The 121,982-nt window shown below is 49.4% G+C and overlaps 4 protein-coding genes across 12 annotated transcripts; 3 read left to right on the plus strand and 1 right to left on the minus strand.

Moving 5' to 3' along the window:
• The first annotated feature begins 13,171 nt into the window (after positions 1-13,171).
• ENTPD1 (ectonucleoside triphosphate diphosphohydrolase 1) lies at positions 13,172-45,187 on the plus strand. 2 transcript variants are annotated; one of them, XM_061372393.1, is made up of 10 exons: positions 13,172-13,354; positions 37,191-37,324; positions 37,699-37,816; positions 39,063-39,213; positions 40,040-40,199; positions 40,811-41,041; positions 41,581-41,847; positions 42,948-43,067; positions 43,255-43,392; positions 43,531-45,187. In XM_061372393.1, exons 1-10 carry the CDS (start codon positions 13,339-13,341, stop codon positions 43,735-43,737), a joined length of 1,542 nt encoding a protein of 513 aa, XP_061228377.1. In that variant the 5' UTR covers positions 13,172-13,338; the 3' UTR covers positions 43,738-45,187. The 2 variants fall into 2 exon arrangements, with proteins under 2 accessions (XP_061228377.1, XP_061228376.1); XM_061372392.1 differs by lacking the exon at positions 13,172-13,354 and adding an exon at positions 26,232-26,553.
• Positions 45,188-51,810: 6,623 nt separating this feature from the next.
• CPN1 (carboxypeptidase N subunit 1) lies at positions 51,811-63,964 on the plus strand. Of its 2 annotated transcripts, XM_061372403.1 has the most exons (10): positions 51,811-52,228; positions 55,222-55,418; positions 56,387-56,542; positions 57,011-57,193; positions 58,688-58,799; positions 59,241-59,380; positions 59,690-59,789; positions 61,715-61,833; positions 62,170-62,341; positions 63,691-63,818. In XM_061372403.1, the coding sequence occupies exons 1-9, from the start codon at positions 52,006-52,008 to the stop codon at positions 62,302-62,304; spliced, it is 1,365 nt and encodes a 454-aa protein (XP_061228387.1). In that variant the 5' UTR covers positions 51,811-52,005; the 3' UTR covers positions 62,305-62,341; positions 63,691-63,818. The 2 variants fall into 2 exon arrangements, with proteins under 2 accessions (XP_061228387.1, XP_061228388.1); XM_061372404.1 differs by lacking the exon at positions 62,170-62,341 and having other exon boundaries at positions 51,816-52,228; positions 63,691-63,964.
• A 4,171-nt stretch (positions 63,965-68,135) lies between these two features.
• Positions 68,136-102,833, plus strand: DNMBP (dynamin binding protein). 6 transcript variants are annotated; one of them, XM_061372398.1, is made up of 17 exons: positions 68,156-68,267; positions 75,132-75,296; positions 76,847-77,025; positions 79,381-79,503; positions 80,040-81,986; positions 93,935-94,122; positions 94,731-94,830; positions 95,339-95,486; positions 96,014-96,031; positions 96,692-96,891; positions 98,522-98,652; positions 98,891-98,995; positions 99,203-99,331; positions 99,773-100,105; positions 100,277-100,733; positions 100,824-101,278; positions 101,626-102,833. In XM_061372398.1, the coding sequence occupies exons 3-17, from the start codon at positions 76,881-76,883 to the stop codon at positions 101,809-101,811; spliced, it is 4,665 nt and encodes a 1,554-aa protein (XP_061228382.1). In that variant the 5' UTR covers positions 68,156-68,267; positions 75,132-75,296; positions 76,847-76,880; the 3' UTR covers positions 101,812-102,833. The 6 variants fall into 6 exon arrangements, with proteins under 6 accessions (XP_061228381.1, XP_061228382.1, XP_061228383.1 ...); XM_061372400.1 differs by lacking the exon at positions 68,156-68,267 and having other exon boundaries at positions 75,074-75,296; positions 100,277-100,459; positions 100,535-100,733; XM_061372397.1 differs by lacking the exon at positions 75,132-75,296 and having other exon boundaries at positions 68,136-68,267.
• Positions 102,834-103,535: 702 nt separating this feature from the next.
• Positions 103,536-120,787, minus strand: ABCC2 (ATP binding cassette subfamily C member 2). 2 transcript variants are annotated; one of them, XM_061372406.1, is made up of 32 exons: positions 120,629-120,787; positions 119,934-120,107; positions 119,342-119,467; positions 118,151-118,285; positions 117,608-117,730; positions 117,223-117,278; positions 116,761-116,992; positions 116,011-116,186; positions 115,209-115,386; positions 114,498-114,752; positions 113,949-114,014; positions 113,318-113,455; positions 112,828-112,974; positions 112,510-112,598; positions 112,369-112,431; positions 112,053-112,179; positions 111,713-111,889; positions 111,443-111,610; positions 110,958-111,144; positions 110,048-110,180; positions 109,518-109,623; positions 108,998-109,217; positions 108,392-108,546; positions 107,369-107,524; positions 107,067-107,266; positions 106,528-106,654; positions 106,071-106,172; positions 105,837-105,980; positions 105,408-105,566; positions 105,001-105,167; positions 104,453-104,647; positions 103,536-104,053 (listed from the first exon to the last, which is right to left on the minus strand). In XM_061372406.1, exons 1-32 carry the CDS (start codon positions 120,668-120,670, stop codon positions 103,924-103,926), a joined length of 4,653 nt encoding a protein of 1,550 aa, XP_061228390.1. In that variant the 5' UTR covers positions 120,671-120,787; the 3' UTR covers positions 103,536-103,923. The 2 variants fall into 2 exon arrangements, with proteins under 2 accessions (XP_061228390.1, XP_061228389.1); XM_061372405.1 differs by having other exon boundaries at positions 116,011-116,189.
• Between the last annotated feature and the right edge of the window lie 1,195 nt (positions 120,788-121,982).

Raw genomic sequence — 121,982 nt, forward strand, 5'->3', positions numbered from 1 at the left:
CAGGCCATCAAAGAACAGCTTAATCCTGTGGGGTTTGGGGTTTTTTTGCTTTTGTTAGGAATCAAACATTACAGAAGAAATTATTTCTATTTTTTGCTTACATAAACTATCTCTTAGTGAGTCTCACAGCTTTCAAGTGTTCATTTCAACAGCAGTTTGGGTTCAGCTGCTTAGTCCCCAGCGGCTGTGCAGCAGCACAGCTAATGCAGTGTGTCCGACACAGTGGCACTCAAGGAGGTGACTTGGCTGCCATTAGTTTCAAGTTTCCAACTCCAGCCTGAATGACCAGTATTATTTTATTCTTGTCCTGGATTTTGGCAGAAGTCCTGAATTGCTCTGGTGCTTGGATTTTTTGAATGGCGGTTGAGGAAGCAAGACTCTTCAAGAAGTGCCTGAGGAATGGCATTTGGCTCGTCAGCATTAGGATTTTGTGTTGCAGGATTTCTTTAGTGCTTGTCTTATCCTTTTAATGTTTATAGTTGTGTTAACAGTTCCTCAGAGGGTAAGGTAGGTTTAGAGATTTCATTATTAAAAGGATAATTGAGAGAGGGACACAAGTAAGATGGTTTATTCAACAGTTGCTTGGCTGATGGATTCACAAGAATGCTAGCAGTACAGAAGACGACCTGGAAAGGGATGCTAAGATGAAAGCAAGAAGGTAAAAAAGGGACAGTGAGCAGAACTGGGTGAGTCCAGAGAGGTAATATTCATTGCTGGTGAGGAGATGACCTGTCCTTCCCTCCTATAAAGTAATGGTGGGTTCAGTTGTCTTTATTAAATCAAACTTGAGTGATAAATATGCAACTTCCACTAGAAAGAGGTGATGAAAATCACCTTGGAAGAATTTCAGTAGAATTCTCATTTACTGGGAGACTTCTACAGATGTAGGTTAAAATAAATAATTTTAATATAGGTACTGCATTCCTGCATTTTGCCTTTCCTGTGCCTCAGAGAGTCAGCTGGAAATATGGTCAATCTAAAGAACTTTTGGATTCACACTTTGGGGTGAAAAAAAGGATGTAAGGGGGAGAATGAGGGAAAAATATCAACAGCTGCAGATGTCTCATTCAAATGAAGGATTCATTACTAGTGAGGATATGAACAATATTCTGTAGTTTAAATGAGTGTGCTTATTAGAACACTAGCAAATACTATAAAAGCTAAAGTCAGTAAAGGCTGCCTTTCCACAGGGGACCAATAAAATAGCTTTATCAAAGTGGCTTCTAAATTATTTTAACTATTAATATTACTACGTAAGAAATGCAGGCAAACACCACTTCATAAATTACTGCATTATGCAGTAGATGTTCAGGTTGTCATAGCTGTCCATTGCTGCTGTCATTATTGTTTCAAATTACATATGTGCAAAATATTTTGGTCTCAGTTAGTGGCAGTCATTTAAAGCTGTGATGATAGACAACTACAGAAATTATGCAAAACTGGTATGCTCTAAATGCTGTCATATTTAACTTAGTTTTGTTGACTACATCTGGAAACAGTTTAAAGCAATGTTGGTTTTCTAAAGTAAAACAAGTCCTTATGCTTTTAACATAGTTTAGCAGCATTTCATTCAGAATTTCTTAGATGTAAAAGCACACCAATTGTAAGAAATGGGAGATGCCCTAAATCCTCCCCAGAGAAAATAAATAGATTAGTAACTTGGAGGAAAAAAGTTTACTGTAAAAAATATGAAAACAGAAAATTCTTCTAAGAGAAAAGGACTACTAGGAACCGAGAGAAGTGAGTCGCTAGAAGGGAAAGAGCAACCAATAGATGGGGGAAGGGAGCAAAGGAAAGTGAAACATTAAAAAAATGGAAAAAATTAATGCTGAGGCAGGAGAGCTGAAGGATGGCAATAGGAACTATGTAAGAAAAGGCTAACAGCTTGAGGTTGGCAGTGTTTGTACATGCTAATGTGCAAACACAAACTGCTGTCAGTTATTCCAGGAGCTTGGTAAGTTTAAGTGAGAGGTTGCTCTGGGAAAATGCATTTTTCTATTTCATACTGCTAGGCAGGCCTGTGTCACAGCGGTAGGTAATGCTTTTCCCTGAATTCCAGACTGTTCTTTGAAACAGAGTATAATAATAATAATAATAATAATGAAAAGCACTCAGAGCAAGAGAGGCAGAATAGACTGGGGCTAGTCTGCCAGTACTCGGAGGAAAAAACATTTTTCCCTGCCACAAAGAACCCTATTGTTCCTACGTTAAGGATTTAATTTTGCCTGCATTTAAACCAAGCTGTCTTAAAGTCTGTTTTCTTACCATGGTGAAGCATGTGCCAGTTACTGTGGCCGTGTACAATGGCACAGCTCCAGGGAGGAGCTGACCTCTGCATTTTCCAGGGCTGCTCAGTATTTCTCAGCCTGCTTACATTGATTTCCTTGGTGGAGGAGAATTCCACCTGCACTTTATGCTTAGGAAATCTCGCCACCTATTCAGCATGTAAAAGCCATTGTTACACAAGAGAAACAAAACCATGAGGAATCTGAGCATCTGGGGAGATGTTGGCTATTAATGACTAATATCCACATACGCTGTTCTGGTAAATCTTATAAATGAATCTTCAGTGTACACATTTTCATATAGGCTTTGTCACCAAGTGTTGACACTCAAAATTTTATTTGCTCTGAGGTGTAGGAAACTTTCATGTGCATGGGTTTCTTTTCATAGCTATGCGTTAGGCAAGTACCAGTGTGCAGTACTCTTCCCTGGTAGACCGTCAAGTCAGGGAGATTCTCTCTACCAATATTAGATGATTTTTCTCCTTTTTTTAGCAGAAATGAAGCTGCTATTAATATAAGCAAGCTGTTATTAACAGATAAGTACTCACAGTAATTTCAATTATTTCCTCCTACAGTCACACATACGTGCATGTTTGAACTTGTTGAACAGTGAGGAGATGCAGAGGGCTGGTATGCTACTGTGTTTGCTCCAGCAGATCAGTTTGGCATATTCATAAGGGAAGAAACCAAGAGAAAAGCACAGGGGACTGTCACTACACAAAGATGATTTAGCAGAACCAAATAATGTGGGGTTTTGATGCCATAACACTCTTGCTGAGACTACTTCTGCCTGTGACTACAGCCTTGAGGACTTGAGGAGCATACCCACAGACACAAAACTGCAGACAAATTGCTATATTTCAGCTCAGGCTGTCCCTTGGAACTTCTGCTCTCGATATTGCAAATCTCATTTAAAGCAGTAGATGACTGTCTTGAAAGCAAGTGGAAAAAACTCCATTTTTGTTGAGTCAAGCTCAGTTTGTAAAGATGGTATACTTAAAGTTCCTGTATCTTTGCATGTCTGTATAATTTCTTTGGCCATATGGAGTATAAATCTGAAGAAGAATTAAAAAAAAAAAAAAAAAAGAGTAATATAGTTTAATAGTACTGCAGTTTAGTCCTTAAGAGGATGGAACGTCTGAAATCTTCAAAGTGTACTGACCTGGTATATTTTTACACTGTGTGGTATTGTTGCTTGGAGAAGTTCCTCAATGCTAAAAATAATCATTTCTACTGTTTTCTATCTCCAAGGTTACTAAATCTTTTTAACCTAAGCATAATTAAGATTATACCTACAGGATGTATTTTTAGGATGTTACTTTTTCTGTGTTGTAATGTTGTTCCAGTAGACAGAGCTGAGTTCAGAGGAATTCTGCTCCATGGGAGATTGAACAGAAGTGAAACCAGTAACTTCTATAGGCAGTTGTTCTCTTTTGCAGTTCTTAGTGCTGGTCCAAAACTTTGAGCCACAGGTCTTTAAATACTAGCTATCAGTTTAGAGAAAAAAGCTCCACGTACATCTTTAAGAAATTTCAAATCTGACTTAAGAAGTTTGCAATCTGACATTTTTGAATGGGTTTGAAACTAGTATTATTCAGTGGATTAACACTGAATTAACTTTTTAGAATACTGCTGCTGCAGAATGAAAGATCCACTGGAAATATCACCAGCAGGATCTGAATGGGTGGCTAATTCCGTGGTGAGCATGCTTGAGAAAGGGTAGCACCATGCAAGTAATAGTGTCTGGTCTGCAAATGAAAGCTGATTTCAGAGCCTGGTAATTTGTAACTAAGCTAGTTAAGGTACTTAATTTGTGAGGAAAAAAAAACATGTGCCAGAAAGTGAGTTGCATAAGAGCTTTAGGAATGAGATAGTTTCAGTGGAAAATAAATGCTTGTGCAGGAATTCCTTAAGACAGCAGTGGAGCATATTCATCTATTTCTTCATTGATCTTTTCAGTTGGGAATATTTTTTTCGGACCTAAATCTTTTCTGCATTCACAGAATTTCATCCTCTTTGTAATTTCCTTTTTCCAAAGGATGCTTGGGAAAAATACTGAAATAATTATTTCAATAGTGAATATATATATAATAATAATAGTGATAAATACCATAGAATCATAGAACAGTTCAGGTTGGAAAGGACCTTAAGATCATCCAGTTCCAACCCCCCTCCATGGGCAGGGATACCTCACACTAAACCATGTCACCCAAGGCTCTGTCCAACCTGGCCTTGAACACTGCCAGGGATGGAGCATTCACAACTTCCCTGGGCAACCCATTCCAGTGCCTCACCACCCTTGCAGTAAAGAACTTCCTCCTTATATCCAATCTAAACTTCCCCTGTTTACATTTTAAGCCGTTACCCCTTGTCCTATCACTACAGTCCCTAATGAAGAGTCCCTCCCCAGCATCCTTACAGACCCCCTTCAGATACTGGAAGACTGCTGTGAGGTCTCCAAAGTACCAAAATAACTATTGTAGAAAACATTTATTAAACAGATAATTGACTTAACAAAATTTACTTTATTGGTACTCTCAAACAGGTTAAAGATTTAAAGAGTTAATGATTTAATGATAGGTACAGCGATATTTAATTTCAGGAAAAATACCTTCAATTTGGAAAGGCTTGGCCACCTGATGATGCCGAGAGATGCAGAAAAGGCTATTTCTAGAACCAAGGCTGTTGGATAAGAATGTACTTACACATTTAAGTAGGTGAAGATACTGTTGAGATTGTATGGGGGAAAACACTGGCAAAACAAATGACAGTTTAAACTGTCCAAGTTGGAGACATGTTCATGGAAAAAGTGGATAAAGGATGCTTCCTGCATGCTGAATGATCAGAGCATACATTTTGGTATATAGAACAGCTCAAGGAGAAAAAGGTAAATGTGCTTTGAAATTACCTAGGTGTATTCAGCAAGGAAGCAGATCTGTATATATAACACAGTGATCAAGCTAATTACTTGTAGTTGGTGGCGGAAAAATGGAAGTCCACTGAAAGAAATGGGAGAACTGGAAAGCCATTTATATTGTGCAGGCAATATACATGAATGTATGGGCCCCAAACTGATTGTCCTTTGTTAACATATGCACAAATTCTGTCTTTTGTAAGTGTGTCTCTCAATTTAGAACTGAATTTTAAGACTTGACATGGCTGGAAATGATCAAATTTGTGTTTTTCAAAAATTTGTAAATCAATGCAAGTACCAAAATATAAAAATTTGTTTGCTTTAAACATATAGCCACTTTTTCAGCTAATTCAAACAGAATTGAAATGGGGTGAAAGAAACCTTGTATAAAGTACTAGAACCTGTGGAAGTCATATGTCAATCACCAGTAAACTAACGTATACTATTTTGTAAAATTCAAGACTTAGAATCATAGAATGGTTAGGGTTGGAAAGGACCTTAAGATCATTCAGTTCCAACCCCTCTCCATGGGCAGGGACACCTCACACTAAACCATGTCACCCAAGGCCTCGTCCAACCTGGTCTTGAACACTGCCAGGGATGGAGCATTCGCAACTTCCCTGGGCAACCTATTCCGGTGCCTCACCACCCTAACAGGAAAGAATTTCCTCCTTGTATCCGAACTAAACTTTCCCTGTAAAGTTTTAACCCATTACCCCTTGTCCTATCACTACAGTCCCTAATGAAGAGTTCCTTTCCAGAATCCCTATAGGCCCCCTTCAGATACTGGAAGGCTGTTATGAGGTCTCCACGCAGCCTTCTCTTCTCCAGGCTGAACAGCCCCAGCTTTCTCAGCCTATATTCATAGAGGAGGTGCTCCAGTCCCCTGACCATCCTCGTGGCCCTCTGTAGCTGTGCCTGGGATTGCTCTGACTCAGGTGTAGGACCTTGCACTTGTCATGGTTAAACTTCATGAGGTTGGCATCAGCCCACCTCACAAGCGTGTCAAGGTCCCTCTGGATGGCATTCCTTCCCTCCAGCATATCAACCGAACCACACAGCTTGGTGTCATCGGCAAACTTGCTGAGGGCGCACTCAATCCCACTGCCCATGTCAGCGATGAAGATGTTAAACAAGACTGGTCCCAACACTGATCCCTGAGGGACACCACTCGTTACTGGTCTCCAGCTGGACATTGAGCCATTGACCACAACTCTTTGTGTGCAACCATCTCAGCCAGTTCTTTATCCACTGAGTGGTCCATTCATCAAATTGATGTCTCTCCAATTTGGAGACAAGGATGTCGTGTGGAACAGTGTCAACTGCTTTACACAAGGAGACTTCTCTTGCCATCTCCTTTTCTTGCCATCTGTATCAGTCTACTGAATTGCAAAACTAAAAAAGAATGAAACCTCCCAGACACTAAATAAAGATGACCACACTGAAATGTTTATATCTAAAGTCATGTAAGGCATACATAAATTCACATGGAGAAAAATCTCAGTGAGAGTCTGAAAGCAAGTGTGAAAATATCCGAGAACTTGCATCTCTATAGATAGTTCTTCATAGTGCTCATGGCCATGCATAAACTCAGTGCAGGCATGTACTGAAATGAGGTGGGTTGTGAACAGGGCAGCAGGTTTTTTCAGTTGCAGAGATTTAATGGATTCCCTTTTGATAAGAGATGGTAAATAAGCAAACAATAGCGCTTAATTATTTCCCAAAGCAATGTTTACTTTTGTGGCTCTGTTAGAAGGGAGAACATTTTATGCTTCTAGAATACAGTGAAGCAGGTGGGCTGAATTATCATGGGTATATTTATGGCATATGGTTAACAAACATATGCATATTAGATGTTTGGGATTTTTAAGATCTTTGCCTTTTTTGCCACTGTCTTCAGATAGTCCCTCTGGATGGGTGCAGTCAACTTCTGCTGTTGACTGAGTGACACCTGACAGACAATGTGCTTATCTGCTGCCACTGGTTTTCCCCCGTGGACACTCATTAAAGAACAAATCTCTTAACAGAGGGTGAGTGGGTAGTCAGGCTGAATTCAGGCATTTTAAAAAGTATTTATTTTAAAGTTATTCCATTTCATTTTACATGAGTTTTTTCCCATATTCTGTCTACTTTTATCTTTTCAAAGAAGTATTAAAATTGTGTGACTTAATCTATTCTAAATATGTACAGTTCTTTTTTTGAAAACAGCTGCTTTTGGGCGATACGTATATTTTTTTTCTTGGTTACCAATGTGTTGCATGACAAATTAAGATTTAACAGGGCAAAAGCTAACTTTGGTCATAAAACTATTCAAATGAGATGGTAATAAAATAGCCTCTCTTTTCTCTAGTCTTCAGATAGCAATTATTCAAGGCCTGTATGCATGTTGCTTATTTTTCTTATTTTCTTTGTCATTTACTAAGTTTGGGAGGTATTTCAAATTCTGATTGTTAGGTGGGTCAACTGGTACTCACTATCTTCACTTGTTAGCTCAAATATTTAGTACTGATTTTTCTGACACATTCTTCTCTATTTTTTTTTCTTATTATGTCCTCTTAAAGCTTTGAGAATATTTTTTCTATGTTTTTCTTTACTTTTGCTTTCTTCTACTGGAGTCCCTTTTCATAAGTCTCACCTACTTCATGTTACAGAGCTCCTTTTTTTTCCAGGAATTGGTGGTCCTGGAAAAAATGAAACTTACAGTGGTTGTTAGCTGCCCCTGACAGCTCTGTCCTGTGTAGGCAGGGAAGGCTCCTTGCTCATTGGGAGCATTGGATTGTTGAAAGTTTTTGCTTTGGTAAGCCATTGTTATGAATTGCCTGACAGTTCTGTCAGATAAAACAATAGGAAGATACTAAAAGATGCAGACCATAAGAATAAAAGATCAAGGGACTCGGAAATACCACCAACACTAGTATATCTCCTCAAAACCCATAATGCCTAGCTCTATTTGCAGATGCTTGGAAGGAAAAAACAAGAGCTCTGTTGCCAGCAGGGGAGTACCGACGTGCTGTATAAATATGATGACTAATGATCTGAGAAGCAGACTTACAAGGCAAGGTGTTGCCTATGTTTGGGACTGAGATTTTATTAAAATTACCATGTAAATTGAAGATCCTCTGTCATTTGTCTTGTTTTCATGCTTTTCTGAAGTTTTGTGGATTTCTAGCAAGGGTGTAAACTTATTTCTTTCGTAAAAATACAATTTTTCTTCAATGCCCAAAACTATTTAGAAGAACAAAACCAAACAAATTAACTAGAAAATTGATTCACCTCTACAAGTACACTTTTTTTTTGACAGTGTTGATGACCTTCATTACTTCAATTTTGTAGAGATCATACAAAACCAGTTAATTAACAAGTTACTCTGCAGATGTGTCATCTGAGCACTATGATTCCTATATCACAAAAATAATAGAGATAGGCAAAGGCTGTGAAACTTTAACATGGATTGAGAAGAAAACAGCCAGCAGAGATGATGAGAGGGTAGTAGTTGAGTAACAGACAAGCTAGATGGTTCTGTTGCACTTCAAAACGAAATTGCATCAGGGTCTGTGAGAAAGATACATTAAAGTGGAAGAGGAACCAGCGCCAGACATACAGTCTGATGCAAGACAGCAACAAAATGAAAGGGACTTGTGCTGGAACTGGACAATAGAGGAGATAACTTTTACTGATGGCTGAAAAGAATTGAAGGAGAAATGCAGTAAAAAAGTTGTTATCTTAGAGGTGATACACAGGTTTTGGGTGACAAAAATCTGTGAATATTAGTATGGGGACAGCATAGTGCTGATAAGAGGGTTACGAATATTTGAACCAAGGCAAGGAACTTAAGTAATTTTTATAGATAATGCATTTCATAAGTTTAAATAAGGAGAAATAATCTGTTGCATCAAGATGAAGGTGCAGATCCTGTCTTTTTACCTAAATACCAGAAGTACTTTTTCCTTTTTCAGAGAATTGCATTCTCTAGAAATAATGCTCAGTGCACACAGACAATACTGTATAGATTCTTGCTTCTTTGTTTCTCCAAAAGTCAGCTAAGAGGTTTGCTTTTCACGGAGGAAGTGTTTTGTGTATATAAATTAAGCATTTGAACTTCAGCTATTGCAGAGGAACCTGGAGATGTGGGGAGGACTTGGCCTACTGTGTTGTGAAAACTGTCAAGTCTGAGGTGATTGCAATGTGGGATGAGTGGGACAAGGAGTGGAAAGCTGTAAAAAATTAAAAGCTGGCACCATTAGTGCTTTTGGTTATTTGTCTTTCTAATGCCTGGCCCCTCTTCCTTCCTTTCCAGTAGGAAGCTGTCCTTATCACTTGGATCAATCTTCCCTTTGTAGGGAATTCTGCTCCCTCTGGTCCCAGCAATATAATGTGTTCAATGTCTTTCTGGTGACCTTCACTATTTATCATCTGTTGCAGAGATGCTGGGCACGGAGGGCTGGGAGCCTGCGCCCCTCCTTTCCTAGGGCTGCTGCCTGGAAGGTGGTGACATGAACCAGCACACTGGGACTAAATGTCTAGGAAAGCCTGAGGAATATTCAGCCTATCTCTGCTAAAGCCAGTGTTTATACACAAAGGTTCTTGAAGCTGCCACTCCACTCTTACTTAAGCATACGTTTGTTGTCATCAAAATACATCCCCAGGCCATGCTCCTAAGCAAACACAGACACAGATGACTTTGATACTGCTCTTGAGATGGGTGATGGGAGGGCCTGTTTCTGTTTAAAATATTTCAGTTGTTTTCATACCAGTTCTTTCTGTGGAAACAAACTATTTATGCTTCTAATGCTTGTAGGTTTGTTCCCAGGCTCCCTGAGTCTCTTTTCCAATGTTGTTTCCTTCCCCATCTCAAAGCAGAGGTTCTCTCCCTAGATTCCAGTGTTATCGTCTCAGTTCCTTCTGTCTCCTGTTTGCTGGAAATGAAGCTAACATGTCTCAGTGTTCGCTCACTCTTGCTCCTTTTCTGAGTCCCAAAGGCATCATACCTCATCTGCAAAAAGCAAAAGCTAGACATTTATAAAGTTTCATGTTTTTAGGCACAAGCAAAGGCACATAACTTGTGTAAACTTAAGAGGAGCAAGCTGATTGATAGTAGGCTCCTAACATAGCTAGGAAGAAGATGGATGTTTAAGACTTATTTTTGTTTCTCCAGAATTGCACAGGATGCTCTGTTCTTTCTGTCCTAGGAGAAGACAAATGGCACTCCACTGTTGTCTTGCTTTTCTTACCCCTGTTCAAGATGTGTGGAAACTTCATCCTGACATCCTGAGCTCTCTGGTTTCCTTTTTTTTTTTTTTTTTTTTTTTAATTTATTTCTGTGTTTTCAAGCTTCCTCCTCACGCTGTCTGGAGCCTTATCTGAGCACAAATGTCTGCCTTGGGGCTGCTTTTTTTTCCCTCGTTTTGTTTTCTTATGGAAATGACACAGAATCCATCCACTGCTGCCTTTTGCTGGCTTGTGGATTGCAGTCAGATGCTTGCCCAAAGCTGAAGGATCGGCAGGCAGAACCAAACTGCTCTGGCGAATCTGGATCTCACCCTCTGTGGAAGAGGAAATCTGCATGTCATGTCACATGAGGCTACAAAGTCCATCCTTCCACTCCTCTGTCACAGCCAAAGGGGAAAAGTTTCTTTCATCACAGTCCTACACATAAACTGAACAGCTGCAAAATAGTGTGCAGCATTGTTCTCTGCTCCTGCAGCTGCAGGAATATTATTCACATCTTTATCAGTCCATCACTTCAAGTAGATCATCTTCAACTCGGAAATCTCTTCCCTGCAGGTCTGTGAAGGACCTGGATGTTTTTAGTACATGGAGGTGGTAGACCATAACTATTACAGTTCCCTGCAACCCTTCCTCATAGGGGTGTTTATGTTCTAGGTGACAGCTTCCTCTTACATGTAAATGCTGTTGAGTGTTTTGTGATCACTTACTAACGATGTCCCATCCTTTCCCATAAACATTGCATCTGTCTGTTTGAAGCTGAATTTTCTTAGAGAATTACAAAAAAACAAACCCAAAACACAACACCCTGTCACTGACAGACTTGTTATAAAAGAGCTCATTGTAGTTTGTAGGAGACATAAGTAATTTTAAAGGACTTGAAATATGTCTGTCCGAGCAATCATAAGAGGTGTTACACATGGCATGGAGTCATTTCTGTCTTTCTGAGAGAGACATGTAGATTTCTTCCACTTGTTAAATTTGGATCGTCAGCCCTTAGGTGAGATCTTCAATAAGCCCAGCTGACTGAGGGTCTCAAGTTTGTAGCTATAGAGGCAGTAAATGTAAGCACAGCCATTTGAAAATCAGTCCCACATTCCAGGTGGCATTCAATACAGTAAAGGCTTTTGAAGTTGCATGCATTAACTAAGCATTTCATCAACTACACTCTCATTTTTAAAAGGTTTGGTGTTCAGGTGACCACTCTAAACCATCTCTGCCACTCTGAACCCTCTACAAATGTTGCCCTGTTATCACTGGAGATAGAGTCAGCTGTCCCATGTGCCTCCCAGGCCATTGTTTCTGAATAAGATGGTAAAGACAGTCCACCTGCAGCTTTGTCTGCTGAAACATGGCTCCTTGATCTTTTGAATAAAGCTGACAGTAATTCAGAAAGTATTTAACCCAGTCAAGCCTTAATTGTGTAGATTGTTTTATTTTGTAGATTCCTATTTTCCTGTTCCCGGGAGGAGTGTTTTCTTATCAGACTGCAGTAATACAGGCTAGGTCAACATTTGTTTGTAAAAGAAAAGAACATCTCTTTGTTTGTGATGGGGCTGCGGTAACAGAAGGGATTTCAAACCCTGTGTGCAGATGTGGTTTTCCACGTCCCAGCACCAGGACCTTGCTCTTCTTCCCTCTCCCTGGGGCAAGATATCTGGAAGGTGGAGATGAACTGGATCGTGTCCAGCTGCAGGGCAGTGTGTCTGCTTGCCCAGCTGCACAGAGAAGCCCCAGGAGCAGGAGGGTGATACCACTGAGAGGGGAGCAGGCTGTGGCACAGGCAGGGCATGGCAGGTGAGGCTGAGAGCAGCCTGTGCTCCCGTGACTTCACCCTACGGGTGACCAGCAAGGAAGGTGCTGGGAAGCTGATGGCCGCTGCTCTGAGAGAGAAGTGAAAGAGCAACTTCCTTTCCTTTTGGTTTGCAGCCACCAAAAGGTGGTTGGCAACTTCCTTTGGAGTGGGAGGCTGACAGATCCACAGGCAGGAGCGTGGGGGCATGTATGGTGCCTGGAACAGGGTCTGAATGTCAGAGGCTATCTAGAAAAGTTGCTGAGACTCTTGCAGCACTGTTCTGTATTTCTTATTTACAACCTGGAAGGTGTGCAAGGGCTCAGCAGGGGTAAAGGGAGGGAGAGGGGTCCTTTCAAGCCTTCCAGGCAAGTAGTCAAAATTAGCTCTTTCTTGAGGTTCCCCAGGAGATGCACCCAGAGATATCAACTCATGCTATGGGGCAGGTAGGTGCACAAGGTGACTTGTGAGCAGTTATTGCAAATGTAGCTGCTTTTGTGTTGGGTTTTTGATGTTTGTTTGGTCATTTTGGTTGTGGGGTTGTTTTTTTTCTCCCTGTGGGCAGGACCTCATATCTGGAAACAAGGAAGGTCATGTTTTCTCAGGACAGTTCTCTCTGTGTACCTCACTGGCATGGACGAGATCTACTCAGCCTTCTGGAACTTAAAAAATAAATTAAGAAATTAAAAAACAAAGGGGGGTGGGAACAACAGCGCCACACCAAAACTAACAACATACTTTCTCTCTGCAGCCAGAATGACCTCTTTTCCCCGGACCTGGCGATGAAATCCTGCTTCAGACCGCGGCCCCAGCGCAGCCAGCGCCGGCCGTCCCCTCGGGTTGCCCCCGGGCGCGCACCACTCCCTCCGGCCCAGCGGAATCCCCCGACCCGGCGGAGAAGACCAAGCGCTGGTAACGCGGCAACGCGGAGGTAATCAGTGCCTTAAGGAAAGCAGGAGGTCAGCCTGCAAGTTAGATGGATTGAGTCATGTAGAGTTAAACTAACCCCTCCCACAGCCATGGACCACTAAAGCGCCCATTTTCATGAGCACCTCTCACTAAGGCGGCTCAGAGCCGGCAGAGCCTGAGAGCGGGGGAGGAGGGAGCGAGCACCGGCACTGATGGACGAGCCAAAGGGTAAGGAGAGGAGCGAGCCGCTGACCTCCGGCAGCAGCCCCGACCCCCGCCGCGGGGGGAGGCAGGGCTCGGCGGGGCACCCCCGGGGCGGCGGCATCCCGCGGCCGGCGCTCGGCGGAGGCTCTGCATATTCATGAGGAGCTCCTTGAGATGTGCCACTCAGGAGGGAGCTGCGGCTGCGGCATCCCCGAGCGGCGCGTCCCTCCCTCAGCGCCCGCGGAGCTCTGCCGGCGCTGGGCGAAGGTTCCGCGGGGGAGCTCGCCCGGGTGGGTGCAGCCTTGCCGCAGTCCTCCCCCGGCCAGCATCACCGTCAAGCCTTTGCACTCCCAGCCGTGTCTGAAGCGACAATGTTAACTTGCGATGGAGGGGCGGGGGGTGGCCGGCGGGTCCCCGGGCGTGCAGCGGGGCGGGCGAGAGCGAAGGCTCCGCGCCGGCGTCTGGCAGAAGTTTGGCCGCGTCAGTGCGAGGGATTCCCTCCCTGCCGCGCTGGGGAAGAGCCGGCGGTGCCCGCCCGGAGCCGGGGCCGAGCTCCCGCGGCGCCGAGAACCGCACTCGGCGCATGGTGGGGTCAAAAACTCCGTGGAAGTACCGGCTGTAAGGACACAGCGGTGGAAAGCCATAGCCCCTAGGCTGGAGGAACTGCTGTGCTGCCTACGAGGGGCTCCCGGTGCGTGGGCTTCGGGCCAGAGCCGGCTCGGGAGAGGGGCATTCCCCTGGCGAGCCCCTTGGCCTTAACTGCGGGCCTGGGGATCGGGGAGGGAATCGGCATTACCTGAAGATGTGTGTTGCACAGTGATCTTTCTACGAGATACACGTCTTGTACTAGGGTTTGCCTTTTATAATCAGGTGACACGGTGTACGTAGCAGCACTAGTCATGCTTAACGTTTGGCAAAAGCATTTCCTAGTTTAGCACCAGCTTTTGTCTATCTGTGCCTTACCCTCTGTTTATGGCAACTTCTGCAGCATGGTCCATCCTTCTATACTGCTGACAGTACTGGGCTCTGTGTAGGGCTTTTAAACACAAAGCAGGAACTCGGACAAATAGGCAAGAAGCAGTTAACTGGAGAAAGATCTGGGCAGAAACTTTGCCTTTAAATTGAGTGAGAAGCTCAGGGGGTGATAGTTTCCACTATTTTGATAGTTTCTTGTTCAGTACCAGGTGGAAGTCTCCCTCATTTATCATTGTTATGACAACAGGGAATCAGAATGTGGTGTTTTTTTTTTCTTTTCTTGGAACAGATAAAATTGTAAACTAGACCTTTCCAAGTTTTTAATTTTATAGAACGTAATGAATGGCATTTGAGGGAAAGAAGCATTTTCTCAGTCTGACGTACATCAAATTTAAAGCAAAGACTGGCAGAAGGAGAAGGTTAGCTCATTAGTTTATGCAGTCATGAGTGAAGCTGGAAATATTTAGAAATAATCTGCCTCTGCTGAGAAGGGAGATAAGAATAGCTTTGAAAACAGTCTTTAAAAAGTTTCATTCCGAAAATGAAATATAATGCATGAACAAAGATGCCTTTTCTAGTGAGGTAAGGAATAACAGAGAAGAAACTTAGATGATGAGAACTGATTTAGCAGAGGACCAAATGAGCCTTCTTTAGAAAGTGGGATTTTAAAGAAACAGAATGAAAACGAAGAAAGTCGACAGTGCTTGAGCTAATTGCAGAAGAGGCGGTGATGGTGTCAGAATGAGCTGACCTGCAAAACATGCAAGTCATCTTGCGAGAACCTAATGAAAATTAGTGCAATAAATAGCAAGAAACCACATTTTGTGTGTGGGAGAAGAAAACACGAGGCAGTGTTTTTGAAAACACCTCTTGCAGTATGTCTTCAGAGGCAGCGGTCAATAGGCTCAGCACAGGGGAGTCCAGGACAGGCAGTTATCCATCAGCCAACAGGAAAGTTTCCACCTTGAAATGAGGCATGAATGCACACTGAGGGCATGTCCTTTCATCAGAAAGGAATTACTAGGGAGTGTTTCAGTGAGAGACCTGTTTCCTGGGAGTCTTGTCCACAGGGACGTACCAAACAGGCTTGAAACGCTATTCTTTGGATTTAGGAAGCCTGTATTTTAAATACCGATACTGTCAGTTCTGTCTTGAAATGTGGGTCAATATGCTAACGCAGCCAAGGAAGACATTCTGTTTGGGGTGAGCAGCAGAATTGCACAGATCAACAGACTGTGTTAGTGATCAGTATGAATACTTTCATGGGCAGAAAATGTGACAGTCTGAAAAAAATATACGTTACTGAAAAACATAGGAGGGCTTCAGTCTGGGGAAAGAATGAAACTGATCTCGTGCAGACAGCAGTAAAAAGCAGAAAGCCTTCTAAATTGTATCATATTTTTTTTTACATAAAAGGTACTGAACAAGAGGTAGTAACTCTGGTTTGGAGCTTCTATATGCATGATGAATCAATCTCCACTGTTGGCTGACTCCTCTTTATGGACCAGTGATTGTTCTGACATGGAATGGTAATAAATCAAAACCTGATAGAATGAAAAATGAGGATAACTTTGGCTAGTTCATTCAGGCAGTGAAGGCAGCAAATAGAAGTTGACCCAAGTAAATGGAATGGAAGTGGACAAAGAGGAAATGGAGAACATCTGATAGAAAACCCAGAGTGTGAATTGAGGAAGATTATTCTGAGACAGTGAAGATGTAAGGGGAAAGTCCAAAGTTAGCAGGACCAAGCACAATTCAACGGAGGCATTTTGTGTGCCTTAGAAACAAAATAATGTATCTAGCAATTGTATAAGGATAAGATTTTAACAATGATGAAGGGGAAAAAAAAGCCCACATAATTGCTGGTTGAATATTCTTCCAAATTTGGGGAGATAAAATGAATTGATATGGAGGAATATTTCATTTAATTATTATAACTAAGTAGCCTGTTCTGAGTATTAACATTGGGGTAGTGAGGAGAGTTGGTGATAAAGTTTTATAACAGCTTGAAATTAAATGTGCTAAATACTTACTGAAAAGTTTTATGCTTTATGATGTTAATTTTCAACAAACTAGAGTAGAACACTGGGGATATCCCAGGTAATGAGAAGGATGCTCTTGTTTACCCAATATCCCAGCAGCATGGCACTGGCTAGCCTATTGCCAATTTAGTTTTACATCAGTTCTGTCTAAATAACTTGGTAGATCTCCCCAATAATCAAGTGTAATGGCTAGTTTGATCATGTTCTTTTATTTTTGTAGAGGATAAGACTTGTCAAAGTAGCTTTCAGAATAGTGGTGTAGATAGAAATGGATAACACTGTCAAAATGGATAATGGGCATAAACGCATCAAAAAGAAAATTATCAATCCCAGATGGAAGTAATCTGTGCTATCATATGGGTCCCCTCAAGTGAGTATATTAATCTGCATCATATATTAATCTGCATCCTAGAATGGAAATAGTACTGCCCATAAGAATCAGCAGCAAGAATTTTAAGGTATATATTCCTTTCTTGGCTAAAGAATGCAGCTGTAAGTAGGAGGGGTAGTATTTCAGGTACTGGTAGACCTTCTAATTTGTCTTTGCTTTCTTGAAGACTTTTTTTTATTGTTTACAAAATCAGCTGACCTAACCAAATAGATGTTAAATAAGCCTGGTGTGATACTCATTTGGAAAAAACAGGCTGTATTTTGTCTTCCCCATGTTATCACTACTAATGTCCTCTTCTTGATTTATGTCTTCAAATGAGGCTGGAGGCTTATCAGAGTTTTAGGAGGGAGGGGAAGTATTCTTTAAAACCGAGTGAATATCGAATTAATCTGGGTTGTAAGTTAAGGGACTTCTAAGGACCAAAATCCTTGATTGTTAGGAACCACCTCATGAAAGTGGAGCTGGAAGAACTAATCTCTATGGGTGGTATTTGATAGCCACAGGGCAGGTTATGAGTGTAGGGCTTGGAAGGCAAGTGGTCCTTTATCTGGTCTATTTTCCAACCAATTATTTGCACTTATTTTATTTTTCAGAAATAGCAAATGTGGTTGAAAACAGTAAATATTAATATCTCCCATGTTTAAACTTCTCCACAGCAATAGATGCATTTCTGATGTTGTTGTCATTACAGAAGCCTCCCTATGACTCTCCAGCAAAGAATGAACTAAAGGATTGAGACCTGAATAACAACAGACCTCAAAAATAGTTATCAAAGGAAATCATTATTAAGCAGCTGTGTTTTCAGAGGTATTCTTCAAGAGGCCTGATGGCATTAGACATTCTCAATAATGATCTGAAAAGTATAAAATCATTGCTGATTTACAGATGGAGTTTGTCAGTACTAGGAGGACCAGTACAAATACCAATTAAGTCAGAGGAAAAAGTCTAAAGAAGCCAAGAGTGGTTGGAAACATAAAGAGCAAATAATAGGCTTCAAGCCAAACTTGTAAAAGCACAGCTAATGCAACTCTGGGAGGAAAATTGGACATTCAAATACTGAATAGACTAGAAAGATTTCTGGACAATGTTGTCCGGAAAAAATTCTGGAGAGGTGTGCATATGTATGCGCACGTGTGCATATATCTATATTTATATCCGTGAGATCCATAACTTACAGTTTATTTGCTTTCTTATATTGTATGCAAAGCTTCATTACCATGGAGGGAGAAGGTTGTCCTCTAGTCAACCTTACTGTGACCACTGCAACCTGTGTTTGCCTCTAGACTTGCAATTACCAGAAATATGTAGAAAACCCTCTAGGAATGGCTAGAGGGAAAAGAATAAATTTAAGAGGTGGGACACCTCAAAAAGGAAGGGTTACAAAAGCTGTAATAATTGATAAACTTTTTGGCCTTTTCTAAGTTGTATAACTGGTTTAGCATGGTGCAAAAGTGTCAGGCTTCATTACATTCCTTCTTTTTCTAAGACATCTTTACACTTTTAGCATCTGTGAGGTTGGGAGCAGCTAGCAAACCTGACTTGGAGGTTAATGCCCCCTGGCTAGGTATTTTGTACCATTTTATTAGCCCAATGCTCAATGACAGTGTTCCATGGAGCTGGAAGTGTTTTGAGACAGAAGTTGAGTTCTCAGCTTGGAAATGAACCTCTGTTTGAGGTGCTTAGGATGTGGTTAAGGACAGAAGTGTTTAGGCTGAACTTTGGGGTAAAGTGGATGACTCTGAGATTATTGCTGAGATAGATGACTTTGGCTGGGGAGCCAACTCATGAGGGATTAGTATTGCTTAAGACTGATCAAACATAAAATTCTGGATCATGTTCACGAGAGAAGCACCCCTGTTCGTTTTCTGAAAGATGAGTTGGATGGGAACCTCTTCTTAAGTTGTATTCTTATGGTTTTGTCAGATACATGTGAGGACTGACTTCATCTCTCAGCTCAGTGGAAACTTCCCCTCCTGAGAAGGGCTGAAGCTTTATGGCAGGCACTTCCATCAGCATTTTCTAGCCACAGAGCTGTTGCCAGTATGCTGACTTGGGGAATAGCAGAGCCTAAGGGTGCACTTCTACAGCCAGCGTAATTTGACATAAATCTGTGCTGCTGAAAGAGAAAAGGCATCTGTCCTTAACACTAGCCGTGTTCTTTTTTTCTGCAATAACTTTCAGCTCATCTGGCTTGAAAGCCAACACCACATTTGTCAGCATTCTGGGAGATCAGAAGGAGGAAAGGGTAAAAGTCACTCAGATTAAGGTTATTGGGGGGGTCTTCACTGTAAGACAAGGAGTGACACAAAAACAGCCCTGTGCTCTGAAACAGTGCTGCATTAGCAGTACAAATTAAGAAATGAGTTAAGGGAAAAAGTGTGAGAGACCAGATGGAAGGGAACAGAATCAACTAAGTGCACACTGAACAAATTCATCTGCTCACGTCCTCTCATGCATTAGCTTACCCCAAATGTAGCTGGAAAGATAAGTTCCTAACCTGCTCTTGGGGCTCCTTGTCCCTCTGTCCCTTGCACTGTGCTGGCAGTTCCCATTCAGGGGTGATGCAGGCAGTGTAGCAGTCACTGCTGTCACTACTATGTCAGTGCTCAGCCACCACCAGCAGTCCTACAACTCTGCTTGTTACAGTTCTTGTCTGAATCCTTTTGGGTTTTACTGATCCCTTCCAGCTTGAGAAGAGCTGGCCATGAGGATCTGCAGAACTGCTTCACTGTCTGCCTTCACATTGCCTTTTAAATTCCCCTTGTAATGTCAACATAGTCTGTAGGCAGTGATTAAGTTTCTGGTACAAGGAGACACGTGCCTACCAGTTTGACCCACACTGTCCCATGGTCCCTTGGGACCTCCATGCAGCTGCACACTACATCTCCTCTGACGAAAAAAAGTAACCCTTATGTGGTGAGTGAATGGTTTACAGGCTGAGACTTGCAGCTCTGAATGAACATTTTTTATTTTTATAATTACAAGTTAAAGGCTTTTAGCTTAATTTGTATTCTCTGTTCTGTTTCTGATCCTCCTGATAATCTTTGCTCTGATCATATAGGGAGGTGACTGCTAGATCATTCTTGGGGGAGAGGGTGAAAAGAAAATGGACATATTTTTACAGAGGAATGAGAATTAGCTTGTTTTTCATTAACTCTCTGCAATCTTGCAGCCAAAGCTCAAACCACCAGTGGCCTTTGAGCTGTGTGCTGGCTGAGAAAGGTGAGTCAGCAGCTCAGGACACAGAAACCATCTCCACACCTCAGTTGTTTCGCAGCAGTTCTGTATGCAGCTCTAAGGACTCTCAAAACAGCGGCAGCAGGAACTGCTGTACAGCTGCTGTGGTTTCTAACGTTCACTAGGTAGTGACACAGCAACTGGGGGCAGGGGAGGCAGCAGCCTCTGCACTTTCCTCCCTGGGCTGTAGCAACAGGGGGAGACTCCTCCAAAACTGAGGGATGAGGAGGATTAGGAGACCCTGCAGCTGATAGGATGGAAACATCCATGGTGCATGGCAAAGGCCAGGGAGTAGGCATGCAGCAGGAGGGGTGATGGAGCTCTGATATATAGAGTATGGGCTTGGTCATGGGAACAGGTAACAGAATGGGATTTGTTCCTCTGTTGTCGCTTCCTCCTACCTGCTCATTGCCAGAATGGTAGCAGTTCTTGCCAAAGCGAGCATCTGCTCTTTGCCAACATCAGCCCTTAGCTGCTGGTTCCAGCTGCTTTGTGGGAAACACACTGGAAATCTGCAATTTTGCTTTTAATTGAATGTGCCAAATAAGTTGATCTACAGCTTCTATATATTTAATCTTTCTTTCCTGAAATAGTATAGGAAGCTTACTGCTTGTCAGCTTTGTCTAAGACTACAGTAAACACAAGACGAGCTAAAGCTGAAAAGAACTTTATTGTGGTAAAGCTGATGGTCAGGCTCATGTTTACAAGACTTAGAAATACTGTTGTGGCAAAAAGCGTGAAAGCCATAAAGGAAAGAATGTTCCAGCAGTGTTGTTCAGGATTTATGCTGTCATTAACCAGAGAGAATTAAGACCTTATTTTTAAATGAATTGGTTACAAGTTTAAAGATTAGTTTAGCAATTGGTTTTAACACCTGAAGGATTGAGCTATGCATACCTTGCCTGATGGAAAGGACAGTCAGACCACTGCTGGTCTGCACATGCTGTCTCATGATGCTCAGCCTGACCAGAGAACTTAACCCACCTTAACAGTAGCCTGGTAAAAGGAAAAATTAGAAATGGAATCTGCACTTATATAAGGACAAGGTAAGATTATGGCAAAAGAGGTGGGATAGTCCCTTATCGTGCCAGAGAAAACAGAGGAGTTAAGAGAACCTTTAAGCTTCAACCGTTAAGCTAAGCCTTTGTACTTCATCTTAAAAATAGTTGTTTACAACAGAACCTGGCCCCATGCTATGAAGTTCTTGTTAAAGACAGTAGTTTCACAGTTGCTTTTTAGGTTACAAAGCATGTCTCAGCTACAGAGACTAGTAATTTCTCTGCCAATTTAAGGACCTTCTAGTGTTGTGGCCACTGACTGTCTGTGTGAATGCTAGCTGGATCCCATACGCCTTGCTGGGAATAGATGCCCTTCTGAAAATACGGATCTTGGAGAGCTTCTTTCTGTGCTTTTACTTCTCAAGAGACTGTAACCATAAACATACATTGCAATATATTGCAGACCACATCTCAGGAACTTCTGGTGGGGTGTAGCAGTTAGTCTTTATCTTTACTACCATTTCATAGAGATTATATTTAACACAGCAGCAGGACTGCTGTTAGTCCCTGACACCTTTATAAAGTAGTAAACAATTCTCTTCAGTCTACTGGTTTTTGCTACTTCCTCATCTGAAGTCAGACTCTGGGAAGGAAACACGGGGAATGCCTTCTCTCTTGCTGCAAGGCTCTGCTGCCTGCATTTCTCTTCTTCAGCATGTTTCTCCTAACCTAAATGACATTTTCCATTTTTTCCCCACGCTTTTAAAGTTGTAGCAGAACTACATAGATCTTGTAGCACAAGTCTTGTGTGTACTTTACCAGACCAGTAATCTCCAAGTTGCTATTAGTCTGGCAAAACATGAAAGAATATATCAAAATGACACAAGATGAATTTAAGAGTAGGTGTAGCCAAAGCATGCTGCTCTTTCTCCAAACCCTGGGAACTCTGTCTCTCTGCAGGAGGGATCATGTTGCAAGCCCAGGCGCATGAGAGCTTCCCAGGCTGGATGAGGTGGTCCAGAGACAGAGCATAAGGCTGGCTATCTGCTACTTCCTTGTGCTTTTTCATCAGATGGAGCTAATGGTGCTGACCTGTGTAAACTGCTTAGCAATGTATACGGGTGGAGAGCACTGTGACAAATATAATGCTATGATTTCTTATTAGGGAAAGACTAACGTTAAACAGGCAGAAAAGTATGATGGTCAGCTACAGCACTACCTGTTTGGTATTAGCTCCCCATATGTTGTGGGCAGACAGCAGTGCTGAGAGCTGGAGTCAGCTGTGAAAGCCACAGAGTCACAGGGAGCCTGAGAACAGTGGGAAAGCAGTGAGACAGTCCTGGCCTTGCTTGGTGTGTATGTGCTGAGAGAAGGCTGGACTCAAGGCTGTGACATGAGCATGAGAAAATGCGTGCACACAAAAGCCTCCTTGTGAGTCTTACGGCTCTGCTATGGGATAATTGCAGCTACCCTGTCCCACCAGGAGCTTTATGGGGGAAGTTGAGGTTAATGCCAGCCTTGTCCTGCCAGCCTGGCCATAGGAACACTACCAGGTCTGCACTACATTATTGACAATGGTCTTGCCTTGTCACTGGGAGCTTCTCAGCATGTGACAGACTGAAAACAGCTCCAGCACTAACATTGTCAATGAGATCCTTAAACTGACTAAAATCCCTTGTTGTGAGTCTGGTAGTGACACCCAGGGACAGGCTGCATTGTTCCTTTCTTGGATTTCAGCATCCTTTAACTTCCAAGAGACCACCTCTGGTGCTGCACTCGTGCATGTTGTGCCACAGCTCCAAGGAGGAGACCTGGCTACATCCAAGCATCAGAGCTGCATGCAGGAACAGACCCCAGACCAGCCCTTAAATCTGCTTTCTTTGCTGTTATTAGTCCCCCATAATCTAACCAAACCAAGGAGACCTTTCCGCAGCCGTGATGATGGCATGTGAAACAAAGGTCCTGGCACATCATGCATGAGGCAGGCATGCAGCTGAAGAAGCAGAAATACTACAACTGGCCTGAAGAATACACAAATAGAAGTGTATGTGTGTGAGGGAGAAGACTAGAAGAAGCAACAGATCATGGGTTAAAAGAATGGTCTGTGTTGATAACCAAGGATGTGACTGACTGCACTAAAACTGGGTAAACGCTGACAAACGTGGTGTTTGCGACAAGCTTGGCAGCCTGCACCCTGATAAGCCTCACATGGATGGTCTGTCAGAAGAAGGCGTGAGTGCTGATAAAGTCCCCATGCAAATGACTCCTTGAGTAAAAAAAACTGCGCTCTAATGACAGATGGATTACAGCAAGGTCTCAGCACATCCCATGTGCAAGTCCTCCTCTCCTGGCAGGAAGGCAGACTGTTGGAGTTAAGGTACCCAAAATGAAGGGGGAGAGAGTGGAAGGCACTGAACAGCCACCTGTCCTAGGATTTTGGGGCATTGAGGTAAGAGAGATTTCAAAGCAAAGGGATCATGCCGTAGTAACTGTTAGCTCCTAAAGATGGCAAAAGATCTGCTCAAAACTTTGTAGCTTGCCACTAAGGAGAAACCCAAGAGGTGGGCATCTGGCAACCTTGGTCCCACCTTACATAGGATCCTACCAGAGCACCTGGCTGAGCTCGGTGGGTGTGAGTATGGGAGGAATGAGCACAGGGGAGAAAATGAGTGTGACTGAAACCATTTATTGAAACATCTTCCTGCTCTATGAGGTCTTGCGCTGTTGCTACATTAATTCCCTGTATCATAGCTACATTAAAAACTACTCCATTCTTAAACGATAAAAAGGTGAGAAATCTTTATTTACAACTGGTAAGCTCATCAGAGTTTAAGAGTTGTTGGTTTTGGTGTGATGGGTGGCACAAAAACCTAATCATCAGGTCCAAACTGAGCTGTGAGTGGCTGAAACTGATATGGCAAAAACATCGGACAAAACAAAGCTGGAGGGCAAGGAAAGCTGTCTGATGCTTTCAATGATGGAAAGCGCAAAGCTGAAGCTACTCACTTGCCTTTTGCTTTCACCATTCCCACCCAAAGTTGATGTCCCATGTTTCTGTGTAAAGGGCAAACCACTGCTGAAAGTCATCTGAACAAGAGTGCTGTGTGTGCTCAGCCAGTTTATATATGGGTTTTAAAGCTATGGCTCCCACATCTGTTCTGAGATGACAGCCACACAGATTTCTCTTTGCAGAGTTACCATAAAGCTCCTATTTGTCCTTCAGCCTGCTAGCTCTCATTTCCACACTCCACATCTCCTTAGCGAGCCCCACCTCTTTGGGATCAAATCCTGCTTTCAATTAGTGTTATTGTCCGTATGAGTGTCTGAAGTATGAGTTACTTTTCTCCTGATTTTCTTTTTCCAAGTTTTATTGTTTCCTGTGTAGGATGGTGGTTTCCATAGATACCTTGGATATTATTTATCTGTCCACCCTGAATGTGCAGTTCCTTCACAATGAATTATACTGCACTTTGCCACTTCTGCTTGACACCTTTGATCCTTCATCCGTATTACTGCTATACTGAGCATTCTAATGCTGTTGCTCTAGCATGTCTTACCATCTTGATATCTTATCATCTTATCATCATGTTGCCTTGTGCTTTTACATACGGCTTTCAATCCACATGATAGGAGTCCTATCTCAGCCAGTTTTAAATTAAAACCCAGTACATTGCATGTCTATTTTTGGATTTTGTACTGATAATTGTTGGAAACTTTAGCTCAGCTTTTCTCTGCTATGGGTAACTGTTAAACAGAACAGTGTTTTGTTATTTTTGTTCTCCTTCCCCCCTCAGCTCTCCCCCTTGAGATATGTTATCAAAGGAAAAAGTCTGGCAAAGTATTCAAGATTGTTATGACCCTATCTGGGAGTTCAGCTAGCACTGACTGGTATTGTTTGAGGTGACTCTTGCATGAGTTTTCTCTCTTTATCCTGTTCCTACTTTGTCCCAGAGGAAAGCATATGTCCTGTATAACAGAAGTAGATGGTAATGTGAGTCACTGCTTGGTATTTAGTGGTGAGAAAGTTGACCACTATCAATCTTCCCAAATCCTGAAACAGGCCAAGAAAAATCTGGATACAACATAAGTTAGTGCTCTCTTCTTCACGACTATTCTGCCCTTATCGGGCTATTTACTGCACAAGTGGGGCTGTTCTGCTGATTCAGCATCACAAGAAGTGATGCCACTGCAGCTCCAGGCCACACTTAAGGAATTACAAAGGAGACCATTAGAGTCACAAGTCTTCTCTTTAGCTGATTTACAAATGGATTTGTTTCCTTTCTTGCTCCTTTGGTTCAGAGCTGTTAATAAATAACCTTTTCAATGCTCCTGCAGGAAACATGAGGAAAGAAACCTGTGCTCATGACCTTGTGCTAACAGCTGCAGCTGGGCTGGGGATCCTGTGGCTGGAAGGTGGGCTCTGGCTTGAGCCTGGGCCTTCCCATACACAGAGGGAGAACGGTGCTAAGAGAGCATGGGAAATGCAGCAGACCTGTAGCTGCTTTTGTGGAGGCCCACGTTTGTTGGCCATTCCTGCTGCTGAGATGCTGTGCTCATCTTAACAGAGCCAGACAGCAGCCCTTTTCCATGCTATAAATCTGTCCCGTTTGCTGAAGTGTCCATGTCACAAGCCTGTCACTTCTTCAGCTGAAGTAACCTCCATTATGTTGGCTTTTTGTAGTGGAGAGCGTTGGTCTCTGTCCCGGTCCTGGGTGCAGCATCTACAGATGCCTCACCCAGAGGTGAGGGTGGTTCAACGCTTCCACAGCAGCGCCTTGCGTGTAGCACTCTGACAGGGCAGCTTAGACACTTGTCAGAAGGACGGGTGGTTGCTGTGACCACCCCTTGTCCTTGTTGCCACTCTGTGCCCATGCTGCCTTGTCCAAAATATTTCATGGTTTTATTTTGAGCTGTTTGAGGCAGGGAATTTGAGGGTGGGAGTGATGGAGACATACCAATTGAAGGCCAAACTACAGCTTGATTATAAATGGGTTTATTTTCCTGAGCCTAATTCTCCACAGGATTCACTGCATGTCCCAGTAATAAGTAATCTGAACTTCAGAGATTAATAACATCCTGTGCCAGCCCACTCACCGAGTAAAACTCCTTTGCTGTTTTGTTCCATGTCCGCATGAGGCTCCAGCCCTTGCAAGATGCTCTTTTAACCATGAAAATTTAGATTCATATTCAACTTATTATCTACATAATCTCCAAGAGGTATTCTCTTACACTCAGGAGCTCTGTCAAGGCCTGTGCCCTGCAACAGTCTTTGGTCCCATGTTCCTTCCCACTGGTTGTCCTGAGAAATACCACAGGGTAATTTGTTTCCTGCTATTTGAAATGGAAATTGTAGCAGCACTAGGAACAGAGCATGATATTCATGCCAAATATCATGAGCTGAATTCTCCTCATGGTTTGTGGGAATCCTACTTATTAAGGCTGACCTCTTAGAAATCAGTATGTTTTTCCACAAAGCTTAGACAGTGGATGCACTCTCAGGAGGAGACAGAAACTATCCCAGCTGTTCCCTGTCCTGTGCTGTGCAATGAGGAATGGAGATACCAGTGCTGACAGCTGGAGGTATGGGGGCAATTCAGGAAGTGTTTAACTAGACAGCTATCTTTTTTATGCATGCAGTCTTAACCTTGGCTTACTGAAAGGAGGCGGTGGGGCTGCTGCTCTGTCCTGGATAACAAGGGGGCTTTTGCTTCATCTGCTAGAATTAATTGCAGAGGGAAGATGCCTGCAGTTTTCTCTGCTGCAGATGGGTACTATGCATGTTAAGGGAGGGAAAACTCACTGGGTATCTTGTAGGCCTGAGATACGCTCCTCTAAAAGAGCAAACATCTGTGCTGGAAATCACACTTGCAAGGGGTGGCACAATCCAGGCATCGGTATGCACGACAGTGGTCCCCACCATATGCATTCATATGCGGGGCTGCTGGGGGAATGGGTACCATCTGTCTCTCCGCATCCATGGCCTCATCTTCCAGGGGCTTTGCCAGTGGCTTTGCTGATGCTGCACCAGCCTGGAACAGTGTTCGTGCTTCTGCGATCGGTCTCCAATGGTTTTCAGTGCTGAGTGGGAAGTGAAACTGAAGGAGAAAAGCTGCTTGCTTTGCTGTGCAGAAACACTGGGGAAGCTCAGGTTCCCGCCGCTGCAGCAGCACAGGCGGCTGCTCTGTTTGCTCACATGTGGCTCTTTGGGCAGCCGTGGTGTTTTTTTGGAAGCTGGGGAAGTGAGCCCCTGAAAGCAGCAGTGTTTGTTGCTCAACACACGAGGCAATCCCCAGGATCTGTGATTCAGAGAAAGACGTCCTTGAGATGTGGCAAGAGGCTTGGCAGCCGCTTCAGAGCACGAGAGGCTATCAGTGGACAGCGTGTACGAGGAAACTGGTGGCTACTGGGAGGGTGTATTTTTACACTGCTGTAAGCATCAGGAATGGAGCGCGGTGGGTGGTGAGGGGTTCCAGTGCATTTCCTTTGTGGTCATTCCCCCTCCCAGAACCTCCTGTTAGGGGCAGCGGTATTTACAGTGCTCAGGACTTTGTGTTTTCCAGGAAGTTTCTGAACTTGCTGATCTAATGTGGGTATTGAAGGGGTGGGGGGGTAGGGGAAACGGTTGCTCTGGAGGCTGTTTCCTCTCTTTTGCCATGACAAATTCTACATCCCTCTGGTGCAGCTGGCTGATGGGGCACAGGGAAGGGTGGGCTATACTGAGTTGGTAATGTGTGAGTCACAGTTCTCCTATTAAAGCAATGGCCCTGTGGTCTTTAGCAGCAACAATAGTAATTAAACAGTTGGAGACAATAGCTGCCTAGGGCTGAACTGGGAACAAGTGACCAAAGTGGGTGAAGGATAGTGCCCATCACCAGCCAGGATGCTGGAAACAGGGAAGGGTGTGACTGTCTATGTAGGGATGAGGGAAGGTGATATGATGGTGGATTTTAGTGAAAGACAGAGTAATTTGTCAAAACTGAGGGTGATCATCTCATAATTTGTAATGCATTACTTCCAGCACAAAAGAAATGTGTACTGGCCCAAATCTTGACAGAGAAAAAAACATTGCTATGAGAGTTATGAATTATTATACAAATAATGCACACTTATTCTGTGTCAACAACTAAGATCTAGTAGCTTTTAAAAGAAGTGATTGCTCAAATTTAAAAATCCTTGAACTGAATCAGCAGAATATTTAAAATAGCCAAATAAGAATGTTAAACGGAAGCAGCCTAGTCACTTATTGTATTCTCCAAAAGCCTTAACCCAACAGTTGAAAGTTATGCTAATTTGAAAAATAACGACATATCTAAAAGATACATATTTGGGGAGGGGGGGGAAAGGAAGCTGCAATTAATGCAAATGTAAAGTTTGAAAGCATAGAAGATGGCCAAAATAAGCATAAGGAAAAAATCATGGTCAGAGATTTAAGAGCAGCAAAGAAGCATTTCAGGATATTGAGCACAAAAGGAAGCCTAGCAGCACCACTGGCTCATTGCAAGTCAGCATATTAGAACTATCAATAATAACAACACTGAAAAGGTGTCAGTGCTTGATGCTTATCTTTTTCCCCAGAAATTAAAACAAATGTCTTCATATCAGGAAGTATATTCAAGCAATAACTTAGGTGATAAGCTGGGGGAGAGGGGGAATCTTCAACTCACTGGATATTTTCTGATGAAACTTCAAGCCTTGTGGGTAACAGCAATAAACCTTCTCCAGTTGAAATAGAGCTTTGATGGCTGGTAGCAAATTAATACCAGAAGTTTCCTGGCAGAAGACTGATGTTACTGCTAACAATTGTTTCCTCTAACCTGACAACCTCTTTTATGCCTGAATCCTAAAGAAATGAGTACAAATAGGGTACATGCTTTAGAAGCCCAGTAAACATCATATAAATGTGAAAATTAACTGTCTAAAGATCACTGTGTCAGCAGTATTCTGCCACTTGTTGCTTGTATTTGAGAGTATTGAGTATCTTGATCTGACAGCTGGGATGTAAACCAGAAGAATATCTTCCTATAGAGGGACTATTTAATGAACAGGCATTGGGAAAGCTTTGGCTTGTATAAGAGCAGGCTGTGTATAACAGGGAGAGGGGCTGTGATGCGGAGATGAAGTGCCTTGCAGAGCAGCCAGGAGGCTGAGCATAGCACCCAGCACTGCCGGGAGCCATGGGAAGGTCTCTTACAGCGGAATCCACTTTGTGCAGAGGGTGAATGGGGGATTTGTTGGAGGGGTAACCTAGGTCTCAGGGTCTCCCGCCCAGAATACCCCGGACATCACCCCTCCAGCAGTAAACCTGCACCGCAGGCCAGTGTAAGTGGGGCACTGGCACTGCCCTGAGCACAAAGCTCCTCTGTGCCACTGCTGGCTGCGCAGGCGGCTGCGGAAGTGGGAGAAGAAGCCTGTGTGCTCTGCTCACTCCTTTGTGTCCATCTCCTGCTGCTGCTGATCTGCCTTTGCACCAGCTCTCCAGGATTGCCATGTGCTTTTCTTTCTTCCAGGAAAACAGGGTGACTTCAATGGGTCTTGTGCAATTTCCCAGGGTCGTATCCCAGGCACAACTCTAAACACAGCAAAAGGATGAGACGCTCCTACCCCCAGCAATGTTGTACATACAGATAGCATAGAGCAGGCTGAATTATGTCTGAATGCAGCCTAGAGCTTTGATGGGGGAAGGAGGGAGCAGATTTATTCAAATGCATCTGTATCCCAGGAGGAGAGCACATGCATTGCACTGGTCTTTGCTAATGGTATGGCTTATGAGTGTACCAGCCTCTTTAGCTGACTCCCTGCCTTCTGAATGGAGGAAACAGAGCTGGGAGAAAATTCAGGGGCCACCCATGCCCTGAGGCAGGATCAGCTACAACAGTACTGGCAGACAGAGACTTCATTTGTCTGAAGACAGCGAACGTGTCTCCCTTGCTCTTCTCTTTATAAATGAAACAACCCAATTCTTTCAATGTTTCCTCATAGGTCAAGTTTTCAGACTTCTGATCTTTCTTCTCATTCTCTTCTGGAGCTTCTCCAAATGGTCTCCATCTTTCCTGAAAGGCAGTGTCCAAAATTGGGCATGGAACTTCATAGGAGTCCTTACTAGCATTAGATGGAGGGAAGGATTACTGCAAACTGCTATAGCTGCAAGAATGTTTTCTCTGGGAGAGCTATTTAACTGATTGCTCCCCATGCTGTCTTTGGGCAATGGCTGTTGTCTAAATGTCATATTTGCCCTTGTCCTTACTCAAATGAGTTGGATGTTTTCCTCAGGCTCTCCCCTATTTACCAAACTTGTTTTGAAATCCAGTCCTATGTGTCAGTGTGTTTTTGCTCCCAACTTGGTATTAGCACAGACATAGGTGCACTCTTCATCTTCTAGTTCACTAACACACGTGTGTGCAGAGTTGGCACAGACTAGTTCAAGCACTATGCCTATATGCGTAGCCTAGACCCATAGGAGTCTTCTGAGGTTTGACGTATTTAGGGCCGTGCAATTTAAAGTATCAAATGTCTCTGAAGAATAGCATACCAAAAAAAACATACTACATTGTTTGGATTACCAGTTTCACTGACATTTCAGTGTTTGTGCTTCAGCACTCATAACTGTTTAATCTGGAACATTTATAAGTATTTAATCTGGGATAACATAATCCAGTAAAATTATACCCAGTGTATTTATAACTGTATGTAGCACCACAAGGAGGGCCAGAGATCGCACCAGTATTTAGGCCATGATCTTTGCCAGATGAACAATTAAAACTTGGAGCACAGCCTGTTCCACATAACAGCTGTAAAAAGTGATGTAAAATCCTGAGGTGGAGCTTGAATTCCAACTTCATCATTTCCAGAGTCTTGCTCTGGTATTTTGAAATAAAACCTCTTAAACCAAAGCAATTCCCTTACTGTATATGTGCTTGTATCTATATAATAAGACAAACCTGAGCCTTTTGCCAGCCTAAGAAAAGACTTTTCCAAAATGTTCACCCAAAACAGGTGATTTACGTTACTTTGCAGCAAAAGCTGCCTAGGTATCTTGGACAAGAGCATGTTTGAATGAAAAAGGCAGATAAAGAATGAGTAAGAAGTCAGATGGGGACATAGAAAATTTCAGGGAAAGGTTGATAAATGAAGCAGTGTGGCTCTTCCACAGTGTGTTTATGGACTCAAGTGTTTGGTTGCGGTAGGTCTAAAGGTAGAAGAGCCTTTTAGGTAGCGTCCCTCAAAACCTGATGCAAATTTGGCAGTCTCACCCAGTGTGCAATTCAGCCTGAAAAAAAGTAATGACTACCAAAGTCTTATTTTCCCTTGGCAGAAGGATAATGTGTGTGTCTCCTATCCACCTTGAACAGAAGCACTGACAGCTCCCATCCCCTTTCGCTGCCATCACTGCTATCAGAACTTAATAGACTTGAATTCCCTTAGTAAATGCGCACAGGCTGCACTGCCAGAGCAAGCTTGTCTACTGAACGTGGATAATGTTTGTCTGCAAGCACCTCCTGATAGACGGTCCTTCTGCCCAAGTAGCCTACCTTGTGCCATGGAGCAGGTCATGAGTGCCTTATGCTGTCATGGTTTAAGCCCAGCCATCAACTAAGTACCACAGAGCCACTAGCTCACTAACCCCACACACAGTGGGATGAGGACGAGAAACAGAAAAAAGCTAAAAAATCCATGGCTTAAGATGAAAATAGTTTAATAGTTGAAATAACAGTAAAATATGACAATAGTATAATAATAGGAAATAGAGAGAAGAAAGAATAACACTCCTCTCCCAAAAACCCCAAGTGATGCACAGTGCAACTCCTCACCACCCACTGACCAACACTCAGCCCAGCTCGAGCAGCAATCAGTCCCTTCTGGATAACTGCCCCCAGTTTCTATACTGAGCATGATGGTCTACAATATAGAATATCCCTTTGGCTAGTTTGGGTCAGCTGTCCTGTCTCTGCTCCCTCTCAATTTCTTGTGCCCCTCTTCACTGGCAGACCATGAGAGACTAAAAAGTCATTGTCTTGGAGTAAGCACTACTTAGGAACAACTAAAACATGAGTGTGTTATCAACATTGTTCTTATACTAAATCCAAAAGGCAGTACTCCACCAGCTGCTAGGAATAAAATTAACTCTACTCCAACAGAAACCAGGATCAATGCATTCAGACTGCTGAAGGATTCAGGCAGTCTTCAGTCATGGACTCCTGTGCACTTTCAGCTGGCAGGCAGGCAGGCAGGCAAGTTGTTGCTCCTTGCTTTAAAAATACAGTGGTATCTGAGTCATTTCAGTCGGTACATTTTCTTAGTCTTCAAGTATGCCTGTGTCCCTGTGTGATGGGTCATAATTCAGTGGCTTCTCAGCACTGCTCTGTGTCTCTCTGATACGTTTAAATTCAGGAGCTCTGTAGACTATATTCCCATTTGATGGGCTGCATGATTGCATAGGATCATAGAATTGTTTAGGTTAGAGAAGTCCTTTAAGATCAAGTCCAGCTGTTAACCTAGCATTGCTAAGGCCACCACTAAACCACGTCCCTATGAGCATCCAGCATCTCTCTCCCAAAGACTGGACATATGCTTAGGAACCAGTTATTGGAGAGACTACAAACAGATTGCAGCAGCAACGTGGGCGATCTGCAGCAGAGGTAGCTGCCAGCTGATGGGCAGGATTCGTAAGACACCGTCTTATTCTTTGTCGTCACTCCAAGCCTTGTGGGCAGCAGGCAGTGTGTCTTGGAACTCCCTTTACTTACAGCATGTAGCAATGCTAATTTAATTAAATGTGATTAAATGTGGGTTTGCTGGGATTACATAGCAGAGGTGCATGGGAGAGTTGACTTAGCATTGCCCATGATGGCAGACAATCATGTCTCTGAGATTGTACATCTCCCCACCTCATTTAATTTAGGCTGGGACAGTGTTATATCCTGGTGTAATGGGTACATTGCTGTGCAAGGCTAGTCTCATTGCAGTGCTGGTCAGAATGCAAAAGAAAAATAAAAGCAGATTATTCTGTATGTGGAGAAGGGCTGCTGGACTGTTCAGGCAGATGGAGAAGGCTGGAAAGATCATTGCTTATAAATTGGTTAAGAGAATAAATTCCAGGAGGACTGAGAGTTGCAGATGTTTTGAGACAGAGGAGGAACAAAGACAGGGTGAATAAATAAATAAATAAAGGTTGAAAATGAGAATGTTTGCAACCATACAGAGGTGGCCTGAGAGCAGAAAAGTAACGGTGGGAACTGTCTCTCAGTGTGGCACTTGTGCAGTGTAAGAGTGATGGCCTTGCAGTACAGCCTCTTGTGATCCCTTCTGTGACAGGCTGAGCATGAGCATCCAAAGGAAAAAGCAAACATCAACTTTAGATATTGTGCTAAACCAGAGCTTACAACAGTATTTGTATTTATTAGAGGTGACAGGTCACAGTGAGGTTACCTGAACTGGGCCTGGCTATAGGCTACGCACAGCATCTCTCCTTTTCTGCTTGACAATCCTAATTTCAGTCCTTAAGCCAGCCTTAGTCTATCCTTAGTGTATCTCTAAAAGCAGCTGGCTGCCTGATTCCTTTTAACGTTTGTTGCCAAGTCTTGTTTGGTAAGAAGGGAGTTGGGAGGTGTGGGTAGCCTTGGCTGTGAGTGACATCTCCTGGCGCGCAGAGCTGCCGGTGACTTTGCATGATGCTGGGTGGAGAGCAGTTTCCTATTTGCCTGGAAGACACTGGGGACAGTCCTGCTTCCTTGCCTTCACACAGCTCCCTCCCACGCTGGTTTGGTCTTTCCTGGGTTATTCACAGAGAACAAAAAAGTTTCTGCAGCAAAACAGAAGTGGCTATCAGTGGCATTCTTAGTTGATCATTGACAGAATAAGATCCGCTTATGTTCTAGTACATGTACCAACCACTGAATGGAACCAGTAGTTGCTCCTGCAGGAGTAAACGGAGACCAGAATTAGAAACAGAGATGCCTGCACAGCTGGGTTGTGCTCCAACATCTGGAGAGTGCTTAGTGCCTGCACAGCCGGCTCCGGCACCAGGCAGTCTGGGTGAGCCTTGGAGTGAGGAAAAAAAGAAGAAAAGCAGTGTCATTTCTATGCCTACTTCTGCCCCTTCTATGATTTTTTTATCATGACTTAAAGTGGACAGTATGGCAGAAAGAACAGAAATCTGTCTCTGTTTGGCTCTGGCTGGGCACAAAGACAAAAGATCTCGCCTGCTTAATTGTTAGCTAAGGAAAAGAGCTGATAATAGAATAAAAGTCCTGGGGCCTGGCAGAGGAGGTAGATGGTCCAGTACTGCACCACTTGGTGGAGACCAAGGAGTGTTTGCATGGCATTCAGCAACATGATGTGGGGCTCAAAGAAACTGGCGGAGTTTAGGAAATAAGCCAATTCTTTAGCCATTGCAAAACTGTAATTGTGCCTACAGCTGATGGATGTAACCAAGTGTGCAGAAAAGGGAACTTGTTCAAATACCTCACCTTTCTGAGTAAATGGCAGACAAGTTTGGATAACACTGACTTCTTTATCTGGATTTGCAGTGTTGTGGTTTGGGTTTTTTCAGATGTTCAAGTCCATACACTTTGACTGCTCTTTGGAAGGTTATTTGCTAGGCTACCTTCTGGATTATAATTTTGGGCCTTTTCTAGTATGAAGCATTTCCACAGAATGCTGCTTGGGAGTGTTAGAGTTCACACAGATGGGTGCTCTGGTACAGGATACAGCAACAAACGCACAAATCTACAACCTCCAGAGTCCTGAAAACTGCTCATGGTACCAAGCTAAAAGTCATGCAGAATTCATGTTCAGGATTAAGGAAATAATATGCCTTGGAAAATATGACTAATCTCAGGTTGCAGGTGGGATGTAGAAAATTATCATTATGTCTCTGCCTACAGACAAGGGATTTCTGAAGTTGTTTATTGGGATAGTCCATTAGAGTGAGAAAATTGTTCCTTCTTTGCTGCTAATGCTGCTAATGCAGCTAATTTCAGAGTGTGGCTGCTGAAAAGATAGAGCAGACAATACCCATCACAACAGGAAGTTTTAAAATCTTAGAAATGGTGCAAAGTCACGCATCCTTCATTCCTATGGCAATAAACACCTAACAAAGCCAGTAGTGGCTGTTTCTAGGCGAGATCTCGGAGTAAGGGTGGCAATAATTAGATGGATGTGCTGCTCAACTGTCAGCAGCAGTTTCAGTTGTCAAGCATGCTGGCTTCACATTCATACTGTGCAGCTCTCTTTACATTATAGCATCTGGTTTTAATCATTTTTCTAGTGTTAAAATAATTTTTGTTCATCAGACACGCTCAGTGCTATCACAACCTGAGCCAAATGCTCTCTCCAATAAGAAGAAATGTCTCACAGCTGCCATGCTCTGCTGTCTCTGATCACTTCAAACCCAGAGTGTAGCAGCCTTTTTGAATAAAGCTGTATAAAACGCATTCTTGCCTCCTGCTGTCTGGTATGTGCACTAGACTATTATTTTAAGCAGCATTCTTGGAGGTACTGGCAAGCACACTGTGCCTCTAACAGGCACTCACAAAATGTGAGCACAACAAGCTTCCAGATTCCAGTTAGCCTCAACAGATTTGCACATAAGTGCAGAGCTCCAGGTCAGCATTAGGTTTCCAATGGACCTGTCTGCTTGGAGATCTTCAAAACAAGTTCTCTTGGTACTTTTAGGTTCCATTTTCTCTAGGTAGGTGGGAAGATATTATTTGTTTGGAGTCAAAGATTTCCTGAGTTGTGCTGCTTCTTTTCACTCTGGCTAACTGGCTTCTGGATCATTTGTAAGGTTGGTTTTGTATAGTTCTGGCACCTGGGGCTATCTTTCACATGAAACCAGAGTGGTTAGAAAAGGACCCTGTTCAGAACTTGAAAGCTGTTCATATTTTCATGCATGACATGGAGTGCCAAGGTGGGTTTGGAGCATTGGCCCAGTATCACCTGAGGGCTGGAGAATGACCTCTGGAACTTCAGTTCTAGCATGCAGACACAGAGCAGGTTTGGTCACCTTACCTCTTGGAGCGTGAAGATAGTTGATGTGGTCACCTGCACAGAGGTATTGTCATCCTGGATGACCCATAATGTACTTCTAAACATCTTTCAGGGTATTTGTGTATAAGGAGAAACGCAATTAGTACTCGTGTGAGCAGTCAAACAATCAGTGCTTTTGAGAATGGGTAGAAATAGATTTCACATCATAGCAGGAGCAGGTATGTCCCCTAGAGTGATGAAACTATTATTTAGTTCTAAGTGTTAAATTTACAGCTAGGTTATAAATCTGGAAAATACTTTTGCTGACACCCTTTTTCTAGAGCTTTATGTTGTAAGATGGTATTCTATTAAACAATACCAAAGCTGGATGAGCCTAAATTGTGAAATGAGATTTCCACTATGGGATATATGAAAGAGAATCCAAAGCAGGAAATGTATAAGACAGCATCATGCTAGGCACCTACAAATGAAGGTATATATATATAGATATATATATATTGGTTCTGAAAACTCAAATGACATACTGATTGTGAATGATTTCCATGATCCATAAGTGGCTTTTCCTTACAGAATTCTGCTGCTAACCATGTATTTTAAGCCATAAAAGTCTTAACTTATTAGATAGGTCATACCAAATATATCAGTAACAGTTAAGGAATCATACTGGTCTGAGTTCTGCAAAGTGTGCTATTTTTAACCATATTATGCCAATTCTGAAAATACAGGCTATTTATAATTTACTGGCCTTGTGAGAAATGGCATCAGAAATCTCCATAGCTTTCTTAAATGCCCTGTGAAGTGCAGAACATACTTTTTATATAGCATTGCCAATGTGCAAGACGGCATTGCTTGAACTGACTGCTACATACTGAAATGTTAGTGTTACACTTCCTAAATGTATCACCAGTAGTGAGGATGTTGTAAATTGTTATGAACATTGTAAAAAAATGAAGCACAAAGTACACTAGGAGAAATGTCTCCTAGTAAAAGGGTTAAAGCTTTAGATTCTACAAAGTTATGCTTTTTATATATGGTATGCCGGAAGGACACTGGGACTCAGCTCTACCTCTAGGAAATCCCACATGATGACATGGTGCAGGAAATGGGAGCAGGGATTGGCCAAGACAGATGCTTCATAATGGAAAGGGACTGCAGGAACGTGCATGAAGACCTTTGGGGTGTGAGGTAAAATGGGCTGCTGGGATACTAACATCCTTTTTCTGCTTTAGTCACAGGTACCAAACCAAAGATGTCCTGGACAAGAAAGATTCTACTCATCCTGGGATTCCTCTCTACTTTGGCTGTAATTGCTTTAATTGCTGTAGCAGTGACCCAAAACAAGCCACTTCCGAAGAATATTAAGGTATGAGCTGGGGCTTTTACAGGAAAACAAGGCAAGCTGGGGGATTTAGGTGTGTATAGTGCTCCAGGACTTGTTGCTGCCCTTGCTGGATCTGGCTAACGTCTCTTTCTGGCTCCACATCTTATTTTACATCTTCACAGTAAAAACAGATCATCTCCTAAGTAGTCAGTCCTAGTTTTGCTGCTTTCCTGCTCTTGTGTCCTTTAACGGGAACTTTGCACTGAAGCAGTCCCAAGAAGAGTAATGACACACAGTAACGTTCCCACAGCTGCCAGATAGGCTGCTTATTTCTGGTCCCACCCAGGTGTGGAGACCAGCATATGCTGTGTCTGGTTTGGTGCCTCAGGTGCAATGATGGTCTGTTTTGCCCACAGTATGGGATTGTGCTGGATGCGGGGTCGTCCCACACTAACCTGTATGTGTACGAGTGGCCAGCAGAGAAAGAGAACGACACTGGGGTGGTGCAGCAGGTGGAGGTGTGTAAAGTCGAAGGTAAGAGGAAGAAAAGGACCTACGGGAGGGGATGGGATGAAGAAGTGATAATGGAATCAAAGGGTGTGGGAGGAAAAACCTGGAGGAAGAGGCCAATAGTGAAAACAGTGGTAAATCTGTGAGGTCGTGTATATCCCACTGCTTCCCACAGGGAGCTGTGTGCGCCTGACCTTCCTGGGAGGAATGCTGGATCTACTTTTTCCTTTGTTTTTAGGATGCTTGGAAGTAAGTGCTTATTGGAAAAAGCTACACCAAAGAATGTACTTAAATAACTAAAGCAGCTGCATGCACCCCTGCTGAAGTGCCAGTGAATGTCAGACAGCAAGAGGGGAGGGCATGGTTTGCTCTTTTCAAGGCTGCTCTGCAAGCTAGGCACTGTGTCTGTGGGCCAAAGTTGCTCAACTTATGCATGACATCATTTATTCTTTATTCTATTTAATTGCTGTGTAGATACTGTATGGTTTAGAAAGGCATAACTGAAGTTCAAGGATGCACATGACAAGGAACTGCATAGACCACCATGGATCAGTGCACTCTGGGTGGAGGAGAAGTGCTGTCCGAGCCTGCCTGGGGTCTTTTCAGGCCTGACTGCACTGCAGGGGAGAGACGTGCTGGTACTGAGCTGCTGCAACAGCTATTTGATGCTTGCAGCATGCCACACCACGAGCAGCCCACTGAGCATACAGCAACCTGGAGCAAGCGCAGAGTGGGCTTCACTGCTCATGCAGGCACTGGTCCTGGGGCAGACCATTCACCGGGGGACATGTGGCAGACAGGGACAACGAATTTTTCTTTGGGTTAGTGTGAAGGGGATAGCTCAAGACACTCAGTGCTGTAATGTGAACATACAATACACAAACAACAGCATCTTCCCCTGGAGGACCCAGTGCAGTGAAGTGTCAGGGATTTTCAGGCACAGATCCAGGGTACACCCAGGCAGAAGCAGAGATGAGTCTGCTGATGTCCAGGACACACTGGACAAGCAAATTATCCGTCTCATTGCAGCCCTCATCACTACCGCATAGCCTGCTCCATGGAGAGCAGAGTGGCAGATGCTGGGTGTTGTGGCTGTCTGCATGCATCAGGCTAAGTTGGCACTGTAGGATTTCTAAAACCCCTTAGAAATGGGGTGTCTGAATGTGATGTTGCTGCCTGTGATAGTGATACAGTTTAATGCGACTGCTCATGACAGCACTCTGGGGGTATGCCTGGAGTTTGAGCAATGGAGTGTCCTTATTTCTTGCAGGCCCTGGGATCTCAGGTTACTCCCATGCCACAGAGAAGGCAGGTCCCTCTCTGGCACAGTGCCTACGACAAGCAGAAAATGTGATTCCTTCAAAGCAGCACCAAGAGACACCCGTCTACCTCGGAGCAACTGCTGGCATGCGGCTTCTCAGGTACTGCAGAGCTTGTCCCCTTCTCCTGCAGCACTGTCCCTGGGACTGACAGGGTGCTCAGTGGAGACCTCTTGGACATGCTGCCAGATCACACTGCCCTGATACTCTCTGCTGCTGCTGGCTTCTCTGACCCCCGAGTCTCCCTGGGCTCTTCAATTACTTGTCCAGCAGGTCCATTTCCACTCAGTCCAACCTTCCATCATCTCCACCACTCTATGCAGCGCAGACACCAAGAGGGTAGCAGTGCCAGATCTGATGCTCAGGGGATGCCCTGACATCCTCCACAGTCTGGTATTAGGCCTGACCCAGGATTTTTGAGCCCATTCATTTTGCAGCTCCCCACATAAGTTGACTCAGCCCGAGACTATCAGAGCTAAGGTAATTTTATAATCATGTTCTCCTTTAATTCCAATTTGTGATTTTCTCGGGAGTGCCTCAGATCTCTTGCCTGACTGAGACCGGGAGCTGATTTTACATACATATTGCCTGGGAAATCTCCCTGGGGATGGATTTCTTCTGTAATGGTAATTGCAAAGGGTGAGAGCAATCTCCACGGTGCAGTCCCTTCAGGGCATTTGCTCTAGGAGAACAAGAGAGCTCTGGTCTCTGCTCCAGGTACCACTCTCAGCCGCAGGATCTGTGTCAGAGCTGGTTGTAGCTGTGATGGCAAGGTGTGACAGTTACAGCTGGATTTACCCATATGAATGACTGATCTGTTCTAACTAATACTTGGTGGGGAGTTGCAGCCTGTGTACTCAGAATAAAGCCCATTGGCTGCAAAGAGCTGTCAGCCAGAGTCACTTCATCCTTTCTTCCATTCATCCAGCTTGGAGAATAAAAGTGCAGCTGACAAAGTCTTGTCCTCAGTAGAGAAGACACTACGTTCAGCTCCCTTCAACTTCCAGGGTGCCAGAATCATCAGTGGTCAGGAAGAAGGAGCCTATGGATGGATCACCATTAACTACCTGCTGGGCAATTTCAAGCAGGTACTGTATCAACAGCAAGTCCATATCCGAATCATTGCCTTGCAGTGCTTTGTAAATTGTGCCTTGCAGGAGGATGTCGCAGCCACTGTCTTCTCTTGTAAGCCGTTTACCAGAGATCAGGAAGCTGCACACCTTGCCTCAGCAATTACTGTGAGTACATCCTGATCAGGATGTACCACTGTAGTCAGGCTTAAAGCACTGAAATAAAACACCAGCATCTTTGATAACTTTGCCTGGGTACAGCAAGCCACTTGCTGTATCTTCCTCATTTCCTGATTTAAAATACTTCTGTGACTGCAAAGTTTGACAATGATTTTTTATTATTGAGCTTGTAAATCATCTGGGAGCTGAAACAGTAAGTTGACTGTTTTTTCTCATAACAATTGTATTAGATTTCATATTCTTAGTGCTCCTGCAAACACCCAGACATGAACGACCTTCTGTCTTTCTGAGGCCCCTCCAGGCCCCCTCCAGCTCTTCCTGCCTTTCCTGTGTTCTGTGTTTCTGCTTCTCTCCTCAGAGGTCTTTCTCTTTTTTTTTTCCCTTTGTCTGTTTTTCCCCCTCATGCCTGATGTATCTGTTTTTACTTTTGAATTTTTATTTTTTTAAAGTCCGGCTGGAAAAAACTTCTACATTCCCTGAAATCCATAAGCGAGACATCAGGAGCACTGGACCTTGGGGGAGCCTCAACACAGATTACTTTTGTACCAGATGAACTCTCTTCTGAGTCCCCAGAGAACCTGCTCTACTTCCGTCTCTATGGGAAGGATTACTTAGTGTATACTCACAGCTTTCTCTGCTATGGGAAGGACCAGGCTCTGCAACAGAAACTGGCCGAGGATCTGCAGGCAAGTACATCTGTGAATGCCAGTGGACATCCTGGACTCGCTCAGCTTTGACATACTTGTGTTGTACAACTTTCTGTGTCCCAGCTAAATGTCTCATCCCTTAGTCTGGGTTTGGGAATGTCATTATCCTCCATAAAGACTGGACTTTATATAAAGATGCCCAAAGAGATCACAGTCAACATTTTCAAAGTACTACCAATTTGAGGTGCTTTGATTCCTGGGCATGGGATAGCAGTAGTACTGTGCTTAACTGAAGTACTTCTGGGGCGTGATGTTTCGCTGTCTCTGAGAACCCCAAATCAACAGCACCTTCACAAAATGTGTCTGAAAGTAATTTGCCCAGTGTCCTACAGGGAGTCTGCGGCAGTACCCACATCCCCCAAATCACTGCCAATGTCTTAAACCATCCTCATCACTCTGACCTGATGTGTGTGTACCTTGGTGTGATGTACTTGTGGTCTTGTGGACACTCTGTGTGGCTCTTTCCCAAGTGTTACTCTAGAGTGAAGTGTAACAGCTTGGGTTGATTCTACTTTCAGACCATGGAGAACAGCAGCCTCCTTGATCCATGCTTTCACCAGGGGTATCAGAGGACTATAAATATAAGTGACCTCTTCAAAACCCCTTGTACATCAGCCAAGAAAAAGCAATTCCCTTTCAGCCAGCTATACATAGAGGGAGAGGGAGATTATCAGAAGTGCCGAAGAAACATCCAGAAACTCTTTAACAAAACCAGTTGTCCTTACTCCAGTTGCTCCTTCAACGGGATATACCTACCTCCATTACAAGGGGACTTTGGGGTAAGTCTTCTCATCCTTCAACTCTTTATAACCCAGAGTATCAAAAGAGCAGAAACTAAAAGTAATGCTAGAGTGTATTTTTCATGGCTGATGCGGGAAATCATTTACAAGATCATTTTTTGGACACATAACTACAAAATTGGGGTGCATTTGCTGTGAGGACTACATGTGTAAGGGCTGCCCCAGTAAATACTGGCCTACCAGTACTGCACTGTTCCCATTCTAACTCATTCCTGTGGGCATGTCCTTGGGGTGCTCCATTTACTGATTCATTTTTCAAGCAGTCCTTCCTGATGGCCAGAACCAGAGGTAGGACAGCCTGCTGCAGGCCATGCATGACACTGCTCTTGTAAACCTTGTCTCCTGACGTCAATGATGGCAGCAGATCTTAAATTCATTCATTCATTCATTCATTCATTCATTCATTCATTCATTCATTCAGAAGTGTGTGAGCACTACAGAACGAATCAGTCAGCTCACCTGTCTGCTTCCCAGATGTGAGGAGGAGCCAGTGCACACTCTGAACGCATATCATATGCAACACCACACTGAACATGAGTCCTAGAGCTGTGCAACTTCAGTGCCTGTGAGGGTTTCTGAGGGAACTGTTAATACTCCCCTTGCCCTGTTCGTAAACTGCCCCCTATCAACTATTGTCACTGGGTTTTCTGGACTTTGAATTACATGCAGGGGTTGTGTACAGTCCTTTCAGACCAAGACCTCTGCTGTTTGTGGCGATATTGGCTGCATGCTCATCTCATTCAGTTGCCAAAATGGGATCATGGTCGCTACGGCAAGAGGCATTTACCATGTGCCATTCTGGCACCAGTGCATAGAGGAGAGGGATTTACTGTAGTACGTCAGGATACTGTGGTCAGTGAAGTCGCTTCCTCCATCTTCTGTTTGGGATCCTTAGCTCTCATCAGCTCTGCAGGGCATGTCTCAAGTGACATTGCTCTCGAAAGTATCCCTACTTTTATATGTGTGGTGTTACTTCTTACATTTCTCCATCTCTAAATAAAACCATTTTCATCTGCAGGCTTTCTGCTCTCCTGCTCATACTGAAGCCCCATCAGGTTAAAATGTTCTTTTTCCTTCAGGCCTTTTCTGCTTTCTACTTTGTGATGAACTTTTTGAACCTTACCAGTGAACAAAGCCCTGCTGCCCTGGACAAAGTGGCCACCACCATTGAGAGCTTCTGCGCCCGGCCTTGGCATGAGGTGAGCAGTGCTTGTGGCAGCATGCTGGGGCTGCTGGGTGGCAAGAGTTGCTGATATTTTTCTGTAGGGTAAATGCTGGTGTGTAACTTCCAAGGCAAGAGGGGAAAGATTCCCGAGAACCTGCAGTGGATGCTTAGGTGCAGGAGGAAGCTATGTTGATCAGCCTGGTGACTTCCTCCTTCCCTAGGTGAAGACAGCATATCATCAAATAAAAGAAAAGTACCTGAGTGAATACTGCTTCTCTGGAGCCTACATCCTCTCCCTCCTGGAAAATGGCTATGACTTCACTGAAAACAACTGGCAAAGGATCCACTTCCTTGGGAAGGTGTGTTCCATGGCGGGGAGGGCAGCTAACTGCAGCCTCTGCTGCACAGCCTTTGTCTCCAGGGGTACCACTGCCCCGGCAATGATACAAGCAGCCCTTGCACCTCCCAGCATTGATTCCGCTCCTCTCCCATTTCAGATTGGCAGCAGCGATGCAGGCTGGACCCTTGGCTACATGCTGAACCTGACCAACATGATCCCTGCAGAGGAGCCTGCTGTACCCCCTCTTTCCTACGGCAGCTATGTGGGGCTTATGGTGCTGTGCTCCCTTGTGCTGGTGTCTGTGCTCCTGTTTGCCTGGCTTCTCTTCCACAAGCCTAAGTGCCTGCAGAAGGGGATTGTTTAGGACGAGCATTAGGAGAAGAGGGGCCATGTCACCAAGGCCACTCGGCTAGGAGACCCCGGCAGAGCAGGCTGTACTGCAGAGCCCCTCTCACTGACGCTACTGACTGTGTACAACAAGGGCATTTATTTCTTGTGACTCACACTTGCACTGACAGAGGTTGGGACATCAGGCTCACCACCTCTCTCTGCCAAGGACAGACGAGTGGGAGTCCCCCCCTTGAATGGGTCGTACTTTCATTCAGTGAAACGTTGCTGCTGGTTGGTTTTTGCCTTGTGCACAGCATTATAAAGAGAAAAACCGCAGCAATCTTTGGGAGCCAGTGCTCTTGCAAGGGTAATCTCAGGGTCATGCATCCCACTGAGCTCTTGGGAACGATCACACCGAGGGTGATCCTGCTCCTCCTTCACTGAAGCTATTCCCAAGAGCCCTTCCCATACCAGCACACCTCTGCTCACCTCCCCGTGCCCTGAACCCTCGCAGCCCTACAGCTGGTAAGGCCACCTGCACCCAGCTGATCCCCAAAGGCTGGCCAGGCTCCCAAATGCCACCCTGGGAAAAGAAGGGATGAGGATGAAGAAACCGAGTGTGCTGGTGGTCATCAGCCCTCTGGTGGCTATCTGCTCCTTTTGCAGGTGGTAAGAAGCCTCTTTCCCACGTCTTCCTGATGTTGTTGCTGGACCAAAGTTGGCTCACTGTTCACTGAGCCATTCCCATGTTCCTAGAGTACATCTTGACACGAATTCCCAGCCAGGCATTGCTGGTTTTTATAGGAACAGCTTGTATTGGCCGAGGATCCTTGGCCAGTAGTGAGTGCTTAGGCCTAGAAGGACTCTGGTGTGATCAGCATACCTACAGGTATATACTCACTAAAGCAATCCAGTGTCACTGTGCTGATCATAAGGCAGCCTCTGATCTAAAGAAAAGGTTTATTAGGTGAAGTTCCTTTACAAATAGGCAGCTGGCAGCAGTTAATTAGCATGAGCATGCACAGATTGAACTACTCCTGCCACCGGCAAAATCAGTGAAAATTCACCTTTCCTTCCCTCATGGCTTAAGTTTATCCCATGACCGTAAGACCCAGGGCTTGTGAATGCAAGTACCGCAGCGCATCTTCTAGCACACAGCTAGGGTGATGCCACTGATCAGGTTTATGAATCACTTTCTTTCACTTTCCATTCCTTGGTGCCCCCTGCCCAGGAAAGAGGTAGGTCAGAAATCCATTTTCATAAAAACACTTGGAAACCACTGGTGCCTGTCTTCCTCCCATGAAGTTTTGGAAATCTCTTCTCCTAATGACCTGCAAGTGCTGGAGGCCAAAAGAAAGCTGACAGTGTGAGAGAAAGACATGTCAAACACACACCTGCACCTGTTTCCCTGAGCAAAGGTGTAGAAGGCGCAGAGGGATCAGGATGTGCAGCCCCAGTAAAGCTGCATCCTTTAGGCAAGCACAGACACCGAGCTTGGGGTTTTCACACCCTCCCATCCTGTCCCTCTGCACAGTGCAGGCTGCAAAGTGTCCCCCAGTTATTTCTGCTTCATGCCTGGAAGTAGGAGTCATAACATGTGGAAGGACCTAAAGGTAAGGAACAAATATACCCTGTAATGTGTAAGATCTGTGGGCAGTTCTTTCTTTTTCCAAAAAATCTGTGTTTTTCCTCTGAATTAGCTGGCTTCAGCTTCTGATGGATCTTGTCCTGCCCATTTCAGAAAGACTGAGGAAGTCTCTACTACCAAAATCCCTTTTTCCTTGTTGGTGCTTGCAAGTCGTCATTCAATCATTCTAACCAGACTGCCCTTCAGTCTGTAAAGTGCTCTGTGCTGACCCCACTTGTAGCTCTTGACACCACTTCTTTGAAAATTTTGACATCTTTCTGAAACATGGACACCAAAGTTTTCAGAAGTGATTGGTAGTAGAGTCACTAATAGTGTATATAAAAGTAACACCCTCCGGGTTTGATCTATGCTCTATGTTCCCCATTTCTGCATCTCCAGGCCAGGTCTGCTCACTTAAGAGAAAGTTTTGGGGCTGATTTTCCAGTTAGGCTATTGTAACTTGGCTTTATTTTTCCAGTCATTCCAATCCAGAATGGCTACTGTCTCACACCATGCATCACTGTCTCAACATGAGCCTCTTTGCCTTCTACATGACTCCATTGAAACATGTATTAATCAAGCAAGATCAGCCTGTGAATGACACTTCCCCATGCTGTTTGTCCAGTGGCCAGTTATTGCTTTACCTGCAAATGCATTGAGATGTTTTAATTCACCTAGAGATGGAGTTTTCCTTCTGTTGTTTTCAGCAAAGATAGGTAGAGGAGAGGTTAACAGTAGGTTTTGGTCATGGCTGGAAATCATGCAGGAGTAACGTGTGATTAGAGCTGCTTCAGCTCCCCCATCAGCCCCACTTGCAACACACCCCATCCTGTGTACGGATGTACACAGGATACACATACACACTTCCCTTGTCTATGGAGTCTTCACAGTAGGGCAGGTGACCTGGAGAAGCTCCCCACATGAGTTGGCGCATCAGTGTGGAAACCTGAAGAGTGGCAATTCCTCTCCTGAGACCTCCTCAGGGATCTGCCAGCTGCTTTATTGTGTCCGTGATGCTGGAACTAGCAGTTTCACTGGGACAAGTTGGAAACTGATGCAGAAACTCTATGTGGAAGCTGGTATGGAGGGAACACCTGTGCCAGTCTGCTCTCCTGGTCCCTGCTGCGGGTTTATGCCAAAGGAAAAGGTCAAATACAGAACCTGGAAGGAGAGTTTTAGCAATGTTCTCTATGGCAAGTTCCACAGTATTAATATTGCTAGCTCTTGACTGTGGGGTCAGGTGATCAGCTGGTATCTTTGCTTACTCCCTTCTGCCTTTCTTCTCTTACCTTTTGGTTTGGGTCTGGTTTTTTAAGCTGTAAACATGACTTGAGTGCAACCTAAGGCCCCAAACTAAGATAAACAAAATTAAATGTTGCATTGTTTTTAATGCTTATGACTTTTATATCACATTTATGAGCCAGTCTCTCCAGAGCTAGAATTCCTAAGGTGGCACCAGACACACTATTTAAAAATCACTCGAGCAGGCTGAGGCTCCAGGAACTGGTTGACTGAAGGCATCCTATCAGGGATGATGTACCCTGAATACCCAGGTATTGATATACCCTTGCATATCAATGGCTGTTCTTGAACCTTCAGAGAAAAGCATATGATTTTTCTCCCCACTTCTCCTGCTATTGAAGGACTTTGTCCATGGAGGCTATTCAAATTTCTTGGTCAAAGAGTTCAAGTTTAATAAACATTAATTTCTTTGCTTCTGTGCTGCATCTGACCCAGCTGTATGCCTCTGAAATGTCTGTTGCAGAGCTACCCAAAGCATATGTGAAGGTCATTAATGATAGTGGGGGGAATTTCCAAATATGCCAGTAATAATATGGTATCACTTGTTAATGCAGTTGATCTGCCTCACTGATAATTATCTGTGCCTTATTTCTGATTTGGTAGCTTCTGGCTTTAATTTCCAGTCACTGGCTCCTGTACAGTTTTGCTCTTCTGGGTTAAAGCATCTTTTAACACCACGTGTTCTTGTCTTGCAAGTATTTTTTCACTATCCGCTCTGCTGGGCTGCTTTGATTCCAGACGTTGGTGTCTCCTGTTTTGCCACAGGAAGCCCTGAGATGTGCTGCAGCGCGGTGGGATGAGTGTCTCTAGTTTGGGTTAAAACACTGAGTGGTCCATTTTTGGGAAGGGTCCTGGCAGGAGGATTTGATAGCTTTTTGCAGGGTGCAGGAGCAGCTCTGGTCTTTCTGGGACTGATGACTTCCACAAGCTCTCGCACTGTCACCCAAGTGTCAGGTGTGAGGCAAAACCATCAGTACTTACAAGAGGATGGGTGCCTGCAGCACGAACAGCTCTGGCAGAAAACAACCAGTCCCCACTGCAGGGTCTGAGTGCCCTTCACTCTCCTCAACACAGAGAGCTCTCCTCTGCACAGGCTACAGCTGATTTCTCTGGCCCTACAGCAAAGCACAGTGGAGCCTCCACTTGTAAGAAAGCTCTCGGAAGCAAGGTCATCACCTCTGTGGTTAGAGGTTGATTTGCAGTGTTGGTGCTGGCCAGGGCTCCCCAGCTTCTCCAAGAACAGCTCTCAGATGGATGTGTGCTCCCTCCTTCTCCATCCCAATTCTTCCCATGCTCTGTGCCAGGGGGGTGTGCAGGCTCTGCAGAGCTGCCGGCTGTACCATGGGGCTCAACAGCCTTCGCAGGAGGGGCTGGGGGAGGCACACCGAGGACAACAGTCCCTGCTACCCAGCCCATGTGCTTGCTTTTTGCAGTTCAGTCCTGGTAAAATGGATCTTTGTTTCAATGCACGCACAAGTCTCTGTATCCTTATCATAATAAAGACTTCTGAACTGATGCCAGAAAAGTTTTGTGCTGTTTTCCAGAAGACGGGAACTCTCCAGTACTGGGAATGGAGCCTCTGGCACTAAACATGGAAAAGTCCTGAGATGGGATTTCCTCTCTTGCCAGTTCCTTGCTGTTCTCCTGGGCTGGATATGAAGTTCCTGGTGGATTGGCAGCATCCTCTCCTGGCAGAGAAAGGCACTCTGGTCCACACCAAGCTCTGGGCACCTCACACAGGTGGACTTGCTCACCAGAAGGCTGCTAGTGCCCAAACCCCATCTTTTCTTGCTTTAGCTTTACTCTGACCTCCCCAGAACAGCCTGTCATCCCCTGTCATGCAGTTGATGGCTACAGTCCTCTGTCCTCATTTTCCTCTCTCTCCGTGAGGCAGCACCACCAGAATCACACCGGCACTAAACTCCCCCCAAAAAGTGAAGGATGGGGGGGCTGTGCCCCTGGTTCACAGGCCCACGTGCCTGCCTGCCTCTGCGTGCAGCCAGAGCTGTATGTCTGCCAAGGCAAACACGCTTGTCACGTTCATTTTCCTTTCACCACGCACTCCCCCAGTTTGCTCTTAGCTCTTACGGCTCTAAGATTCAACTCTCCTCAGAGTTTCCAATCTTCCTCTTGTAACAGTACAGCTAGAATTAAAGCAAAAGCACCAGGTGGAATCTTTCCATGGGCAGTTCTGGAGGGATTGGTTCCTTGCTGCCTGCAACTCCCTGCTGCGCAACCAAGGATGGGACGGGGATCACATCTGCATTCTTCTCACTTGCGCCACTGTGGCACAACACGCTCCTGCTTGCCCTCTTTCTCCCACCGCCTCAAGGTCTCTCTCCATCTTTGAACATCTGGGAGTGGGAAGCAGATGATCCATCCCAGATGTATTAGCTGCATTTTCCAAATTAAGTCTTTGTTTATTTCTTGCACTGTTTCTAAGACCTAATGTCTTATATCATTTGTTTCTGCTTTCATCAGTGTTTTTTAACATGTCAAAACTTAATATTGGCTTGAAACTTCATTACCATGTTGTTTTCCTAGAATGTAGTAAGAATTGTGTTAGGTCAGATCAGACATGCAGTGCATTGGCATTGGTCTCCAGCTGAGTGGTGTGTGAGGATTCAGATGGAGAGCTAGAAAAGGGACATGATCCTTCTAGTCATCAGTGGCATAGGAAATTTATGAGCAAACAATTACTTCTGGATCTGCATAACTAATAGCTGTAGCTGCCCCATTCTCTACGAGTTCATCCTATGCTCTTTTGCACTCATATAACTTTCAGCTTTGATGAGGTAATTTCAGTGTGTGCAAAACTATTTCCTTCTGTTTGATTTAAACCTGCTGCCTGATAACATGTTGCCTCCATCCCTACACGACAGAAAACACTGATCAATTCTCCAGGCCTAGTAGTGCGTGAGATTCGTTCTACACCCACCCCAGAGTTTGCTCATGGCTCCCTTTCAGGATTGAATGGTCTGGCATTTCTCTTTTCTGTTGTTTCTCACATCGGTTTTGATTGTCTCCATAGGAAAGTGAGAGCCTTTCTCATGTGTCCCTTGGCAGCACTGCAGCTCCAGCTCTGCCACTGCTGTACCAGGATACTCAAAACAGCCTGGGAAGGGTATGGGGAGGGTGAAAACAGACCAAACATGGGTGTTTGTGCTGTTTTACTATAGCCCTGCCTAGCACTCGCTGGCTGCCAAGTAACACTGGCTAGCGCTGGAACCCTGCCCACCTCTTTTGCATTGCCTTGGTCACTGAAAGCTGGGGAGAGAGCAGCTCCACAGGAACACAGCAGCCCTGAGAGCAGCGATGTGAAAGAAGCAAGGGCATTTCCCACTGCTGTATGAGCTACCAGCTCCAGAGAATACCACCAGATACAGCTTGCTGTAGAGATAAGAGCTGTCCTACCATACCCACGCTCACCTATGCCCCGCCAAAGCCTCAGCTACCTTTCCTTGGTTTCCTAAAGTGCTAGCAGAAGCTGGCACCCCAGCACTGCTTCTTGTCACCCGGTTAAAGATGGTGCAATGCCATTCCTGCTCGTGAAGGTGTGAGACTGGCTGACAAGCAGGGATATGGTGGGATGATTAACTGGGAGAAGGTATTAATATGGCCACTGCTGTCTTTATATACAGTATTTTTTTTCTCTCATATCTTCAAGAGACATTTGTTCAAAACCAGGACTTTTTTCTCTTTTTTGGGGGGGGAGAAATGACTGAGAGGAGGGTACTGTGCAGATGAGGCAGAAAACCAAGCAGGCGCAGGGACAAGGAGAGAAAGAACCGTTATGGTGGACTGTGACAGAATAAAGTTGGAAGTAGGAAAGTCTGAGTAAGCCAAGGCAGGAGCAGGCAAGCCATGTGCTTTGCCCACCAACCTGCACTGTTTGTGTTAGATCCTATGAACAGGGCTCCCTGGTTTTACTGGTGCTCTTCATGGGAAACTGAGGCAGAAAGGTGATCGGTGGCCCAAGCAGATGTGGAGGACAGGTAGGAAAGCAGCAGTGCTGGGCAGCACTGGTAGAGAATGCTTTGTTGGGGGAAGAGGCAGCTACAGCAATCCTTGTCATTAGAGCAGTGCAGTGTGGATCCATGTCAAGGCTGCAGGGAAGGCGGGATGTTTAGCATGGCACTGAGTATTCTGAGAATCCCATTGCTGATGGCAAGAGGAGCTCCTTTCTAGTGTGAGCCGGGCAGAGCAGCATGGCACACTCATGTTAGCAAAGGGAGCTTCTCTCCTCACATGTCCAGCTATGGCAGTAAATCTTTTGGCTGCTTGTGCTCATGTTTGGGTTCTGTGTCAGGGATGTCCTAATACAGATGTTTTCCAGAGCCACTAAGCTGCTGGAGTTGTAGCCCCACGGGGTAAGGCTGCAGAGCAAGGCTGCCCCTGAGAGGAGCACAGGGACCTCGAGGTGACGGAGAGGAACAAGCTTCCCCCAAATCCAGAAACAGCCTGTAATTTCTTAACAGACAGTCGAGCATTTTCATCTGCCCTTAAGCTGTTGAGCTCTCTTCTGCTGATAGTTGTCCAGTGCCTGTTGGAGCTCAGTATCCCAGCACACAGCAGGGTGAGACCAGACCTCCGAGCAGAGCTCTCCGTGCTGGAACCTGCACAGCAGACGACTTTAGCCTCAAAACGCTACGTTGCCCTGTCCTCCCCCTGCAACATACTGGCTCGGCTGCTTGGGTAGGCAGCTGTGGGGAGGGCGATGCTGTCCCTGCCTCCGTTTGCCCCGGAGCAGCGGGACTGCCTGGGCAGAGGAGCCGGCTGCGATCCCTCCCTCTGCTTCCCCAGGATGGGGCAGATGAGCGGGCGCGGCTCCGAGCTGGCGTCCGGGACCCACGGAGGAGCGGCGGGACCCGCCAGCGCCGGGCAGGGCTGCGGGAGCCGTGCGGACACCGGGGCCGCCCTGCCGCCATCCTCACCCCGCTCGGCTCGGGTCCCACGGAAGGGCTCGGCGACGGGCATTCCCCATCCGCCGCCCCCTCCGCACTCCCCCGCCCCGCCGCTTGTCCTGCTCTTGGCAGCCCCAGTACCCTCCGCAGCCAGTTTTCCAGCCCTGCGCTTCTTCTGCAGTGACAGCCAGCGGCTGCGGGGGCCTGTTTACAGTCCGGTTAATAAGTGAGCTGGAGCAGGGGGGGAACCTTCTCCGACGGCGGAGAGGGGGCTCGGCGGCGGGCGGGCGGGGGAGCATTCCTGTGCCGCGGGGCCCCGGCGAGCCCCGCTCCCGCCGCCCCCCGCCCGCAGGTGCAGGGGGCTGGCACTCGGAACTGGAAAGAGCTGGTTGGAGTTTGCACTTTAAGCTGCCGGCTGGGAAGGAGCCGGGGGCCCGGAGCTGGTGCGGGCGCGCAGCGCCGCGGGAGGATGACTCGGTGGCTGCGGTCCCTCGTGGGAGCGCTGCTCCTGCTCGAGGGAGCGGCCGCCCTCAGCTTCCTCCACCATCGCTATGAGGAGATGGTGCAGGCCCTGTTCCGCGTGCAGAGCCAGTGCCCCTACGTCACCCGCATCTACAGCATCGGCCGCAGCGTCGAGGGCCGACACCTCTACGTGCTGGAGTTCAGTGACTACCCAGGCATCCACGAGCCCCGTAAGTATGGGGGTTGGGGATGGTGGTTTGGAGAGGCCAGGCTTCGTCACCATGCTCCCTGCCATGCGGCACTGTCAAGGGTCTCTCCCTTTCGAGCCTGTACTCCAGGCAATGTCAGGCGGTGCCAGCTCCGGCAGGGACCCCCAGCCAGTCCAAGGACACCCATGAAAAGCCCACATGCATGCACCATGCTTCCGTGAGCCGCAGCGTGGCACAGGCGCGTACTTTGGACGGAGCTCTGGTTTTTCAGTGCAAGTTAACATGAGAACCCAGGCAAGTCCATCCCAGCACCCCACATGCCCTGCCATCCTCGCCTTCCCAAAACAGGGTTGTGCAGGCAGGGAGAGGCAGCGCCCACCTTTCACCTTTCACTGCTGGATAGTGGCAGGAGGGAAAAGTGCAGCCTTTCATCCTTCAGACCCCAGAGCGGGGGGCATCAAGTGTGGGACCACAGCAGAGTGGGTTCTGGGCTCCTCCATTCGCACCATCCCTGCAGGCTGTGCAGCCCCTGTGACAGGCCACTCTCGGGGATCTCTTGCCTGCTGCCACGTGGCCCTGCAGAGCCTTGGCAGCAATAGCCCCTTGAGCTGCTGCCTGTGCAGCATGGAAGACACGGCTGAGCCAGACCTTGCTGGCAGCCAGGTGCCTCTGAGGGGCCTAAGGGGTCCAGCCGGCTCTCTGGGATGGGGCTGTGCACACAGGACTCCTGCGCTTCCCCACCTCGTGCCCCTGGGCCGCAGACGCAGACAGGGCTCTGCCTGCTTTTTGCAGGATCCTTTGCTTTTTCGGATCCTGGCTGGTGTGGTTAAAAGCAGGGGCTGACAAGTCCAGGCAGCCATGTCACATGGAAAACAGCCAGCAGCACTGCAAGGGTGAGCAGGACCCATACCTCTGTCCCCCTCAATGGAGCAGCCCCCCCCAAGCCCCCCAACACCCCATGGCTTGCCCAAAGACACGCTGCACCGGGGGCACCCTGCTCCCCTCCTGCAGCTAGAGTATCACTTTCAGGGGTGCCAGGAGGTGGGATGGGAGGCTTCACACCCTGACCACCTCTGCATCAGCCCTGTTCCATACAGGGAAACCTGCACGGTGCTGAGGACACCTTGGGCACCTCCACAGTGCATCAGGGGCTGATTCAAAGCAAGAAGTGAGCAAAGGGCACTGGCAGTGCAATAGTGGATGTTAGACTTGCAGAAACACAGCAGAGCAGCTGGAAGGGTGGCAGGAGGTGACCGAGGTCTCCCCGCCTCAGGTAGCCAGCATGGACCTGTGGCCTTCCTCAGAGCCTGGGCCACGCTCAGACTGGCGCTTTCAGCTTGTAGCACGAAGACTTTAGGAAACTGTGGGCTCCCTTGAAGGCCACAGAAAGTAACTCCAGAAAGCCAGCTAGAGTTAGTGGGCTTACGTGTGGTAATTAGGGCTTGTGTGTCCACATGGATAGTGTTTAGGGGTCTGCATATCAAAAAAGGCTGACAAGTCCTGCTGCAGACTCCAACAAAGCAGAGAAGGAGAATCCCTGCTGAAAACTTAGTTTTTTTCTGTAAAAGCTGCACATATCCCCAGGACGTTTTTATAGCTTTTATAACTGGATTATCCAATTAAATCAGTCTCATGTCCCTGAAATTTAACCAGGTCAAAACATGCTGCCCACCTGTGGTGTCCTGCGCTGAAGCAGAGCGATTAAAAGATATGGAAAAGCAAAATCTTTTGCCAAAATTCTAATTTGTTTTAGAACCTGTCTTCAACATGTCTGGATACATTGTCTCCTCCACACACAGCAAAGGTGCATTTTGGAAGCAGCAGATGCCCAACATGGGGCTGTGGTGCCTTTTGCCCCATGGATCCTGACGGACACCATATGTGGCAGCAAGGCTGCACAGTGTCACTGTGAGTCTGATTGAGCACTGCTGGTGGCCAGAAATCTCACAGTACAATGGGAATCTCAAGCTCTGGCAAGCCAACATTTATAACAACACCCTATTTTTCCCTGAGCCTTTCATGTGAAAATCAGGCTTCCTTTCTAACTGAATTCCCCATGTCTCTTTCATCCTACCAGTGGTGACTCCAGCCTGCAATGGGACATTTTCTTTTCCTACAAGTAACTGCTTTAAAAGACCCCTTGGGAAAACATAACCCATTCCTCATGTGTGCTGCCTCTCTTTCAGCAGAGCAGCGAGTCCTGCTCCGGGCACTGCCTGCCTGTGGTCTCCAAGTCTGTATTTTGAGACCTCATTTTAGAAAAGACAGTGGCAAGAGACCTTTCTGTTCATACTGGAGCTGCCTGAGGGACAGTTTGATTCAACCCAGCTGCTGAGGGTTTCTTCAGGCTCTTGTTCCTGTCCTTTGAGGGTGAGGAAGCCCCTAAGCCTTTTCCTTTGAGGTAGGTAGAGGGGATGGGGAGAGGAAACCACTGCTGCCTCCCACTAGCACAGGAGTCAGGGCTGGCAGCCACGGACAGAGGCAAGTTCTAGTGAAAGAGCATGGCTTACCCTGAGCCAGAGATTGATTTTATCCTGCAGGGTAATGAAAAGCTCCTTCAAGCACGCAGAACAAGGAATGTGCCATGTAGGTGAGGGGCACTGAGAGCAAATAGTGAAGGGCAGAGGTGGAAGAAATGTCCCCTCCCCTGCCACCCACTGCAGAGCTGGGAGGCCCCGGCACCCCAGAACAGCAGCAATATTGCCCGTGCTCCCTGGTTCCTATGTGCTGCCTCTTCCCAGCCTGTGACCAGAGCAGCTGCAAGCACATCCTCTTGTGCTCTCCGAAGGCAAGCAGCAACCCAGTGGAAAGCCTGGGCTGTGGCAAAATGGAGGGGAGCCCATATGGGCACTGTGCCACTCTTCCTCACTGATGTTTGCATTTTCCAAGGGAAAGGGCCACTTCACAGCATTTATTGGGGGTCCCCTGGGCTTACGTGTGCTCCCTGCAGTAGGAATTGACTCCTCCCCCCATCCCAGTCCTGATTATTGGTGTCATTCTCTTGCTGTCTCCAGTGGAGCCTGAGTTCAAGTATGTTGGGAACATGCATGGGAACGAGGTGCTGGGCCGTGAGCTGCTGCTGCAGCTCTCCGAGTTCCTGTGCGAGGAGTACCGCTGGGGCAACGAGCGGATCACCCGCCTCATCCACGACACACGCATCCACATCATGCCCTCCATGAACCCCGACGGGTACGAAGTGGCTGCCAAGCAGGTACCAGGCAGCGATCACGTCCTCCAGCCGGGTAGGGGCAGAAAGCCCTTCAAATCCCTGTGGGATCCCCTTCCTTCACTGTGGCTATGGGGAGGGGGCATCCTTGCTCTCCATGCCCTGCCAAATGTGTTCCACCCAGTCAGCGTCACTGCTTCTCACTGCTCATGGCAAGGGCTCTGTGTCCCACCACAAGTAGCCCTGGCAGGTGATGGAGGAGGCTTCCTTCACCTGACTCACCAGGAGTTCTTTGTCACGGGAGGGTCACTGTGAATTTCCTGCCCCAGGCTGAGGAAGTGGCAGCTGAATGCCACTGTCATGAGCAGGCAAAGACGGATGGGACAGGGGAGAAGCCCTCTAACCCTCCTTCTGAAGGCTCATCCATGCTTTTGCACTGCTAGACCTCATGGAGGTATTTTATTCATGAGTCCTTCAGTTGAAGCAAGTTGAAATCATTTATTTGGCTTGTGCCTTGCTCTGTCACCCTGGAAAATTAAGATATTGTTACTGACTTTCCCTGTCAGTACCAATACTCTTTATTCTCCTACCAGCAATAACACAGAATCATAGAATCATAGAATAGTTAGGGTTGGAAAGGACCTTAAGATCATCCAGTTCCAACCCCCCTGCCATGGGCAGGGACACCTCACACTAAACCATCTCACTCAAGGCTTTGTCCAACCTGACCTTGAACACTGCCAGGGATGGAGCATTCACAACCTCCCTGGGCAACCTGTTCCAGTGCCTCACCACCCTCACAGGAAAGAATTTCTTCCTTATATCCAATCTAAACTTCCCCTGTTTAAGTTTGCCCGTTACCCCTTGTCCTGTCACTACAGTCCCTAATGAAGAGTCCCTTCCCAGCATGCATGTTATGACTCAAAGGCGCTGGTGCACCATTAGGATGGCCAGTCCCCATTGTCCTGACACCCACCCTGTACTCACACCCGTGATGCACCTGTGCTCCACAGGGCCCAGACAGCAATGGATACTTGACAGGGAGGAACAACGCCAACGGAGTGGACTTGAATCGCAACTTCCCTGACCTCAACACATTCATGTACTACAGTGGGGAAATCAGTGGGCCAAATCACCACATCCCACTGCCTGACAACTGGAAAAGCCAGGTACTGGTCTGAAACGTTGTGAGGGTCACAGCATCCTCTTAGAGGGGCTCAGCATGCAAGCAAGCACACTGTCCTTTGGCTTGCACAGTGCTTGTCTCCTCCATGCCTTCTGCATGTGGAGAAATGATGTAATCCTGTCCCCTATCCCAGCTCGCACCTCTGCCAGGAGAGGCTGGCACCACGGCCAGCTTGGGGAGAAGGCTGAAACGCAAAGGGCAGTGGAAGTGGCACATGCTGGCTAATGCCTGTGCCTCAGGTTTTGGTGCTGTACTGGGAGGTGTAACAAGGTATGCACAGGAGGAGCCTGCTCTGTATATCAGAGAATGCAGGAAACTGCAAGGGCTGAAGCAGGCACATTGCAGGTCAGGGTCTGATGTGACCAATCACACCACAGCCCAGCATGGAGCAGCAGCTGGCCCAGAGGTAGCTGAGCTCTTCTCCCTGTTCCCATCCCTCTTCTCCTCACAGGTGGAGCCAGAGACACTGGCTGTGATCCAGTGGATCAGCAGCTACAACTTTGTGCTTTCCGCCAATCTGCACGGTGGAGCAGTGGTGGCAAATTACCCCTATGACAAGTCTCAGGACCAGCGGTTCAGGAGCCACCGGCGCACGGTCAACACTCCCACTCCTGATGACAAGTTGTTTCAGAAGGTGAGCATGGCCCTGGTGTGTGTGAGCATTCCTGCAGCCCTGCCAGGGTGCAGTATGTGAGAGCTGGCTGGGAATCTCTGCTCACTGCCTCATGCAGGAGCTGAGCCAAGAAACGTGTTGGAAATAACCATTTGCAGACTACAGCATTTCTGCCAGCCACCAGCTCATGAGCCAGGTCCTACCACACGGACAAGTCAGTCTTAACCCTCGGGAGCCCTTTTCTTTGTGCCATGCCTGGTTTACCCATAACTCCAGTACCATCAGTGCCACCCCACTCTCCCAGAGCTGAAGCCTGCTCCCAGCTTTGCCACACCATCATAGCATGCATATATTTGGGTTTTTTTTTCCTAGAGCAGTGGCAGGGTCTGGCTGGGGGTCTGCTGAGAGCAGCATAAGGGAGGTGAGTGCCCACCTGCAGAGGTTTGCAGATGGTAAAGAATAAGTAGAACAAAGAAAAGCACCGGGAGCAAAGGCAGACATCAGGGACTGTATGAGTCTGTGTTGCTGATCCTGCTAGCACTAGCTGAAGCCTGTGGTTTTTATCCATTGTTAAATGTCCCAGAAAACAGTGCCTTCCATCACTGCTTCCATTAGGAAATACCAGCACAAGAAAAAGCAAGTCTGTGTTAGAACAGTTAATGAGAAAAATAAGACTGAGCTGGAGTTCAGCCTTCTCTTGGAGGCTCAGGCTGTACCGGAGCTTGTCAGGACCTGCTGGGATCAGAGCTGCGCTCGGACCCAAATGTGTAGAGGGTGCAGTCTGGGGCCTAGGCTAATGATACCCACATAGCCTCAGAAGTCAGAAATGCAGTGAAATAACTGCTGTCCTGCTGACAGAACGAGATTACTCCAGCATCTGAACCATAATACAAGGATATAGGGTTTGCATCAGAAAATGTGAACACCAGTCTCTTTTAAACTGTATCTTACATAGAGGACAGGCTTTGGATGCAGTGGCCCAATTTTAGCCCTGCCTTCATGTCTAAAAATAAATAGCAATCTTAATAAGGGCAATAAACAAGCAGTTCCTAGAACCAGAAGTTGCCCAAACTATTTCCTAATCCAAATTCCCCTGATATATCTGGTATTTGCATCAGAACTAATACTGGTTCGTTTTCCTCACATATCTTCTCCCTCTGGTAGTGCCATTTGCTGTGTGGGGGCCAGCTGAGCGCCCTTGCGTGGGCCCAGTGCCCTCCACTCCCGCTTGTCTTTTAGGGAGTAGGGCAGAAGCTGTCTGTGCCATCAACAAGCCTCCAGCTCTCCAGATTTCTGTTCCTCCTCCTCCACCTTCATCTGCCTACATTTTGTAGAGGTCCTGGCCACCTCGTGTTGTGTTTCACAGCAGTAAAATGCAGGAGCTGTCTCCTATCTGACTTCTCTCCGATGCTCCCAAGCAAAGCCTGTGCAGGAGGAAGGATGTTTTGCCCATAGCCAGCCAGGATCCCCAGCTGCATGGGGCTGGAGAGTTGACCACAGCTGCTCTCTCTCTAGCTGGCCAAGACCTACTCGTATGCCCATGGCTGGATGCATCGTGGCTGGAACTGTGGGGACTACTTTGCTGATGGCATCACGAATGGGGCATCCTGGTACTCTCTCAGCAAAGGTAAGGGCTGAGCATCTGAGCACCATCTGCAGCAAGGGGCTGAGCTGAGAAGTGGTGAAGGGGTAGATGAGAAACCCCAGGAACATAAGGATGGGTTGGGGAGGGGCTGTGATGATAGCACTGTGCCCATTCACTAGACACCATTCTGGTATTTGCATCTCAGACTGGGAAATGGCTTGGGAGGGTGGGAGGTGGCTTGGGAAGGAGCCACAGAAATAGCTGAGGGCTGCAGAGACCTGCTGTGTACTGCACAATGAAGAAAGCAGAAGGCTTTAGTCATGCTGTCATGGAGGAAGGAGGCTGCACCTGTGGAATGAAGAGGAAGAGCTGAACAATTAACAGTTCTGGCTGAAGACAGACAGAAGCCAGGGTGCCTGGGACACAGGACTGGAGAGGGAAGGCGGCTTTGCATTCCCCTGCACACAGGCTTTTCTTTTCCAGGTATGCAGGACTTCAATTACCTCTACACCAACTGCTTTGAAATCACCCTGGAGTTGAGCTGCAATAAGTTCCCCCCTGAAGAGGACCTGGAGCGGCAGTGGATGGCCAACCGGGAGGCCCTTGTTGCTTTCATTGAAGAGGTAAGGGGGCACTCCAGAAACCTGCACACTTGTCCTGCAGGCCTCCATGGGCTCTGGTGGTAGGAGACCAGTAGGCACCAGGGGTGGAAGGGAGGTGGCCATGGAGCTCACTGGGTGCTCTTGTTGGTGGCCTTTGTGGAGGCTGTTGTGTCATAGACTGGCTCTGCTGGGGAGAACCAGGAGAGCCAAGGGTATGGGGAAAAGTAGGGTTGTCTCCAGAGCTATGCCTTCCTCCAATGTACCTCTACCAAAGTACCCTCTTTAATAAAGGGGATTCTTTGACCCAGCAGTCTGTCTCCCTCCCTGCAGGTTCACCAGGGCATCAAAGGGATGGTGTCAGACGAGAACAACAACGGCATTGCAGGAGCAGTGATTTCCGTTCAGGGAATCAGCCATGATATCACCTCTGGTGGGTTGTCGGTCCCCTTGCATGCTCTCCCTTTTGGATTCAGCTTCTTGGAGGCTACCTGGGTACGTGGGAGGATGTTAGCAGGCGAGGCTGTATGTGTGGCCAGCATGGTTTGCGTCCCAAACACACTAGCTATGAGAAATGTGTCTGTGCAATCTGAACTAGCAGGAGCTTAGGAAAATTTAGGAAAGAAAAAGGTGAGAACTAAAATGTAAACCTTATTGTAAAGGACTTCAGAAAGTAAGATCCTGTTTTATCTGAGAGAGAGAAGAAAAGGCATTTGTATATAACCAAAGAGAAGACTGAAGGAATAATCTACTCAATTATTTATCTACAAAGGACTAAATAGCTGATAGCAAAGGGCACGATAGCAGAACAAGATGAAAGACTGAAAGTTCAAGCCAGACAAATTTAGACTGAGAATGAAGTGCCACTTGAGCTTATCCAAGTTGTAGTGGTTTCTCCTTTGCTGGCCTATTTTAACCTCCTTTTCATAAACACCCTTCTCCAACTGGACCAGGCATTACAGACTGGCTACAGAAAATAGCCAATATTCCAGCTCTTCAGAGGTCAGACTATGAAATCATCAAAACTCCTGGCCGTAGGTCTGTGACTCAGTAACACTAATATTTGGCACTTATTATGCCAGCCTGCATAGGAAAGGGCAGAGTGCAAGAGATCACAAAATCACAATGTGCTGGATTCAAGTTTGAAGGTATACCTATAAACAGGACAGAATCACAGAGGTGCTGCCTGCAAGAGCCCTCTGGGTCTCCTCTACAGCCCCCTGTAGAGGATTTTCCCCCCTCTTGGCTCTGATCAGACATTGCTCCCTCCAGCTGATTCTCACTGATCCCCAAGGATGGAGATTTCACAGCCTTTCTGCTGTCCTGTGCCAGGGATGCACCACCTTCACAGGTTCACCCTGAAGCTCCCAAGCTGCCATCTGTGGCCGCTGCTCTCTCTGTGTTGCCTGGCACTACTCAGAGGGGTTTGGCCCCAGCACCTTCAAGGAGCTGCCAGCTGTGAGCAGATCCCCTGTGCCTCCTCCCCGCCAGCCTGAGCCCACCCATCTCCCGCAGCTCTGCCTGTGGGGCCTGAGCTCTCCCTGTGGGTCAGGAGCTCTGGTTCTCCCACATCTCTGTTGACCTGGGGTCACCAAAACTGGACACGGTTCCCAGGTGCAGCCCCCCTGGGAGTGAACAGAAGGGGAAAATCATTCCCTTTGACCTGTCAGCCACCTTCCCTCTTTTCCCTTGGAAGCCCCTGACTCAGGTGTCTCAGTCCTACCAGTTAGCCCCACCTAAGCCAAAATAACACAAGATGCCTGTTAGATTACTCGAATTTGCAAAACCCATCCAGTTCCATAGATGGGAATATACTCAAATTGTCAAATTAATCCATAATGGGCTGCTCCCTCACTGTTAACTGTTGACTGGCCCCTGTCCCTAACCACACCAGTACACGGACTGTCAAAGTGCTCCTGAGAGGTCCTTATGCAGGGAGAATCAGGTAGCAGCTGAGCTGATGAGCAATTAAAACCCTGCTGATAATCCAAATGAGGCAAAAATGTATATGACAGGTATTAGAGATTGTGTTATGTCAGACGGAAGCTGACTGGTGAGCTCTTAGATTTGTAGCCTCCCTGCACCGGCATGGCAAATGCTCCTGTATTGTCCCCTTTCATTTAGTTTTTATATGTAGACTGACCTCTACTCCTTGGCATTAATGAGACATCACTTGCAGTCTACCAGTATGAATCCAGCCTTGCAGTAGCCAGCAGATTTGGAAGTAAGGCAAAAAATTCCCTGGGTTTTGAAGGCTGCACATCCTCGGGGAAGTACACTTGGCAAGACCTACTGGACTACCTCTTGCACTGCTCCTTGTACATCTTGAGTGCTTTCTCTTCCCATCTTGTGTTCCAGGTAATACAGGGGATTATTTCCGGCTGCTGCTGCCTGGCACTTACACTGTCACGGCCTCTGCAGAGGGATACCAGCCCCAGACAATCACAACAACCGTGGGCCCAGCTGCACCTTCATTGGTGAGTCAGGCTGCATACTCACAAGGGAATCCCAAAATGTCTTCACCCCACAGAGAAAGAAATGTAGCAAATGATGTCTAGTGAGCAGTAGAGAAAGTAGATGGGATGAAGAGCATTTCCAGTGGCTACAGGGTGTCTTTGGCTGACACAGGGCTCTCTACAGCTCACAGAGAGGGACAGGGTGAAGGCAATGATGCCTTCCCAGTTCATTACTGAGGGTTCACAGCCTGCATTGGGCTGCTGTGCCAGCTCCTTGTCCTTTTGCTTCTTGGCCCTGCGGAGAGCCTCTGGCTGTCTGGAGCTCTTCAGCTCTTCTCCATCCCCTGTGTTCTTCAGGACATGATGATGTGGGGACAGCATCTGTTCCCTGAGGTTTTGCTATCCCTCTGGCTCTGTGGGTTTCAGTACTCTGCTGTCATCTCCATCCTGCCCAGGACAAAACACGCTACCAGACTGGTAGCAAGAGGCTGAAATCTGCCTTTCTTTCTGCCAAGAGCAACCAAGATAGGTAGAACCTGGTGCAAAGAAAGAACAGTCAAGCACCTCTGGGAGAAGTGCTCTTGACACCATGTGGCCCCTAAAGTGCCTTTCTGAGGGCAGACAGGATAACTAGAAATTGGTTATTAAAACAGTGGATGGTGATTCCTGCCACCTTGTGAATGTGGTGGCACCATGGATGTAGCCTTCTCTAAGGGCCAGCAAGAACCCCACGACTGCAGCATCCTGGCACATCTTTTGCTTCACTACATGTACACTGGTCAGGCTCTGCTGTAAATACACTGCGGTGGTTCTCGCACCCTCTGTCTCTTCATCCCACCCTACCCAGCCTCTGAAGTTCTTCCAGGGCTGCCCTTTTCTCAGGACTAGAAACCTTCTAATTTTCATCTTAAATTTATTTATGGTCAGCTTGTCCCTGTTTGTTCTTATGCCAATGTTGTGCTTTAAATAGTTCCTCTTCTTCCCTGGTATTTATTCCCTGATGTATATATAGGGAGCTGTCAAGCACAGTCTCAGCCTTTGTTTTGCTAGGTTACGCACCCAGCTCTTTGGCTTTCCTTTTTGAACTGATTTTCCTTTTATCATGTTACTGTAGAAGACTGGTTTGTCCTCTGATGGTCTGATTTTTGCAGATCTCCCCTCACAGCAGCCCCCTTGTCCCCATTTCCTTCTGCCCCTGCTGCACCTTCCCTTCCCTACCAACTATTCACCCCATTCCTCCCCCAAGAAGCCCACACAGCCCCATCCCGTTTCACCTTTCTGTGTGGCCTCCCCATTCTGCGTTTATCTCATGCTGTGTCCTGCATGCTCCTTATCTCCCTCTCCCACCTGTATCTACTTGCATGGCTGTAATGGATGGAGGTTTCTTTCCTGGAATTTTTTTTGCTTGGATCTACTGGAAGCACTGGTTGCTGAAAGACTGATTAAGCAGGATTCAGCTAATGAGATGCAACTGAAAAAGGGCTAAACCATCCTGTCTATTAAATATTCACAGCAATGCTATTTCTCTACTCTCTGGTGAGAAAAGATGAATAAAGAGCATAGCTCAGTCTCTTGCCTTTCACAGCTCATCTTCCAAACAGTCCTACAACATCACATTGCCACAGGAGCATCTCTCTGCATAAGAAATGTGGCTGATTGTTAGTACATTTTCGGGGGGGGGGGGGGGGGAGGGGAATGTTTCCAGCTGATTTAAGAACTGAGTTCCCATTCTATCAGTACACTATTTGAAGCCCCTTACTGCTTATCTTGGCTCAAGAGTCAGCCTCTGAAGGCTAGCGGCAGGGGCAGGTCCTGCAGAGCCCTGAGCCAGCAGAGCACACACATGGTGTAACACAGTTAGTTTTGTTCTCTCTCCAGGTACATTTCCAGCTGAAACAAGATGTAGTGAGGAAGCCCCCGGAGCGTAAAAACTCAGGAACACGCATGAACAACAAAGCCCTTCACAAGAAGGTAGTGCCAAGAGCCACCCGCTGGGGGACCAGAAGATGAGGACAGCTCACTTGGCTGAGAGCTGGGGAAGCCATTTACATGAGGCCTGGATGATGACTCCAGCCAGTGAACTTTCCAACAGTCCAGCATGAAACCAGCCCAAATGATTAGGTTATTAAACAAGGAAGTATTTAATCCCTGAGCAAGTTGTGAACTCATTCAAAACAAAATGTGCCTGCACTGCGGTTCCCTGGGCAGTATGTAGCTGCTGAGCTCTCTTCTGACACTTGCTCATTTCAGAGAGCTGTGCTCCCTTCACTCCCAGACTTAGTTGCTACAGCCCATGTGAGATGCCCAGACTCTAGTGTATACCAGAGAGAATGAATCCAGGCCCTTGTCTTTGACTGCTGCACTCACAAGCTGGGCATGTGAGTCCTGGCACTAGCCCTCTGCGTGCCAGTGCCATGCTTCTCCCTCAGGTAACAATGCTTGCAGCTTGTAGACCCTGAAGTTAGGGGGAAGCCAGTTTTAAAGCAGTCAGTGATGTGACCAGCTCTGAACACAGTTTGTCCCACCCATAGCACAGCTATCACTGGTTGGCAATGCCACTAGTATAAATGCATCACTGGGAGGTAGTGGACCAAAGTCATCTCCTGGCTGATATTTATCTTGAGGTGTAGATGGGACTTTCTGGTAGCTGTTTTGATTATGTGTAGTCAGGCTGAAATGCTGGCAAAAGCCAAGGATTATCCCATCTCCTTATGTCTTCAGACCCAAACCAGATAGTTCACTAAAGGGTCTGCTCTAGGCAACACATACTGTTAGTCTGAGCACAGGAGCAACTAGGTAAGGCCTGACAACTGGTAGTAAGTAGAAGTGCAAGACAGCTAATATGATGTTCCCTTGAGACAAATACCTTAACCTTAGTCTTCTCAATATGCAACAAGAAAATGTCATGTATGATGCCAGTGAGTTGTAATTGAGTTAGGGAAGATGTGATCAGTGAGGTGGGGTACTACAGGCTGGGCCTTAAAATGCTGCTTAGGCTGTGTGGGCAGGTTTCGAGTGGAAGCAAGACTAGCAATGAAGCTGATTATTTCCATGGTAGAAATACCTTAATCAGGTAAAACCTTTCTAGCATTCTTCATAGAAAATAACACCAGAGGGATAAACAGTCCCACCCATGTGCCTGAGGTACTTGGCTGGTTATCCTCATCTTACCCACACAGCCCTCCATTGCACTGGCTCTTTCCGTGGCTCAAGCCTGTGCAAAAAGTGTCCCGTAGGCATCTCCTTGCTCCTCCTCTTTTGCAAACATCTCTTCATCATTTGTGAGCAGCCCCTACCACCTTACTGAATATGTAATACTCTGCACTCCATCCCTCACCATCACCTTCTCCTCTGTGTCTGCTACAAGATGCTAGTGGCATTTTCAGCCCTAGGAGCACCCACACTCTTGTAGCTCTGCCTGCTAACAGAAGCTGTTTCTTTGTCATGTCTGTTATTGGAAAGGCAGAGCAAACTGTCCTTCACACAGTATTTATACAGGCTATTGCAAAAAAGTGCCAGGAATGGTAATGCACTTAACCTTGGCTGTTAGGGATTTTGGTCTGCAGAAGCAAGTGTGTGCTGGAGACAGTGCCCAGTTCCATATTCACAAGAGAATTCACATTCTGTAGTTTTCTATCTTTTTGTGATGAAAGTGAAAAAAGATGGTGAGGCCAAGATCCTCAAACTTCTGTGTGGATTAACCCCTCATTCCCTGGCAAGCCCAGCAGCATCACTCCAGATCCTGGAGCCTCCTGTTTGAAGCCACGTGTCAGTGCACATTTGTCCAAAAAGATTTCCTGGTGGACATGCAGGCAGAATAAGGGAGGCCACCCTTCATCTCACAGCCTGGCCCCATGCAGCATGCAGAAGGGTTTGCTGTCATCACCTCTCCAACCCATATGCAGGAAGATACTGCTGCCTCCAGCCATGGTACTAGCTCAGCTGCTGAGCTAACCACTCACCTCTGAGGATGTGTGTGAAGCTGAGAGCAAGGAAAGGGCTCCCAGGGAGCAGCCCTCAATTGGGTATTTCAGCTGGGCAGTCCCTGGCCAGGGTGATGCTCAGCCCGCACAGAGCTGCCCATGCCATCAGCATCACAAGCCGTCGCCTTGCTGAGGCTGCTGGCTGCAGGGTGCTCTCATGTTGCCCTCTTGTGGTCCTAGAAAATGCAGAACCATCTCAATTCCCTTTACTTTCCCGGGCAGAGTCAGAGAGCTCTTCTCTAGAACAGGACAGCCAGCACAAGAGGCCACGTCACTCACCTTCACAGGCTACTGTGAAGCTGGCAGCACAGCAGCAAAATTCATCTCAGTCACAAGCTTTTTCCTCTACAAGAGGGTTCCTGTGAAATACAAGCTCCTGGAGGACCGACTCTGTCTGTGGGCTGGGATTTGTCCAGCTCATTCTCCTCCCAGCTCTGAATATTTTTGTGTTGAACAGTTTGGTAAAGCTCCACTTGGCTGTGGCCGAACTCTCCATGTGAAAACATGATTACAAAATGTTTCTTGAGGCAGCACTCGCTTCAGCACGACTCTCGCAGGCTTGCCATGAACTTAGCCCCCCATGTGGCAAGAAGCATACCAGAGCTAAACCTTTAAACGTAACATCTGTGGTGCAGTGGTTTTGTGTTCTTTTGAGACTCCAGTGAAGGCAAAAGCAGTTGCTGGGGTTGTGTCAGAAGACACAGCAAACAGCCGATCCTCCCTATCCTCTCTGGGCCACTCATGATTTTGTAGATCTCTTCCTCCACCCTACGTCCTTCTTCCAAGCTGAAGAGTCCCAGCCTACACACTTGTTCACTGCACAGTCTGTTCCCACACCTCTGAGCATCTATAACCGCCTGCCTCCAAATCTTCTTCCATTCTCTTTTAAGTTTTCTGAGATGAGGGGACCAGATCTGCATGCAGGCACTGGAGAAACATGTAAACAAATGGAAGCCAGGCCCAGAAGAATGAACCAAAACTCTTACAAGCACACCTGTGAGTATTGGGGGATGAGCAGAAACCCCACTGTGGAGGGCGGATGAGACTGTGCATGCAATGCATGCTGCTTTATGTGGCTGGCATGGAGGAGGCAGATAAAGTGAACACACAAGTAGCTGAACTCAAAGAAGAGTGAGGAAGCTCTGCTGGGGATGTCAGCAGAGAACTCGGCATGGCAGTGACCTGAAAGGCTGCAGGAGGGAGTGGCATGACAAAAAAAAAGGTCAAAACCTGTCTCAGCAGTCAAAACCAGCAGAAATATAGGGTGAGAAGCCAACATCTAGAGCCCTGTGGCAGGGGCTGGTGTCCATTCTTCAGCTCCAGCGAACCATACACAAGTATTCATACCTGTGGGGAAGAGAGCACCCAGCTCCCTCTGCAATTTCAGGCACTCTGCCAACAGCATCAAGCCATGACAGCACAGCGGGTCCCTGCCTCAGGAGAGCAGGCGGGGAGTCAGCGCCCAGCCTGTGCATGTACCGACACGACACGACTCACAGCAGTGCGTGCAGCGCACCCTGCATACCGCGCTCCTGGCTGGTGGCAAGCCAAGCTGGTAGCTGCCTGGTTGCCATGGAGAAGTGTAGCTAAATGCACTAACAAGTGCCAAACGGTGGTAACTGCTATGGGGGCTGAGAGACTCCGGGCTTTACAGGGTGTTGCTGAGGCATGGTATCCCCTGGGGCATAGAGGCTTTTTTTGGCCTGCCAGGAAAAGTAGCGCAGGACATACTGCACTTGGTGTGCCCAGCCGGAGTGTGATGCACAAAGCGGCCCTCCCTTCCACGGCTTTCTGTCTGGAGCTATTTGTTTTTCCCCATCTCGGTGCTCTGGCATGATCTTACAGTGTAGCTAAGCAGTCAAGGCAGCTCCTAGCAGCAAAACCGAGACTGCACCAGATGGACAGCACAGTCCCACTTGTCAGCTGTCAGCCCACGAAGCAGCGAGAGACACCCAGGAGAAAGCTACAGCGGGAAAGGAGAGCCCCGGTGCTGCTTGTGTCTGCGAGGAACCCTCACTTTGTCAGGCAGAAGTGGAAGAGACAGCTGCCTGTCTTGCTCCACACCAAACTCCTGGGTGCTCTGCAAGCACCCAACCACGGGTGCTGTGCTCAGCCTCCCGGCTACCGGAATGGCTGCACCCCACGCTGGGCAGCGTGTCCCACGTCGGGGTGTCCCCGTGGACCGCTGGGAGCACTGCCTCGCTCCGTGGGGCCAAAGGGGATGTGCCTATGCCACGCGGTCCCGGAGCCCCCAGGCTGCGGGCCCGGCCCCGTGGAGCAGCTCCTCCCCCCAGCTCCGCCACGCCGCGCCCGTCTGGCCGGGCCGTGCGGAGGCAGCCAGGCGGGGCTCTGCGAGGCCAGGCGGGCGCTGGGGGCCGGGCCGGCCGGGGCCCGGGCGGCCGTGGGGGCGGAGGCGGGAGCGGGACCCGCAGGGCCGGAGCGGCCGAGGCGCCCGGAGCGGGCCGGGAGAAGGTAGGGACCCGCCGGAGCGGCTGGGGGAAGCCGGGCGCTCACTGCTCGCCGCTGCCCCGCCGCCCGGCCTGCCGCCTCCCCCTGCTGTGCGCTCCCCCTCGGCCGCCTGGCCTGCGCCTCCGCCGTCCCCCCGCCGCGGCTCGGCCTCCGCCTCTGCTCCCGCCTCAACCCGGCGCCTCCTGCTCTCTCATCCCATACCGGCACCCTCTGCCCTGCGCCGCCCTGCCGAGACTGAGGTCCTGCCTGCCCTGGGGGCTGCCCTGGGCTCTGCCCTGGGCCGTGCTGGCCGGCCCTCGGGTGGCGGGTGCCCTTGGCTGGGTGCTGGTAGCTTGGGTGGGTGCTCCCCTTGTGCCAGCAGCCGGGTTGCGGCAGCGTGAGGCACTCGAGCCCGGCTGGGCGCTTGCTGTACCCCCTGGCTCTGTCCCGTGGTGCCCCTGCTGCCCTAGGGGCGCTTCGGGCACAGGAAGGAGCAGCCTTGGGGTACAGTGAGACCTGCCTGTGTAGTCCCTACATTGCGTCCCTTTGGCTTTTGGTCTCTACCAGCAGTGGTAACCGGGGGTGGTCACCCACCAGGCAGGCGTGCAGCTGGTGGTGGCTGACACTGACTGGACAGCTGGTTGCAGGGGAGCACTTTGGTGCTGTAAAAGATGTGAACGTCTGGGGCTGGAGCAGTATCATTGGTGAAGGGTGGCACAGGTGGTTGAACACAAAGCAGAAGCTCCACGCTGCAGTGCTGTGCCTTCCCCAGGTGCTCCTCTGAGGCCATCTGCTCTGCTTGTATCAGCCTGGGAAGAGAAAATCAGGAGAGTTCCACATTTCTCACCATAGCAAATGCAAATCCCTCTACGTTGCTGCCAGTCTGACACTGTCGCCTTGTACTTTCAGAGCAATGAACTGGAGGTGCCACCTCCAGAGGCCTTGCCAAGGGATGTAGGCTTGGCTCACCCTCAGCACCACCTGAGAGGCTGCAGCTGTTCCTGTACTGACCCTGAACAGTTCCTCAGCTGATCCTGTCCCTGATGCAATTCAGCCTCGGGGGGGTGGGGTGGTGGTGTGTGTGTGTGTGTTCAAACAGCTCTGCTCCGTCTGAAGTACTCCCCACACCTCCGTCCTATCACATCTCATTCTCCTTGCTGTAGTACCTAGAAAGTCTCAAGTTATGTCATAAACATTAACATCTGTTTTGAAGTTTGTCATGTTTCTAATAAGTTTCACTTCCAAGAAGGCTCTCTCCCCTTGTCTCTGCCTTTCTCTCCTTTGTTTCCATTGCAGGCCTCTTTTCCTCTGCAAAAAGGCTTGAACATCTTGTAGATACAAGATTTGCAGTTTTGCAGATGCTTTGCCAAATACAGCCTCTGCCGTGCTACGAGACGTCACCATCATCCCCCTCATCTTGACTCACTCTGGCTGCAAGCCGTGCTGGGCATTGTGTCTAAATGTGTCCTGCTTATTTGCAAGGCCCTCCCTAGCACTCATAATGCTCACATCTCTGAGCTTGCTTCTGTCGTTCTGTTCTTGAAATCCTCTGCTCTGCCAAGGCCAAAGGTTTCGGTTCTCTCTCCAGCTGCTCTGCTTAGCATTAGTATTAGGAACTAATATGAACATATAGCCATTTTAGAGAGATGTGAACATGGGGGTGACAGGAGGGGAACAAAGGAAACAGGAGGAACTGAGCAGTAGGAGAGAGGAAAGGAGTGACACTCAGAGCCCTGCAGAGCACTGGCTTTGGTACCTATCACGAGAAGCGTGGCTGTGTGGCGTGTCAGGGTTCTGCGTGCAGCTGAGGCATCTCTGCAGTGGGTGGTTGTTCAGAAGGACTTTGTGATGGTGGTGATGCGAGCTTGGGTGGGACAGCCTGAGTTGTTCTTATCTTAGCACTTAACTACCTTAACTGATAATTTCCCCTTGACCTCCAGCAAAAGTATTTTTCTAATCATGTTCTAAGGATTGCTCAACCCCACTTCTGAGTGACACAGCTTTTGCTTTGTCTTATTTTTAGAACCTTTCTTTAGGTATAAAATCTACTGCTTTCTCGGGAGCACCTTGGGGATCTGAAAGGAAGAGGTATGAGCAAAGTCCTTGCTGGGGATTTAGGTTCTTTGTAGATAAAAAGCAGTGGAGAACAGGAACGAAGAGCAGAGCTTCCAAATCAAACTTAAGTAATTTCCAGATTTCTGTACTCCCTGCCCAGCAACCAAAGCATTATAATGGGATTCTGTCCAAAAGCTATCTTGAAAATTGTTGTGCAGGGTGCAAAGTCAAGTGTTCCAGTGTTAAGGAATGTTGTTGTAGCCCCAGTTCAGCCTGCTTTGAATACATACTCAAGGTGTAATGACTAGTTTTGTAATTGTATACTACTTATCCCTGCAGCCCAGCCAGGGGTAGCACACAGCGGAAGTGTTCTTGGGGTTTTGTCTGTGCCTTATTCTAAGTTGTATTGTTTTAGCCTGTCTGAAAAAAAATGGCAAGAGAGGCAACCATTTGCCTTGGGGTAGGAGAAGACAGGACTTGGTAGCCAGCTCTGTAGGGTGTGTGTAGCCATTCCATGCAGAATTTGGGAAACTCTCTCCTGACCTGGTGTTCTGGTCTTTGCATGCTTGGGTCCCCAGTGCCAGAGATTAAATATCCATCACAGTCTCCTTGCTCACATGTTGTGGCAGGGTGTTCTGCTTTGCATTAAAAATTGATGCTGCGCTCTATTTTCCAGATGACTTTCATTTGCTTGCTGTCTGGCCAGCACAAGCTCCTCTTCCTTCCTCCCCGGGCTACACTTACCCCATGCAAATGCCACCAGCCTACCCTCAACCATGTTCTGCAACAGAGCAGGTGAGAACAGTGTGATAGCCAGGGCCCAGCTGGAAAGAAGAAGTAGTGGTTTGAATTACGTGTGTGGTATGTGGCAGAACTCCTGTGGCAAATACCCCAAGCTGCCACATGTGTGGTGGGAGGCCAGAGCTTGCTTAAGCAGTCCTTGTCGCTGGTGGTCCTGGTTCTGGAGGGCTTGATGATCCAACCTGAATGCATTAGCTCCAGTGAGGTTTGGTCACAGTCAAAGCAAAAGAAGCTATTTCTTTTTAAAGTGAGGAGATTCCTCTTCCTTCTGGGAGCCATATGGGGTTAGGAGGTGGAGTGCCAAAGAGTAGATCTGGTGTTTCGCTGTGTGAAGCTCAGCAGGGGGGCTCTCTGGGATCTGCTGAGACAAGCAGAACATCTTAATGAGAGGCTGCAGCAGTCAGCATTTCCCCAGTGGGAGAAGGCTCCTCTCCTCCACACCATTAGTCAGGGTTTTGCCGTGCTTGCTGCATTGTCCATTCTGTCTGGATTCATAGGGTCAGCTCTGCAGTTTGCCTGAGCCACAGTCCTACTATCCCAGCCATGGCCCATGAAGCCTGGTTCAGTGGGGTATTGTTTATCTCACCCAGGAATGTGCAGGCAAGCAGGGACCTCTGGGAGCTTACAGAGCAACATGTTCTGCTCTGAACAGGGGGAGTGACTGTGGGTGGCAATGGCTCTGAAGGCTGGTGTGAGCTGTCAGGGTGTTCTGGTGTGCAGGCAATGTCCTACCCTCGAAGTGTGGATGAGGACTGTGCGGATTCAGTGGGGAAAAGGAGGAGGGAAGGAGAGCTGTTGGAGACCATGGGGAAGAGCAGAAGAAGAGGGTAGAAATGCCTCAGCATGTAGTTAGTAAGCTTCTGTTCTTGACACAATGGCATGAGAAGCCAAGCATCACTCCCGGTTTCCTCCCACTGCATGTTAGGTAGCGATTCTTCAGCCTAGAGTGTAGTGAGAGCTGCAGCAGGTCTCTTGTTGAAGCCAGCAGCTTGAGGGTGTATCTCTGTCTCTGGCAGGCATTGAGCTGTAATGAGCAGAAGGAGGCATGTAGTTTTTTAATATTTAAAAAAGATCACTGACAGTATTTGTTTAATATTTTTAATGTTAATTTCTTTAATCATGCTGCAACAGATGTGGCTTTTGTACATTTCTGTGAATCTGACTCCTTCCTGGTCAGCTGCTGAGGCAGGGTTTAAGGTTATGAACATTTAGGCATCTGCTGCACAGGAATCCACTTGTCCCTCTTGTTCAAACTAGCTGTGCCTGTGGAAGCCCACACTGCATGTTTTGGGTCTGTTTGGGGAAATGTTCGTTTTTCAGTTACAGTGCAAGCAGGTTCTAACAGCACTGTTTCTTGGGTGAGAAGCTGAGAATTTGAGAGAGACAGGTGGTTTTAGTGCCTGTGAAGTCTGCGGGTTTTGCTGCTAATTCTGTGGCATTCATCCATTACTGCTTTTTATCTCATGATCTGATCACCGCTTTGGGCATACCACGGATTAGCTGCCTGCAAACCCTCAGGGTCTCTCCTTTTACTAAGGCTGCTAATAGTTTCTGTAATCAGGCTAAAAAGGTTTCTGCCTTATCTCTTAAGTGCTTGAAATCCTTGCTTCAGCATTTTTCAGCAAACCAGGGAAGGCAGAACCCCTGTTTCTGAGGTACAGAAACTCATCAGACTTACTTGCTCACCCTTACCATTAAAAAGATGCAAAAAGGACATTTGTATCACCATTTTCAGAAGGTCTGCTTCCATCTAAATTACAGCACTTTGAGCAAATGCCTGACCGTTTGTGGTGGTGGTGGTGAGTCCATTATTTGAGACTTCCTACCCTGCACAGTTTCAGCTGCAGAAAGAAAGCAGGGATACAAGAAGTTAGTAAGTGCCTTCTCTTGGCTACCTGTGGCTTGATCCAGTCTCTGTTGAATGTTTCAGACCAGTATTGTAACAGAGTTAATAGCTATCGTTTCATTCTGGTCACTCATAAGCCCACACTGGCCCAGACACACTCCAGAGCTAATGGTGAAGTGGAGTAGGCAGTCTTCCATGGAGGTCATGTTAATGTGTGCTGAGCATGCATGCAGGCAGGCTGCAGGGAGTGATTAATGCCCTGAGAATCCACTCTCTGCCTTGCTGCACAATGCGGTTGTGTCAAGCACTGGGCAGGCTGTAGGCCGGCGCCAGGAGCACATTACCTAGTTTGTGCAGGACCAGACAGCGAGGTAGAGAGAGCCAGCGTGTTCTTACTGGGGCGAGTTCAGGGCTGCGCTGCTGCTTCATGCTTGCAGGGTGAGGCTGCGTTTGGATGCGGGTCCGCTGCTGGGCGGGGGCAGGAGTCCGGCCGCTCGCAGGCCTGGCCTCCTCCAGCGTGAGGTCCCCGTGCTGGCTCAGCTGCGGAGGAGCCTTCCCTCCTCCCTCTGTCCCCGGGCAGGCAGGGATCACCCGGCCTGGAGGTGAGAGGGGACTGTGCTTGGCTAGCCGTCAGGAGCCCTGACTCACTGGGGATCGCAGGCGGAGCCCCGCTCTCCCTGCGCTCTGCTTTTCCTGCCGGAGCTCCTGCGTGAGCTGTTGCTGAATGTTTGTTTTCACCAGATCAGGGTGGATCTGGGAGAAGCTCAGCTCCATCGTTAAGCCTGAAGAGTTGGACTCAGTTAAGTTTCCAGTGTGGAAGATGCTGGGAGGCTTCCTTCTCTAGGTGGGGATTTGGAGAAAACTCTGGCAGCAGCACTCCATGGACTAAAACAAGGCAAAAGTCCTGGAAAACATAGCATTTTGTGTTCAGTTCATGTTATGGAGCAAGCAAACTTCACAAGGCTGATTCACTGCTTTCAAACACAGTGGCATGCTGTCTAGGCTCTGCTGGAGTCAGGAAGTGATCCTGCTCTTCTTGGTACTGCTGAGGGAACATGAGCTTGTTGGGAGTCCTTCTTTGGCAGTTTCAGAAGTAACTACATTTTCTTACCTCACGGGCCGGCTCTCGGGGAATGCTTTTCACATGAATATGGTAGTGCCCGTGTTATGTTATAAACCGCAACTAATACATACATAGTGGAACAATTGCAGTCCTGTCTTACCTTCTTGATCTTGTGCCTCATTGGAAAATCTTGTACATTTTAATGAGTCCCCCAGAGCTCCAGGTGAGTTAAGGAAGTGACACTGCTGGTTTCATGGGCAGGATCTGAGCCCCGGGCAGTGGGAGGGCTGTATCTTCAGCCCCAGTGATTGCAGCACAGCCAAGGTTTGGTCTGCAGCACACATTCTGTAATCCTGGCACTCCTCATCCCACTCTTATATTACACTTTTGACAGAAGATATGCAAGAAATCGTGCTGTGCCATCATGCACTCCTGGAGAAACTACCCCAAAAATACTGCCTGTGCTATTTCCCCTTGCCCTTTGTCCAGTGCAGCTGTGAAGTTTGCATGTTCAGACCATGGCAAGGATTCTTAGGACCTGAGCAATGTTGGCCGCTAGTCTGGAGGGTGGAGAGCAGCCCCCGGTGCCTGCAAGGGGCTGCTACTGTTGTGCCTGTCGCTGCTGCTTGCCCATTCTGGTCAGAGCATGCAGCATCATGTCCCAGACACCCCACCTCAAGCAGCGCAGGATTCCTCCCTTGTCTTTAGTATTTCGAAGCTAATTGATGGCTCTTCCATCTTTCTTCCTGCCCCACATGGTCATGTTTTTAATACTGTTACTCCTTCTGCCTCAGTAGGTTCCTGCTGCCCTGAACTGCAGCTCTTTGTGCTCCTGATTCACTCCAGTCCATTCATCTCTTTCTGGTGGCAAAGTGCCGTCGGCGGCTGGATATTGGGCTCTTTGTGCAACCAGCACAATGCTGGTGACAAAGGGACAGCCTGTGCCCCAAGGAGCGCACATGCTATGGGGAAAGCAGTGGAGAGCAATAGGAGTGAGGGCCAGCCGGCCGAGGTGAGGGTGGCTGGGCCAAGTGTGCTGGCAGCAGCAGGGGTACGGCTGGGGGTGGGGAGGGACGTGCTGAGGAAGCTGTTCCTGCCGAGCACAAACCCGCTTTGTTCCCAGGAGGTGAGTCGGACTGGATAAACAGAGTGGTCCTGTCAGCAGAAAGCCTTTCCCTGGCTGGATCCCTCACTGGCACTCGTGCTGGAGGCTGCCTGCACCTCACTAGCAGGGATGTTTTTCTCCTTCCTGTGTTAGCTTCCCCTCTTCCCGGCTCTGAGGACTCAGGTGGGTTGTGCATGCCTGTATGGAGAAATGGGGCCCCAGGGGCCCCATGTGCTCACTGTGGGTGGTGGCATCTGTTGTCACCATGCTCTTACTGCTGTTAACTGGACAGGACAGTTCGACAAGCCATGCTGCGTGCGTGGGTTACTGGCTGGGTGGCACTTGAAGGGTGGTGAGTGTTCACCATGCATGTAAAAGTGCTTTGGGAGGGGAGAGGGTTGAGTCCAGTGAAAGGAGGTCGTGTCTGACTGGACAGAGCAGGGACTCTGCTTGTGATGTGGGAGTAAAGCAGCCTGTGTTGGGGGGGGGTGCTGGTGGGGAGGATGCTGATGTCCTGGCCTAGCAGAGGGCAGGGCTCTGAAAATGTCTCGGAGGGGTGTTTGGCAGTGCCATCCTCCGAGTGTGATTGTAATGGGGTCTCGGAGGGGTGTTTGGCAGTGCCATCCTCCGAGTGTGATTGTAATGGGGTCTCGGAGGGGTGTTTGGCAGTGCCATCCTCCGAGTGTGATTGTAACGGGAAGCACCGGTCTGAGGTGTAGATGTTGAGGAATAGTCTTAGAGTTCCTGGTTGCCTTAGATGGCTGCACCTTTTAGTTCCTCTACCAGGTGGTCCAGGAAGAGGGGAAGGAGCAACTGTAGCTGCAGGACTGCTGCTGCCTTGGTGTGTTGTATTGCGTTGATGATGAGACTGTTTGGTTCAAAGCAAAGATATACAGAAAAGTGTCCTGGCTTAGCAGCCACTTCCAGAGAAAGGGGGGATACAGGACATAGGCCTTGATGAGGACATTTTTGCCTGCCTTCACCCTGCCAGAGGGAATTTAAGCCTGGGAAGGGTTTGCACCTTCAGCCTGGCTTCTGCCAAGAGCCCTGGTGAGGTCTCCCAGGGATGGCTGAGCCTGGTACATAGAAAGGAGAAGGGGCATTTTGAGCCAAGTCTGAGGATGCCCAGGCTGGGTGAGCCCAGGCAGGGATGGGAAGAGTTCACCAGTGAGGAAGAGGATGGTGGGGTGAGCTTGCCTGAGTGAACTGTGTGCGTCTTCTCTTGCTGGACAGAAGTGTGACGCTGCTCCAGCACACAGTTCTTGTGTCCCTGAGCAGTGGCACGGGGAGGGGAACACTTCTGCCCATCCCAGCAGACCATGGAGGGACTGTGCAAGTGAGCGGTGCTGTCTGCCTACTCAGCCCTGTTGGGCTCAGGGCCCTGCACTGCATGTCAGGGAAGTGCTGAGCTTCCTCCCCTTCTCTTGCTTCCTTCCTGACAGGAATTGCCTTCCAATTTTCTTCTTGCTTCTCCCTCCGCTGTAGCACAAATACGTGTCCCCACAGAGACAGCCAGAGGACTGGATAAGGCAGGATAGACCATGGGGGCTGCATTGCTTGAGACTCTCTGCTTCTGCAGCATGCTTTATGTGACAAGGGATTTCAGGGAGCTCAGGACAGGTTGCCCTCACACTGTTCCTGCCTCTTTTGGTCAGGAAGGTTTTACTTTCTGGCTGTATATGTGATAATTTCATATGCTTCTGGCTGCCATCAAACTTCCTGCTGTGTCTCAGCCTTAGGTACTGATCCACCTTCAGACCCTGTGCAATGGAGGCTGGTTCCGTGGTACGAGCAGTCTTTGACTTCTGTCCCAGCGTCTCTGAAGAGCTGCCCCTCTTTGTGGGAGATGTCATCGAGGTGCTGTCCGTGGTGGATGAGTTCTGGCTCCTTGGCAAGAAAGAAGGTGTCACAGGTGAGAGCTGGAAATGCAGCACCTAGATCTACAGGTGTGCCAGTTAAATGTTCACTCTGTGAGCACACCTTCCGTTGGCCAGTGCTGTGCAGGACCAGACTGAATTTACTGAATCTTTCATGGACTGAGGGTGCAGGTTGCCCATCACTGGTCTCCTGGCAGTTTTTAGTCATCTGTTGGGACAGCTCGGATATTTTTGAGAGAGAGATTAGTGGAGGGTCAGTTCTCAAGGAGATGAGAGCTTCACAAGACTAGTTGCTCAGTCCTCTGTTATGAGACAGCCCATTTCCTGGCTAGTTTATGCACTGATCTGCTGTGACAGTGGAAGGGGAGAGAGGAAACAGATGCACCCAGAGTGGAAATGCATCCATATCCAAGTGACCTTGTCAGGTCAAGTCAGTGGGAGACACAGTGACAGTGTGTGTGCCCCTCCAAGCTCTCTGACTCGGCTCCACTTCCTCCTTTCTGCTTTAAAGCGTTTTCCTGCACAAGCTGCCATCATTAGCTGGGTGCCTGAAGTAGTGTGCAAGAATTAAACTTTTGGAGGGGCGTGGGAAGCTTCTGAAGCAGCAAAATGCTCTCAGTAAAACACTTAAGAGTCTCGTAGTCTACTGTCTAAGCAGCTCTTTCTCATCTTAATCCTGATGGTGAGAGGATGTGTGAGCTCTCAGGGAGATGAAAACCAGGACACTTCAAAGCATAAGCCTGACTGTCTTCAGCGTGAAGTGGGACTGGAGTTTCATCTTCGGTCATGGAGATGGGGCTGCTATTGCAGCATCAGTCTGGGCTCTGCTAACAACTGCAAGCTGTCTCCTGGCTAAAACAAAGATGAACAGGAGCAAAGGTGGAAAGGAGGACTTATTTCCTATGCTTCATGTAGCTGATGAATGGCATCGAATGAACACATGCCTGATCCTGCTATTGCTGAAGTCACTGGGCACAAATTACTTCTGCAGAAATCACCAGTATCTACTTCACCACAGTTTAGTCTCCCAGCATAACTCATGTGCTTGTTCTCAAGAAGATGAAGCTATTAAGGAATAGTAAACAGATGTGTGTCGTAGCTCAAAGATAAAGAAACACACTGAAGTCAAACCAAATGGTTTTTAGTGACCTTTAACTCAAACCCCACTTGCATTCCTGCTTTCCCTGGGAACAGCTGTTGTAGTTTTCTGTCCAGTTTTCTAAGCTAAAGTTGTAGGGAATTGAAAAAAGTGCTATTGAAAGTAGCTTTGGAGGTGCTGCAGCCTACCAGTAATGATACTCAGTACTCTGGGGAATACTTAATGTGGCGCCATGACTTCCTTTCAAACAGCATTAGGTTGTTTCCATCTACAGGGCAGGAAACTTTAAGACTTGGAAAAAGAGGTAGAGTTGGTTAAAACTGAAGAAAGCCATTAAGCCTAGTAGCCTGTGGGCTGCTGGTTGTACCTCAGGTTAATGATAACAGATGCCAAATTATCTAAGCCTAGTGCGGAGTTTTGGGTGTCTAGGATATGGTGTCTCCAGGTTTTGCTGGAGAACCTGGATGCTCTATTGGAGTATCAGGTGTGAATGCTGGAAGTGCTACTAGCCCATACTGCATCAAGTCCCCTTGCCACAAATCATGAAAGACAGGAATGACATTTTTAGTAGCCTTTGCAGTGGGCTCTGCTACATCCTGTGCTCCCATAACTGAGATTAGTAGCTGGGTGGTATCTTGTGATGGCCGGCAAGTGTGTGCTGCCCTGTCTGGCTATGGTCTGTTCAGAATAGCTGGGCATTCAGCAGTGGGTGCCATGGTGAAATAGGTGCACAGTGGTGATAAAGTAAGGAAGGTCCCTGGAGCCTCAGCGGTGCTGAAGCTGTGACAGAGCCTGTGACTCCTAGACAAGGTTATCGTGAGTGTAGTGGCCTGACTTCCACACTGAGGCTGTACGGAGCCAAGCCTTACAGAGAGAGGAGCACCGAGTTGGATGTGCCCAGCAGATTGTTATCTGGCACTACTGGATCTCAGTCCACATCAGACTATGAGCTGCTAAGCAAATAATGAAAGCAGAGAAGATCTAGTATGTCTGTTCCCAGAAAGTCCATGCTGGTGGCACAGTCCCAGTAATGAACAGAGACTGTTGGTTGCCTGGAGTGAGCCAGGGCAGAGTCTTTTGTTTTCTGTTAGCTCTTAAGCATTTAAAACCTCAGGAATTCCCAACTCCCAAACTCGTTCCTCTTCCACCATGCTACTGAGGAGGTGCCCTGGGTGGCTGGGTATTTTCCTTCAGTAAGAGATTAATAGATCCCAAAGCCTGGAAGGAGGGTGGAGGGAGTGGTGGTGGGTTACAGGAAAGACTCATTGCTGACAACTGCTTTTCATTTTAGGGCAGTTTCCAAGCAGCTTTGTGGAACCTGTGGATATTCCCCCTTTGAAGCAGGGAGAAAAACTGTTTGTTTGTACCAGTGACTTCACATCTCAAGAGCCAGGGAGCTTGTCATTGCAGAGAGGTAATCAGCATTCCCTTCTTTTGCTTGGCACCTCATAGCCCTCAGCTGGCCTTCCAGAAGCATGAACACAGTCACAGCATCCTGCCTAGAGTGACAGGAGAGAGAGAGGAATTTCCTAATAACCTCATGATGTGGTTCATATCAAATCCACCATGGACCTTTGGGCTTCTGCTACACTGGTACCAGTTTCTCATGATTTATCATTACTCTTGAAACTCCAAAAATTGGAGTTGTCTGATCATAGTAAACTTCCAGCTGCCTTTTAACTGCCTTCCAGTCCCCAGATTTTATACTTGCATCTGGGGGAGAAATCAAAGCTTTGGTGGACCTTCAGGGTTTGGCAGCCAAAACTGTGTATCAGACTCGTGTGCAGGAGGCTGCCAATGCTTCTGTTCTCTTGTGCATCCTCAGCATGCAGTACACTGTGCAGAGTGCGAGACCTCACCCACAGGAAGGAAGGACAGGGGGAGGCAGGAATAAGAGGGGGGAAGCAATCATGAGGGCAGTTTTAAACTGGTTTGTCTCATTCCTTGCAGGAGACCTGGTGATCCTGGGGGGGTCCCTGGCCTCCAGCTGGCTCCAGGGCCGAAGCAGCTGGGGTTCCAAGGGGTTTTTCCCTTCATCATGTGTGCGGGAGTTGTGCCTTTCAGTTCAGAGCCGTCAGCTGTTCCAGAGTGCTCTCCTGGAGGTGCCTGCCTACTCACTGGGCCAAGCCCGGGCCCTAATGGACCTGTCTGCTCAGCTAGAGGAGGAACTGGACTTTAGGGAAGGGGATGTGATCAACATTGTTGGCATCCCAGAGCCTGGATGGTTCGAAGGTGAGCTCAGAGGCCATAGGGGCATCTTCCCAGAGGGTTTTGTGGAACTGCTTACTCCTCTGCGAGCATCAGGAACCTCAGTGGATCCAGAACCCACAGAGACTTGTGACACCAATGGGACAGTGGAAGCACCACCCAAGGAGGAGGAGGAGGAGGAGCCAGGGAGCACTTACGGTGTTGCCCTGTATCAGTTCCAAGCACTGGAGTCCAAGGAACTGGATTTTGATGTGGGTGACAGGATTCGAATCATAGGCGTTCTGGAGGATGGATGGCTGGAAGGGGAGCTGAGGGGGAAATGTGGCATCTTTCCACACCGATTTGTGAGGCTGGAAGCCTCTGAGGCTTGCAGGGATAAGGCAGGTGCTGGGGATCCCCAAGATGGAGGAAGCTGTGGAGTGACCATCCATCAGGACCTGGAAGATACTTGCTCTGAATCTCTTCCTTTGCCAGGGAAGGATGGCAGGGAAAAGGAGGATGGTTTAGCAGCACACCCTGAACCTGACACCATTTTGACTCAGCAGGTAGAGAGGTCAGGGGATCCTCTCGCCACTGATTTGAGACAGCATGACGCTTTTCCCAGCACAGGACATGAAGGACCGTATACCAAAGGTACAGCAGACTCCTTTCCCTTTGGCCACACGAAGACAGTCAATGGCCTTCTCCCCTGTGCTCAGCTGCCTCCCCAACAAGGCAACAAGCCTGACCAAGCAGGTGAGTTGGAGACTGAGGGAACTGTTTCAACCTCCACAGGAAACTCAGAAGCTCACACCCTACCTGAGCATGATGGAGACCATCCCACTGTGCCCCTGCAAGCTCCCTGCTTTCCCCAGGATCTTTGCAGGAGCCAAGTGACTTCTCCTAACAACTGGACAGCATCTGAGCCCCAGGAGAGCCAAAGCAGTGCCCAGAACCTGGGCAATTGTGTGGACAGTCAACAGGAGAAGTCCAAATCCTGTTCCTCCAGCCTGGGAGGTACCCAGGTGGGCCTGGACACGGGAGCTGGGAGCTGGGGGGAATGCTCTCCACTCGCAGCACAGGGGGATGGCTGCACAGACCTTGACTCCAAACTGACCGAGCAGCTGGCACAGTTTGAGAAGAGCCTGTCGAGTACCAGTGCTGAACAGGACAGGGTCTCTCGTCACTTCTCTATCTTGGACTACAGCTCTGAGAAGGACATTGTCCGTGGGTCTCCTGAGTCTGCACCCCGCACCAGGCAGACAGAGAGGAGGAAGGCCCTGCGGCCACCTCCTCCTCGGCCCAGCAGCTTTGCAACAACCACTGTGCGTGCAGCAGGTGGCCAGGTGCCCAAAGGCAGGTCTCTGTCCTTCTCCGTCAAGCCCTCACGGCCTGCACCCCGGCCTCCACCAAGCAGCCAGCGGAAGAATGTGGCCCCTGCACAGCTGCAGCCCAGTGCCCAGGAGCAGAGGATGGAGGAGGGACGTGAGGACTTGACACGGGCAGGAGCAGCTTCCCCCCGCTCCATTCTCCTGACAAGGATCAGAGAGGTGGAGCGAGACCTGGAGGCTTATGGCAAGACCCGTGCTGAGCTAAGTCTGATGCTGGAGGAGCAGCAGGATGAGCTGGTGAGAGCAGAGACCCTGGAAAACCTTGATTTCTGTGACTCCAACATTGAAAGCCTCAGCGTGGAGCTGCAGGAGCTCAGAGGTGAGTGCAGCAGCATGGGATGGGATGCTTCAGGGGGAAAGCTGTGCCGTGCTGCATACAGGCACTGTTGGAGCCAGTGTTTTATTTCCTTCTTTACTTCCTGATTTTGGTCATTTTGTAAGCATTGTTATAGTACAAATCATCATGATTTTGCCTCAGAGAGCGACAGTGTCGTTCTCTGGACACCCCTCAGACCTGGCCTTCCCCAACCCCTTTTCCTTCCAACTTTCCCACCTCCTGTTCAGCCCCACCATACATCCTGAGGCTTGATCTGATCCATTCCCAATTTGTCCTTGCTCTTAAGTGAAAACACAGCTGCTACAGGTTCAGCCTCCCTGCCTCATCCTTTCTTAGCTGTAGGGGAGTAAGCAGCAACTTCAGAGTGGCTTTGCTGGTGGTGCTGCAGTTGAGATTTGAATTGACTGATGCCTGTGGTATGACTGTCCTCAGCCTGTCAGTGTTTCCCTGCATCCCATTCTGTTCTGATGGTGATACAGACTTTTGGGGAATGTCAGTCAGATCAGAGGGGAAGTACAGAAGGGTGCTCAACCTGGCCTGGGAGGGGGATGGGCTAGTGGGCAAAAAGTAAAGCCTACCCCTGTGCTTCTGCCATCCGTGGAGTCCAGGACAGGAAAATGATGCTGTGCTGTTGATAACAGCAAGAAAGAGCTTTAAATCATGGCATGTCTGTAGCTGAAAAGGTGACTTCTGTCTATGCAGCTGAGAAAAATTACTCAGGGTGAAGAAATCTGTCATGATTATATCAGCACGTTTGGGCTCTGAAACCCAAAGATGCCATATAAAGGTCAGTGTTTTTAATTACATTATACTTGATATTACAGTAGACAAAGTGAAAAGACAGGACCACATACATCTCCCACAGTCCCTTCGCCAGCGTCTCCCAGGAGCTTTGACACTGAAGTTCTCTTACCGAAACCCACGATGTGCAGGAAATGTGGGCACTGCATGCAGGAGGTGGAGTGAAATGTCAGCTCCTGCCTGGGGATTACTCACTCTGACTTCATTGCCTTCATCCTCCCACTGCTTAATCAGTGCTGGGAAGCCCAGGCACTTCACTGCAGGATTGTGTCTGAGGCAGAGCACATAGAACGAAGGGCGGTATCAGTGCAACAGGGAAACAGGGTGACAAACAACCTCCACATCAGTGGCATGCGAGAGGGATGCTTGGAAAGAGGCTTAGAGGATTTGAGGCTAGATGAAAAGATAAGAAGATGAAAATGAAGGTTGGATCTCAAGGGAACTTTTCTGGTGGGATGGATCTTGGTGGGAAATGTCTCCTGCTGTCCCAGTGCTTCCTGAAAGAGGACAGACCCTGCGGAACCTGTGCCCTGTTGCTTACTGGAAAGCCTAAAAAGGCAGGAAGTAACACATTATCCTAGATATCTTACCTATGAAGTTATCCCCTTGGTAGTCCTAGGGGATTTTTTACCACTTTAAGAGACCTGAGGACTTACTAGTCTCTCTGGTCCTATGATAAAGATGTGCCCTCCCCAAGCTCACATCACTCCTGTCACATCTGAGCGTGGCCAGAGAGTATGTCTCAGGCTTGCTAGCCCAGCTTCAGTGCAGCAGGCTGCATCAGTAATTTGGTGTTCCAAAACATGTTTGTGCTGTGCCTAGGGCATGGCCTCTGCCTTGCCACTGTTGGGGAATGTGGAGGCACACTGGAGGGAGAAAAGCTTTCACTAGGCATTGACCAGCAATGAAAATAGAGCTGGCATAGTCCTGGGGGAACCCAGCCCATTGGTGTGTCCTTTGGGGAGCCAAAAGAAGAGCAGAACATATGTGGGTTTCTAAAATACATGTTTAAAATCTGCAGGCTGGCTCTTTGGTGTGTCTTGTGTTCGCTGCTCACCAGGCTGGGGCAGGATTAGCACTTGCCCTCCTGCAGCTGGGGTAGGAGGGTCTGTAGGTTTTATTTTTGTCTTCTACGAGCTGGGAGCATTAGCTGTGCATTCCTAATGAGCGTTGCAAGAACCTGGGATGTAGATGACATCTCTGGATGCTGGCTTTCTGTCCAGGGCATGTTTTGGTTGTCTCTTGGTTTCTTATAGGTGCTCCTGCATTCGGCATGGAAAACTGGGACTACACTGTGCCCTGCAATGAGCGGTGTTACTGGAGTGTGTGTTTCTGTAGCCTCCTGGAAATTTATAGTGCATGTTGGCACTGGACTGTAATGTAGATAGTTCCTTCAAGCCTGTTCCTATCAGCTGGTAGACCAGCCATTTGCCCTGGGGCAGGAATAGGGCAACTGTGGCTGCCTGGCACTGTGTAGGTACCACTCAGGGATGCTCTGTCACACAGTGAGCTCCTCTTCTCCTGCTCTTCCCAGGACTTGTGGTTGAGGGGAGAGAAGAGGATGGGCTCAGCAGCAGGTTTGAGCCAGGGGCAGCGTGAAAGCCTCAGTTTCCCTAGTGAGGTGTGGAGCAGAGCCCAGCCTTTGCTAGACCACATCATGCTCCCACAGCATGCCAGTGGGAGCATGAAGGCAGTGGAAGGAGATGTGGTATCCTGTCTGTTGTGTGGCTTCCTGCGGTCTCACACACCTTCTTGTTTCCCTCCCCTGAGGACGTTGGTCTTGGGGCAGGGCTTCTACGTGCTCAAGTGCCTTCCTTTTCCCTGCCTCTGAGCCTCCTGCGGAGAGGCTTTGGCAAAGCTGTGGAGCCGGTTTGGGCAGTGACACCCTGCCCAGCCCTGGCCTCCCTCCTCAGTGCTGGTTACTGATTACTTTGGGCAGCAGGTGGAGGAGGCCAGCGCTGGTGGCGATTGGGCCTGTGCCTCTCTGTCCCCTTCCTGGCTGGTTTCAGGAAGCAGCACCTGCGTTCCACTTGGGACAGGAGCACTGGAGCAAAGCGGAGAAGCTGCGTCAGCCTGGGCCTGGCCTCAGGGAGCAGGCAGCAACAGGAGTCAACCCCTTCGCCGCACCCTCGCGGGGCTATGTGCACTTGTCCTGGGACGAAACATGGCTTGGAGGATCCGAGGCAGGAGCGGCAACTCCTTGGCTGGGAATATGAGGACTGTTGTGCCTTAAGGAAAGAGGACGTGGCTGGAGTGTCTGCACGGCGCAGGGAGGCTCGCTGCAATGACAGACCCAGGGCAAGGAGGCAGTACCCAGGCTGCCGGGGAGCAGACAGTGACTGGGATGGTTACAAGAGAGGGGAGGGCATTTCTATGGACCAGCGGACCACAAATGGAGACTGTGGAGGTTTTTGGAAGGAAGATACCCAGTCCGCAAACTGCAGGAGAGCAGAGGGTGTTTGGGAAGGCAAAAGCCAGGATACAGAGGGTAGAAACTGTAGGCTGTATGAGACAGAGGGTGTGAAATACAGAAACTGCAGTTCTGAGATAAGAGAAGGGCGGTACAGAAAGGACAGAGTACCTGGGCAGTATATGGAGGGGGAAAAAGAGTATGGAGAGAATAGAGGCCCTGGAAATTATAGGAGGCGGGAAAGGTGTCAGAACTACGGAGATACTAGGGACTACAGTGAGGATGAAAGATATTATGGGGGAAACGAAAGGTGGTATAGGCAGTGGGGAGACTCTGGAGAGTATAGGGAGGGGGGAAAGTGGTATAATATAAATGGAGGCTCTGGGGCATACAGAGAGAAGGAAAGGCAGTACAGAGGTTTCAGGAACCAAGTAGACCAAGAAGATACTGAGCAGCACAGGGAGACCAAAAGCCATCTCATGGACCACAACAGTTTGGACAGAAGTTCCGAAGCTCCTGCATTTACAGGCTGGTCCTCAGGAGACGGTAGTATAAGCCCAGGGTCAGGCACCTGCTACACACAGTCCAAGACACGGGACATGGACTATGACAGCTGTGGGGAGCTGGAAGGAGCAACCCCAGGTATTGGGATGCCAGCCAGGAGCAGCAGAGGAGCAGAGCGCTCGAGGGTACGTACAGGCCGGCCGGACTGGAGCCAGCTCTGGGAGCAGGAAGCCGAGGAAGCAAACAGGGTGGGCTCCATGCTGCAGCGAAACAGCTTCTACAGGCGGACGGCTCCCAGCACCCTGCGGCACTCAGAGTTTGTGCAGACCAGGAAGGAGAAGCGAGGTACACGGGGAAACGCTGGGTAGTTGCCTTGGGTGGGCTTTTGCCCTGCCCTGGCACTGGGGCAGCACCGGGGCTGTGGGACAGGCAGGTGGCCAGCACAGCCATGCTCTCGTGGGAAACCTTTGCCTTGTTGAAATGGGAATCATCATCATTACCCCTCTGTACAGTCACACGTCTGCCTTGCAAGGGCTCTTGTCCCCATTTGGCAGAAGGCCAGATGGGAATGAAGCACAGACAGCACAGACCCACAGTTCACTGCTGTTCTTTCAGTCACTCCTCCATCTGTGCCCTGAGTGTTTTGGGTACGCCCTGAAAACTTTGGCCCCAATTTGCCTGCTTTCTCAGGGTTCTGAGGAAGTTCTTCATGGGGGAAAGGGTGAGCTGCTGGGGTTATTCCCACTGCCTGTTTTGCCTTTATAACCCACTGTGAGCAGATTCTGTGTGTAGGTATCTTTTCCTGACCCTCCAGAGGGTGAGTATGGTGGTACAAAGGAGGAAACAAACTTGTTGTAGCACTCATGCATATGCAGAGGGCATGTACTTGTAGTTGCATAATTACACAGGGGCAGGACTTTGAGGTATCTCCAGCATTGCCAGCACCTCAGTACCACAGTGATCCCTTACCTGTGCTGCACCAGTTGCATGCCCTGTGTGCTGGGTTCCTGAACCATCCCTGGGTCTCCAGTCCCATCAGATGGTATCCTGGAGCTAGTCCCGTATCAGAGCTGGAGGGCTCAGGCTGTCTTGGCACAGGCAAAATCATTCCATTGATGCTGTGGCTGGAACAAAGTTGGCTGCAGACAGCTTTGTGAAGCTTGGCTTGTTGCAAGAATATTAGTGTGTGTTGGGGAAGGGGCATCAAGGTGGTAAAGTCTGGGCAGAGAGACTGATGGAGCCCATTTGGTGGACTGCTGTGTCTGCCTGGCTGCCATGAGTCTGAAAACCTGTTTGCTGCAGTACCCTTTCTGCCAGCATCTGTCTTCTGAGCTCTTCATGGAGGGGGATTGAAACAGAGGAAAAGAGCACTGCAGTGCAACACTCAGAGATGGCAGAGCTGAAGGCTGTGCATTAAATCTATCCTCTGGAGGTATTTGATCGAACAGGCTCCTCCAGCTGCATTTCTGCACTCTCAGCCAGCCTGGTGGGGTGGGACTTTGCTCAGCTGTGTCCCCAGGGTGACGGGAGAAGCTTTGCAGTGCCAGGGTGTCCAAAGGGCAGTGAGAAGGTTAGGAGGAGCCAGGAGCAGAGCAGAGGGGAAGGGCCCACAAAGCTTCAGGAGGCTGGGGCAGCGCTGGCCTGACCAGCTTTTGCAAGAGCTGGGGGAACAGACTGTGATGCCAAGCAAAAGATTTTGCTCCTCTTACGTTAAATGGGACGCTGTATGCATCAGGGCACCAGAGTGGCTGTGGGATGTGCAGGGCAGGATGCTGTCACCATCAGGGCCCATGTTCCACAGCAGGAAGGAGGGAGGGAGGCTCTAGGTGATTTGGAACACTGTCCTGTGACCCGTTTCTCTGGATGCAGTTTCCTGGTCTGTTTCTCCTCCTGCCTTGCGGGTCACTGTGCTACACCAGGAAGAGTCCTCCTTGGCATACATGCTTTGCTGCTGTAGTTGTCTCAGTGTAAGACCTTGCCAGTACCCTCCCCAAAAGCCCTTCCATCACGCTTGGCAGCAGACATCATCCTACCTTGCTGGTAGGAAAAAGTCAGCTCTGTTTTTCCCTCTGTGTGTGCTCCAGGCAGCTTTTTCTAATGCTGTCTGCTCTCCCAGGTTCCTTCTCCTGTCTGCAGGGTAACAGAATTTAGGTCTTGAAAGCCCTGGTAGAGCTAACTTGGGGCGATGGTTTCTGTAAGCAGGGTTATTGCCCTTCTTGTAGATTTCTCTGTGGTGCAGCCTGGTGACAGCTGCTTGGTTGGAGCATCTCTTCTGGGGTGAGACTCAGATGTGTCTGCCTGCCACATCAACAGAAGGAGAACCCACCTGGCATAGCTTTGCTGCTTAGTCACCATCACTTTTACAGGTTTGGATGCTAATGTGTTGCATTTCGGCTCTGCACACCAACCTTTTTCTGCTGAATTAGAGCTTCTTAGTTGATGGGTATTCTTCTCTGGCAGGTACTGTATTAAGTAATTTTTCAGTCGTCAGTTCTTTGTAGTGAATAGAGTCTTAAAAAACTCATGGTAAAGACTCACAGGAAGACCTTCTAGTGTTTATTCTTCCTGATGCTTGCACATTTTTCCTTTAGACTCTTTTAAACCAGTGGACTTCAGAGCTGTGTGAGGCATTCTGTGTGGGTGTCAGCACTGGTTTGCTCAGAGGGTTACTGTACTGCGCTCCTGTGTCCTTGTCTGAGAACCCCAGTCTGCCTCTGCAGTGCTCAGGCAACTCCTGCTGTGTTTTGGCCAACCAAGCAGAAGCATTATCCCAGAATACAGTCCTGCATTTGGCTGCATTTCTTGTTCCCATTAACACATTAATGCATTTGTCTGCATTAAACTTACTTCGTTCGAGTAATTCCATTTTATTCAGGATACTTTGGGTCACTAAGTGACTCGTATGGCTCATCTCTATGTGCAATCCTGTTGAACTGATGTTCAGTTCTTTACATGATGGAAGTGATTTTCTATTTACTTTAAAAATACTGTGTAGGATCAACTCTGAATACAGTCCCTGTAGAACCTGATTAAGAATGCCCTCTTTTCTGGATATTCTCCGCTGGCAATGGGTTTTTGAGTTACAGTTAGCAAGGTCTTATATTTGCTTTTTAGACAGAAAGAAACAGAATAATTATTGTATAATCCTGGCTTATTTGTCAAACTTACAGAAAATTTTACTCTCTCTGCTTACTTCTGGGATTGTATCATTGAAAGGGTTTCTTTTGTCCTGGTTGGAAGTAAAGTCTATTACAAAGTAGTATTTTATTTCCTCATTTAAAAATTAAAACTGAATTCCTAATTTTACCATCCATAGGATTTTCTTGATATCTTTCTCTTCTCACTTTTCTGTACTTCAGAGTTCCTGGTGTGCCTGTTGTCTGTTACCTGGTTTTCTGTATTCATTCATTTATTTATATTTGCTGTGGGATGAAGTCATCTTTTGCTATGGCACCTCTCTGCCACACTCCCCACTTCCTCGTAAGGAGCACAGAGACACTGAATATATCCAGTCTGCCCTTTCAGAGCAGTGAATATATCCCGTTACAGGCGTGTTACCAGTGTCCAGAGAGAGTTTTCACCCCAGCCAGATCCTGCTCCTGGCAGGGAGTTTAGCCTTTCACTCAGGTTAATTATTCCCCACCTTAGTTTCATCCCCTCTCTTGTGTTAGGCAGTGGCTCCTCCCCTCCAGGCGTCCACATACTTCAGATATTTGCAGCTGGTTTGTTTTGTCCTGAGTCACTGCTTGACTCTGCTGAGCTGTGATCCTGGGGCTGGGCTTGTCTCTTGGGTGGATGCAGCTCCGGTTGGACATTCCTGCTTACCAAGCTGGTTCGAGGGGTTCTCCTCAGTGCTGATGGGCTGCACATCCCTCTTCAGATGGCGTTAGCAGCCTGGGCACCCTGCAAGGTTGTGCTATGGCACGGGAGATGCTGGAAGGTGAGCCCCAACAAGGAGGAGTTGGGGGACTATGCAGCTGTTTGGGTGAGCCCCCCAGTCTGTGCATGATGGACACATCTCGTTGGATCGGGTCTTCATGGGTCAACTTTACTTCCAGAGTGGGGCAGGGATAAAACCTGTAACTGTGTGTGTGCTCCCACTAGGCGGTTGGGTAATAAGAATTAGATGTTTTCATTAATTGGAAGAAAGTCGGTGACAGTGGCATATCTGAGATGAGCAGCATGAGCCGTGCGATTGCGAGAGTAAATCACAGCCTCCAAGGCAAGGGCAGCAGTGGGAGTGTGCTCCAGCTTGGCATCTCACTGCCACGGGCCGGGTTACGAGTTGGTTTTGGGTTTCCCATGTGTCAACAGGTGAACTAGCAAAACTCAAGAGTAGGTGCTCCTGGGAGACTGCCACAGACCATTAAACCAATCCAGAGAGCCAAGGACTCCCCACCAGTTCACCAAAGGGGATAGAGGAAATAATGTTAGAAGTTTTAATTCAGAGAGGCAGATTGCAGAGCTCACACAGCCTACAAGAGAACAAAATTCGAGTCTATGAAAGTCATGATTGAGAACATTGGTTTTGGAAATGCATTTCTGAATGCCCCTTTAGCATCTGTGTCATGGGTAAACACGAATTTGTCACTGGATTGGAATTTGGTGGCTTCATTAGAAATCACCAGTCTGATTCCTGCAGGCTAATGGAGACTGGTCCAGCTGTGTTGTGTGCATTTGTGCCTTCAGAGTTGAAGGTCATGATGACTCAGTTTGAAAGGTAACATTTAAATAGAAAATCAGTGAAATAAAACGTTTTTAAGAAAAATTACTAGGTGACCAAACCCCACAGCTGTGAAATGGGTGGGCTTAGTTAAATGTTTTATAAGCCTCATTTAGGGAAAGCTGCTGTTAGACAGGAATGTGTGACAAACAGGAGAAAAATAACTTGATGTCAATCAACAGAGAGGGTATGAAATACAAAAAGTGAGAGGTTTTAGAGCATCAGAAACAAATCCTAAGTATTGTACATGTTGGTCAGATAGAAGAGCCAAATATTAAAAAGAAATTCTGAATTTTAATTTTGTGAATGGTTTAGAATGGAGCAGGACAACTTTTGAACTCATTGAAGGAGAATGCTGGACTAGTGATAAACAGCAAGAGACTTGGCTGCAGCCTAGCCTTGTTTTTAAACGAATCTTGGAATATTCAGAAAGAGCAAGAAGGCCAGAGGAGAATGAATTTGTATGAGTTTTAAAGATAATGCAGATAGTGATACGGTGTAAGTGGGTAGAACATCATGATAAGTCAGCAAGCTGAGCTGATGACTGCTCTGGGCTTAAAACCTGTGCAGGGTCAGGTTTAATTTCTCTCCCACAGGCAGTGATTTGAGACTTGCAGAGGAAGGGTGTCAGGGAGCTGGCAATCTCACAAGTGTGAATCTCGCCGCAGGGCACTCTGAAAGGACCTGACCTAGATTTACTTGCTTGGGGTTTGCTTGGCAGAGCATAGGGAGCTGCTGTGTTTGCCAGCGGCACAGGGCATCCCCAGCTTTGTTTTGGTGAGCAGGAGCCAGACACATTGTGTGGCTGCAGTTTAACTATGGCTAAAGCTGGAAGTACAGTGGGGTTGTTTGGTGGTATAGAGATGTCCTGTATGAGTTTAAGTTGGTGGCATTTTGCCTGGGGGTAAATGCAAAATCCTATTATTTGATCAATGCAAATGTAATGTTTTCCATTTGTCTTCCCAAATGCTGCTGCGTGGGTAATTTCTGGTTGTTGTTCTGGCTGGTCTTCATTTTCAAGATACTTATCAGGCCACCCCATGCAGTATCAGCTCACCCACCCACCCACTTCCTCTGGGTTTCACACACTGTTTGTGTTGCAGATTAATACCTTCCAGCTCCTTCCAGGTTACCTTCCTATTGGAGCTTGCTCTCTTGCAAAACAAATGCCATTCCTTAAAAACATATATCCTTTAAAATAAATCATTTGTTGTCACTTTCTTGACTCTGAACTGCAGAGGCCTCGTGACTGTATTGTCTTGGTGTTTCTTTGTCCCTCCTGTGCATTCTTCTGTCTTGTGTCCTGTTCAGGCTTCAAGTGATGTCTCAGGCAGGATATCCAGGTTGGGTGTTTGTGGAGGACCATGCATGGCAGGGCCTGATCTGATGCTTTACAGTGGAAATACAAACAGCAGATGTTAAACCCAGTTCCCAGGTGCTCCTCACGGACTTCTGCTGCAGCTGAGTTGATAAAAGTTCGTCACTGGGGACTTACCTGGTGAGGAGCCAAGACAGCCTTTTCCTTTATGTAGATTGGCTTTGATGGGGGTAGTTTCAAGGATGCTTGCCAGTAGGAATCAGTGAAGCCTGCTCTTTCCAGTAATTGCTTGCTAAATGCAAAATGTAATTTTGTGACACTATATCCTCCACCATGGAGCCCTTTTGGCTCTCCCCAGGCTTGATTTCAAGGCAGGGCAGCAGAGACACCTTCTTAGACAGCTGTCTTCCCTCCCACACGGAGGGCATCTTCTGAGCAGGGTTTCAACTGGCTTTCCCACTTACTGTGTTTAGTGGGTGGGTTGAGGTCTGATTTTGAAGTTGCTACCTCTGCAAGGGGCACAGCAGTTCATCCTCAGCCTGTGTAGCTGTGAGAATTTGCTGTTTGATGCCGATGCTGCTGATTTCTGTCGCTGCTGCTCTGCAACGGCAAGGGCTGGCACAAGCTGAGTCAATGTCTCATCTCAGCCATGTTTCTTTCCTTTGCTGGGTCCTTTCAGTGTGTAAAACCCCAGCAGCAGGCAGGATGCTTAGGCCATGGCAGCAATACCCTATCCCGGGCAGGGCCTGCACAGTACTTGGGCAGAAGCGGCTGGGAGCACGGGGATCTCTTGGAGCTGTGCACAGTGGGTGCCAGGATACCAGGATAAGTCCCAAGCCCTGCTGGGAGCCCCCCAGGCTGTGATGCTGTTGCTCGGGGCTGTAACTGGAGGGGTCAGGGAGGTGAAGATCTCTAATTGCCAGTCCTGCAGAAATGTTTGTACAGATGGCTGCTCTGGGGCATGTCTGCGGCTCTGATAAAATCCCACCGAGAGTGAGCAGCCGGGGATGTGTGGGAGGTGCTGGAGTGGGGGAGCATTTGTCAAATCAGGCCTTAAATCAGGTACCTGCGGCAAGCTGGGGTGCTGCAAGGGGCTCAGGGACCCCATGGGCCCCAGTTCAGAAAGCAGCCATAAAACAGGGGAGATGTGTTTCTGGACCAGAGCCTGCCTCACAGCGGTGTCCCACGGCGGTACTGGGGGGGAGCCCTCCTGGGTTTGGGGGGAAGGGACGTCCGGTTGCTGTGGTTTCGGCCAGAGGGCACATGCTTGTAAAGCAGGTAGAAAGTGGCTGGGCCCCAGGAATCCACAGGGGGATAAAATGACTCAATGAAAACTGGAGAGGGCTGGGCCGGCCATGGAGCCGCAGGTGGGACGGAAAACCAGGAGGGATCCCGGCTAGGAAAGGGACATGGAGGGTGGGAGCTGCCTGCGCGCCGCCGGTGCTCAGACCCCAGCACCGGGCCAGGGTGTCTGGGAGGGGACGGACCCCCTGGCACAGAGCAGGTCCCTGGGTTGTGAAGGGGCTCTGGGGTCTCCCCGGCCCGTGGCAACCCGCCACAGCAGCGGGGCCGCCCGTGGGGTGCACCCGGCACGCCGGGCCCCTAAGCCGCCCAAAGCGGCCTTCGCCCTGAGCTGCCCCGGCCTGCGCGGCGCAGTGGCGGTGATCCAGCTCCAGGCTTTGCCGCCGGCAGCAGCACTGTGGGTGCCCGAGGCTTTTCTCGGCCATTCAGATGGAAATGCCCCGGCGCTGGAGAATGGAGACCCTGTTCCCAGCCTGAGGGGTGGGGGCGCCGCCATTGCCTGGTGTGGAGGAGGGAGAAGCGGGGAGTGGGGCTTCTCTCCGGGTCTGCTCAGCCCCGTGGAGCTTCCTGGGGCGGCAGAATCGAGAGCTGGATTAGCAGAGGGGTCTGCCCACGGCTGGCACCACGGGGACAGTCTGGAGCAGGTTTGTGCGGCTTGGTGCCTGCTGCCAGCGTTACTACTACACAGACGAGGGCTCCCTGCCTCCCTGGCCTGGGAGTGCCAGGAATGGCCTCTGGAAAGGGCCTTGGATGGACAGTCTTGCTCTCTGTAACAGTCCTGTTTGGTAGCCTCATAGGTTGCATGGGGTACAGTTGTTCCCTGTCCCTTTATCTTTGCTGGAAGATGCTGATTTTGCTTGTCTGTCTTGCAGAGATGACTCTCCTGTCCTCCCAGACACCATCCCTGGAAACATCCTCAGCTGCCACCGAGAGCCCCGAGCAAAGGATGCTGGAGAAGAGGTCCAAGGTTATTGAGGAACTGCTCCAGACAGAGCGGGACTATATCAGAGACCTGGAGATGTGCGTGGAGAGGATCATGGTGCCCCTGCAGCTGGCACAGGTAGGAGCAGGGGGGAAACCTACGGTGCAGCACTGGTGGGAAGAGGTGAAGATACCGCATCTGCTTTGTGCTTAGAGGCAGACAAGCAGCAGCATGGGAATCCATAGAGGAAATGCAGTCATGCTGAGGGGAGCAGGATGGTTCTCACTGCTCCCTGCATTCATAGCAATAGCCCACATGTTTTGGGATCCTGCTGAGCTCTTGCTGTTGCTGAGAGCAAGAGACCTGGTAGCAAGTACCACAGGTTCATTTCTTGGGCCAGGAAATGTTCCTCTTCATTTGGTTTCTAGGTTAAGTTCTTTGTCAGGAGAAAGAAAAGATGGGTTCTTGGTATGGGGACAGAGTGGGTGGGAGAACAGGGAGAATAACAGGTGAACAGAGGCAGTGATGAAATCAGTGGGAAAGAGGGGACGCCATGATAGGACACATAAAGAATGTGAATTTCAGTGCACTGGGAGGCAAGGGGGTGAGTACGGAAGTCACTGTGATGGGAGAAGGTCACATCGGGGGGCTGCTGAGGAGTGATGGGTTGCAGGGCAGTGGGGGAGCTGCTGGGTCTGACTGGGACATATTGCCCCATCAAGGACATCTCTCTTCCCATTCCCCAGATGCAGAACATAGACTTTGAGGGTCTTTTCGGAAACATCCACGTGGTAATTAGCTTCTCCAAGCAGCTGTTGTCCACCTTGGAGGCTTCAGATGCCATCGGTATGTAATCTGCTGTTAACTTTCCTCAGTAGGCTGGGATGGGCTTTGGCTAGTGGCAGAGCAGAATGGTTTAAATGGTGGGAAAGGATCACTGAGGCTGGGCTTCCTCCCTGCTGGTCCCTGTCGGTCCAGCAGCAAAGCCATGGAGGTCTGTGTTTCTCCATAGGTGGCTATGCTGAGAAACACAGTGCCTGTGGCCCTCTGTGGCCCCTTGTCCTGAAGTGAGCCCCATTCCTCACTCTTGTGCTGCATTCTTTTGCCACTCAGGCCTTGGGCAGCCTGTGCCTTTGTTCTCTGTGTGGCTCCAGTGTTCCCACTTCTTACCCCTGGAAGACCTCTATGTGCTAGAGGGTAATAAGGAGGCATCCTGGGTGCTCTAGTAGATTGTCTTCTTGAGCTGTGTGTGTGGAGGAACGGGGGATGCTGGGCTTCTCACCATGAGTCATGCACAGTTCAAGGCAGCTGGGGACCAGGAGACACTAAAGTCCTGCTTTGCTGCTGTTTGCAGGGCCAGTGTTCCTGGCACAGCGTGCAGAGCTGGAAAGTGTCTACAGGGTGTATTGCCAGAACCACGATGAGGCCATTGCACTGCTGGAAACCTATGAGAAGGATGAGAAGATGCAGAAACTACTCCTGGACCTGCTGGATAGCCTCAGGTTGGAGCCTCTGGCTGTGGCAGCCACCAGGCCTGGGGTAGGGGGGTCTGTCTCCAGCATCCCTGCCCCTCTGCCAGCAGTGCTTGGACAGTTCAGGTGGTGATTGGAGGGGGGCTGGCTGTGTCACTGCATAGTTTACCAGACTCCAGGTTCAGATGGCTCTCTGCCCCAATGCACAGACGTTGGGACACCTGTAGGTATACTTAAACTCTGAGCAGAGACCACCAACGTACAGAGAAGGTGGCATGTCCTGGATTGAGGGCTTCTGTTCCCCAAGCTGTGCCCCACCGTGCCTGATGAAGAAGGAGCCACTTTGCCTGGTTCAGTGACTGCCAGGGGTCCAGCTTGTGGGGGTTTATGCCCCAGGAGCTGGCAATGCTGGCAGCTGCTCTGGGGGGACATGGCTGCCCACTGCCCTGGTGGCATCATTATGGGATGGGGCGAAGGCACTGGCTGTGGGATTGCACGCCTGCCGCCCCATTAACCCGTTGCTTTTCTTTGCTTTTTGGCACTCTATGGGCCGGCAGGAGCCTGTACAGTCAGTGGTAAGTGCACTCTTCCTGTTAGTCCCTGCTTGTCTGTCTGGCCTGGCCTGGCTGCTCCCTTGTAACTAACCTCCTGCCACCAGCTGGGTGCATGTTTGGGGGCTCTAACAGTACCTTGTGAAGGCATGTCTGGGAGGAATGGGGTGTCTGTGGCATGTTTGCAGCAGAGGCAATGAGTGGGCTGCACAGGCAGGGGGCACAGGTGATGAGGTATGGGGAGGTCTTGAGCAGGAAGCAGGTTTTAGCATCAGCCCCAGGGAGCCGGGAAAGCCCTGCACTGACTGCAGCTCTGAGCGCATTCAGTCTGTTCTGTGCTGGGGAACAGATCTGGGCAGTTGGATGGTCAGGTGGTCTGAAGCAAGTGGTTTGCTGCTAAGTGTGAAGCTGTGCTTGTGTGGGATTTCACAGTGGCTCTGGTGATAGACTGGATCCTGGCTGGGAAGGGTCATTTGCTGTGAGTGCGGTCTGGAATCCTGGGCTTGATCTCGGAGCACCAGGAGTTCAGGAGCGCAGTGAGCTTGGATATGAGAGTGGCATGACTTACAGTGGATTTAGAGGCATTGGTCTTCTGGGTCTGGCTGGCACTGGTTTGAGGGAGCAGAATTGGCGTGGTAGAGCTGGACTGTAACCTGGTGCATCTCCTTTGTCTCAACTTCCCAGGGGCTGCACAAACTACATTAACCTGGGCTCCTTCCTCATCAAGCCAGTGCAAAGGGTGATGCGGTACCCGCTGCTGCTGATGGAGCTGCTGAGTGCCACCCCCGAGGCTCACCCTGACAAGGCACCACTGACGGCTGCTGTCCTTGCTGTCAAAGAAATCAACGTTAACATCAATGAATACAAGCGCCGGAAGGACCTGGGTAAGCAGCTGGGTAGTGCTGGGGAGAGACAGGAATGGGTGCACTGACACTGGCTTCTGTGAGCTCCTGAGACATAGCGGTGAGAATCTGCTCCCAAGGTCTGTGCCCTCACAGAAGGGCAGTAGAAGAGCTGCATTTAAGCAATCTGAGCATGAGATATAATACTTAAAGTAAGGCAGTATGCATCCAACTTTAGCTGTTTGTTGTGATACAGAGATACGAAATGTATGCAGCTGCTGACTAGGTGGCTATTACATGAAAATAAAAATTATAAGACAAAAGAATATACATTTGAAGTTTTAAAACTCAATTTTAAGCACCACAGGTGGGGAATTAATCAACTAGGGTAGTCTCTGTCTTACTGAAATGTGGAGATTTAAGTTTGAGGGTATACCTATAAACAGAACAGAATCACAGAGGTGCTGCCTGCAAGAGCCCTCTGGGTCTCCTCTACAGCCTCCTGCTTGGAGAAGGATTTTCCCCCCTCTTGTCTCTGATCAGACATTGCTCCCTCCAGCTGATTCTCACTGATCCCCAAGGATGGAGATTTCACAGCCTTTCTGCTGTCCTGTGCCAGGGATGCACCACCTTCACAGGTTCACCCTCAAGCTCCCAAGCTGCCATCTGTGGCCGCTGCTCTCTGTGTGTTGCCTGGCACTACTCAGAGGGGTTTGGCCCCAGCACCTTCAAGCAGCTGCCAGCTGTGAGCAGATCCCCTGCGCCTCCTCCCCAACCAGGCTGAGCCCACCCGGCTCCCCCAGCTCTGCTTGTGGGGCCTGAGCTCTCCCTGTGGGTCAGGAGCTCTGGTTCTCCCACATCTCTGTTGACTTGGGGTCACCAAAACTGAACATGGTTCCTAGGTACAGCCCCCCTGGGACTGAACAGAGAGGAAAATCATTCCCTTTGACCTGCCAGCCACCTTCCCTGTTTTTCTTTGGAAGCCCCTGCCTCATACAAGTCGTATACTTTACTCTTTCCACATAGCCCTACTGAAGTTGAGATGATATAGGCTGCCTGTAATGATTGCTCATATTTGCTAAAGAAGCAATATAAATGACTTCTATAGTTCCAGTGCTTATTATATGCCATCTCTTATGTCGGCATATGCTAGTGCTATTCATAATCCTATGGAAGAGTTTGAATGGTGGGCCTACAAATTGTAGGGTATATCTAGAACCAAGTAGGGGATTATGGGTGGTACAGTGCTGGATTTCAAGATGATGTATGGCACATAACAATACGATATTTTACAAAGGCATGTAGTGGTAGACAAGGGTTAACGACTTTAAACTGGCAGAGGGTAGGTACTATGGAGAAATTCCTCATTATGAGGGTGGTGAGACCCTGGCACATGTTGCCCAGAGAAGTTGTGGCTGCCTCATCTTTGGCAGTGTTCAAGGCCTGGTTGGATGGGCTTTGAGCAGTCTCATCTAGTAGAAAGTGTCCCTGCCCATGGTAGGGGGGCTGGAATTAGATGAGCTTTAAGGTCACATCCAACCCAAACCATTCTCTGATTCTATGGGAGTATTTGGGACTGCAGAGGCTTAGGTAGGGAAGGGGAAAGCCAGCAAGGCCATTGTTGGTGATGTTGTGCTGACAAGGATTCTGATTTCTACATCAATCTCTTCAGTTCTAAAGTACCGAAAAGGCGATGAGGATAGCCTCATGGAGAAGATCTCCAAGCTCAACTTCCACTCTATTATCAAGAAATCCAACCGTGTGAGCAGCCACCTCAAGCATCTCACAGGCTTTGCGCCCCAGGTAACATGTATCAGCTGCAAGGTGCGCTCACACCCTGTAGTGTTTCTGCAGTAGCATCTGCTGTCCCCCCACGCCCCTTCCCCAATGAGCAGCTCTGATCCAGGCCAGCAAGCCAGAATGAGCTTAGGGTCTCAGCCACCCATCTGCTGTCCAGCTTGTGGGCAAGAGGTCCCACATCTCGCACTCTGGGATGTGCAGGAGTCCTGCATTGCCTCCCTTGAGATGCTTTCTCTCACAGCTGAAGGATGAAGCCTTTGAAGAGACAGAGAAAAATTTCCGGATGCAGGAGAGACTGATCAAGTCCTTCATCCGGGACCTTTCCCTCTACCTGCAGCACGTCCGGGTGAGTCAGTCTGGGGATGATGCCTAACCTGTGGGGCTTGTAGTGCACTGCCTCTCCTGCCTGCATGGTGTGTACCTGCAGTGCCCCTGGCCAGTGTTCCTGCCCTCAGCCCTGCCAGACATGGTGGTCTCTGAGGGTCTGGGCTTCCCTGGGAGACCTCTTCTGGACAGCAAGCATGGATTTGCTGACTGTGTGTCCCTGCTGCAGGAGTCAGCTTGCATGAAGGCACTGGCAGCAGTGAGCATGTGGGACTTGTGCATGGAGAAGAGCAGTGGGGACTTGGACCAGTTTCAGAAAGTGAATCGGCTCATCAGCGACCAGCTCTTCTCCAAATTCGTGAGTGAGGCTGTGCTCTCATGTGCTGGGGGCACCCCTCTGCGGACCTCCCTGGGAGGCTGCAGGGAGGGTAACACAGCATGCTAGAGGTGTGAGCGCTCCTGTCTGGCTCCCTTCCTGCAAGCTTTGATGCCTGCGTGTTTATGATGTGTATTGAGCATGCCTGTTAGATACACATTTTTTCAGCCCTCCCTCCAATGTTGCAGATCTCTGTGTGAGTGGTTCAGGTACTTCCTGTAGCGTTGCCCATACTGGCACATTTATGTAAGATTATAGAGTAATTCCTATTGGAAGGGACCTCTGGAGCTTTGGTGGATGCCATTGGGAAGACAGATCCTACGCTGTGCTGAAAAGGTTTTGTGCTGGAGGGTGAGCTGCTGGTGTTCACCACACAGTGAGAGAGCACTCATCTCACATGCTGTCTGCATCTCTGCCCACCAGAAAGAGCGGACGGAGCGGCTGGTGAGCTTGCCTCTGAACCAGCTGCTGAGCATGTTTGCGGGGCCCCACAAGCTGGTGCAGAAGCGTTTTGATAAGCTCCTTGATTTCCACAACTGCACGGAGAGAGCAGAGAAGCTGAAGGACAAGCGAACGCTGGAGGAGCTGCAGTCTGCCCGTAACAACTACGAGGCCCTCAATGCCCAGCTGCTGGATGAGCTGCCCCAGTTCCTGCGCTTCGCCAAGGAGCTGTTTGCCAGCTGCGTGAGGGGCTATGCCGAGGCACACTGCGACTTTGTGCGCCTGGCCCTGGAGGAGCTCAGACCCCTCTTGTCGGTGGGTTCCTGGAGCACAGACAGTGCTCTGGGCACAGTGCAGCACTAGTCTCTGCACACAGCTTGTCCCTGAGCCTCTCTGGGACCCATCCCATTTCAGGGGAAGCTGCTGCTACAATGTCAGCTCTGAGTGCTTTGTAAGCTCTGACCCCCAACCCTGCTGTGGTTCCAGTTACTGAAGGTGTCCAGCAGGGAAGGGAACCTCATTGCCATCTTCCAGGATGAGCACAGTCGAGTCCTCCAGCAGCTCCAGGCCTTCACCTTCTTCCCAGAGACTCAGGCAGCTCCCAAAAAGCCTTTTGAAAGGAAAAGCATGGAGCGGCAGTCTGCCCGGCGGCAGCCCCTTATTGGCTTGGTGAGTTCCCTCTGCCCTGTATCAGAGCTTGCAGAGTCCAGGACAACAAGTCACACCTGCCTTGTTCCTCTGCAGCCCAGCTACCTCCTGCAGTCAGATGACATCCGAGCTGCCCTCTTGGCCCGCTATCCTCCAGACAGTCTCTTCCAGGCAGACCGCAATTTCAATGCTGCCCAAGACCTGGATGTCTCATTGCTGGAAGGAGACATCGTGGGTGTCATCAAGAAGAAGGACCCCATGGGCAGCCAGAATCGCTGGCTCATAGACAACGGGGGTATGTGGCTACTCCCTGCCCATGTTGTGAGTCCCCTCCTCTGGTCCCTCTGCACCTCAGTGTAAGCTCACTTCCTCTTCCTCTCTGCAGTGACCAAGGGCTTTGTGTACAGCTCCTTTCTGAAACCCTACAACCCACGCCGCAGCCAGTCGGATGTCTCTGTGGGCAGCCACTCTTCCAATGAGTCAGAACACAGCAGCTCCTCTCCCCAAAGCAACACTACACTGACCTTCAGCCCCAGCGGGGAGGCCGTCACCTTCACTCAGAAACCCCTGCAGGACTTGCCCTCCCCAGCAGACCCATACCAGTCCCCACAGCCTTCCTCAGAGGTGGACTCCCCCTCATCATCACAGCTTGGCTCTGCTGAGAGAACAGCCCCACTGGAGGCTGCTCCAGTGATGTCCCAGCACCGCTACAGCCGCCCTGAGCCAGGCTACAGCACCCACTCTCGCAATGGGCACCTGACCAAAGCCCATCTCAGGCCTGTGCCCCCTGTGGAGGACAGAGACTCTGGGCTGGAGAGCAGCGAGTCAGAGGGCAACCAGGTGAGCCCTCAACACCCCAGCCCGCCTGGGGAGGCTGGGGGTGACCTCTCGCTTCAGCAGGGGCTGTCATCCTCCTCCCTGGCAGTGAGCAGGGAGAGGTGGGAGGTGGAAGCTGCTTTATTCTAAAGGGCTGATGTGGAGGATGAGACATTTTCTCCCAGCAGCTGAGGTGCAGAGAATTAGGGTACAAATGGGCTGGGCAGGTGGGAACAGTTCTGGCAGAGACCGTGGTAGCTTGTGGTTGTCAGTGTTTGGGGAGAGGAACAAAAGCCTACATCTCCTATGCAATGTAACAGAAAGGCTGTGTGGTATGACCATCCAGCTAATGCTTTCCCTCTGTCTGACAGGTCTACTATGCTCTCTACACTTTCAAAGGCCGAAACACCAACGAGCTGAGTGTGTCAGCTAACCAGAGACTCAGGATCCTGCAGTTTGAGGACATCACAGGCAATCAGGAGTGGTGGCTGGCTGAGGCACATGGAAAGCAGGGCTATGTGCCCTCTAGTTACATCCGGAAGACAGAGTACACGTGAGGTGGTGGGCAGGACCTTGCACCTTATGCCTTGTTCCTGCTGGGACTGCCAGGAGCCTCAGGGAGGCTGGCCAGCCCTGCAGCCCCCATTGCTCACCCAGAGATATCCCTTACATCACTGCAGTACTCCTGAGCCCCACCATGCTGGCTGCCACCTCCCTTCTGTGGAGGTAGAAGGGTGGGCTATTAGGGCAGGCAGCTTGCATGAGGGCAGGGGTGAGTTCATCTGTGCTGTTTGAGCCTCCTTTGTCCAGCCAGCCAGGAGCAGGGGAGCAAAGCTTGGGCCATGGCCCAGGAACATTAGGCTTGAACAAGGCTGAGGCACCACTGTGAGTTTAAACTGTAAAGGCTGATGAGTTTCTGAAGTCCATCTGTAGCCCAATAGTGTTAAAAGCAACCCAGCCCTTGTGAAGGTGGCTCCTGTGCCTTCTGGCAGCAGCAGGAGTCTGGTCTCACCTGTGGGCAGGACTTCAGGATGGGACATGTACACACCACCTAGGGAGCAGCTCTGAGGTTTGCTGGGAGCAGTTGAGCTCCAGTGTTGGGATGGGCCCAGCCTCTGAACACCCCACAGCAGAGCCCCAGAAAGTGCTTTACCCCCATGCTTGGTCTCAGGCCTCTCCAAGCTCTGCTGCTAGCAGCAGCCATCAGGTTCTTGTCTTCCAAGTGAGCCAGAGATCTAGAATGCCGTCTTCCCTTGCCAGTGCAATAGCTCCAGTGCTCAAGACCCATCTTTGCCCTGACAAGCCCACCTTCCTGCTTTGAGTTGGGGCAGGGCAGAAGGCGAAGCACAGGCTGTCCTTCAGCCTGATTTTTTGGGGCTTTTCCTGCAGGACACTGGAGGTGCATGCTCACCTTCTGGGGGGGCAAGGCCTTCCCCATGCGGGATGTGGTACCCTTTGTCAGGGTGGTGTGTCCTGCCCGCTGCTGCTGTGCCCTGAAGGAGGGAAGCTTCCTTCTCTTGGGACAACGTTTGTATTTGCTGTACTGCTGCTCTGTAAATAAAAGATTTGTCCTTGTGTATAGGAGTACCTGTGTGAGTGTTGGGAGCTGGAAGGAGTGCCCAGCCACTGCTGGGCTGGGGGACAAAGCCCACAGCTTTCATTCAGATGCAGGAAGAACATCTCACCTCTCTGTGAGGTGTTTGGGCCAGCTCAGGTACTAGGAAACCTTCACAGGAAAACTCATGAAGATTTGATTGCACTACCCTCTCCCTTCCACTCTGTGGCTGGCCACCAGCCAGGGTGAAGGGGCTTGCCCTGCTCTCAGCAGGGAAGCAGCGCACACAAGGGCACAGGCTCTGCATGCCCGCAGCCAAGCTCAATGCTACAGCTCCTTGCCTTCATGCTGGAGAACAGAGAAGGGTCAAGAGTTTGTCAGCACCACCACAGTTTGTGTGTGTGCATGTCAGCATAGCATGCGTATGTGCCTGCACCACAGTCAGGTTTGCAGTCTGGAGCCACAGCCCAAAATCTGCACCACTAGTTAGGGTAGCCCCAGGGGCTGCCTCGTATATATTTGTGCTACAGTCAAAGAGAGCTGTAGCCATAGGGAATCCAAGCAGGCCCTGGCTTCTGCACCTCCGCTGCCAGAGAGGAGTTAATATTCATGTCTGAGTACAGCTGTGCTGCGCAGTTTGGACTCCCTCGCCCATGTGTGTCTGCTTAGCCTGTGTGACCAGCTTCCCCCAAGCACGAGTCAGGTTTAAAGCCAAACCGAGGCTCATTTAGCATGCTGTAAAGTCAGACTTTTAATTGTAAGACTAGAAACAGTTACACAAGTAAATAAATTACAACATTCACTCTTCGATTAAACTAAGTTTCATTCCATGGTGCTAAAGCATCTCTCAGCTAGGTTCCCCTGGCATGGTGAAGTACAAAAGCAAAGACCCCCAGGGGGTCGTGGTCTTCCTGCCTGGCAGACATCTCCCTTCTACACTGGAATAAACGAGGCAGCTCCAGACCCTGGTGTGCACAGCAGGCAGGGTGTGGGAGCAAGGTTAACAGCTCCCGAGTCCACATCCTCTGTTCCAGAGAAGCCGCCCTCTCCGCTTCCTGGTGAGTGCCAGAGGGAGCGAGCTGCACGTGTGCACACCACACACCGTTCACTCCACCTACAGCATGGTGGTTTCTGTGTTTGTGATGCCAGCATGCTTTGCCATCATGGAGAACACGCCCGGCTTCCTGAGCAGCTCCTCGGGGCTGTCGAATTCCACAATCCTCCCAGCCTGCAGCACCATCACCCTGGCAGCAGAAAATGGGAAGCCCTGAGCTCCCGGGATCCGAGCTGAGAGCACTGCTGGCACCAGCACTACAAACCCACCAACCCTCACCCCTCCTGCACCACGTTCTGTGGTTCACCTCAGCACAGAGGGGAGGAGGGCACAGCTTTCCTCCATGTGACAAACAACTCTATGGTCTGTTGCTGTAAAGGATCCCCCAAAATATTTCTCCCCACAAAGGCATAACTACTGCATGGATATCCTTCCCATCCCTCTATTTTTCTCTCCTAGAACCTCTGTATACTGTGGCCTCGGTCACTGCATCCACCCCTGCCCCTCTGGCTGCATCCTTGCTCCTGCTGCTGGCCACCTCTCCCCCCATCCTAGGAGTCAGATCCCCATTCCCCTTGTCCCACAGTACCTGTTGCTGTCCATGATGGTGTGGAGGCGGTGGGCAATAGTAAGGACAGTGCAGTCAGCAAACTCACTCCGGATCGTTGTCTGGATTAGATGATCGGTTTCCAGATCCACAGCTGCTGTTGCTTCATCCAGGATGAGGATTTTGGCTTTGCGGAGGAGGGCCCTGGCCAGGCACACCAGCTGCCTCTGCCCCACACTGGGGTGAGGTGGGAACAGGGGTTACCAGGTGGATACCGGCAGGGCTGCTGCAAGCTATTGCCACACACTGCCCTGGCCCCAGTCCGTGCCTGCCCAGCCTGCCCGGGCCTTCCCCCGCTGACCATCTGCCACCCTGAGCACCTTGTCCCTCGGTGCCTTGCTCTTTGAGCCACCTTGGGGGGGTTGGTGTGTGCTGGCTCCCTCACAGCCCTGGCTCCTGGGCTGTTTTCTCCCACCTTCATTCCCAGAAGGTTCTTTGCTCTCATCCCTGGGCAGTCACTGCTGGAGACTGCTGTTCCTGGGACGAGGGGAAGTGAGGGGAGCTGGGCATGCCCCCAGCCATCTGCTCACCTCAGGTTCTCCCCTCCCTCGCTCACAACGTAGAGCAGCCTCTCAGGAAGGTCCTGCACATATGTCTTCAGGTGGGCCAGCTCGAGGGCCTTCCAGACCTCCTCGTCTGTGTACTGATCAAAGGGGTCCAGGTTCATCCGCAGAGTGCCAGTGAAGAGCACAGGGTCCTGCCAGGGACAGCACCGTGTTCAGCCACGCCATGGCCATTCAGGGCAATGGCTCCAGGCCCCAAGTCTGGCCACATCCAGCCCCCACTGCTGCCTGCAGCTGAGCAGGGAAGGTGGCAATGACGTTCACAGTCCTTGGGCACTGCGGCACCCAGGGATGCACTAAGGGCAATGCCCAGGGAACAGAGCTTGGGGAGGCCACGCTCCAGTGGGACAAGGAAAGGTGATGGAGCAGCTCACCTGGGGGATGATGGTGAGGTTTCTGCGCAGGTCATGGAGGCCAATTGTCGCTATATCCACCTCATCGATGAGGATCATCCCTCCAGCAGCCTCCAGCACCCGGAAGAGGCAGTTGGTGAGGGAGGATTTTCCAGCCCCAGTCCGTCCCACGACCCCAACCTGTGGAAGCAGTGATTTAGACCAGCTGCCAGGGCTGAAAACAGGGCAGGTGCTCTCCATGTTGGTCTGGTGGGCCTTCTTGCCCTGCATCTGCAATTGCCATCTTCCAGACTGTCTCCTTTGGTCCCTGCCCTGCAGCTTGAGTCCCCAGGAACCACATCCTGTCACCATCCACCCCCAGCCAAGAGGAAGCCAAGAGGACAAAACCAATTCTAATGCAGTGTCACTCTGGAAAGAGCGCAGTGAGGACAGAAGCAGAGGAGTCCTCACCTTCTCGGTGCTCCCAATGTTGCAGGTGATGCCCTGAAGAACCAGCTCCAGTTCAGGTCGGTACCGAACTTTGTAGTCAACGAACCGGATCTCCCCTTTGCTGGGCCAGCCACGGGGTGGGCGCTTTTCTGTCACCCATGGAGCCTGGGGACATGGGAGCGTTAGGAGGGCTGCATGCTGCGGTGCTGGGTAGCACCAAGCAGGTGCTGTTTGCCTGGACCCTGGTCTCCTCACCTCGTTCTTCACCTTTGTGTACTCGTGTACCCGCTCGACAGCCACAATGTTCGTCTCCAGCTCGGAAGATGTCCTCACCAGCCAGTTCAGTGTCTGGGTCACCTGCACGGCAGAGCCAGAGGATGCAGAGCTCAGTTCCTCAGGCACCCAGGAACAACCACCTCTACACTTCAGCTCAGCCTGGGCATGAGCATCCCTGGCCTGGTCCCTAGCTCTCCACTCCCCAGCCCTTCAAAAGCTTTGCTGAAGCATCTCTGATCCACAGCAGGATGTTGCTCCTTCCCACAGCAGCATGGATCCCCCTCCCACTGGGATGTGTGCTCCCCAGGCTCCATAGCAGCTCCCCAGGTGGTGGGACACCCCAGGTAATGCCTCTCCATGGATCAGAGCTGCAGACAGGGCAGCAACATGCAGAACAGCCCTGTCCTAGAATCAGAAGAAGCTCCCAGTGACTCACGTTGAGGGCAGAGGAGATAGACAGACCCACGATGCCACCCTCCAAAGTGCCCTTTGAGATCACAGCAAGAAGTGCAGAGAAGAAGACCACCAGACTCCCAACGAACTCCAGACGGATGGCCAGCCACCTGCACCAGGAGAGGAGGCTGAGGGGTGGTGGGAGAGGCATCTGCCTGTGCCCGACACAGGGCCCACCAGTAACACCAGCACCCCACCAGCATCCCTGCACACCCAGGCCTGAACCCAGCACTGTACACACGGTACCTGCACCTACATGTGGTCTGTGGCCAGTTCTGTGAGCAGATTCACTTCATCTGTCAGTTCATGTCTCACACATAACCTCATGTGATGGCAATGCCATGTATCAGAGGAGCCCCAGCTGTACAACCCTCGCACCCCCAAAGCATCTACCAGTTCCTGCACAGACCCCGAGGTCAACAGGGAGGACTGCAGCCTCTCAGGGACCTCCCTCAGAACATAGAAGCCCGTGGGCAGAGGTGCTGCAGGCTGTGAATAGGGGGCGCAAGGGGTAAAACTGACCTATTAGAGATTATCCAGGAGTAAACACTTTTCTGGTTTATGTCCATGGTGATCTCATTTTGCTGCAGGAACCGTGCTTGGTGTCCATAGGCCCGGATCACAGAAAGGCCTGACACTGTCTCACCAAAGTGGGAGTAGATGGGAGACCTGGTGACAGAGTCCAGACGCCGTAGCTGGCGTGACGTGGAGACATAGAAGCGCTGAAATGAGGGACACAAGTTGGTTACCAACACAAAGCCTGGCAGTGACCAAGATGCTGCTGTAAGCAGGGCACAAGCTTCTCTCAAGCCCCAGTTACTCACCAGCACGAAATAGTAGAAGATACTCAAGGGAATGATAATGAGAGCAAAGAATGGGGTGGCCAGGGTGATCATGAGCAGTGTACTAATGATGCCCATTAAACAGGAGAGCCAGCTGCGGAAGGACATGGGAATGGTCTCATCTATTGTGAAGATGTCCTGGAATATACAAAGAGATGTGGAGAAGCAATCAGTGAGCCGAGAGAGAGGAAGGAACCCAAACCACACACATACAGGTCCCTATACACCTGTGTGGCAACACAGTGCCAGGCACTTGCAGAAATACTGGATGACACTGAATTGGTGCTAGGATCACAAGCCCAGTTAGGGCCACAGCTCTTAAACTAGGAATGGCTGATTTAACAGAGAAGCTTTCTGTAACAATCCCTTATGCACAAACTAGCTTTGGGAATTGCATCTTCATCTGGACTGAGGATGCAGGAGCAGGAACTAAGGCAGAAAGAGGGACAAGGTTGACTCCAGGTCCCTGCAGGTACACCAAAGTCTCCAGCTGATCATCACCCATCTTCTGTCTGGTCACCACATACTTCTCATCTCAAACCCAGCAGGCTCAAAGGCTTGCTCTCAGGACAGATTTTTATTCCCCCAAATCAGGAGGTGGCACCAAAGGAAGAAGTGGAGTAGCAGCACACTTGAAACCGTTTATCTGTATTCTCTCTCCTTTCTTATTTTCTCTTTGTTTTATGAGCTTCATTTACATAGCCAATAGGATATTTGTTGAGAGTCCATAACCAGAAGGACAACTCATTATGGGACATGAGCTCTAGGCACCTGCCTCTCTTAGTAATCTATTTGGGGCCCTCTTCACACTTCCTTCACATCCCTCTTGTGATCATCTAGTTCCAACCCCCCTGCAGTTAGCTCACGTCCACCTTTCTGGCCCTTCCAGGCCCTGATCTGGGCTCATCTGTTCAGTGCTGAACAGCAGCAGATTTAAGCTGCCACCCAGCGCTCTGCAGACCTGCTGGAACAAACAGCTTCTCCTTGTTGGGGCTGTTCTCTTACCTTGGCAAACCTGTTGACAATGCGGCCCGTTGGAGTCGTGTCATAAAAGCTCATGGGCACACGCAGGATGTTGCTGAGCAGTTGCTGGTGCATCACCCGGGAGGCGCGCATGGCACCATAGGCAGACAGGATGGTTGCAAACAGCAGGAAGAGAGCTGTAAGAAGAGCAAAGGATGGTTATCACCAACTCATACCTTACACTGGCCTCAGGCACCCGGTGGCTCAAGCAGATGCAAGGCAGCAGCTCTGCAGTGAGCCACTGTCATGGTCTCTCATCCCCTCTTCTTGGGAGGCCCCACTAACTGTGCCCCACCACAGGGGGAGAACACTGAACCCTTTTGGAAAGCCTTGGGCCCTAGCACTGTCTCCAAACTGATAAGGACAGTAAACTTCAACCTAAGGGGCTACATAGATTCCCTGGGACAATCTATGCTGGCTTCAGACTATCTGTCTCTAATTCGTCCAGAAGCCAGAACAAAGGCAGCAGCATGCAAAGGAGCGCAATGCTGGCCACCCTGCTCCTTGCTGCACTGCTGGCTGCAGGCCTTGCAAGCCATATCCCTTGTAGCAGATGTGAACGGGACCCCCTGGTGCTCCCACACTCACCTTGTGACATCCCCAGTGCCCCAAAGACACCGATCCGCAGGTCTCGCTGCTCCACGGGATAGGTCTCGTTCAGATAGCGTTGTGCATCGTCAGTCCAGGCACTGAGCCACAGGTTAGTACCCATGAAGGCAGCATACTGCCCAACATAGCACATAGCAACCCAGAAAGAATACCACAAGCCAACAGCACGCAGGTACCTCAGGTACATGGAGAACTTCACCTGTAGACCAATTCAGCCCATCACTGCTGCCCAGCAAACGCCCAGCTGCACAGCCAGCGACACCCAGCACACCCTTGGCACTCCTGCCTTGCTGCCCATGGTGCTCCCCTCCACTGCCTTGCCCACCACTCTGTATCCTTCAGTGTCTCTTGACTGCAGTGGAGCCTCAGGCAGACAGCACTGGCTTCTGAGCCACAGCTGGGTCTTGGCAGCACTGAGCCAGGGCAGCACAGCACTCCCACCCACCCATCCATCCACCCACCCACCCATCCATCCATCCATCCATCCATCCATCCTCACCTTGCCAGTTTCCACAGCTTCTTTCTCAATCAGTTTCTGGCCCTTCACCTTCTTGGGAGGCTCTTCCTGGGCCTTCTTCCAGGAATTGGTGCTGGTTTTACTAATACTGCAGGGAGGTGATGGGCACCATTAGTCACAGGGTGCTGGATGGGTCCTACTCTCCTGTGGGCCTCCCTATGCTGTACTGGGACTCAAGTGCTAGAGCCCTCTGGGAAATAATGTCCTAACCGGGGCAGCTTTGACTGAGCCTTGTGGAAGCCCGAGGCATTTTTAGCCATGAAATCATAGCCATCATCCCCAAAACCAGAACTGACAGCAGCATGAGTTTCAGGTAAGACTGTAGGGTAAGGCTGTGACACACTGATGTAAGTAAAGGCAAGATCAGATGCTCCTGACCCAGCCCAGATGGTGGTAGAAGCAGGGAGGTAGCATCCCAGCAGGAACCTCCCCAGGAAGCCCCTGGACCCCTGTTTCCAAGGGAACAGTGCAGGGGACAGGGGAGAGAGCTGAGAGCTCAGGTCAAGTCCTACCTGCGATTGAGCACCCCCCGATGGATGCTGGCCTCTCGCTTCAGGGTCATGGTCACCACATCATCAGGGCTCTCTTCCACCAAAGGCTCAGCATCTTCATCACCCTGCTCTTCATCCCCAGCTAACGCAATATCTGCAAGCACAGGGATGAGGGAAGGTAGGGTTAAGCACTGAGGAGAGAGCAGATCCCATGCATTTGCTACACCCCAGGCCCAGGCTGTCCTGCCACCACATGTCACACCTCTAGCGCTGCTGCAAGCCCAGTATAGCAGCAAGAGGAAGAAATCCATTGTGCTGGAGGAAGAACAGACAGGGGACACAGGGCTAAAGGCCTGCATGGAGGTAGTCCCTGCTGCCAACTTATACCAGTACCACTGGTGGGACCTCAAGCAGAGATTTGTGCTTGTTAATAGGTGCAAGATCTGGAGGTCCTGTCACTCCCATTCAGGAGCATCCCTTTGAGCAGGTGGAAGTGGATCCTGTGGGGATGGACTGGGAAAAGCGAGGCTCCAGCTGGAAAACTGAGGTGAGCATCCACGTGACTGACACCACTCCTCCCCATAGCAGTGGGGGACATGATAAAGATGAATTGTTATCCAATCGCATGTTTATAAACCAAAGGATCTTTCTCACCCCAGAATCACCAAAATATGAAGCCTGTTGCCACATAAGATTATAGGACGCATAAACATAAATGAACTAAAAAGGGAGTAAAAAATGTAGACAGGTCCTTTGCTGTCTGTTCAACCCAGTGCCTGGATGCAAATCATAGGCAGAAAGTTCTCGTGCTGCAGATTGCCATAAGCTGGGTTAGGGTTCACAGCACCCACCACTAGCATCTGAGCTGAATAGAGACAGGTTTTTCATATCCCCAAGACACGCACACAGAGCCCCATTGTGTTCCCAGTACCTGCGGTGTTTTTCTCGGAAGCATCCTCCTCCTGTCTGCCGTACAAGTTCAGAAACTGGGCAAAGGCCCCCTTGTTTGCAAGCAGGGTGCCATAAGAGCCCTGCTCAGACACTGCTCCTGCCACCATCACCACGATGTTATCAACCTGCGGCAGGAAACTGATGCTGTGCGTTACCAAGATCCGTGTCTGCAATAAAGTGGTTGCAGGGTAGTGAGCATCACAGAACTCTGTGGCCCCCAGGCATGGGCTTGCAGGCTCTCCATCCCCTACTTGTGGACCTCTCTGCTCATCAACACCTGGCTATAGGGACACAGGGCACCCCTCTCTGGGGACCCATGAGGCCTCTCCTGCTTGCTGCAGCTCCACATGAAAGCCACAGGACCCCTCTGTTCCCAAGCAAGCAACCTCAGGCTTCCTGAATGGTCAGCACCATTCCAGTGCCCTCCCTGCCTGGCTGGGTGGTGGGAAGGGCAGAGGTGCTCACCTTATTTTGCAGCAGCCCTTTTGGCCCCAGCACATGCTCGAAGAGGTACTTGCCGACATGAGCATCCACAGCAGACAATGGGTCATCCAGGACATAGATGTCTGCATTGCTGTACACTGCCCGGGCCAGGCTGACTCGCTGCTTCTGGCCCCCACTGAGGTTAATGCCCTGGAAGGGAAAGGACATCTCTGAGCCCTGGGCTGGCACAGAGTGATGGCTCTGTCCTCTGCTGCAGGTGCTCTGGTGACCCATAGTGCCCAGGGCTGATACCTTCTCTCCAATCTCTGTCTGGTCACCTGCAGGCAGCTGTTCCAGGTCTGGAAGGAGGGCGCAGGCTTTGATGACCTGCTGATACCTGGCTTCATCCAGTTCTGACCCAAAAAGTATATTGTCTTTCAGTGTGGCATTCTGGATCCAGGCCTGCTGCGGGACATAAGCTAGGGAGCCCTGGAAAGAGAGAGACAAGAAGAGCTGCCTCATCAGAGCTCCAGCCTGAGCACAGCCACCTCTTGCAGCCTGTCCTTGCCCACAGGCACCACTCTATGACCAGTCCTGCCCTGCTGTCTCCCCACTGAGCTCCCAAGCAGTCTGCTGTGCCCGCTCCTCTCACCTGGATGTTGATGTGTCCCTTGATATGCTCCATCTCCCCAAGCATGGCTGACACCAGTGAAGACTTGCCTGAGCCCACAGCCCCCACCACAGCCACAAGGCTCCCGGGTGTGATGTCCAGGTTGACACTGCAAAGACATGAGGGCATGAGCACTGCCAGGTCACCCACCAGCTTCTGCAGGGGACCAGCACAGAGCGGTGTCTCTGGAGCACTCACTTCTAGCAGCACTGTGAGAGGTGACTGCCAGCCCCAGATAACACACAGAAAGACTCCCAGTACCCACCCATCTGCCCCCAGCACAGCACAGAGCACTCACTCTCTTACTGCAGCATCCCCATCCTGCTCCCAGGCAAAGGTGGCCTCCAGGAAACGCACAGCACTGCCTGTCAGAAAAGAGCCACCTCTCAGGGCTGGGAAAGCACAAGGCTGGTCCAGCCCATGACCCACAGGGAGTAACCTGCCTTCAATGGGGCTGTGGTGGATGGCTGAGGTGTCCAGGTCTTCTCCCCCCAGGTAACGCTCCAGCCTCACAGTCGACACTTTGGTCTGCCATGGCAGAAAGAGGTTGGCCCCATAAGCAGAGCACCCCATACACACAGAGAGCCAGCCCCAGCATCTGAGCCCCTGTGTCACTTGTGAGTCCTGTCTCAGCCCACTACGCACAGAATCCCATGCACTGACCCCTGGCTGTCCAAGGCCCATCACACATGTGAGCCCCATGTGCTGGTTGGGGCAGAGGTATCATAAGATCCCCATGCCCAATGTGAGAGCTGACCTGCACCAGGGAAGAGAGGACCAGAGGCAGCATGGCCATGGGGAAGCGCAGCACATTGAAAAGCGAGATGGCAGTAAAGGCCTTCTCTGCATCCAGGATGTTGTTCTCATCCACCAGCACGTAGACAGCAAAGCTGGCCAAGGAGACCTAGAATAGATAGCAGGGAAAGGCACCATCAATGTGGTTGAGTGCAGACCAGACCCTCATGATCCCCTAAGGCCTCAGCAGTGCCTTCCTCATGGGGATCTGTTCCCGTCCTGCTTCCCTTCTTCTTTGGGCCCCATCTCACCACTCTGATGGGACCTCTTTCCACCACACTCTCCTGCCAGCAGCCAGGACCATGCTCAGCATCCCAAGCACCTGTAAGCCTGCCCCTTCCTTGGTGCAGGAGCACTCCAGCTAAGGTTTCCAATCTTTCCCACCCCCTTGTACACAGCCCAACCCCAGCTCTGAGGAAGGTGCAGCTCTCCCCAGGCCTGCTGGCACTCACCAGGAAGGGGGCACACATGAAGACAAACATGGATATTGACTGCAGGTAACTGAAGTTCAACAAGTCCTTGAGCTCACGTGCCCGGATCTCATTGACTCGCTTCTCAAATGAGGGCTCCCAGGCAAAAAGCTTCAGGATCTGTTGGATGAGCAGGGTGAGCAGATGCTGGCCTCACAGGAATGACACTCAGTTCACACTCAGTTCACTGATGGCCAACACCTCCAGCTCCAGCTCCTGGCTTGCTCAGAAGCCTGTTTGGCCACTGCATCTCTCCTCTCCTGAGCTGCCCCATGGCTTATAGCACTTCCCCACAGCACACCCACTGCCTCATCCTTGGCTTACAGGTCACTGCCAGCCCCTCTGCACCATGACAGCCAGCTCAGCACCACAGCCACCCAGGAAACCTCCAGGAAACCCTCCCTTGGCTCCCAAGTCTTGTTCCAGGTATCCGGAGCCATTCCTTATCCAACCTTTCAAAAGGTGAGGAAACCAAGGGAATTACAGAGACAAGGGCCCCAAACTAGACTGTAACACTGGTGCTGTAGGATTGTACTGGTGTGATACCCTCAGGTACAGCACAGCAAGAAGACGGGCACAGCAGGTTCCTGGGTATCTCCACCCCACTGCTCACCTTGATTCCATTGAGGATCTCACTCATTATTTTCATGCGTTCATCCTTGTTCTTCATGTTTCTCACCTACAAAAGGAAGAACCAGAGGTCACCTAAACCAGACAGCAGCTCACCCTTTGAAATATATCTGGGCTGCCACAGAGCCCAGGGAAGGACAGGTGGGCTCCAGAGCCCAGGGAAGCCATCCCACAAAACTGGACCTTGGCTTGCTGGAGCCCTGGGCAACATGGGTTAAAACAGTGCTCTGTCATCAGGTAGGAGCTAAAGCTGTATTTTATGGTCGGTGATATCTCACTTTCAGCCCTCAAGGCTGCTCCCAGCCCTGTTCAAGTTCAGCTGTGATGGTAGAACAGGTCTAACCTGCCTCCAGCCCATCTCAGCTGATCACCCCTTGTCTCAGGCTAGAGACACCCCCCGCCCAAGTCAGTCCTAGGCTGGGAAAGATCTACAGCAAAACAGGGAAGGGAAGGGAGGGTGGAAATGAGTGAGGGGAGCAGCAGTGAGCCTCAGGAGTGGGAGGCCAGGGAGGATCTTGCACCCATCACTGACCTGGATGGTTTTGGACTTGGCAACCAGGAACCCATTTATGGGGATGACCAGCACCATGACTGCGAGGCCAGCCAGGACAGAGGGGCCCAGCTCTCCCCATAGGAAGACAATGGACAGGATGATTTGCAGGGGGGATGACCACAGCTGGTGAACAAAGTTGGCCATGTCCATGAACCTCTGGGCATCAGCTGACATCAGGTTCACAGTCTCTCCCACTGTAGATTCCTTGCGGGTGGCACCAGACATGGTGAGTGACTGGAAAGAGAAAGCCCCGTCACTGCAAGCCAGGCTGGAGCAGCGAGGATGCCGGCAGCATGGTGCAGAGCAGGGAATTAGGCCAGGCAGAAACTGCTCTTGGTGCCTCTGCTGACCATAGGTGGTGTCATCGCTGCCTGTACACCAGGAGCCACTGGATGCTGGGGGCAAAGAAACATGTCCCCATGCAGCAATCCTAGCAGCAGCTGCCCTGAGGAGAAACATCTCTCATCCTCTGGTAGTTCTCAAGCACAGGGCTGCAGCATGCACGTCTCAGAACTAGCACCAACAGTGTTCCCCGTGCTGGGTGGGTGTCCCACAAGCCAAGCTCTCCTGTGCCTTCCTAGGAAGTAAAAGGCATACACCCCAGTTGCCCTTACATTGATGGGGCAGATGCCGGTATCCTCAGCACAGCTTAGAGGAAGCTGACCGGGGAGACAACAGGGCTGTACCAACCTTCTTGTAGATGGCAGCAATGAGACTGGCACGCACTTGTATGCCAAGCTGGAAGCACAAGCTGAAGTACTGCTGCAGGCAGAGGGACTGGATCAGCGCTGACAGGAAGAGAAGGATGGCATACACATAGCCTTGCCAGGCAAAGGACTCCTCATCTGACACAAAGGCAATCAGCAGCCTGGAGGGTAAAGAAGTCCATGAGGCCCTCACCCTATTAAGACAGACCCAAGGAGGATGCTCCAAACCAGGAGAGGGAGAGGACCCTCATGAGAGCAGTGACAGAGACCCAGACCAGCTGGCTCGATGCTCAGCAAGCTGGGGACTTCTGCTCTGCTCTTGTGCAGGGGCGCTGTATTTCACATTCAGCAGGGGGTAACTAATGTCAGATCATCCACAGAGACTGTGCGGCACTGCAGGACAAACCAGGCAGGCACTGTTGAGCTGAGAGGGGCTAATTCATCAAGGGCTGAAAGAAGAGACTGTCTTCAAGGAAGGAGCAGGACTGTGTAAGAAATGATGGAGGAAGCAGGAAGCAACATACAATCTGTAAGAGCTGACAGCCAGCTCTGATCAGTTCTCCGTTAAACTGTGTAGTTTAACGACGTATTCTCACATCTTTGGTGAGGGCACAGAAGGTCCCCAGGATGTGGGGCTGGGAGATGTACACATATGGAGATGTACACATATAGATGTGGAGTTGGATGCAGTGCACAGAGGGAGGTGGTGGGGCTGGGTGCATAGCCAGGCATGGACACTGGCAAAGGACAGAGAGCATGGACATGGACTGGGAGAAAGGACTCACTTGAGCAGCTGGGGGCTGACAAACACAATTACGTCGTGCACCAGCTTGAAAGCCACCGACAGCAGGAGGTTCTGCCAGAAGGTCTTGCACAGGGTTTTTATCAGCCAACCCCTGGGGTAATCCTTGTGAGAGCCCGAGTCCCCTTTGTCTCCCTTCTTCTTCTTTGGCTGCTTCTCCTCCTAGAGGGAAGCCCACACAGAAGTAAAGGAGCTGGTTGTGGGGGCTCCCTGCACCTACAAGGATGCTCCCAGGGCAGCACCACAGACCCCAGACCAGGTATCCTCAATGAAGCCTTAGCTTTACCTCCCACCACATTCCCTCTCACTGATCTCTGCTCATGCTGTACACCCCCAGTACTAACACCTCTCTTGTGTGGTGAAGACAACTGCAAAACCCAGATAGCCTGGACCTCTCAGGCCAAAAATCAGGCACCCTAGGAAGAATCAAGAGGCCAGGGGTGATCATAGAGTGATGTTGCTAGGAGGTATCTGAGGTAGGGAAAGACTGAGATAAGGGAGCTGCTTGTACTGCAGACTTGAGGGTGGTTCCTGTCTTCCTGTAGGGCAGAAGGATGGAGACTTCCTTGGTCTCTCAAAACATGGGGATCTGCTGAAGACAGGGAAGACCCTGTGATAGGTTCACCCATCCTTGCAGCAAAGGGGACTGCAGGGAGGGGAGGTGACCCTAGTTCCCAAGGCTGAACCTGGATCTCTCAGTTCCATGCAAGGGCAAGAGTAGGAAGAGATTTACCAGCACCAGGATGTCTTGGCTCTGGGTCTTGCTTATGTTGTTCACATGGTTCAAGTCACCTTCCCGTCGTCTTTTCTTGCGTTTCCGTTTCTCCAGCTCTGCTTGGGCCTTCCTCACCCCAGTCTTCATGTTCTTCTCAAAAACAGTGTAAATAGACTTCGTCTTGTCTTTAGCTTTCAATTCCCAGATATCCTCTATCTCCAAGGGCTTCCGATAGCCTTTGAAAACCATGCTGTGGGGCAGAGAAATCTCCCTTCAGCAAGTTTCTGCACTACACCAGTTGGAGAATCCTTGCTGCAAATGCAGAGCCTTCATAGCCCTGAGCTCAGGCTGTCCTGAATGCAGTGCCTCTCACTACTACCTCCAAGCATCCTGTGCTGATGGCTCCTCCAAAGACGGCTGGGCCAGCCCTAAAGCACCCTTGCCTTTCACCAGCTCAGCCTCCCACATGGCTTTGCTTACCTGCTGTACCATTCAAAGGTGATGGAGCTCAGGAAGGAGGCCGTCACCTCTGGGTTCTAAGGTACAAACCAAGACATCATTGATGCAGAAGGATCAATGGTGTGAACAAGAGCTGACTCGGCATCCCCAGCCATTAGGGAACCACAGAGGTTTCAAACTGTGCCAACTCCAACCCATCCACAGCCAGAAGCAGCCCCCCTTGGACACACATGCAGATGCTCTAGGCTGCAAACTCCAGCTCTTGCTGTGCCCCTCACAGAAGCCCTCAGGTCTTCCCTCCCACAGGGGCCAGGAGGAGTCTGTATGGAGCCCACCCTGCCCCACTCGACACCAGCCAGGATGTGGTACCCTGAGCCCCGAGCCCACTCCCGCATGGACCTCGCACCTTCTTCTTGATTTCCTTTGTTTCTGGGGCAATGTCTGAGAAGCCTGAGACAAGGAAGAGCAGCAGCTGGAGCCCATAGGAGATGAAGAAAAGGACAAACCGTGGCACATCAGAGATTGGCGCCTGCAAGAACAGAGAGCCCAGGGTGACTGCTGGAGCTTGTCTCAGGGCCATCTGGTGCTCAGAGACAAGGTTCACCCCCAAGACAGTGAACATGGCTAAGCCCAACAGGGCTGTGCAAAGCTCACTCTGGGTCCTGGCTCAGCTTCCCCTCACCACCCCTCTCCCTGCTTTTCCCTGACCTCCTCCCTTAAGTCCGCAAGAGGAGAAATTGGTCCTGGAGAGCTTATGCCTCCCCAGAGAGACAGGATCGACTCAAACACCAACTCTTTCTCAGGTCTTTTCTGGTTCCCCAAGGTCCCTAGGGCAGCTGGGACCTCAGTGACACCACTGAGAGCTTGTCAAGAGACAAAGCCTGAAGGGACTTCATTTGGGGACAGAACGAGACCATGGGGAAGCAGAGAGCTTTCTGCCAAACCCAACCTGCAGGGCTCTCCGGAGGAGTGACTGGAACGGCAACGTCCCACAGAGCAGGGACAGTGTCCAGAAGCAGAAAAGTATCCCCGAGTCTCTGCGCAAGCAGAAGCGTCGCGCCTCGTGGATCAGCAGAACCAGGAGCTGGGGGAAGGAAAATCAGAGGTTATGGCAAGGCTGCAGGAGTGGGTCTGGGCTCTAAACCTGCCTTTGGAGCATCCTGGGATGCCAGTGCTTGTGAGCTGCTGGGATTCACTGCCTTGAAGACACTGAGCTCCCAGTGCCCAAGCTCACTGCCAACCCTACATAAGCTTTGGAGTTAATTGCATAGAGCTAAGGTTTATTTTAAGAAGACATAAGGTCAGGCTCCTCATGGGAAAAGCAAGGGCTGAAGGTACCTGACATCACAGCAGGGTACCTTCTTTTTAGTTGTTCTCACCCCAAACTTTCAGACATGCCCAGCTGTGAGGTGTCACACCCTGTCTCCTGCATATTGCCTTCAGACCGGGAACTAAAGCCAGATCAGGGTCCCAGTAATGCAGCCCCCCTGAGCAGTTCCCTTGCCTTACAATCTCACGTGAATTCTGCAAGTGAAAATAAATGACGTGACAAAATATGAAAGATAGCAAGCAGGGGTGTTACTTTTGGTTTTAAGTGTAGCTCCTGAACGTTTTGGCTTTAAGACTTAGATTATCTCATGTCTCACACAAGACATCTCCAACTTCCATGCACATATTCCATGGAAATAATAGCTCCTCTGTCCTCAGCTCTCTTCAATTCCTGGGTATCCCATGGCACTTCCCGACTCTTCACACAAAAGTGAGCATCAACCCATGGGAAGCTGTGAGACCTCAGAGCAGCAAGCCATGGTCTGACATTCACGCTGTGCAGTCAGTCCTTTGAATCCCACACTGCTGCTGCCAAGGCTCTGCCAGAAATCTCAGCTGCTCTCAAAGTCACAGTACCCATGCCAGTTTTAAGGATAAAAGGAGGCACACTGTACAAACAGACACCTGCCCTCAACCTATCGCCCTCATGCACCACCCACACCAGTTTGGAGCTAGTCCCTACCCACTTCCCAGGCTTACATCTACCTTGTGGACACAGCTTCCTGCTGATCTCTGTGCTAGAGAAGTGTTCTGCTGCTTGGCCCCGTGATCTCACACCCTGACCCAGCACATAGACCGGCTGATCCCTTACCCAGGTGGCGATGTACAGGCTGGGGTTTGTGTACTGCACAGCTGGCAGAGGGTCCTGCTCTGCCCCCTCTACAACCGCCAGGACCAGCTCTGACACTGCCGTCAGCATCAGCAAAATCGTCAGCACCTGCAGGGAGAGGGGAGCAGCCATGAGGGGAGACCCAGCCCACTGCGGGACCAGGAACCAATGGGACACAACACGGTTGGGCATAAAAGCACTGTCTCATACACCATTACATCCTTTCCAACCCAGATGTGGCCTGGGAGAGGTTTCTAGGGCCCTGTGGAGCTGCAGCACTGCCATAGGAGCATTAACACATTTCAGACTTGGAGGATAAAAGCCCACAAGACGAGAGACCACAGTACACACTCCTGCCCTTCCTCCCAGTGTATCCCAGCTCTGTTACCCCCTCTGTCCCAGACGTGTCTTCATGTTTCTGTCCCATTTGGTGCCCTAGCACATTGCTCCTTCTCTCCTACACTTCTCATCTCTCCATCCCACACTTGACTCCAGCCCAGAGGCTTTTGACTTACCACCCGTCCATCCCAGGCTGCTGCTGCCTACCATCTGTGCCCCCTCATTCCCACTCTACCTGTTTAATGATGTAGAGTTTGGTCACAGATGATTTCTTGTCTCTGGATTTACACATAGGCAGGACCTGCCAGGGACCCAAAATCCACAAAAAGCCAAGGGGGATCCAAACCAGCACGGTCTGCTGGAAACACACGGGCAGGTCGGCATCTGGACGATGGAGGTAGGAGGCATTCTGGGGGCAGCAAAGACAGACAACCAAGTCACTTGGATGGCTTGACCCTCCCAGCACAAGAGCTAGCATTTCTATAGCACTTTCCCACCCCACTCCACCCCATCACACCACTCTCGTCAGCACCCACTTTCCTGCCAGCCCATTTCAGCAGTCAGCCAAGGTCCCAGGTGATGTCCCCCTACTCATCTATCTGCCTGAACCTGGGAGAGCCTCCTCCACAACCACTTGCCAAGCCAAGGCAGCTGCACCCAAACCATTCCCCAAAACGTTGCCCTGTGTTCCCAGCTGGGGTGCAGGGCTAAAACAGGACAGGGCTCATGCAGGGAACTGTCATTTACATTGACACTGCACAGGCAGTGCACAGCGCTCAGTGCCATGGCAGTCCTGGATAAATAGCAAAATCTCTGCTGACCGCGAGCAGTTGGGTCCCACTGGATGAAGAAGCCTTGGGATCCACTGCTGTCCCTTCCACTGAGTATCCTACACCAAGAGCAGGCAATAAGGGTGATGCAGTCACTTACCCAAAAGACAGAGCCACAGAACTCGTCCAGGGCTGCTGACATGGTTCAGGAGAGGAGGCAATGGCTCTTTCCTCTTGCTGTGCCTGGCTGTGAGAGTCCTGGGTGGATGCTTGGGACAAAAGTCCCTGTACAGCCTCAGGTGATGCTGGGACAAAATCCCCAGTTAATTGTTAACTTTGCACTATTGCACAACACCACACACCAAGCAGTGACCAAAGGGGCTTTGGAATCCACATGTGCTCAGGGGGAAGGGAACTGAGGAAGAAGGAGATCAAAGGGGAGATGTACGGAACCCACTGTCACAGAGTCAGTCACTGCAGAACACCACAGCCATTGCTCAGAAACCACAGTCTTCATCAATGCACACCAACAGGGATGAGCTCGTATTGTCCCACTGAAGACACTGCTTAGGTGCAACAGACCTCTCCTGCCGGAACAAGCCTGCTGAATGCTGCCAAGAAGTTCATCCTTCAGAAGCCAAAGATGACAAGACCCTTTTTCTCATGTGCCACTCTGCACAGAGGCCCAGTACACCAGCAGTGCTCCAAGCCTAGGAACTTGGAGCATCTGGTAGCTGAGCTGACCGCATGCTGCAGCGGTCTTTGTGTCTCCAGGGTCTGGGTTCCTCTTAACAGCTTCTTCTGGCCTGCAGAACCTGGAGACTTTCCCAGCTCTTCCTTTTGCTTCTCTTTCCCACATCTCTGTGCTGTCTGGATGTTATAGCTGCTGCTTGACCACAAAACCCAAGAGACTGAATCTTCATTGTAAAGCAACCCCCAACATCTGAGATGGCCAGAGGACCATTCCTGAGGGGGGTGACTGACACTAAATCAGCACCCTACTGCTTAGAAAAGTGGAAGTGTGGGGGCAGATACAGATGGTGCTGCTGTAAGGCCAGAGCTGAATTTTGCTTCATCATGCATGTTCTTGAGGACCAGTAGGTAAAAGGGGACTGTAGGGTGACTGCAAGAATGCTGCTGTCTCATTGTTCATAGGTTTAGTAGGTAACTTAGAAGTCAAGGATGATACAATGAGTAATTGCTAAGGAACTACCCCCTTATCATCAATACCAGAGAAGGGTTCAATGTTCAATTCACTGGTTAATTATTATTGGTTTCTCTGATTAAATCCACTTGTTTTCCTAAATAAAACTACCCCTAGTGCTGGGTCCTTCAGGCCAGGACAAATACACAGCTGATGAAAGCAGCAACAGATAAGCAGTGAATGAAGCAGTCACTTCCTCAGCCCTTCTCCAGAGTGCTGATGGGATTCTTCTTTCTGCTGGCATAGGTGTCCTGTGGCCTTGCTCATACCCACCTGGAGCACTGCTGCCACTTGCTCATGACACCTTCCT

Source organism: Neopsephotus bourkii, unplaced genomic scaffold (genome assembly GCF_033783945.1).
Source record: "Neopsephotus bourkii isolate Nb327-2 ecotype Australia unplaced genomic scaffold, CSIRO-AGI_Nbou_v1 NB_1615, whole genome shotgun sequence".
Taxonomy (NCBI): domain Eukaryota; kingdom Metazoa; phylum Chordata; class Aves; order Psittaciformes; family Psittacidae; genus Neopsephotus; species Neopsephotus bourkii.

What these genes read in the sequence shown, in the direction of transcription:
- CPN1 (XM_061372403.1), top strand. Translation starts at nt 52,006, where the DNA reads ATGACTCGGTGGCTGCGGTCCCTCGTGGGAGCGCTGCTCCTGCTCGAG. An exon ending in CTGACAACTGGAAAAGCCAG is followed by an intron (nt 56,543 to 57,010) that starts GTACTGGTCTGA and finishes TTCTCCTCACAG; the next exon opens with GTGGAGCCAGAGACACTGGC. An exon ending in TTGTTGCTTTCATTGAAGAG is followed by an intron (nt 59,381 to 59,689) that starts GTAAGGGGGCAC and finishes CCCTCCCTGCAG; the next exon opens with GTTCACCAGGGCATCAAAGG.
- ABCC2 (XM_061372405.1), bottom strand. Translation starts at nt 120,670, where the DNA reads ATGTCAGCAGCCCTGGACGAGTTCTGTGGCTCTGTCTTTTGG. An exon ending in AAGCTGTGGAAACTGGCAAG is followed by an intron (nt 109,218 to 109,517) that starts GTGAGGATGGAT and finishes ATTGGTCTACAG; the next exon opens with GTGAAGTTCTCCATGTACCT. An exon ending in ACCTCACCATCATCCCCCAG is followed by an intron (nt 105,168 to 105,407) that starts GTGAGCTGCTCC and finishes TGTCCCTGGCAG; the next exon opens with GACCCTGTGCTCTTCACTGG.
- DNMBP (XM_061372397.1), top strand. Translation starts at nt 76,881, where the DNA reads ATGGAGGCTGGTTCCGTGGTACGAGCAGTCTTTGACTTCTGTCCCAGC. An exon ending in CAAGAAAGAAGGTGTCACAG is followed by an intron (nt 77,026 to 79,380) that starts GTGAGAGCTGGA and finishes TTTTCATTTTAG; the next exon opens with GGCAGTTTCCAAGCAGCTTT. An exon ending in CTGGCTCATAGACAACGGGG is followed by an intron (nt 100,734 to 100,823) that starts GTATGTGGCTAC and finishes TCCTCTCTGCAG; the next exon opens with TGACCAAGGGCTTTGTGTAC.
- ENTPD1 (XM_061372392.1), top strand. Translation starts at nt 26,526, where the DNA reads ATGGAGATACCAGTGCTGACAGCTGGAG. An exon ending in ACCAGTGCTGACAGCTGGAG is followed by an intron (nt 26,554 to 37,190) that starts GTATGGGGGCAA and finishes TTTCTGCTTTAG; the next exon opens with TCACAGGTACCAAACCAAAG. An exon ending in TGCTGGGCAATTTCAAGCAG is followed by an intron (nt 40,200 to 40,810) that starts GTACTGTATCAA and finishes ATTTTTTTAAAG; the next exon opens with TCCGGCTGGAAAAAACTTCT.